This window comes from Thamnophis elegans, chromosome 1, assembly GCF_009769535.1.
Source record: "Thamnophis elegans isolate rThaEle1 chromosome 1, rThaEle1.pri, whole genome shotgun sequence".
In the NCBI taxonomy this organism is placed as follows: Eukaryota; Metazoa; Chordata; class Lepidosauria; order Squamata; family Colubridae; genus Thamnophis; species Thamnophis elegans.
In genome coordinates this window covers 174,201,498-174,343,612 of record NC_045541.1, presented here as the reverse complement: position 1 = coordinate 174,343,612, position 142,115 = coordinate 174,201,498, and the positions used below count along the sequence as shown (strand labels likewise).

The window sequence follows — 142,115 nt, the reverse complement described above, 5'->3', positions numbered from 1 at the left end:
CCACATGACCACGGACACGTCTTCGGACAGCGCTGGCTCTTTGGCTTTGAAACGGAGATGAGCACCGCCCCCTACAGTCGGAAACGACTACACATATGTTTGAAGGGAACCTTTACATTTTACCTTTTATCAAATGATCCCAACACGGTCTTATTTTTTTCAGCTGTGCCAATGGTGGAGGTTACTATCATTACTCGTATTCCGTGGTGCGGGGCTGTGATCGGATCGTGCCCGTGGACATCTATGTGCCAGGTAAAAAAAAAAAAAAAGCCATCAAGGTGTCTCTTCCTAGCTCGTTCTTTCCCAAACTGCATCCCCAGAAGGGAAAGTCATTTGGGTCCGGATAAATAAATCCGGACCTCACTTCAGTACTGGGCAAGGAATTCTAGAAAAAAACATTGGAAGTGATAATATAGAGTACCTGACTCTTTTCAAGTTTGTTATAGATCAGTGTTTCTCAACCTTGGCAATTTGAAGATATCTGGACTTCAACTTCGACTCCAGTTTTGCTTGCTGGGGAATTCTGGGAGTTGAAGTCCAGATATCTTCAAATTGCCATGGTTGAGAAACATTGATAGAGGAAGCAAGTGAGTTTGCTGGCTAGGGAATTCTGGGAGTTGAAGTCCAGATATCTTCAAATTGACAAGGTTGAGAAACATTGATAGAGGAAGCAAGTGAGTTTGCTGACTGGGGAATTCTGGGAGTTGAAGTCCAGATATCTTCAAATTGCCATGGTTGAGAAACATTGATAGAGGAAGCAAGTGAGTTGCTGACTGGGGAATTCTGGGAGTTGAAGTCCAGATATCTTCAAATTGACAAGGTTGAGAAACATTGATAGAGGAAGCAAGTGAGTTTGCTGACTGGGGAATTCTGGGAGTTGAAGTCCAGATATCTTCAAATTGCCATGGTTGAGAAACATTGATAGAGGAAGCAAGTGAGTTGCTGACTGGGGAATTCTGGGAGTTGAAGTCCAGATATCTTCAAATTGACAAGGTTGAGAAACATTGATAGAGGAAGCAAGTGAGTTTGCTGACTGGGGAATTCTGGGAGTTGAAGTCCAGATATCTTCAAATTGCCATGGTTGAGAAACATTGATAGAGGAAGCAAGTGAGTTGCTGACTGGGGAATTCTGGGAGTTGAAGTCCAGATATCTTCAAATTGCCATGGTTGAGAAACATTGATAGAGGAAGCAAGTGAGTTTGCTGGCTGGGGAATTCTGGGAGTTGAAGTCCAGATATCTTCAAATTGCCATGGTTGAGAAACATTGATAGAGGAAGCAAGTGAGTTTGCTGGCTGGGGAATTCTGGGAGTTGAAGTCCAGATATCTTCAAATTGCCATGGTTGAGAAACATTGATAGAGGAAGCAAGTGAGTTGTCAGGAAGCTTTGTTACAACCAACATTTTTTTTAAAAAATGTAGACTGGTAGAGAAAGGTGGTCTTTACCCCCCCCCCCCCACTTTAACCTCCCCCACTAGGAGTTTAGAGAATGTTATCATTGCTCTTCTGTCCCATTTATGCTGCAAGATCCAGGTGACCAGTAGGTGGAAGCAAAGAGCTGGAATGGGCTAATATGCTGGGGTAGCAGAGGTTCCCAACCTCAGGTGGGCATGGCCAGCTCGACATCCGTTTTCGGCCACAATGGCCTCCTGCAGCCCTCTTGCCAGTGAAAACGGAGCTCGGCGGAGTCCCGAGGCACCACAGGCTGGTGCTGTTTTCAGGGCGGCCCTGCGGGCTTTCAGTTTTTACAATCCTGGTCCAGAGGTGGTATTCAGTCGGTTCTCTCCGGTTTAAGTGAACCGGTAGTGGCGGCTGCAGGAGGCGCCACCCACCCACCCAGATATAATGCGTGAGCACTGCACATGCACAGAAGGCGGTGCGCATGCGTAGACATTTACGGACCGGTAGGGAAAGTTTCTGACTCCCACCGCTGCCCTGGTCTATACAGTTTCCAACCTTGGAGACTTTTCTACGTCTCTTGAGTAATTTAGGATGGCGACCTGGATAAAGGGAGATCCCCTTGCTGTGGCCTGGGAATTTTAAGATCTTCCCTCCACCTTTCTGAGATCAATGTTTTGCCTCTTGCAGGCTGCCCTCCTACTGCTGAGGCCCTCCTGTACGGGATCCTGCAGCTCCAGAGGAAGATTAAACGAGCGAAAGCTATCCAGATCTGGTATCGGAAATAACGGGCTTGTTTGCAAGCTGCCATGTTGAAAATGGCCGCCCTAACTGTAGCTGTAGCGCACACGTTAAAACTGCTGTGTATAATAAACTCTTGTCAATAAACTTATAATTATTGTATCTGGAGAAACGAGTTTTGGCACTTTTGAGTGCCGTCTGCAAGGAATATCCATCCTTCCATTCCCCAACATCCAGTCAGAGCTGAAGAAGCTTCTTGGATGAGAAGCAAAATGTCTTAAAAGAAAAAAAAACAAAATCCAGTTGGCTTCTGAAAAAAACACCTTTGAGTCTCTGGCAGAGTGTTTGCTATTAAGCATCAACACCCCAATCAACATCTAAAAAGCCACACACGACACCGTAAAAATACCACACACAAAACTGCCCAAAGCATACTCTCCGCTAGAGAGCATGGGCTCCAGTACGAGTCTAAAAGCTCGGAAGGCAAAATCTCAGGTCCCGGAGACCAACCCAGACTGGATGCTGGAAATCAACGATTGCTTATCATCAGAGGTGGCATTCAGCCGGGTCGGACTGGTTCATCCGAACTTGTAGTGAAAGTCGCAGGTGGGCCTGCCCACCCACCCTGACTCCATGCTGCCCTATTCAGGCGTGTTTTCAAGCCGCGTGCAAGCCACGCACGCAATCAAAGTGCATGTGCAGAAGGCCAAATGTATGGATGGACGGGGCGCAGATGAGTGAAGCAAGTGAGCTGCTCACATTTGCAAACTGACAGGGGAAGTGAACACCAACCCTGCCTGCTATTATCCACATGTCTTGCCGAGGTGGCGCATTGGGTAGAGTGCAGTACTGCAGGCCACTTCAGCTGACTGCTATCAGCAGTTCAGCAGTTCAAATCTCACCGGCTCAGGGTTGACTCAGCCTTCGGTCCTTCCGAGGTGGGTAAAATGAGGACCCAGATTGTGGGGGCGATATGCTGACTCTGTAAACCGCTTAGAGAGGGCTGAAAGCCCTATGAAGCGGTATAGAAGTCTAACTGCTATTGCTATTATTACCAGCCAGTTTCCATCCTATTAAGAATCACAAGGACTAAAATCTGATTTTTAAGGAAAGGTTTGTTTCTATGACAGACATGCAGATGATTAGGCTCAACCCATCTCATCTCTAGATGAACCACATGTGGAAGCCCAGATGTTCAGGCGTTGATGGCAAACCTATTTGGAGGGGACACAGCCAAGAGAGAAAGACACACAGTTTTAGAAACGCTGCTTAAAATAAATTCTTAGCAAGGGAAAATTCGTTATCAAAAGCGGCTCTTCCCCACGTTGTTTTTCACCTCTCCCGTCTGCCACCAGAGAGCAACAATTTCATGTGACTGCTGGTGGCTCTTGCCAACACTCCGAACCCTTTTTGTGATCCCGAGAGATCTTCCGCCCTGGGAGATCTATTTGTGGATGACAGGCACGATCATCTTGGGGAAGGCGTAGTATCTGCAGTCAGCTGGAGGAGCCAGATCCATAACTCTGGTGTGGATGTTCTTGGTCTCAAAGCCGGACTCCACCAAAGGGGTAATTTGTGTTTCCTAAGGAAAAGTATGAAAAGGGAGATTTACCCTGCGTTCACACAACACGTTAAGCCACAGTTTAAATAAACTCTCACTGGCTGAATCCACAGGGAGGGCAGGGATGGGCTTCAAAAATTTTAGCAAGGGATTCTCTGCCCGGTTGCTGGGTGAGCTTGGCCATGGTGGGTGCGGCCTAGTCAGCCACACGCAGCACGGTGCGTGGAGGGAGTTGCTGCCCTCCCTGGGTTCCGGAGGCTTCCCTTGAGTCTCCAGGAGGGCGAAAACTGCCTCCCCAAGTGGAAACAGGCCTGTTTCTGGCCTTCTCAAACTTCTTCTAGGCCCGTTTTTTGCCCTGAGCCTCCACACGTGCCCTGCATTTACCTGCATCCAAAACGGGCCACATGGGGACTCCTACGAGGGGATGGGAGGGGTGGGCGGGGCCAGCCAGGAGTGGGATTTGGGGGTTCTCTGAACTGCACAGATTCTTAGCTAGAGGTTATCCCGAACCCCTGCGAACCCCCAGCAGCCCACCCCCGAGGGAGGGTCTACTTCTTACAATACAATACAATACAATACAATACAATACAATACAATACAATACAATACAATACAATACAATACAATACAATACAATACAATACAATACAATACAATAGGAGAGTTGGGAGGGACCTTGGAGGTCTTCTAGTCCAACACCCTGCCTAGGCAGGAAACCCTATACTGTTTCAGACAAATGGCTATCCAACATCTTCTTAAAGACTTCCAGTGTTGAGGCATTCACAACTTCTGGAGGCAAGTTGTTCCACTGATTAATTGTTCTCACTGTCAGGAAATTTCTCCTCAGTTCTAAGTTGCTTTTCTCCTTGATTAGTTTCCACCCATTGCTTCTTGTTCTGCCCTCAGGTGCTTTGGAGAATAGTTTGACTCCCGCTTCTTTGTGGCAACCCCTGAGATATTGGAAGGCTGCTATCATGTCTCCCCTAGTCCTTCTTTTCATTAAACTAGACGTACCCAGTTCCTGCAACCGTTCTTCATATGTTTTAGCCTCCAGTCCCTCATCATCTTTGTTGCTCTTCTCCGCACTCTTTCTAGAGTCTCCACATCTTTTCTACATCTTTTCTTCTTAAGCCAGTAGCATTTTCACAGATGCAATCCAAAAGAGAAGGGAGAGGGGCCTGTGAGGACTGTGTCAACCCTGAAGCTGACCTGACTGAGGCCATTTTGAGGCTTCAGTGTTGCCACATTGGAGCTGACGGATAGGAAGGGGGGAATAGAGATAGCTGGGGTTTGTAGCCAAAACAAAATACTTTCTCCTGGGAACCAAGGACCAGGTAACCTGGGGACACCTGGATTGGACCATGTGACTATTTGCGGGGGGGGGAGGAGGAAAACTTTTATTTTTAATTAGCTGAAAACCGCGGGAACATTCAGAGTCGGTTTTCACATAATGGTGTGCCATTACGATATGTCCAATAAAACTAACCACTGAGCCGAGGTGGCACAGTGGTTAAAGTGCAGTACTGCAGGCTACTTCAGCTGACTGCTAGCTGCAGCTCAGCAGATCGAATCCCGCCAGGCTCAAGGTTGACTCAGCCTCCCACCCTTCCGAGGTGGGTAAAATGAGGAGCCAGATTGTTGGGGGACAAGAGGCTGGCTCTGTAAACCGCTTAGAGGGGGCTGTAAAGCACAGTGAAGCGGTATATGTCTAAGGGCTTTTGCTCTTGCTATTCTTTGAGGAATTCACTCGTGGCACGACAAAACCGCGGTCCACTAAAGCGCTCCCGATTAAAGCGCGTACCTGATGTCATCAGCAGTGCAACAAATACGACCGCGGAGAAAAAAGGGCGCTTTAAAAAGCGCTTTTAAAGCAAGCCGATTCACATAAAGGTAAGGCTTAGGGTTAGGGTTAGGGTTAGGGTTACGTTAAGCGTTAGGGTTAAGTTAAGGGTTAGCGTTAGGTTTAGCGTTAGGTTAAGGGTTAGGTTTAGGGTTAGGTTTAGGGTTAGCTTAAGGGTTAGGCTTAGGTTTAGGGTTAGGTTTGGGGGGGTTAGGTTTAGATTTACGCGTTAATTTTAAGTTTACCGCTCACAGCATGCTGTTTTCGTCGCACTGTGATGACATCACGTACGCGCTTTCGTCGAGCGCGCTTTAGTCTACCGCGGTTTTGTGGTGGAACCGAATTCACCTGCCTCGGAGTTCTGTTTGCTATGGGTCTATTGCTTGGAAGTTCCTGTCTTGGGAAGGATTTCTGTCAATAGGTAGGAACAGCAAAGAAGCTGCTTAGAAGAACCTCAATCTGTCTTTCTTGGTTTGGGGAGGCTGACCCTGCAGATAGTGGACAGGACTTCTCATGTTTCTCCTTCAAGCAAACCACCACACATTCAGCAGGCTTTCTTGCAAGCCACACAGCAACACAGAGCTAATTGTGTGTTGTGGGGGTGAAGGTGCTGGGCTCGGGGTGGGTTCTCCACCCAGTGAAGTCTCCTCCACCGCAGCCGTTCCCTTTCAGCTCTCACCTGGAACATCTTTTCGAGGTCCGAATACTTGCTCTTCATCAGGTCCCCCCAGGAAGTCAAGTTGCAATAGGTAAAGACCCCGCCTGGCTTCAGGAGGCGATGGGCATGAGCCTACAGGGAGAAAAGGAGGAGGGGTGTTTGGGAGGGGCAACGTTAGGCGCAAAGAACCAGGAACACGCATTAAGCGCCAGTTGATGTTATGACTCCTTCCTATACACAAGAATCGGGCCAACTGACGGTCAGCGCTAAATTGGCGCTAGATAAGAATTCAACAGAATTCAGGAGAGGTTTTATTTAGAGAGTTTGTGGGAATGGATTGACTCCAGGCTGATTCCTCTCTTGACTTTGCCTTCTGCTTGTTGTGATGACTCGGTGCGAAGCGCAGACATAACATAAGCAGCTGGCTGTTCAAACCGCCCCTTTATTGCTCCAAATTTCCCCAAGTTCCCGGCTCCCAAGTTTCTGGCAATTTTTTTGTGTGCCAAACCGGCAGTAATGCCGGTAGCAACCCATCCCTGCCTCCCCGGCCCCCAGGAGTACTCTGCAGGCCTCCAAAACCTTCTGCATGCTCTGTTTTTTGTGAAAAACGGGGCATGCAGAGGGTGTGGGATGCCTGCAGAATGCTCCTGGCAGCTTGGGAGGGCAAAAACACCCACGTTTTTGTGAAAACGGGCCCATTTTCACTTGGTTTTGCCCTCCCCAGCCCCCAGGAGCACACTGCAGGCCTTCCAAACCCTCTGTACGTCCACTTTTGTGAAAAACAGGATGTGCGGTGCAGGGTTTTGGGAGACCAAAAATGCTGTATTCAGTGTATGAAACACACCCAGATTTTCACCCTCTTTTATTTTTTTTGGGGGGGGAGATGCACCTTATACTCCACAAAATACGGTATTTGAGTTTCCTCTTCAGGATCTGGCCTTCTAAAGAGCAGTCAGGGTTGATCTCCTCTAGGACTGACCGGCTGGATCGCCTTGCAGTCCAAGGGACTCGCAGGAGTCTTCTCCAGCACCAGAGTTCAAAGGCCTCCATTCTTTGGCGCTCAGCCTTTCTTATGGTCCAACTTTCATCACAGTTATGGCCAGCATTTTGGCTCCCGCCATGTGGACTCCCTCGGCCACATCTGGATAACAGTATGAAAGGGAAGTTGGCATCTGGGTGCACCCAGGGGGCAGAAATCAGAGAGTCGATATGGGAGGGAAGTGAACTTATCTTCGATCAACGGCAAACTGAGTGCTGTGAATGAGGAGAAGGAGGCTGAAAAAATTTGCTATCGTGACCAGCAGCTTCACCAAGCAGGAGGGGTCTCCTACAGAGCTGTTGCACTACAGTGCCAATGAACCTTTGCCATTAGCCAGGCTAACTGGGATTTGTGGGATGATGGCAAGGTGCTAAGCATCTTGCCTCTCAATTCGGTGGTCCTACCCAGCCTTCCTAAACCTTTTGAAAAAAACCTTGAAATGATTTTCAAATTTCAAAGAACCCCCAAATAAAACACACAAGACCCAGAAAAATGTCCCCATGTTAGATAGAATAGAATAGTAGCGTTTGAAGGGACCTTGGAGGTCTTCTAGTCCAACCCCTTGCCTAGGCAGGAAACCCTCCACCATTTCAGACAAATGGCTATCCAACATCTTCTTAAAGACTTCCAGTGTTGGGGCATTCACAACTTCTGGAGGCAAGTTGTTCCACTGATTAATTGTACTAACTGTCAGGAAATTTCTCCTCCGTTCTAAATTGCTTCTCTCCTTGTTTAGTTTCCACCCATTGCTTCTTGTCCTGCCCTCAGGTGCCTTTGAGAATAGTTTGACTCCCTCTTCTTTGTGGCAACCCCTGAGGTATTGGAAGACTCCTATCATGTCTCCCCTAGTCCTTCTTTTCATTAAACTAGACATTCCCAGTTCCTGCAACAGTTCTTCATGTTTTAGCCTCCAGACCCCTAATCATCTTTGTTGCTCTTCTCTGCACTCTTTCCAGAGTCTCCACATTTTTTCTACATTGTGGTGACCAAAACTGAATGCCGTATTCCAAGTGTGGCCTTACTAAGGCATTATAAAGTGGTATTAACACTTCACGTGATCTTGATTCTCGTGGCATGACAAAACCGCGGTCCACTAAAGCGCGCCTGATTAAAGCACGTACCTGATGTCATCAGCAGCACGACAAATACGACCGTGGAGAAAAAAGGGCGCTTTAAAAAGCGCTTTTAAAGCAAGCCAATTCACATAAAGGTAAGGGTTAGGTTTAGGTTTAGGTTTAGGGTTAGGGTTAGGGTTAGGGTTAGGTTAAGGGTTAGGGTTAGGTTTAGGGTTACATTAAGCGTTAGGGTTACGTTAAGGGTTAGCGTTAGGTTTAGCGTTAGGTTAAGGGTTAGGGTTAGGGTTAGGTTTAGGGTTAGGTTAAGGGTTAGGTTTAGGGTTAGGTTTGGGGGGGTTAGGGTAAGGTTTTCGCGTTAATTTTAACTTGACCGCTCACAGCATGATGTTTTCGTCGCGCTGTGATGACGTCAGGTACACGCTTTCGTCAAGCGCGCTTTAGTCTACCGCGGTTTTGTGGTGGAACCTTTGATTCTATCCCTCTGTTTATGCAGCCTAGAACTGTGTTGGCTTTTTTGGCACACTTCTAACCTACACCCATCCATGTTTTACAACCACAACAAAGCTAAGTAAATAGGCCCACTGCTGCCCACAGCTGTGTCACAAACTCTGAAAATCAATTTTATTTTTATTTTTTTTCAGTCACAATCTCTCGCAAACCCGCAGAGAAAGGCTGTTTTAGCTCCTCTCTTGGCCCCAAAAGAGACCCACATATTCCTTGTCTTCCTTAAAGCAGAAGGAGGGACACTCCAGTTAGCCTCTGCAAACAAGAGCCGGAAAGGAAGCAAGGACGCCCTCCAGACAGGCCGAGTGATAAGACTGTAGCTGGCTGTACTCAACTGGTTAGGCGCATCACATTCCTCCCTGGGACAAAGTACAGGCTACGTCTTCCAGGGGGAAGCAAACAGGTGTTGTGGCCCGCCAGTGGAACTGGCAGCAGATTCGGACAGTGAGGAGGTTGGGGAGGAACCTGGGCCAGTCCTGGAGTCTGGGGAAGGCTCTAATGAGGGCTCTGCATTGGAAGCAGAGAGGGGGCCAGAGCAGAGGTGGGTTTCTACCAGTTCACACCAGTTTGGGGTAATTTGGCCTAAGTCACAGAACCGGCAGCGACCCAGGCTGGCCACGCCCCCAAACCAGTTCCCTGCCTCCGCTGCCATTGCCGGCATGTTTTTTATTAGTTTTGCATGGTCTTCGTGCATGAGCAGTTTACAATGAATTGCGCACGCACGCACAGTGAAGCACACGCAAAGCGAATCAGTACCAACGCTGGTAGAAACCCACCCCTGGGCCAGAGTTGTCTGACAGTTATCAGCTGCCTTTGGAGTTGGAGATCAGTGGGGCAGAAGAACAGGTGGAGCCTGTTCCCAGTGTGCGCATGCACAGAACGGCCAGAGGAAGGGAACAGCTAAGGAACAAGGGTCGATTTGGGAGTAAAGCCAGAGGTGGATGGTGAATGGCCCCTCCCATAAGGAATAAAGAGGAGCGAAAGGGGAGGGGAGTTTGCAGGAGACAATAAGTTCAATTCATTCGGGTGAAGATCTGTTCCTGACTTCTTGCCAAGTATTGCCTGCTACAGAGTGGCGTTTGGAAGATATCGGCCTGGCAGCTCTCCAAGCCTGATAAAGGTCTGCAGTTATGAAATCTCATGAAAGGCTGTTGGCTGGGACTTTGCTGGAGAGGAATTCCCTTTAACCTAAATAAAAGGGGTTTTATCGGGATGAGGAGTCGGCTTCGTGCTTTTGGGAAGCCTAGGTCAAAACAACAGGTTTGACCATTTGCTCCTTGGTACACAGTCACTATTGTAAATCTGAAAGGGGCCTGTTGCTATCTCCTTTTCTGGGAAAGGAGGGGGAAACCTCCAAACTGAAAAACAGATAAAAACTCGTTCAAGGTGAGCTCACCTTTGGGTCTTTGGTGCTCTCTAAGCTTGGCAGTTTCCTTGCAAATGTTTCAGAGTTGGCATTCAGCAGGATCTGACCAGTTCTGGAGAACCGGTAGCAGAAATTTTGAGTAGTTTGGAGAACCAGCAAATGCCACCTCTGACTGGCCTTGTCCCCATCTAATCTCTGCCTCCCGAGTCCCAGCTGATCGGGAGGAAACGGGGATTTTACAGTATCCTTCCCCTGCCATGCCCACAGAACCGTTAGTAATATTTTTTGAATCCCACCCCTGAAATGTTTCCTTACTGAGCTGAGTATCCTGGAAAAATAACACTGCTTAATAGAGTGTGTCCACTCTAAAAGGAGCAAATTTTCTAAATTCCTCTTTTTCTACCTTTCATGGAGCTTTCAGTAGCCTTAAAGTAGCTTTTCCCAGCCACAGATCACCCCCAGGTATGTTGCAACTACAATCCCCAGAATTCTCAGCCAGAGGAAGAGGGGTCATACTTTCAATGATGCCCGTCTTACCTTGATGAAGTCAAACTGATGGGTGTGCCAGGTGTCTTCTGACAAGGGGTACGTGTCGTAGAGAATCCCTGCATGTGAGAAGCAGATTTTTGGATCTCAAGAAAGAAATGCATTACGGCTATAATAATCATTTTTCGCTGTCCGGGAATGGGTGCTCCTTAAATGAACTTCTGGAGGTTTTCCTTCAACCCATGAGCCCCAATCACAGTGGCCAACAATCAGGACACTTTCTTGTCTTCAGTCCAGTTTGGTTGTCAAATGTGCTGTCATGGATTGATTGATTGATTGATTGATTGATTGATTTACTAGGTCAAGTGCTCAAAAGCACTTGTAATCCAGGGGTGGCTGACTATGGCAACTTTATGACCTGGTGGTTGGTTCAGGAATTCTGAAGTTGAAGTCCACAAGTCATAACATTGCCATAGTCGCCCAGCCTGCCATAACCCCAGGGGATTCTGGGAGTTAAAGCAGTGGTGAAATCATCTGAATTCCGCTACCGGTTCGGTGAGACTGCTACCGAGCGTGCGCTTTGCGCGCATGCACACCTGAGGCCTAGCTGCGCAGCGTTAATAAAGGAACATTTTCAAGCCTTTCCGGATCTGCAAAGATAAGTAGAACAGCGGGGTGGGGTGGGGGAGGGAAATCCACTATGCAACTCTGTTTAGATTAGCTGGAAAGCAGGAAATCCGCCGATTCTATTTAATATACATCGTGCATCACAGCTGTTCATTGCCCAGCTGAATTTTTTACTACCGGTTCAGGCGAACCGGTCCAAACCAATAGCATTTCACCCCTGAGTTGAAGTCCACAGGTTTTAAAGTTGGCATAGTTTCCACCACTTGCCAAAGCCCCTGGGGATTCTGGGAGTTAAAATCCACAGATTGTAAAGCTGCCATAGTCTCTCATGCCTGCCGTAACCCCAGGGGATGCTGGGAGTCGAAGTCCACAGGCCATAAAATTGCCACATTTGCCCACCCCTGCTGTAACCCCAGGGGATTCTGGGAGTTGAAGTCCACAGGATGTAAAGTTGCCACATTTGCCCACCCCTGCTGTAACCCCAGGGGATTCTGGGAGTTGAAGTCCACAGGCCATAAAATTGCCACATTTGCCCACCCCTGCTGTAACCCCAGGGGATTCTGGGAGTTGAAGTCCACAGGCTGTAAAATTGCCACATTTGCCCATCCCTGCTCTAACCCCAGGGGATTCTGGGAGTTGAAGTCCACAGGCTGTAAAATTGCCACATTTGCCCACCCCTTCTGTAACCCCAGAGAATGCTGGGAGTTGAAGTCCACAGGTTGCAAAGTTGCTAAAGATGGGGGAAACAATCACTCAGACAAATGGAAGCAACCCTGTTTCTTACCGTTAAAATATTCATCCGGCAAGGTTGGCGCGACGTCTTCCCACAGCCCTTTCAAGGGGACAACCTGGGGTGAGGGGGAGGAAATGGAGTGCAATCAGTGAAGAGGTAAGCCGTAATGCCGGAAAAACATGCTCATATTGCAGGACAAAAATGTCTTCGTAAAAAGGGGAAAAAAAATGTTTGCAATGCAAGTAAACAAGGAAAACGAGCCCTTTCAGGCCATGGCCCTCAGCAATCAAAGCCTCAGATCTGGGCCCTCCCTGGCAGAAACACAACTCCTTCCAAAGACAGACAAAATCTGTCTTAAAAGATGGGGAGGAGATTCCCCTCGTTTGCCCCATTTTGTGGCAGGGCTGGAAGTCTGTTAGCCCTGTGAGGTAGTCCAGAGAAGAAGCACCACCAGGAGTTCTAACTCTATCCTTATCGAAAGGTTGGGTTGAAAGAATTTGGCAAGTCTGAAAGTATTTTTATTTATTAGATTTTTATCCTGTCTATTACTTTCTAAGCAACTTGAGGCAGCGGAAAACATACCTTCCTCCTCCTATTTTCCTCACAACAACAACCCTGTGAGGTGGTTGAGGTGGGGGAGAGAGAGAGATTGGTCAGAAGTCACTCAACTGTCTTTCGCGCCTAAGGCGGGACTGGAACTCACAGTCTCCTGGTGATTGGCCCAAAGACACCAGAAGGTTTTCACGCCTAAGGCGGGACTGAAACTCACAGTCTCCTGGTGATTGGCCCAAAGTCATCAGATGGCTTTCACACCTAAGGCGGGACTGGAACTCACAGTCTCCTGGTGATTGGCCCAAAGACAGCAGAAGGTTTTCACGCCTAAGGCGGGACTGAAACTCACAATCTCCTGGTGATTGGCCCAAAGACACCAGAAGGTTTTCACGCCTAAGGCGGGACTGGAACTCACAGTCTCCTGGTGATTGGCCCAAAGACACCAGAAGGTTTTCACGCCTAAGGCACAGGGCTGGGTTTCAACCGGATCGCACCGGTCCCTGCGATCCGGTTGGTCGCCGAACCCGGAAGTAAGTAACTTCCGGGAACGCGAAGCCCCCCCCCCCGCGCCCCCCCGCGCCCGCGCGCGCCCGCGCGCGCCCGCACACCCGCGCCCGCTCCTTACCCGGTTTTTTCGAATTTCGCGCTTTCCACGCATGCGCAGAACGCCTGCGCGATCCTCCAGGAGCAGCTGGAGCATCGCGCAGACGCTAGTACGCATGCGCGCGTGCATGCGCGAGGACGGCGCGTGCGTGCGCGAGGACACCGCGTGCGTGCGCGAGGACGCCGCGTGCGTGCGTGAGGACGCCGCCAGCCTCGTTCCAACCGATCCGGTTGGAACGGGGCGAGAAACCCACCCCTGCTAAGGCGGGACTGGAACTCACAGTCTCCTGGTGATTGGCCCAAAGACACCAGATGGCTTTCACGCCTAGGGCGGGACTGAAACTCACAGTCTCCTGGTGATTGGCCCAAAGACACCAGAAGGTTTTCATGCCTAAGGTGGGACTAAAATTCACAGTCTCCTGGTGATTGGCACAAAGTCATCAGATGGCTTTCACGCCTAAGGCGGGACTGAAACTCATCATCTCCTGGTTTCTAGGCTGACACCTTAACCACTACACCAAACCAACTTCTCCCCTCCTGTTCTTTTACTGTCTGGAAAACTAAGGGGGAATCCCTTCTGAATGGCTTCCCATGCTCTCCCTAGTTCCTGTTTTTTACCTCCTTATCAAGTCTGCTACACTCCCTCCTGTCTCCCAGGGACATTCTCACCTGCCATTATCCTCTCCCTCTAATCAGAGTTGCCCAGTTTAGAGCCACCTTATGGACTCGGTTACATCACTTCCCTTCCCCATTCACGGCTCCCCTTTCCTATCATGCCTTGTGATGGGACCCTAAAAACGATCTGCATGATATCGTCTCCGTGAATTGTATAATGACATCAGGGGTGAAATGCTACCGGTTCTGACCGGTTTGCTAGAACCGGTAGCAAAAAAATGCTAAGGTTCGCCCGAACCAGTAGTAAAAAAAAAAACTTTAAAAAGGGTTCCAACGATCGCGCGGATCAGCTGTGAGCCGCGTGATCGTCGGGACTCTCTTTGTTTCACTTTTTAAAGCATTTTTACTACCTATTCGCTGGAACTGGTAGTAAAAAGAAAACTTTAAAAAATGAAAAAAAAAATTCCAACCATCACACGGATTAGCTGTGAGCCGCGCCATCGTCGACCCTCTTTATTTAACTTTTTAAAGCATTTTTTTACTACCTATTCATCCGATCCGGCAGGGAAAAAATGCTTTAAAGAGTGGGAAAAAAGTTGACCCTGCCCACCAGGTCATATGACCCCCACCGTCACCAAGCCACGCCCACAGAATCGGTGCCAAAAAAAATAAATAGATTTCACCACTGGATGACATCATATGCAGGCGTGATGTGTGGTTGCTCTCCTGCCAGGCATTCCTTGTGCCCTCTTTCACCAAGCCCCCTTTGCCCCAACCGAGGTGGCGCAGTGGTTAAATGCAGCACTGCAGGCTACTTCAGCTGACTGCAGTTCTGCAGTTCGGCTGTTCAAATCTCACCGGCTCAGGGTTGACTCAGCCTTCCATCCTTCCGAGGTGGGTAAAATGAGGACCCGGATTGTTGTTGGGGGCAATATGCTGACTCTCTAAACCGCTTAGAGAGGGCTGAAAGCCCTATGAAGCGGTATATAAGTCTAACTGCTATTGCTAACCTTGTGAGGCTGTGTTTTCGCCCACTCCTGCAGCTTCTGGAAGACTCCTTCGTTGCACTCGATGATCCAGTGCTCCTGGATGTCAGACTCTTCGATTTTGCTGGCAGCAATGGCCATGCCAAAGCCAACTTCCAGCACCCGGCCTCCTGAAAGGAAGATTTGATTGATTGATTGATTGATCGACTGATTGATTGATTGAATTTATATGCTGCCCCTCTTGCTCGATCTGGTTAGCTAAGTTGCTGTGAGAGCCACCGAAATGATCTTGGAGAACACTATGCCTCAGAAGATTACAAAGATTAAAGATTAAAAAGACGATTTCTCTCAGGAAATGAAGAAAAGGTTAGCAAGAAACTCAAGATGGCCCCGCCTTGATTCTCTTTGGCACAAAAGGAAGAAAACAGGAAAATTCAGTCCGTTTCAGAATTTGATTACGAGAGGCTCTGTCCATAAAGTAAAAATTTTGTCTTTCTTGAGGAATTTGTTTCTTATCCTAAAAACAAAAGCCTTAAGTATATCAGATCAGGTTAATTCCTAAAGTAGAAGCAGAGATCTGAATCCTAGACTGGCAGAAAGAGAAGGAAGTGACAAATGATTTATCTCTTATGCCCAGAAAAACATACATTATTGCTTTCTGCAGTATAAACACCTATTCTGGGACAGGGGCTGAACCATTTTCTGCATTACTCCATTACAGGTAGTCCTTGTTCTTACGACCACAATTTAGAGCCCAAAAGTTATGTCGCTAAGCGGGACATTTGTTAAGTGGGTTTTGCTCCATTTTACGACCTTTCTCGTCACAGTCGTTAAGTGACGCACAGTGGTGAGTTGTTAGGTGGGTTGTGGGTTTGTTAAGTGTATCTGGTTTCCCCACTGGTTTTGATTTCATTCATTCTTTCATTCATTTATTAAATTTATAGGCCGCCCAATCCCGGGGGACTCCGGGCGGCTTACAACGAAAGAAGAAAAAAAGAAAAGCAAAATAAATAAAGAAATAATTAAAATTCACAACACACATACGCTCTAATCGGGGCTGGACCTTAACACTAAGGTCAACAGCCCCAGGCCTGCCGGAACAGCCAGGTTTTAACGGCTTTCCTGAAGGCCATGAGAGTGGGTAAGGTCCGGACCTCTGGGGGTAGCTGATTCCACAGGGTCGGAGAAGCCACAGAGAAGGCTCTCCTCCGGGGGCCCGCCAGCCGACACTGTCCAGCTGATGGTATCCGAAGGAGGCCCACCCTGTGGGATCTTATCGGCCGTAGGGAGGTGTATGGCAGTAGGCGGTCTCGCAGATAGGCTGGTTCTAAGCCATGTAGGGCTTTAAAGGTGATAATCAACAGAATGTCGCAAAAGGGGGAATAAGTATCAGTATAAGTGTAATCTTTATTGCCATTGTACTTAAATACAACGAAATTGGTTTTAACTTCACTGGTGCAAAATTATAACAGAAACAAAAAAGGAAAGAAAAAGAAGAAAAATTATCGTGTGCATGGAGTGATTGTGGTTGTATTTAAAAGTCTCACAGCCCCAGGATAGAAACTATCTTTAAACATGTTTGTTCGGCTGGCTCTACTTCGATGTCTTCTGCCCGATGGTCAAAGTGCAAAGAGACACTGACCAGGGTGTGAATCATCTCTGAGTATTTTCCTTGCTCTGCTAAAGCAGCGAGACCTGGCGATGTCACCCAGTGGTGTCAGAGGGCAGCCAATGGTTTCTCGTGCTGAATTGATCCCTCTCTGTACGGCCTTCCTCTCCGCAGCTGTTAAACCAGCCTACCATTCTGTAATGCAGTATGTGAGGACATTTTCTATGGTGGACCGATAGAAAGAGGTCATCAGCCGTTGTTCTACGGCTGATTTCTTTCGCAGGGCTCTTGAGGAAATGAAGTCTCTGTTGGGCCTTGCCAATCACCAGCGATAAGTGATCCCGGGAGACTGCAGGCGTCGTAAGTGTGAGTCAGTTCCCAAGCGACTCAACTTGGATCGTGACTTGACCATGCTGCGACCGTCGTAAGTGTGAAGAATGGTCACCAGTCGCTCTTTTTTCCCCCCCAGTGATGTTGCCACTTTGAAGAGTCAGTAAATGAACCGTTGCAAGTTGAGGGCTGTCTGTACTTCAAACACACACACACACCACACACACTTTTCTGGAATCCCTGTGGAACTGTCTCCTTCTCAGGCTTCTGTGCTTGGCCCAAGTCGCTATTTTGCAGACAGCTGTTGCCCTGCAAATGCTGGCTGGGGAATTCTGGGAGTTGAAGTCTGGACATCTTCAAGTTGCCAAGGTTGAGAAACACTGGTCTAACAGGTTCTCCACTCTCCTCCCCCCCCCCCCCCATAACCAACCCCCCCCCCAACTCACCCCTCCCTCCTCAATGGATGCTCACACCCATCAGAGTCACATTCCTGGTTGTTCCTCTTGACTGCACCGCAGAGGAGATAAGAATAGCTCTGTGGTGGATGAAAGGTCCCTTTGGAATGGCTGGGGGTGGGGTGGGGGGGTTGGGCGTTCCAGGGGTCTCGCCCTTTGCTGACAGCTGCAGGCTGAGGCCCAAGATAAGGGCTGCTCCCTTGAGCAGTGGCAAAGGTCTCTTCCAACCTCCAGGGCAACAGCTGTCTGCAAAATAGCGACTTGGGCCAAGCACAGAAGCCTGAGAAGGAGACGGTTCCACAGGGATTCCAGAAAAGTGTGTGTGTGGTGTGTGTGTGTGTGTGTGTGTGTGTGGTGTGTGTGTTTGAAGTACAGACAGCCCTCAACTTGCAACGGTTCATTTACTGACTCTTCAAAGTGGCAACATCACTGGGGGGAAAAAAAGAGCGACTGGTGACCATTCTTCACACTTACGACGGTCGCAGCATCCCCCATGGTCAAGTCACGATCCAAGTTGAGTCGCTTGGGAAATGACTCAAGTGTATGGTCTTTGTAGTGTCCTGGGGTCATGTGATCACCTTCTGTGACTTCCTGGCACCTATTCTCCAAAGCACCTGAGGGCAGGGCAAGAAGCAATGGACAGAGACTAATCAAGGAGAGAAGCAACTTAGAACTAAGGAGGAATTTCCTGACAGTGAGGACAATTAACCAGTGGAACAGAAGTTGCCTCCAGAAGTTGTGAATGCTGCAACACTGGAAGTCTTTAAGAAGATGTTGGACAGACATTTGTCTGAAAGGGTATAAGGCCATGATGACGAGTCTCTGGCAAATGTGGCACTGGTGGCACACGGAGGCCTCTCTGCTGGCACATGAGCCATCACCCCATCCCAGCTCCACCGCACATGTGTGCATGCCTCCCGCCGGCCAGCTGATTATCGGCTCTCTGCCACACGTGGGAGACGCACATGCATGTGCAGGGTTGCACATGCATGCACAGGGGATGGGGATTGTGCACACATGTGCAGGGCATTGTGTGCGCATGTGTGGAGGGCTGGGGGGGAGCACACACCTCATTTTTGGTCCCAGGAGGCTTCAGGGAGGCCTGCTAGGCCCAAAACGGGGTGCAGGGTGGGGAATGCCGCATGCACGGGGAGCATGGGACTCATGCGCACATGCGCAGTAGGGCAGTGCATGCGGGGGTGTTGTGCACACATTGCATTGTGGGTGTGGGCACACGCACTGTCTCCGCGCACGGACACTCTTGGCACATGAGGACAAAAAGGCTCGCCCCTCACTGGCGTAAGGTTTCCTGCCTGAGCAGGGGGTTGGACTAGAAGACCTCTAAGGTCCCTCCTAATCAATCCGGGGAAGCCAGATCCATTTAAAAAGTATCCTGCTAATTTAACAACTGCAGCGATTCACTTAACAACGGCGGTGAGAAAGGCCACCAAACGGGGCCAAACCTCACTTTGCCAAAGTTTCGCTTAGCAAGGGAAATTTCGGTCTCGGTTTTGGTCGTAAGTCGAGGCCTACCTGCATGGAGGCTGCAGAACACGTCCCGGGGGGGTTGACCTTACCCTGTGAAGCAGCCACGCTGGCCAAGGCATGCATGTAGGGGGTTTCCCAACGCTCCATCACCGGCTTCCCCATGATTTCCAAGTGAGTGTCTTCTGGATTGTAGCCCGCAGCGGCTTCCTTCCAAGAAGGCTTACAATTCTCCCCTTCCAGAAAGAGGGGACAAGCCATGTCGGAAGGTCTAAGAGGCTCCTGGAAGGGCAGGGAGAGGCTGACTGAGCTCCAGGAACCTGGAACGGGAGTCGCTGGGCTCCTGCTTAGCTTGAAATAGTCGAGGGGGTGGAGCAAAGGGGGAATGCTGAGTGAGCAAAGAGGAGTTAAGGGAAGGAGAGGGAAGTTTGCAATTCCCATTTCGGAGCAGGGTAGGAGAAGGGGACATCTCCTGGAGAAAGTGAACAATTGCAGATAGTCAGGCTTAAATGCCAACAAAAGTGTGTATAGTTAAGGCTCTGGTTTTCCCAGTTGCAGTGGATGGCTGTGAAGGTTGGACCATAAGGAAGGCTGAGCGCCAAAGAATGGAGGCATTTGAACTCTGGTGCTTGAGAAGACTCCTGCACTGAGTCCCTTGGACTGCAAGGCCATCCAACTGGTCAGTCCTAGAGGAGATCAACCCTGACTGCTCTTTGGAAGGTGAGATCCTGAAGAGGAAACTCAAATGCTTTGGCCACCTGATGAGAAGGAAGGACTCCCTGGAGAAGAGCCTCATGCTGGGAAAGATGGAGGGCAAAAGAAGAAGAAGGGGATGACAGAGAATGAGATGGTTGGATGGAGTCACTGAAGCAGTCGGCATGAGCTTGAATGGACTCCAGAGGATGGGAGAGGACAGGAAGGCCTGGAGGAACGTTGTCCATGGGGTCGCGATGGGTCGGACACAACTTTGCAATGGAGGAGGAGGAGGAGGAGGAGGAGGAGGAGGAGGGGAAGAGGAAGAGGAAGAGGAAGAGGAAGAGGAAGAAGAAGAAGAAGAAGAAGAAGAAGAAGAAGAAGAAGAAGAAGAAGAAGAAGAAGAAGAAGAAGAAGAACAACAACAACAACAACAACAACAACTACAACTACAACTACAACTACAACTACAACTACAACTACAGGTTAAAATGGCTCTTGCTATTGAATGGGATAATGCAGAAGAACAGAATATCAGAGTAGGAAGAGACCTTGGAGGTCTTTTAGTCCAAGCAGGGGACCCTATATACCATTTCAGACAAATGAAATTGGCTGCCAAAAAAAGCCAATGCAGTCCTAGGCTGCATTAACAAAAGGACAGAATCAAGATCATGTGTTGATACAACCACTTTGTAATGCCTTGGTAAGGCCACACTTGGACTACTGAATCCAGCTTTGGTCTCCACAATGCAAAAAAAGATGTGGAGACTCTAGAAAGAGTGCAGAGAAGAGCAACAAAGATGATTAGGGGCCTGGAGGCTAAAACATATGAAGAACGGTTGCAGGAACTGGGTATGCCTACTTGAATGAAAAGAAGGACTAAGGGAGACATGATAGCAGTGTTCCAATATCTCAGGGGTTGCCACAAAGAAGAGGGAGTCAAACTATTCTCCAAAGGACCTGAGGGCAGAACAAGAAGCAATGGATGGAAACTAATCAAGGAGAGAAGCAACCTAGAACTAAGGAGAAATTTCCTGATAGTTAGAACAGTTAATCAGTGGAACAGACGTTGTGAATTCTCCAACACTGGACGTTTTTAAGAACAGGTTGGGCAACCATTTGTCTGAAGTGGTGTAGGGTTTCCTGCCCGAGCAGGGGGCTGGACTAGAAGACCTCCAAGGTTCCTTCCAACTTTATTATTCTCTCTCTGTGTGTTTTTTTAAGCCTCCAGTGATGGAGCACCCACAATCTCTGAAGGCAAGCTGTTCCACTGATTAATTGTTCTAACTGTCAGGAAATTTTTCCTTAGTTCTAGGTTGCTCCTCTCCAGTGGTGAAATTCAAGTTTTTTTACTACTGGTTCTGTGGGCGTGGCTTGGTGGGTGTGATGTGGTTTTGTGGGTGTGGTGTGGCTTGGTGGGCGTGGCTTGGTGGCCATGACAGGGGAAGGTTACTGCAAAATCCCCATTCCCTCCCCACTCTGGGGCCAGCCAGAGGTGGCATTTGCCGGTTCTCCGAACTACTCAAAATTCCCACTCCCGGTTCTCCAGAACCTGTCAGAACCTGCTGAATTTCACCCCTGCTTCTCTCCTTGCTTAGTTTCCATCCATCGCTTCTTGTCCAGAACATTTGGGAAAAAGCTGAAGCCACTAAGGTTGGACTATTTTTTTTAATAATGGGGATTTAAAAATGGGGATGGAGAACAGGGGAAAGTCATCGAATCCTTTGTGCTGCTAATAACTTTTTTAAAGCTTTAACTTTTCAAGTCCAACCAAACCAGTTGGATGAATTTGAGCCAGTCTCTCTCTCTCTCAGCCGGGATTTCCAAGTTCGCCGAACTGGGCAGATCCTTAGCTAGAGGATCGCCCGAACCCGTGCAAACCCACATCAGCAACCACCTCCCTGAACTGCAGTGATTTGCTTAATGACAGTGGCAAGAAAGGTCATAATAGGGGGCAAAACTCACTTAGCAACTGTCTTGCTTAACAACAGAGATTCCGGGGCTCAGTTATGGTCAGAAGTTAAGGACCATCTGTAGGAGGAGGAAAGAGGTATGTTCACCACTCTAAGTTACTTATAGCAATAGCAGTTAGACTTATATACCGCTTCATAGGGCTTTCAGCCCTCTCTAAGTGGTTTACAGAGTCAGCATATTGCTCCACAGTCTGGGTCCTCATTTCACCCACCTCGGAAGGATGGAAGGCTGAGTCAACCTTGAGCTGGTGAGATTAGAACCGCCGAACTGCAGATAACAGTCAGCTGAAGTGGCCTGCAGTACTGCACCCTAACCACTGCGCCTCTTCTTATTTTTACTTATATAGTAATGTTGTTAAAGGCACCAGGTTAGAAACTGGGAGACCATGAATTCTAGTTCGGTCTTAAGCAGGAATACAGCTGGGGCTTTGGGGGGCCATTTCCTTTCGCTCAGCTGTGGGAAGAAGGAGACAGTGGCAAACCATTTCCGGAAAAGAAAAGAAAAAACGTTGGCAAGAAAATTGCAAGGATTTGTCCAGGCAGTTGCCAGGTGTAAAGATTGACTTGAAAGCAGGTAGATACAAGCCATAAAAAACAACTCAGCATGGTGGTTAAGGCTCTGGATTAGACACAGGGAAACTCCTTGTCCTGCCTTAGGCATGAAAGCCGGCTGGGTGACTTTGGGCCAGTCCCTTTCTCTCAGCCCCAGAAAGAAGAAGATGAGAAGGAAAAACCACTTTTGGAAATCCTGACAAGATTTTACCAGAAACCTATATAGTAAAGAAAATATATATTTGATTATTCATGTAATAAGAGAAGCCAGGATTGTCTTTGCATAACACTGGAAAATAGAAGAAATTCCTACGGATGAGAATGTGATCAGGAAAATATTAAGAATGTGCAGAAATGAATAGGTTAACACTTGCAATGAAAGAGAAGGAGCAAACGAATATTATAGTATACAGCAGTGATGACTTTTCCTCGTGTGCCGAACGTTCGTGTGTGCGTGAGACCGCGTGTGTGTGTGTGTCCACACCCAAAATGCCATGCGTGCATGATACTCCCGCATGCACTGCCCTCCTACACATGCACGCATGCCCCCTGCGTTCCCCCCATGCATGCACATTTTTGGCCTAGCAGTCCTCCCTGAAGCCTCTTGGGACCAAAAATGGGGTGCATGCTCCCCCCACCCCTGTGCATGCACACACAATGCCCCGCACATGCGCGCACAACCCCCGCCTCCTGTGCATGCATGTGCGACCCCCCCATGCATGCACACGCATCTCCCACATGCGTGCAAGAGAGCCAATAATCAGCTGGCTGACGGGAGGCACGTACGCACGCACAGTGGAGCTTGCCTGGGGTGACGGCTTGTGTGTCAGCAGAGGGCTCCGCGTGCCACCTGTGCCATAGGTTCACCATCGGTTCACTATCACAGGTATATGGGAACTATTCTACCGATGGTTAGAGAGCAAATATGAAAGTTAGAAATGAAAGATTAGTGAAATACAGAAAATGTATTAATACCAAGTGAAGATGAAATAATAAGAAAGATGCTGAAATGGACAAACTAACTAAAGAAATCCAGGGAAAAGAAGAAACAGAATATTACCAGATATGGAATAAATGGTATTGGTGGATGGAGGAAAGAAACAAGAATCAATGAAAGAAGCCAATAAAACCCAAAGATAGTAGTTAAGGAGAATTAATATATCTTATCCGTTATCAGCGAAGCCAGGGTGAAAGGTATCTATTGGATTTTTACAATCTAATTGTAAATTAGATAAGAGACTGTGGCCTAATGGCTAAGATGTCTGCCTAGTATGTAATATAGCCCAGGTTCAAATCCCAGTAAGGGTATGGCTAGCTGATGAGAGCTAAATAGCTTGAAATAGATCTATACTAGTCTCCCTTTATTTATTTATCAGCACAAATACAACAAAATGTAACAAAAAGGCAACAGTAAAAATATTGGGTTTCTGCCTGGATGGTCTCTTGTGACGAGCCGAAGGACAGAGAATGGAAGTAGTGATCTTCCTCCCATATTTGGACATACCGGGGGTTGTAAAAATCTAATAGATACCTTTCACCCTGGCTTGGCTGATAACGGATAAGAGCCTGTGGCCTAATGGCTAAGATGTCTGCCTAGTATGTAATATAGCCCAGGTTCAAATCCCAGTAAGGATATGGCTAGCTGATGAGAGCTAAATAGCTTGAAATAGATCTATACTAGTCTCCCTTTATTTATTTATCAGCACAAATACAACAATACACATACACACACACACACACACACAAACACACACACACACACAGAGTATATATACATATACATATATTTGTTTTCGTAGATTTTCACGGTTACAGATATGCGGGTTTTAGTGTATTTGGGTCTTTTCCCGTGTGAGATTGAGAGTATCTTGTGCCTGTGCGAGCAAAGCGTGATCGGAGTTGCTGTCCCTCTGATCATGCTTTGCTTGCACAGGCATGAGACCGAAGACACCAGCCTGAAGGTGACGAGTGGGATCTCGTTGAAACATCGCCAAGATACTCTCAATCTCACATGGGAAAAGACCCAAATACACCAAAACCTGCATGCATGCATGCATACATACATACATGCACTCAAGAGAGTTTAAATGTACTAGAGGTAATCACCCAATATAACAGATAGATGAGTAAAATAAGAGGGTTAAAAATGGTGAAATGCAAATGAAATATACTAGAAGGGGAAATAACATAAGGAGAATTGTATCGATTGGCAATTGTTATTAGAAAGAACAGGAAGTTCCTGTCCGTACTGTATTATGTAAATGTAGTGTATGTCTTGTGTTTTGTGTGTGTGTGTGTATTTTGTATGTTTGTAAATAAATGAACATATATGTTAAAAAATGTATTAATAGAATTAAATAATTTAAGAAGAGGATTGTTATAGTGTCAGATATGTTGTGTATATCAGCATTAAGTCACGAGCAGATAAATAATGATGGTTGTAAATTTTAATTGTTATTGCACAAGATATTTGTACCCAGAGGACACACTGTTTAATGGAAGATGGATTGTTTTTATTAAAAAAAAATTTTAAAAAGGAAATCCTGCCAAGAAACCTGCAAGCACTCAAGCAGGTGCTTTAGGAGTCAATAATGATTCAAAAGGACTAAAAAATAAAATAGAAAATAAAAGCAACAACAGCAGAAGGTCTCTGGAGGTGAGGATGCTCCTTTGGTGGAGATATTTAAAGCAGAGCTGGATACCCAGCAATTGGGGGGAATTACAGAAGTGGATTTCCTGCAGTGGCAAGTTGGAAGGTGGACTAGATTAATTTCTATGGAGATTCTTAGCCATCCAGATCATGGTTGTCCCAAAGGTGCTTTTTCAAGAGCCAACTGGACTTTCTTTGTTGACTGGATGGTGGGGAATGAAAGGATTTATGCTCCTTGCAGACAGCAAGTTGAAGAGCCACCTATGTCACAATTGAACAGCCCTTCCTCAACAGAGGGGGAGAGATAAGACATCATCTATCTCCAGTATCCTTTCAACAGTTCCAATTTGTACCACTCAGGTGACCCTGAGGACACAGATAAACCTCCAGGTCGCCTCAACAACTCTCTAAAAAGAATGCAAATGACCAGCTGTCTGCAAGGAGTATAAATCCTTCCATTCCCCACTATCCAGTCAGATCTGAAGAAGCTTCTTGGATGAGAAGCGAAACGTCTTTAAACCGTCTTTGAAAAAAAAACAGAAAGTTCAGTTGCCTCGTAAAGAAGCACCTTTTAGACTAGATTAATATTTTTTTCAAACTTGGCAACTTTCAGATGTGTGAACTTCAACTCCCAGAGTTCTTTACCAGCATGCTGGAGAACGCACATCTTAAAAGTTGCCAAATTCAAAAAACACTTGGACTAGATGATCTCCAAGGTCGCTTCAAGGTTCCTTTATAGTATACCAAATCTGACTAATCTCAGCCTTGCCCAGGATGTCTGGCAGAAACTTTTGAGGTTTTAATTTGGATTCTTGAGATGATAAGAGCTGAGGCACAAACATTTTTTTGTGGTGAGATCAATGGTGGGATTCAGCCAGTTCGCACCACTTTGGGAGAACCGGTTGTCAACTTTCTGAGCAATTTGGTTAACTGGCTGTTGGAAAAAAATCATTAGGGCAGAGAAGCGGTTGTTAAATTATTTGAATCCCTGGATGTTCTTTCATTCACCTATACAGAGTCCTCGACTTATAACTATTCATTTATTGTATTGTATTGTATTTGGTTTATTTGTATGCCGCCCTTCTCCAGGAGGGACTCAGGGCGGCGAACAACTCAGGGGGGAAAGGGAATATAAACAACAGTACACATAATTAAAATACACAAAAATCACACAGCCATACCAGTCGAGAGGGGAGGGGAACTCATCAACCCCAGGCCTGCCGGCACAGCCAGGTTTTGACAGCTTTCCGGAAGGCCTGGAGAGAGGTGAGGTCCGGATCTCCGCGGGGAGTTCATTCCAAAGGGCCGGAGCTGCTACAGAGAAGGCCCTCCCCCGGGTAGTAGCCAGACGGGTAGTAGCCAGATACTATTTAGTGACCAAAGTTGCAATGGCACTGAAAAAAGAGACTCAAGACCATTTTTCACACCCTCACTGCAGCATCCCTATGGCCATACAATCAAAATTCAGGAGTTTGGCAACTGGCGTGAATTTATGATGGTTGCAGTGCCCGAGGGTCATGGGATCACTATTTGTAACCTTCCCAATTGGCTTCCTACAAGCAAAGTCAATGGGGGAAGCCAGATTTGCTTAATGACAGAATGATTCATTGAACAACTGCCATGATTCACTTAAACTGTGGCAAGAAAGGTTGTAAAATGGGATGGAACTCATTTAGCAACTGTCTGGAATGGAAATTTTGGACTTTACATTGAGGACTACCTGTAAATTAAATACCCTCTAAGTATGAGTATGGCCTTCAGGACATCACAGAAAACTTCCTTACGACATCTACGCTCTTGGTCTGTTTATTTACACAGATGGCATTCGAAACAAAACCCTTATTCTGATGAACTGAATCTTTGGCTTGGAAACCTGTTTTGAAGTCTATGGAAAGATGAATAAATTGTGTCTCTGTCTTTGCAAAATGAACAGCTCAGGCAGTTTAACTGCACAACCCCAAGGCTCATGGGGGTTGTGTGAATCCAGAAAACGGAGTCCAGTGAAACCATGTTGGTTAATCTTGCTTGTACGAAACTCCAGATGCTCACAGGCTCATCTCACACCAAACATATTAGCAGAATTTTGTTTTTCAATTTCAATTATTTGGAACAGCGTACAACTTGCAATGATACCTTTAACATCATCAAATAGCTCGCCTATCTCACATCCTTTTTTAAAAATATATTTTTATTGTTTACACATAAATATATTGAATACAGTGTAATTGTCCTGGCATTTCACTTGCCATGAAACAAAGCTAAAAAAACAAAATAACATATATATTATTTTAAACAAGTGCTAATGTTGTACAGTAATTTCTGACCATTATATTCTAGTGTATCAACTTATCTATCATTCTAATACATACATAATGTCTCTTTCCTTGCCAACCCAACCTGATTCTTTCACATTCTCACTTCTACCTCGTGTTTCTAACCATTGATAGAAACTATCCCATGTAACATAGTATTCTGTATTTCCTTTATCTTTTATTTTTAGCGTTAAGTCTGTCCATTTCCGTGCAGGCTAGTATCTTCTTTATCATCTCCTCTTCTAAAAGGGTGTTTTTGGTCTTCCACTGCTGCACATACTCAATTCTTGCTGCGGTCAAGATATATTGTCCCTTTATCATAAAACCATCTGACATAATAGCTGGTAAAAATAATTCTGGCTTAAACTCTGTATGTTGTCTTGTCATTTTTTCCCAACCACATATGCATTGGTATGCAATATTAGCAGAATTTAATTTCATTCCTCTCTAGACGAACCTCTTGAGGGGGGGACTACAGGTCCCATCCTCCACACTACCTGGAAGCCACCACCAGGTTAAGACTATTGTAAAAGATTAGCACACTAGTTTGAAAACTGTTCTTATGTTAATAGCGGTAGAATGAAAATATTTTATTGTTGTTTTCGTAACTTTAGGGTTGTATTGTGTTTTTTTAAAAAAAATCATATCGATGGGTTTCACAGCTAGGGCAGCGTACGAATCATCCATAATACTTTTTTCTCTAATAAACCAAATCATTTCTTCGCACACAGAGACGCAGAATCGAACCCACAATTTCTTTCTTCAACGGACTACATTTCCCAAACGGCTAAAGACAAACTTCCGGAACCGAACACGCTCAAGCGATCCACTTCCTTTAAAACACACACAAACAACCACCACCCCAATCCAAGAAAGAACAGTACAGTAACTACATCCCCCATCATACCCTTTGTTTTCTAAAACGGAAGTCGAACCGCGGGCACCACTCTACCCGCTCCTAACAAAGCGAATACCCCCCCCCAGACGGTCCTGTGCATGGGCTTCCCTCCTTTTCCCCGCCTCCTCCTATCCTCCCGCCCACCTTCCACTACCGGAAACCCCGTTAGCAGCCAATGATATTCTTGGCGGCTGTTGGGAGGGGAGGGAGCGGGGGGGGGGCGGGGAGAAGAGAGAGAAAGAGAGTCTCGCGACTCTACCGCGCAGGCGTATAACCCGGCTTCTTCTTGCAGCGGCGGTTGGTGGCGGCAGGAGACTTTGGAAAGGAGATTGGGCGGGGGAGGGGGAGGGGGAGAGGGAAGGTAAGGCGGCGCGTGCTTGCTTGCTTGCGCAGGCGCGCGACGGCGGCGGCGGCTCGCTGGCTGACTGTCGCCGGGCCTCTCTAGTGTGAGGTAAAGCTGAAGAAGGCGGCAGCGAGGACAACGGCGGCGGCGGCGCCTGGGATCTCTTGAGGGCGCCTGTGGGCAGGCGGTGAACTTCCCCAAGGGGAAGAAGCGGCGTTAGGAGCCGCCACCCCGTCTCGTCGCGGCGCCGCCGGAGAAAGAGAAAGAAGAAGAAGAGCAGCAGCGGCGGAGGGGCAGCTGACCGGGCCTACCCCCTTCCCCCTCCCCAGGCCATTTAGCCCCCGTCGCCGCCATGAATAGCGTCGGGGGCGCCGACGAGATCGGGTGAGGCCCTGAAGGCGAACGAGATGTGGGGAGGGGGCACGTGAGGGGAAAACGGCAGGGTCACGTGGGCAGCGAAGGTTTCCCCCCCCCCGGTCTCACGTGGAGACCCTCACCCCAAAGAGAGTCACCGTCGAGAGGGCGAGGGGTGGGGAGAAAGACCCCCTTTCAGGGCATGGAGCATCCGGGGTGGGTAGGAGGAAGGCCCCTTGCTCTGTGCCTTGACTGAGTCGAAGAAAAGCCGGGAAAGCGGAGGGTCGCCAAGACCGATCTCCCCCCGCAAGCGCCCCTTTATTCCATCTGGCCAGAGGTGGCCCCGATGGCCGCCCTGCTCTCGGGTTCAAAGCGCCTCCGCACCGCCGAGCCAGGTGGAATCGGCGAAAGGCCTTGCCTGGGAATCGTTGGAGGCCTCCCTTATTGGTTTCGGGGAGCCGGGGATATAAAACACCTACATCTCTTCAGAGAGAGTTGGGATGGATCGCCAAGTGCTCTTTTTTTCTCTCTCCCCCGGTTAACCCTGACCTCTTCGGCCTCTTCTCTGTGTACCAGGGGGAACAGCGTGCTGTGGAGGGAAAAGGAAGTTGAGAAAGCGATGGCTGTATTTTTTTTTAAAAGTCCTCTTTTTACAGGTAGTCCTCGACTTACGACCGCGATTGAGCGCGCGCTCCCCCCCCCGTTTTATCTGGCTAAGGGGAACAATTGTTAAGCGAATTTTGCCCCATTTTACAACCTTTCTTGTCACCGTGGTGAAGTTAGTCACACAGTTGTTAAGTGAATCTGGCTTCCCCCATTGACTTTGCTTGTAAGGAGATTGCAAAGGGGGGTCAACATGACCCCCCCCCCCGCACTGCAAATGTCGTACATACGAGTCAGTTGTCAAACCTTTTAATTTTGTTCACATGACCATGTGGATACTGCAATGGTTGTAAGTGTGGGGAAAAAGGCGTAAGTCGCCTTTTTAGTGCGGTGATAACTTTGGTCACTAAATGAACTGTTGCAAATTAAGGACTATGTAGTTTCCTTTCTGATAATCGGGGCCCAAAGGGCTTGAAAGCAAAGATGGAAGGGTTGTGGGGAGAGCTGGCATGTAAGGATCTGCTTCTTTCTTATATTTTTTCAAGATAAGCAGGCATGAAAAGGGAGGGTATAATAAAAATGCTCTGTGAAATTATGCATGCTGTATAAAGGGAGAGTGGGTAGAAATGATTTTCCCAAAGGTGCCTTTTCCAAAAGATAACTGGACTTTCTTGAAACTTCTAAGAAGGCCCAATTCCCTTTTGGAAAAAGACCTTTGGGACAGCCACGACCTGGTTGATTGAGAATCTCCATAGACGTTGATCTTGTTCATAATAGAGCTATTATTGTGTAAGATTTTTTTTTTTGAGGGAGGGTGTTGGAGATTCAGGACATTTAAAAGGAAGTGTGTGGGATTCATGAAAGATTAAGACAATTATATATTGGGGATGGCTATACAACAAAGCAATTAGTGATAGTGAGATAAAACTGGCAATATGAGGAAGCTGCATAGGGTGTTTGGCAGCAAGAATAGTGGGGGTGTTTGTTTCCTAAGATCGCGAAGCAACATCCTGGACTAAATGTGGCAGATTTTGAAGAACAGAGCTGTTTTTGAGGGAATTCACTATCTTCAGGGCAGAAACACTTAATACTGGGTTATTGAAAGAAATAATGGAGCTGATGGTTGCGTTTTAGTTCAAGTCCTTATTAGTTGGGAAGAGTTTTGTGGTACTACAGAAATACTTTTTTTCCACATTTGGTGTGAAGAGACAAAGGAGGCCAAAGGAACTGTGGTATCAGGCTCCTTCAGTTGTGCGGTGACATGAGATCATATACTTTGACTTGTTTGAGCCTGATTCTAGGGTCCATCTCTTCTGCCACATATTTGAGAAGTTAAATTAAACCATCCAGGTTTGTATATGTTTATGTCTTTGTGTAGTATTGAAAGGTTGTTTGAAACATTTTTCAGTGCTCTGCATCTTCTGCTATGTAATCAAAATATAGACTAATTACCTGTTTAGTTATGTAGTCTATCTGTGACCATGTACATAATGGAGTTTTCTGTTACAAATGTTGAAACCCAGTCTGCTTCTGGGTACTGGGTTTCTAAGTTGGCAACTCAGTGTTAAGACTAGAAAGGTCCCAAGGTCATAAGGTGATGCCTTACAGGGGAGAATCTGCAATTGTTCTTTTGTCTTTCTTGCATTCTATAGAAATGCAGAATTCATCTAATTCTCTGGTTTCTTTGCATTTTTAAGGGAGATATTGGGCAAATTAGCAATGACTTTCACCTCTTTTTTTAACATAATAATTCTTCATTCTATAATTCATTAATATTACGACATTTGCTGCTGTTACAATATTAGGCATCCTGTTGTTGATGGAGAATCACTACCTGTATAGAACAGAACATTGGTGAGTCAGTACTTCTAATGAAGTCTAAGTGCATTCCTCTTGATTTCCAAAAACATGAATGGCTTTGGAAATCTGTATAAGAAGTTTGGAAATTAATATAAAGTTTTTCTTTTGGCGGCTCTTTTGATTTTTCTACCAGCCCTTCTGGGCGCCCATATTTTTTGTTCTTGGACAGATATCCACACAATAGTTTCTACCCTGAGAATGTCTGCATTTGCAAAAGGTGAGGAGCTATGAATTCTGTTTCATAAAATCTTTCAACGGATTTTATATTTTTATTTTATAATCCCAGTATAGTTCATCAGTTGTATCATTTTGTATGTTTTCCTTAATCACCCTTTTCCAAATATTGTGCAGGATGTCTGTAGTGTAGGAAGAGAGCTAGAGGAACACTTTAAATTGTCACTCATTCTTTCTGCTGATATTACAATATATTAAGTATATATAACTCAGAATTGGAACCTTGATATACTGTACTAACATGAAAATTGTTTAAGCTGAAGATTTGCCATGGCTTAATCATAACAGCTATATTATCAAAATATATTTAATTTTGAGCATTCAAACTATATTGTATCAAACTAAATAAGCACTAACAAATTAAGCCACATTATATCCCAGGGCAGGAAATATGGATGCTGCAAGTAGTTACCAGGCTTTGTACTTTGAATCATATACTGCTTTTTTTAAAGAAAGGATACTCCTTTATAGACTATAGAACTCCTTTATAAGAGAGCATATTCAAAATACTTCAAAGCAGGCACAATTCCCCCCACTTACCACAATTGCTTTGGAAAGCTGCTTTCTGCTGCTTTCATATGGTTGTGTGCATGCATAGTCACTTTGCTTTGTATGTTAAGAATGTGAAGGAAAGTAGTTGCAAACAAAGATGACAGAAAACAGCTTCCAGAGCAAACACCCAAGCTTGGAACTAGAACTGGCCCAGTGTTGAGAAAAGGTGCTTTGGCAGTGGTCACATATGATCTAAAGCTCCTTTATTAAATCAAACAGTCAAAACCCATTTTTCCCTTGTAGCTTAGCTTTTGGCTCTTAATTGATGAGACCAAGTGACATTTCTCATTTTGACATTTACTGTTTGCCTCTCTTAAGTGCTTAGATTTACATTTTAAAGTTCAAGTTCATTGATACAGATATATTCCTTTTGCAAAATAGTTTTGCCTTTCCATTTTAAAAATTGAACTTCAAATTATAAGAATAACTAGTGTTTTTGAAAGTGTCTCATTTGAAGTGTATTTAAATTTTGTATATAGGAGAAAGGAGATTATAGGGGGTTGACCTAGATTTATCAATTGTTTATTATTCAAAGGAAAAGTTGGGTTTTATAAAAAGGCTATAATGTCCCAAACCAGTGGTTTTGGACAGCTTTGCTGGGTTTACTATATTGTCCAAGCCCAAAATGAATTTTTGATTTGGCCTTAGTGTTTGGTGAATCTAGGAATTGCAATTTGTAAATAAACTCAGTAATAGTGATAACCATGGCTTAAAGTAATCAATGACCCAAGTCAATGTATGTATGTTCAAGTAATAACCCAGAGAGCTCCCTACAAGGAGGTGGATCTACTCTAGATTTCCCAATAACATCTCAGATATATATTTTTTTAGCCATATAGGACATGCTAAATCATGATGTCAATATAATACTTCACAATCTCAGACTTAAAAGTACAAGACTCTCATTTCAGTTCAAGGAGCTAAATTTGCAGATGTCTTTTAAGATATTTTATACATTATGATAAATATACACATGCTTTAAAATAGTATTTCTAGCAACCATTCTATCAATTGTGACATCATTCTGAATGTTAAATAAGATTTTTAAATGCCTAGTTTGGGATTGTGATATCAATAGTATTAGAGTGAGCATATTTTAAGGTTTGAGTATATTTGCGCAATCATTTTATATGAGCTGGTGGTTTTTTATTACAGTAATAAAATAGCATATAAATTTAATAAATACCATTATTTTGTTACATGTTTATCTTAGTATGTAGTATTTATTGTACATTTCTAAGTATATAAAACACAAGTATACAACATCTTAAACATAATGCATTATATAATAATAGTAACAATAATATAATGTAATCCAATCTATACTCTGCCTCGCTATGTGACCAACCATAATAATAATAAAAGAAATACTTTTAAAAAGTGTTTAGATAAAGAAATCATGATTAAAGTTTAACAGTAGATGGTTACTGTTGAAGGTGTTGCGCCTGATGCTGGAAAGATTTGAGGTGTGTGTGCTCAGCACAGGTGGGGAGCACACATGGGCCAAGGGCGTCTGGGAGCAGCTGCAGCCCATGCATCACAGGTGAGTTGATTACCTGTTCAAGCAGCAGGTAGAGGTGTGTGTGTGTGGAAGGGAGGCAGCCAATCTGGATGTGCTGCGTGAGGCCATGGGACAGCCAAGAAACAGTGGGCCAGAGAGACCAGCTGGCTATGGGAAGCTCATCTTCGTGGCTCTTGGCTTGCCTGCAGCAGTGCAGCACATAGAGATCGCTTGCCTTCTGCCCCGTGCCTATGCCTCCGTCTGCTGCTTGGACAGGTAATCAACTCAACTTTGCACAGCCCCCAGAGTGGGGATCAGTGGCTGCAGCTGCTGCCGGATACCATCAGTTCCCTCGTGCCTGCTGCCTCTTGTGCATGTGCTGATGGCCCCCCCCCCCCAAAAGCCCTAATGCTTATTTTGGAGCCCCCAAAATATAAGACTGGGTCTTATTTTTAGAGAAACACAGGTAGTGTCAGTTTCTTGAAGCAGGCATCAAGGGAAATCTAGACATAGTTTTTTTTAAAAATATATATTTTTATCTCATCATAAATGGCCTTGTTCAAGCCCTCCATAATTGGGTATTAAACTTTGTAAATTTCTATGTATTAGGATCTTGCTATTATGATCTTTATTGGTCAGTTCTTCAGCAGGGAAATCAAATAACTATATACCATGTTCCCCTGAAAATAAGACACGGTCTTATTTTCTTTTACCCCCTGAAATAAGCGCTTAGCCTTATTTTTGGGGTGGTCTTATTATTTTTGAGATGCAGGAAGTGGTGAGCGTGGTCACCTCATGGCTGCTGATGTCTTGCAATATTTTCTGGGAGGGCTTATTTTCAGGGGAGGGCTTATTTGAGCGCATGCACACAAAAGCCCGATTGGGCTTATTATCCGGGGAGGTCTTATTTTCAGGGAAACAGGGTAACATCTTTTGCACTGATACCTAACTGCAGTTGATTACCAGTGTCAACTACAGGTTGCCTGGCTTCTGCAATGTTGTTAGCTATAAACTAACAAGAAGCATGAGCAAATTGAGGACACGAATCAGCAATATTTTGATGGCATCGTAGATGTTATAATTCCTCCAGAACTCCTTTAAGCTCATCACATGTTGGGTAGCCTTGACTGCTTGTGAGAAGGTTTGCCATAAATAGTAGCCTGACTCCCTACACCATTGGTTGGAGTAGCAGTGTGGTGTTGGAAGATAAAAATAACCATCTTTACATCGGGGTGAAAGTGCCTGGATGTCCATCACCAATGCTTTGTCAAGCACAAGGAGAATCTTAAAAGGAATTTGCTGGGCCAAGCAATAGCATTCAACAAATGGTTCAAGAACCATTCTTGAAAAATGGCAGTTATAACCCAGGCCTTTGCATTTGATTTCCAAATAATAATAAAATATGCTTTAATTATATGGTAAAGTGCTCTTGGATTTAGGCAGTCATATACAAGCAAAGGCTTGAACTTGAAATTCCTTGATGCGTCACCCCAAGCATTAACAGTAGTCTATCCTTCGATGCCATACACCCTGGTTCACTTTTTTCCTCCTTTACAATGAGGTCCTTTTAGGAGTCCCATCCCCGCCCCCCCCCAAAAAAAGCTACTCTTGTCTACCTTAAATATTTGGTTTTGTAAAAAGCTTCCCTCCTCAATAATAGTCTTAAACCTATTAGGAAAATCACATGCAGTGATTAACATCAGCACTTGCTGTTTCCCCTTGCACTTTAATGTTATATAAATTTGCCCTCATTTTGAAATGATTGAACCATCTCCCAAAATAGTCTTCATCAAAGATCACCTTTATTTGCTGCCCCTGCAACTTTTAAGTTATTGTAAGGCTTAAAGCCTTTTCTTGCAGCAAAGTAAGGCTAATAGGTATTTGATGCTGTTTTTGATTCTCTAGCCACATTATCAATAACCTTTCCATTTCAGTGATTAAACCACTGCATTACTTAGTAATTGTAGCTTTCACCAGGGCTGTACATGCTCCATTGTTCTTTATCTGTTAAAATTGTTCTGCTTATTGACTGGCTGTAGCCTAATGCTTTTTGAACATTTGATGGCGTTTCACCTTTTTGGGGATGCTTCATTACTTTCATTTTATTTTCAAAGGTGATAATTTTCTTTCCTTTGATGCATCACCAGCATTTGCATTGCAGTTTTGCTTTGGAGGCCTGGTCAATAGAGAAAAAACTGGAACATGATGTGACTCAAAATGGCAGGCAACGTTCTTTTATCACGATGCCATGGATGTTTTTTTTAAAAGAAAATTATATGGTCACTCTGACAGTTCAAAGCTTATCTCTATGAGTTTGACTTTTCTTCAAACCAAAATTTAATCATTACTTTTTTCTGGTTTGAGTTTCAACTTGTTTGGCAGCTATTTCTGGCTATAATCTAGCTGCCATTATCAAATTGGAATTACAGACCCACGAAGGAAGGAAGAAAAAGAAAGAGGATCAAATATAGAGATCTATTTGAATACAGATAGTCCTCGATTTACAATCATTTGTTTAATGACCAAAGTTATGACAGCACTGAAAAAAGTAGTTTATGGCCATCACAACATCTCTGCCATCACATCAATAATTGGATGCTTGGAATGGACATTTTTTTCCCAAGGTTTCGGTGTGCCGGAAACAAATGGATAGCCATTTATGATCTTCATAGGGAGTCCTGTTAGGCAAAGTTAATGGGGAAAGCTGGATTCACTTAATGATTGCAGTGAAAAAGATCATAAAAACCAAGCACAACTCACAACAACCATATCGTTTAACAATCAATGTTTGGGTCCCAGTTGTGGTTGCCAATCAAGGATTATCTGTAATTTCAAAAGAATTAACATGACTATTTTAAACAAGACTGAAGGCCTATTCAACTAAAATTCAGTCATGTGTTCAATCACTGGAATTCAGTTCTCATGATTCATCTCATAGTCTTGAATTTCTCACATTAATGTGAAGTGTCTATCCCACTTCATCTCTCACTGTCCTGAAGGTAGCGAAATGTTCCGGCTAGTTACCTATAATCCAACTCAAAATGGTGGAAGTTCTCCTCCTTCAAGTCAGCAAGAGTTCTTAAGAGTACTCTGCCCTTTCTGCCCTGAAAAGCCTTTATTTAAAGCAATTATTTAAAGCAATTTAAATTCATTTAACGTGAATCCTTTGCACAAGAAGCAGAAAATATAAAAAAATCAGATGATCATACAGATAGGTTACTTTAGAAATTATAGACTAGGATTGTAAAATTTGTTTCAGATGAAAAATATAGAGGAAACCAACTTCCAGCAAGGGAAACTCAATTCAGGAGAACCCACTAGAACTCAGTTCACATGGAATAATTCATCTCTCACTGTCCTGAAGGTAGCGAAATGTTCCGGCTAGTTACCTATAATCCAACTCAAAATGGTGGAAGTTCTCCTCCTTCAAGTCAGCAAATGCTGAAACTGCAATGTTTTCAATGCATGGTTCAATGAACCATTGAAACAGTATATTGAAACACTCATGAAAGCATTGCATGTCGTCAGTGGTTTGCTGGCTCAAGGAGGACACATCTGACATTTTGAGTCAGATCAAGTTGCTGGTCAGCTGCCCTCCATTTTAAGTACAGTGATCTATAATGGGCAACTTGTTTGAAACTATGTTAAGTCAGTTGTCAGTTGTAATCAATGGACTACCTGTATTTTTAAATTATTTATTCAAACATATTGAAGTTTAGTGATACTGTTACAGAGTTTGTAATTGATCACTTCTGCTTGGCTTCCTTTTGTGGTTTGTTTGGTAGGTTTAAGCTAGTTTTGCTAAAAGAAAATATTACTTAAAACAAATATACCCAAAATACTATCAACATCAAAACCTTATTACAGCTATAAGGCTACCAGTCAGATACAGATTAAAAACTTCGGGTTTTTTAGTACAAATAAATGAGCAAGAACTATAAATATACATTGGGCAGCCATTGTCAGAGGGATCTATAATATCCTAAAAATCTTGTTTGTTTAGGGGCTGAGGTGGCGCAGTGGTTAAATGCAGCACTGCAGGCTACTTCAGCTGACTGCAGTTCTGCAGTTTGGCTGTTCAAATCTCACCGGCTCAGGGTTGACTCAGCCTTCCATCCTTCCGAGGTGGGTAAAATGAGGACCCGATTGTTGTTGGGGGCAATATGCTGACTCTGTAAACCGCTTAGAGAGGGCTGAAAGCCCTATGAAGCGGTATATAAGTCTAACTGCTATTGCTATTGTTTGTTTTTGGCAGAATACACAGTCAGCATGTCGGTTATTAAATGGAACACCTTGGCACATATAATAAGCAAAGTGATCCCCCCCCTCCCAAAAAAAAAAGTTCAGGAAAATTCAGCATTCCGGCCTCTATAATGTCTTGATATAATTATCAAGTCAATTGCGTCGTTTGATTACTTTAGAATTTATTTCTTCGCCCATCCAGATTTTTATTTTTTACATACTTTCTTCAGGCTCTGTAGCATTGGTTAATCTACATTTACTCAGTATACCAGAATTCATCCATCACAAAGTCAAATATCAAAACTCTCTTAGCTTGTGGTAATCTATTGAGCCATGTATAAATAGCAGCACTGTGTTTATATACAGCTGCTCTGCTTGACCTCAGAAAACCTTGCCTTTTTTGTTTGAATATTTATCAAGGTGTCCATAAATAATTTCAAGTAGAGCTGGGAGACTGCAATGGCCACTGAGAAAGGAAAAATCTGCATTACCCCTGCTATTTCATATTTCAGAAATGGTTGCACTTAAGCAGTCAAATACACAATAGTTAGTGCACCAGTGTGAATGTGTGACATTTCAGTACATCAACGTCATTGATTTTCTGCGGCTTTTAGTCCAAGATAATATAAAATTCAGTTTCTAGTAAATATGCAAGGTGGCTTAAGACTGCATACTATACTCCTGGTTCGGCTTTGCAGCGATATTTTTGAGTTTTAGAAAATGTGCATTTCCTTTCTGTAATCAAGGGTGGTTTTTTTAGTCTCTTTAAAGCACGGAGAATAAGTTATCAAAATAAAAGTAAAACCAATAGAAAAGATGCTTGTGGAAATCAGGAAACAATTCAGTTCCAGTTTTAGAATTATTTTCACTTTGTGATTTCCACTCTCATCAGTTAGTTTGCCATTTGGATAACCTTGTGCAGTTTATAATCTCATAGCTCAATTTTATATAAAATGGAAACATTTAATTTCTGTCATTCTTGTCAGCAAGGATTAGTAGGTAACTCCTAAGCTTAGCCAATATGTCCAGAAATGTGGGAAGCTGTAATCTAATAGTAGCAATCGTATAAGCATACTGCATCATACTGTATGTTCTGAACTTAGCCGTTCAAAATTAGTAAATAATTGTGACTCTTGTCCCTCAGTTTTTTTGCACAAATTGTTTTCCAAGTGGGTTTGCAGGATGGTCCAGTGATGATATTGTCACAGCGAATTGACCTCGAGACTGGGTTGAATCTGAAGCCATGCCTCTGGGCTCCTCTATTCTGATTCCAGATTCAATCCAGTCTGGCCAGCATAGAGACTTAAAAAAGATTGACTCCTGAAAGAAATCTCCATTACTGGACCCTCCTCAAACCAGCGCGGCTTCCTGCCTTCCAGGGAGCCTACCTCCTCCTCGTAAGTTCCCCGTTGGTGGCTGTGGTTTTCCAGCTGCCTGGGGCTTGATTTTTTTTGAGTTGGGAAGCTCCGGTGGCTGGGTTGCTGTCCCAGCGGCCATTTTAGCCGGTGACCATGTGGAGCCTGGAGGCTGCGTGATCGACACCAGAAGAGGCTAATGGGCTCTGGTTTCCAGCCCAACAGCCTCTAAAGCTGGAGAGAAGCACCAGCGAGCAGAGGGAGCGTGGAGAAGAGCTCAAAGCCCTCGGTGCCAGGGAAAGCCGTGGAAGTGGCTGGGAAGGTGCGCAGCGGCAGCACAACCCCTCCCTCTGGAAGCCATGGCAGCCTTCGAGGGCACAAACACTCAAGGGCTGCAAATTCAGGGAACAAGAGCGTCTCATATTCACAATGGACACCAGCCTGTTCGGTTGGGGGGGGGGCAACCCTAGACTCCCAGCTGGCACAGGGCTGGTGGTCAAAGAAAGACCTTCAACACAACATAAATTGACTGGAGCTCCGGAAAGTCCACCTTGCCCTACGACGGTTTCAAATCTCAGTAGAAGGTCATCACGTCCTCGTCCTAACAGACAACGTTGCAGCAAAGGCGCACATCAATCGACAGGGAGGTACGCGATCCAGAGCATTGCACACCGAGGTGATGTTGCTGGAATACTGGGCAGAGAAACACCTGCGCTCCATCCGAGCGGATCACATCACCGGCGTCGACAACCATCAGATGGACTGGCTGAGCTGGGAGACTGTAGAAATGGAGAGTGGAGTCTGTCTAAGGAGCTCTTCCAAAGGATCTGCCAGAGGTTCGGGAGACTGGTGGTGGACCTGTTCGTTACTCCGTCCAATGCTCAGCTGCTGCGGTTCTTCTCTTGGTTCCCAACTCAGGGAACGGAGGGGGTCAACACCCTTCGCTCCAAGTGGCTGGTCGGACTGCTGTACACCTTCCCCCCCCCCCACCTCTCCTTCCCGGGGCCATCCAGAAGGTAGTCAGAGAACAGGCCGAAGTAATCCTAGTGGCCCTCTACTGGCCCAGGAGGGCCTGGTTTGCGGACCTGCTGAATCTATTGGCAGGGAGACTGTGGAGGATTCCCCGGGTGGGAGTTGAGATTACTACAGGGGAAGTTAGTCCATCCAGATCCACAGTGGTTCCAACTGGCCATGTGGAGATTGAGCGGGAGCACCTGAGAGGCGCCCTCCTGTCCCCAAAAGTGATCAGAACCATCAAGGTCTCCCACAGACAGTCAACCAACAGGATTTACAATTCCACCTGGGTGATGTTTGTCTCCTGGTGCCAGGCTGCCCACATGAACCCCTCCAGGGCCATGGTCCCTCAAGTCTTGGAATTTCTCCAGGAGGGTCTGGACAAGGGCTGTCCCTAGACACGGTTAGGAGACAGCTGGCTCTGGCCACAATGCTACCTGGGTAGGGGCCCACTCTGCTACCTCATTTGCCCTTAGTTAAGAGGTTCCTCAAGGGGGTGGCGCACCTTCGTCCACCACCAGTCCATAGGTTTCCTATGTGGCACCTTCCCACGGTGCTACGGGCCCTTATGGCCGGGCCTTTTGAACCGCTCCGGACGGTCAACCGGAAGCTACTCACTTGTAAGGTTGTGTTCCTGGTGGCTATCACCTCGGCTAGGCGAGTCTTGGAGCTGGGGGCTCTCTCCTCCAGGGAGGAGCTATGCACGTTTCACAATAACAGAGTAGTGCTACGCCTGGACCTGGCATTTCTGCCCAAGGGTAAACACGGTCTTTCACCGGGCCCAGGAGGTGGTTCTCCCGGACCTCTGCCCAGACCCGGCCAGGGAGAGTGAGCACAGTTGGCACCGCCTAGATGTAAGAAGGGCCTTACAGATCTACCTAAGGCGGACGGCGGAGTTCCGCAGGTCTGAGGCTTGTACCGTTCCAACCCTCGTCGCTAGGGAAGAAGGTTTCCCCATCCACCATTAGCTGGTGGATCCATCTGGCCATTGCCCTTGCCTACGAGGCGCAAACCTACCGGTTCCAACCGGCATCACGGTCCACTCCACTAGGAGCGCGGCCACCTCGGCAGCCTGGGCCTCTCAGGCTGCTATATAAGACATCTGCAGGGCAGCGACGTGGGCCTCCCCGTCACCCTTCATCCGGCATTGCAGGCTGGATGCCTTCGCATCTTCCGATGCAGTGTTCAGCCGTATGGTCCTGCAGCAGGTCCTGTCGGATCAGTGAGGTCCCACCCTATGGGACAGAACTTGGGTATGTCCCATCACTGGATCATCCTGCAAACCCACTCTGGAAAATGACAGTTGGTCTTATCTGAACTGTTATTTTAAGAGGTGTTTGCAGGATGGGCCAGTTCCCACCCTAAGTTAGATAGACAGTATTGGGGGTGGAAGTGTCTCCTTTGTGACTTGTTTTCAGGATCTCAGGAGCGCATACTGCATTGAAACTGGAGTCAGAAGAGAGGAGCCCAGAGCCGTGGCTTCAGATTCAACCCAGTCTCAAAGCCAATTGGCTGTGACAATACCATCACTGGCCCATCCTGCAAACACCTCTTAAAATAACAGTTCAGGTAAGACCAACTGTCGTTTTCTGTTTGGAGCTCTCTTTAATGGAGATTGTGCTCTCTTTAATGGAACATTAAGGTCTACCTGGAGTCATGTTTGTGATGATTTATGTGTCAGTTTTGTGCTTTGGGAATGATAATACTAATTTCCTTTTCTCTACTTTATTGATGGAAGATTGCATGTGATGAGAGATCCAAATCACTATAACTATTATTCATGTACTTGCACTGAAATCTGTGCTCTAAAATTTGAAAGCATACAGAAAAGGAAATAGCTTTTTTAAAAAATCACATTTCAGTTTTGCCCATGATAGAATCAGTTACTTTGGAAGCACTTAGAAATGGCTCTTAAGTTCATGATCTGTGTCATCAGATTTATTGCATTTCAGATGCTGAAAGGGAAACATTTTTGATTCATGCTTTTTTTTAGCAAGCCATCCAGATACTTTCTACCTTTATAAAGTATTTTTTTTCTTTTCAAGAGTATTATCTTGCAGTTCTTGGGTCTATCGTTATGGATAAGTAGTTTGTGTATTTATATCTCACTTTTATTTTGTATAACTCAAGGTGCCGTGAACAATGCTCCCATCGCTTATTTTCATTAGTTTTTGACAGTATCAACTGTAATGATGTGTTGCGCTGTTTTCTATCCTGATATCCGTGCTTTCATTAGTGTATCTGTCACTTTTATCACTTAATTCTAAATAGGTGTAAGATTCATTTTGCCCCAAGTCATAATGTCAATCGAACACAACCTTCTGGTACTTTTGTTTCAAATAGTTTTCATTCAACAGAGCACTATCTTAGTTAAAATTGATATATACCATAAAAGCTGTCCCCATGCCCTTTTTTTTCCTGGTGATATCCATTTGTGACAATGTTGTTCTTGCTCCTATTACTTCTGTTGTTATTTACGTTTGGGCCCTAGCTGTGTTATGCGACAGGCTGAGCTCCAATTCTTGCCCCAACTCCTGCCAACCTAGCACTTTGAAAGGACACAAATGTGAGTAGATAAATAGTACCTACCACTTTGATGGGAAGGTAACTGTGCTCTGTGATGTCATGCTGGCCACATGACCACAGAAATGTCTTCAGATAGCACTGGCTCAATGGCCTTGAAACAAGGATGAGCACCAATGACTGTATATAATTGGCTATGACTAGCAGAGTAAAATCTACAGGGACTCTTACTTTTTTTTTAATCTAGCTGCCTAATGGCAGCCATTGCCAGGATATGGCTTATTTATTCTATAGATCCAGTGCATCGGGATCAAGATGGATCGAGACAAAAGCATTAATAATTAGAATAGTTGGTTTTCTTTTGTCTTGGCGGCTTAAAAAAATAGAAAAGAAGTGCTTTTTTTGCACTGGGAGTTATCTTTTGTTAAACATTTTATTGGTGTTGGAAAATGGAAGTAGATTGTGGCCCTACCATGAATGACGTAAAGGTAAAGGTTCCCCTCGCACATATGTGCTAGTTCCCGGTGCGGTGCTCATCTCCGTTTCAAAGCTGAAGAACCAGCGCTGTCTGAAGACGCCTCTGTGGTCATGTGGCCGAAAGACTAAACGCCGAAGGCACATGGAACACTGTTACCTTCCCACCAAAAGTGGTTCTTATTTTTCTACTTGCATTTTTACATGTTTTCAAACTGCTAGGTTGGCAGAAGCTGGGACTAGTAATGGGAGCTCACTCTGTTATTTGGCATTAGGGATTCGAACAGCCAAATTGCTGACCTTTCTGATCGACAAGCTCAGCATCTTAGCCACTGAGCCACCACGTCCCTTAGGAATGACTTAGGCACTATTTAAAGCTGCAATATTATGACCTCATTACCACTGTTGTGTGGCACATATCAGAGTGAAGAGAGAGCAAGCATTGTTCATTAATACTTAACTTATGAATCCTTGAGAGATGGAACAGTACCTCTTGTACAAGTTTCCTAGATGCCCTCTTCCCAGTTTAATTTATAATTATACCAGTGATTATCAATATAAATAGAAGATTAAGCTCTTAGCCAGAACTGGACTTCTTTGCCCTTCTCTCAAAATACCTAGTACCAATAAAATATTCTTTTTTCTTAGTTGGGCAGCTTTATATTGCCCTATATGGCTTCCCATTTCATCTTGTGAATTAGTCAAATTTAGTTCTCTGTGACTATTGATACATTCATTTCCAACCACTACGTTACTGCTTGCCAAAGCTTTATAAATGTTTGCTTAACAACAGGGATAGCCTGTTGTGTGATCCTCAGACATATTTGGCTGAATCTCCAACATTAGTTATGCATTGCTTACTGAGAATTACTGCTGGGAATTGAATTTAACTGTTGGTTTATGACATGTTGCTCATTCCTGGTACAGGTAGTCCTTGACTTATGACCACAGTAAATCTGGTTTCTCCATTGACTTTGTCAGAATATTGCAAAAGGTGATCACATGGCCCTGGGACATTGCAACCGTCATAAATATGAGTCTTTACCAAGCAACTGAATTTTGATCACGTGACCATAGTGATGCTGCAGCGGTTGTAAGTGAAAAATAGACATAAATCTCTTTTTTCAGTGTAACTTTGAACGTTCAACTGTTATAAGTCAAGAACTACTGTATTAAAAATACAATTTTTAGATATTTTTACTATTTATTATATTTTAATGCTGCCTTTATTATTGTTACAAATAACTCAAGGTGGCAAACACATCCAACACACCTGCCTCCTTCTATTTTATCTATAACAAGTAGTGAGGTGAGGTAAACTAAGAGAAAGAGTAATTGGGCCAAGGTCACCCAGTTGGTTTTCATGACCTAGAATTCACAGCCTCCTGATTTCTAGGCCAATAGTTTAACCATTACACCAAACTGGATCTACAGTGTCTATCCTACCCTGTTTCCCTGAAAATAAGACCTCCCTGGATAATAAGCCCAATTGGGCTTTTGAGCACATGTGCTAAAATAAGCCCTCCCCCAAAAGTAAGCCCTCCCTGAAAATATTGCAGTACAGTAACAGCCATGAGATGACCACGCTTGCCACCTCCTACTCAAAAATAATAAGGCCAAGTGCTTATTTCGGGGATCAAAAGAAAACAAGACCCTGCCTTATTTTCGGGGAAACACGGTACTAAGACTCTTGTTGTCATGACCTTTTAACTGGGCAAAATGGTTAATCGTAGGGGAACAATTTTTGATCAACAAGGTACCTCAAATGGATTGGCTTCCAGAATGTAGCCCAATTCCACAGTTTCCGATGCTTCCTGACAGATTCCTACAAAGAAGCTCAATGGGGAAGCCAGTAAGTAGCAAGTCAGAAATCACTCCGGTTCCTACTGCTTTTTACCCATGCTTGGTCATTCCATTTTTCTGTTTAGGTTAAGGAAATATCTCTGAATCAATGAGCCAAAGTTGTCTGGTTTTATGCTAAAATTGATTCTGATTAATGGATACAATCAAACTAAGTAGTAGAGCACAAAGACCCAAGAGCAACAACAGAAAAACTGTCTAACTTGAAAATTACCAATTTCCTGGTTTCTGAACTTAATCTTAATATACTTTAACAAGCAAATAAATCCACAAATCCCATCAAGTGGGGGCTTGGCAACTAACCTGCCCCCAACCCCTGGGAGAATAGTCAAGGTATTGAGTTAAATTCGTTTTGAAAAATTTTCCCTGGAAAAGCTAACACACAATTAGGTATTCTAGTTCTTAAATTTCTTTTCAGAAGCTACAGAAGGACACTTGGCATCCCCACCTGTGGGGTTATGATATCATTGTGTGTAGGGATTCTCTTTTGGCTTAAGTTGTTGGCTTTGAGGTCTATTCTGAATTTATCTTGCCTTGCTTTAGTGCTCATGAGATTTATTTTGCCAGATTAGTGGGACTAGAATTGTCATTGTAGTATTTGAAAAGCATGAGGCTGTACTTGCTATGGTTTATACTTGCCACATTCAATTATATCTTTTTAACATCCTGAAGCTCTGTCAAATGAACACTTTGACTGTGAGATTCTTACTGCTGATTTTTCCCAAAGGTGCTTTTTAAAAAGGCAACTGTTTTTCCGTGAAAATGTTTCGCTTCTCATCCAAGAAGCTTCTTCAGTTCTGCCATGGAAAAGGCGTATTTCTTAGGTACCATAAGACGGCAACATCTTACAGAAAGCACTAGCAGCATACCTACCCTGTTTGGTCTGGTGGACTGACAAATATTCTTTGGGAGAGGCTACCTGCAAATAACTTGAACCTCTGTGCTATTTGGGGTTTAAAAATAATCAGCACCTTGAATTGCACCCAGAAACTGGGAGCCAGTGCAGTTTACCCAAAAGGTGTATGAACTGGGTAAACGTAGGGGCACCCATCCCTGCATGCCATTCTAACTTTAAGATGGTCTTCAAAGGTAGCCCTAAATAGATCATATTGCAGTCATCCTATTAGTAGTCTGCTGTGAATTCAACTTCTTGCTGAAACATTAGTAAAATCCTGGTTTTCTTTTCATTTGTATACTTGAAAAAGATTTAGAATGCCATTCATTGCAAAAGGATTTGACTCTCTCAGCATTCTCTGATTCCCTAAAATCTGTGAGGGGAGGAGGAAGATTTTCTGGGACAGATCTGGGGGAAGCTGCAAGATGAACTGAAAACTCACTGTTTGTTACACTTCAGTTCACTGTATACAAACCCACAGCTCTTGTATCTCAGGAAGCCCTGTTGGTTTTGAAACATGATAGTTATTCTTTAAATAAACTTTTTTTGGGGGGGGGGGGTGTTAAAAAGTTTGGAAGGTATTGGACACGTGGGTAGGGCAGGTAAAAAAGGATGCATTTGGAGTAAAAATCACATTATCAAAATCCTGTTCACCTTTTACCAGTTGATCCAGTCCCAAAACACTATTTCCTCTTTCTTTGAAGCTAAAACTAACGGGTATGTTACAAAAGGACATTTGATTGTGCTCCACCCTTCAGAATAGAGAAAGCAATCATAACACTATGATGACCTCACCCCCTCCCCTTTTGTAAAATTGTGTTGCTTAATTTAAATGGCAGTCCATAGATAAACTGATTTACTACTGTTTCGCAAAGAAAGTGAGGAACAACTTTTGTTTTCCTTCAGCATATTGTACTTGGAAAATAAATCCATAATGAATTTCCCTCCCAGCTGGAAAGCCCAGGGCAGTTTGGTGTCACTAGGCCTGTAGTTCGTTCTTTATAGGAATTTCCTACAAAGAGAAAGAAGTAGTCCCAACTCTATTAGATAATACAGTTAGCATTTGAGGCTGAATATAAATAACAATGACTTGCTTTATTAAAATAGAAATTCTGAAGAAAGTCAATAAAAGAATTGCACACATGTTTGTCAGTGTGGTGTAAGTAATGGCAATAGGCCGTATTTGAGTGGAGTAAAACTGCTCAGGACTTTAAAAAATTTTTTAAGGCTTTTTATCATTCCAATCACACCAGCAATCAGTCCTTGCTCTTAGTTGGCATGCATGCATGCACTACCACTATCTCTGCTAATTCTACAGATCTAAATATATGGCCCTTTTTATTTCTTTGCCCAACTCACAAAGGAATCATAATGAAGAGATGAAAACTATGTTGATTGCATGGTTTATGTATGCTCTTCCCAATAGTTATTTATCACAAGCTTATCTTTCCTCCAAGGAATATAGCGAATTGTTGTTTTTCCCTCCCTCACTCTTCTGTTATGTATACCAACAATCTTTTATCTTAGACCATAGGCTGAGTTGATATCCTAGAAACATCTCAACTTCATAGATGAATGTGGATTTGAACCTGATGTTCTCCAGGTCTGGCCTGATACATTTAATCTGTAACTATTTTGACTTCTCTGTATTGGGCCAATTTTTGTATATAAAAAGTCTTCAGTCTCACAAGTACCATCTGTAATGGAACAAATATCTAGCATTAATGGAGTGTGTTTTCTATTTGCTAAGAATTTCAGTCATAAGGGGTCAAATCCCAAACCAATGTTTGAAAAGGTATATTTTTAGCACAAGAACAGACAGTCTGCTATCACATTAAGATTTAAGGGCTGTGTATATTGGGCGGTTTTGCAGAATGGGTCCTGTTATGGTATATCACGAAGAATTATAATGTTTCCAGTTTTTGTGGAGAAGTGATGAATGAGATGTGGAAAAATAGACTATATTGGCATATTAATGACATCCAGCTCCAAAATACCCGATCACTGTTCCCAGTATCCATGTATTTTTCAGTAATACTGAAGGTAAAATAATGCCTTTTACTGTCTTGTATTGCAGCTGCTGATCCACATGGTATAGCATGGTCATTTCATACAGGCAGTCCTCGACTTACAATAGTTCATTTAGTGACCATTCAAAATTACAGTGGCACTGAAAAAAGTGACTTATAACCATTGCAGCATCCTCATAGTCACATGATCAAAATTCAGACACTTTGCAATTGATTCATATTATTACGCTTGCATTATCCCAGGGTCATGTGATCATCTTTTGCAACCTTTTAACAAGCAAAGTCAATGGGGAAGCCAGATTCTTTTAGCAATCGTTACTAACTTAACAAAGACAGTGATTCACTTAACAACTGTGGCAAGGAAAGTCATAAAATGGGACAAAACTCACTTAACAAATGTCTCAGCAACGGAAGTATTGGGATTAAATATGGTCATAGGTTGAGGACTACCTGTGCTACTTTCTGATACCATCACTGCAAGTAAGATCAGAAGAACTTTACTACATAAGAGTGCCTCTAATTTACATAAATACCAGAAGGAGCCCTGAGTGGCAATATCAAAGGTTGCAGAAAGATCAAATAGTTTCAAAAGAATTGCACTTCCTTAAGGGGACATCTGTTGTGACGATCAGGGCACTGTGAACCAGAGCCTAGACTGAAAAGTTCAGCATATCCAAGTACATCTGCAGCTGCATAGACAGCACTCTCTTAAAGACTTAGTTTAAGAGGCATTGTTAATAGAGGAACAGTTGGCCACATTCCCTGCAACTGGGGAAGCCGCCTTCAGGAGCAAAAAGAACATTGCCTTCTTTAAAATCAATGGTACCATTCCATCATGTACCCATGTATCTATTTTCTGGATTGACCCAGTCCTTCACTTTTGGCAAGTACAAATGAGCTCAGATGATGGGCCAGAGAACTACAAATGTCTTCCTTTGGATTTCTTGAACTGAAAGTGATCCCGCAGATTTAGACTAGAAGAACATTTTATTGGAAACTAAATAAAGAACTGAAGTCAGGTTAGCATGAAGATAAGTGATTTCATTCTCAAAATGCCTCACAAATCTGTAGTTCTAGCATTGAAATTTTTGGAGGAGATGACAGCAAGCTAGCCATCATCTCTTAAGAGTCCATCAAATCTTAGAATGGAAAGAATCTTGGAGATCTAGTATACTATTTTACAACGTTAGCAACTTTCAGTTGTATGGACTTCCAACTCCCAAAATTCTCAAGAAGGCTCATACTAACTGGAAATTCTGGGTACAGAAGGCCACACTTCAGGAAGTTGCCACAATTGAGAAACATTGATCTTCTCTGCCACAGATACTTGTGGTACTTGTACCATAGTACATTGGTTCTGTATACAGTGAGATGTGAATGGTCATATTCAAGACCGTGTGTATGTGTGTGTGTGTTGGCTTCTAGCCTGGCTTTCTATTCTAGTATAGGCCAACAGGCCAACAAGGATACTGACCCGATCCCTACTGTGGCTTTGGTAAAATCTTTCAGAATATTCAAGAAATCAATAGATTCTATAATTGTCTGGGATGGACCATCCTAATGTATTCCTTACTCTTTCAGGTGGACAATGAGGCTACAAAGCCACAAAGAAGCTGGCTTCTGCATTGTCCAAGTGGTTAACATGTTGTTCTTAGGCCAAAATTAGATCAAGAGCATGCAATTTCCTATACATTGACCTGATTGTGGCATTCATAGAAGCAATGGAATCTCCATTTGGCCTTATTTATGCACCCTTATGTACAGCTAGTCCTGGACTTATGGCCACAATTGAGCCCCACATTTCTGTTCTTAAGTGAGACATTTATTAAGTGAGTTTTGCCCCGTTTTACGACTTTTCTTGCCACAGCTGTTAAGTGAATCACTGCAATTGATAAGTTAGTATCTTGGTTGTTAAGCAAATCTGGCTTCCCCATTGACATAGTTTGTGAGAAGGTTCACAAAAAGTGATCACATGACCTCAGGACACTTAAATGCTTGTAAGTACAAATCAGTTGCCAAGCATCTGAATTTTGATCATGTGACCGTGGGGATGCTGTAAAGGTTGTAACTATAAAATATGGTCATAAGTAACTTCTTTCAATGCTGTTGTAACTTTGAACGGTCACTAATCGAACTGTTGTCGAGGGCTACCTGTAAATGTTGTAGTTCCCAAGAGCTACTGTACGGAATTTCTGAATCACACTGGAAGACCACAGCCAGTTTGGTCAGGAATGGTAATGGAGAAGGGTAGCACTAAATGTATATTACTGATCCCGATTAGACTCTTGGAAACATTTTCTAGTGAGGGGGGTAATATTTCTGCCCCTCTGTTCCCAAATTCAGTTGCTTGGGCCAGGACTGCATTTAGAAACCAAGTGCATAAAGCTGGGTCAAACCTCTAGGACTTAGCTTGCCCATCCGTGTGTAAGTAATATCCATGAGATTGATTTCTTGTACTATTACTGTGAATGAAGTGTCATAAATAAAGCTGCTCAGCAAAAAGCGATCAACGGAAAATGCCATTTGTGCAGATTAATAACTGGGATGCTGTTATCTCTCCTCCCCTCCCCCAAATATTACTGCTAGTTGCGGTTTCCGTGTTGAGAGAACACATAGCAACATTAATGGGCAAATACCGCATTTAGGAATCCAAGATATCCTTCAGAGGGAGTGGTAACTTTAAACTAAATTTGTCTACTATTTCTTCCTTTGTTTTCATAAGGTTACTGTATCAAAGCCATCATATTGTTGTTGTTTTGCTTAGGATGGTTTGTGGACCCAGCCATTACCGTATGCAAACTATAGTTTAGAGAAATATAATCTGTAATGTGTAGCAGTATTGCTTGTAAACAAACGACAAAAGAAGCAGAACTGCTTAGCTTCTCCTTTGGCTCAGTTTCCTTCGTGAAGTGGATAATTGATTGATACAAAGTGGAAGCAGTTTATATTAAAACCTCACTGGCAGATTCCTTCTTCCAAAGCTTCCTCGGTAAAAGCTTTATTTATATTTTAAATGGATACAGCCACACAGCTCACAGCTATTCTGAGCAATATACACATTAATATAGCAAAACCTGAAAGGTTAAACCAGGTTTTTTTACAGTAATACTGTACAGATACTACATTCATACAGGGAGTACATTCATACTACAAACATTAAAATGTAATTCAGATCAGGTGGACATAGATGTTAATCTAACCCAAAACCTGTGGGAAAAGTCAGGTGTTGACTCATTTGAAGAATAGCAGGATTGTGTTTTTTCAAATCCTCCCAGGGGGATACCATTCCAGAGGGCAGGTACCAAGCCAAGGTGGCGCAGTGGTTAAATGCAGCACTGCAGGCTACTGCTAGATCAGCAGGTCAGCGGTTCAAATCTCACCGGCTCAGGGTTGACTCAGCCTTCCATCCTTCCGAGGTGGGTAAAATGAGGACCCAGATTGTTGGGGGCAATATGCTGACTCTCTGTAAACCGCTTAGAGAGGCCTGAAAGGCCTATGAAGCGGTATATAAGTCTACTGCTATTGCTATTGCTATTGCTATGACAGAGAAGGCCATCTTCCTGGATCCCATCAGATGGTATTGCTAAATAGGTGGGATCTGTAATACACCCATTCTGTTGGATCTTATGAGATGGGCAGAGACAATAGGAGAAAGGTAGCCTCTCAGATAGCCAGTTCCTAGGCATGAAGAGTTTTGTATGAGATAGCTACCTAGAATCTGATAGCATAATTGCTAAGTGCGTTTTGCTCCATTTTACAACTTTTCTTGCCAAAGCTGTTAAGTGAATCACTGCATTTAGTAACATGGTTGTTAAATGAATCTGGATTCCCCATTGACTTTGTTGGTCAGAAGGTCGCAAAAGGAAATTGCCTGACCGCAGGACACAGCAATAGTCATAAGTATGAGCCAGTTGCCAAGCATCTGAAATTTTGATCACATGACCAAGGGGATGCCACAATGGACATAAGAGTGAAAAAGGGTCAAGTCCCTTTTTCAAAGACGTTATAACTTTGAATGGTCATTAAATGGAACGATTGTAAATTGAGAACTACCTTTAATAGTCAACCACAAACTTTATCTCCTGTCACTCTCCTAATCTGTCCAGATAGAAAATTATTACCTATCAAGGGTTTGTCCTTCTACTCCTAAGACAAAATAGTTGTCTTCAGATCTTTATCCCCACTGCTCAGAAATTCAGAGTTTAAGAAACCTATTGCCAATTCCGAAGCACAAAGGAAGGCTGCGTAACCCTGCTGACTTGCATAGAGGGAAGGTTTCAATTAAAAATGGCTTATTATGTATCAAAGCCAAATCTTCAGTTACATAAAGGAGTTTATTGGGAAAAGGCAAATGTAGGAAACACAAGGGAAGGCAACACCCAGCTTTCTAATTAAAATCGATACAGTCAGCCTAGCTAAATTAGTTTCTTAATGCCTCTTTAAACTCTTGGATTTCAGCATATTGTCAGAGGTCATTACAGAAAAAATGGTAGAGGGCTCCTGCTTGGATTTCATTTTTAATGGAGCTCTATCTTTTGGTGTGGAAAATAATTGAAAGACAATTTCATTTAGGGAGATAGATTGTCTCTTTGTCCATTCAAGAAAAAAAATTGTATCTCTGAAGTCCAAAGCCTTATCTGGCAAATTCTAAATTATGTAATGACTAAGCTCTCCTAACTTCCTTTTAGTTGAATTATAAAACGAGAGCCAGTTTGTTCTGGTGGTTGAGACATCATCAGTCTGGCAATGAGGACTCTGAGTTCTAGTCCCGCCTTAGGCATCAAAGCTACCTGGGTGACTTGGGGCCAGTCACTTTCTCTCAGCCCAGTTCACCTGACACAGTGGTGGTTGTGTGTGGAAAGTAGGAGGATGAAGAGAATATTAGATATGTTCACCACCTTGAGTTATTATATAAAAAATAATAAAGGGATTAAAATATTTATTAAAAAGGGTGCAGCCGTGTTTTCAGCAGTTGTGCCATTATATTAATGGGACTACATGGGAGAGGCTTTTTGGGGAAAACAAAAGCTGAGTTTTATTTATTCAGATATCTCCTTATGGGACCAAGACTTTAGGAAACCTTGTTACACCATACTTAAAACTAGGGATTTATTATAATGTTTCATCTAGCTGTTGTGAAAAAATTTGACAAAATATTTTATCACAATCAAATTAATAACAATAACATTTAGGTTTTTTTATTTACCACTATACAGTGCTTTACAACCCTCTGTAAGTGGTTTGCAGGGTCAGCCTCTTGCCCCCAACAATTTGGTTCCTCATTTTATCCATCTTGGAAGGCTGAATCAACTTTGAGCCTGGTGAGATTTACAAATTACAGGCAGCCAACAGTCAGCAGAAGTAGCCTGCAGTACTTTACTCTAACCACTGCGCCACCATGGCTCAATACACTAATACACTAACTAAATATCAATACTTGTCTATTAGGAGGTCCAGTGCTAAAACCATAGCCAGAGAGGAATGATTTATGGTTCCTTGTAAAATTAGAACGAAGTTCCAATGCTTTCGTTACAGGTAGTCCTTGATCTACAACTACAATTGAGCCAAAAATTTCTTTCGCTAGGTGAAACAGTTGTGAGGTTTCCTCCATTTTACAACCTTTCTTACCACAATTGTAATTGAATCACTGCAGTGAAGTTAGTAACAGGGTAATTAAGTGAATCTGGCTTCCCCATTGAATTTGCTTGTCAGAAAGTCATAAAGGGTGATCACCTGATCCCGTGAGACTACAACTGTCATAAAATACATGCCAGTTGCTAAGTGCCTGAATTTTGATCACATGGCCATGGGTATGGTGCAATGGGTGTACATGTAAGATAGTCATAAGTCACTGTTTTCAGTGCCATTGTAACTTTGAATGGTTGCTAAGTGAACTTTTGTAAGTCAAGGATTACCTGTAACAGTCATAAATTGCAAGAAAACAGGTGGAAAGATTTTTCTCTCTCCCAACATTGAATGTATTGAATGTATGGTTTGAAAGTGGAACCAACACCGAGGTTACTAAGAGTGGTGGTGAGCTTACTTTACAGGACATGTTGAAGCAGAGGCTAGAAACTAGCTGCCTGCCATTTCATAGCTTGGATTTCAGCAGTGAACAGGATTGGACTTGCTGTCCTTACCTTCCCATTGTAAATCCCAGAGGTGCTTTTTCAAAAGGCAACTGGACTTTCTTTGTTTTCCCCTGAAGATGTTTGCTTCTCATCCAAGAAGCTTCTTCAGTTCAGAACTGAAGAAGTTTCTTGGATGAGAAGCAAAACATTTTCAAGGAAAGCAAAGAAAGTTCAGTTGCCTTTTGAAAAAAGCACCTCCACGACAACCATGACTGGATGACTGAGAATCTCCACAAACATTCCCATTGTAAATGTTTTGTGAACTTGGTCAGTTGGGCCTATGTCTTCCTTTAGCAGCTTTAATCAGTTGCTATCAACAGCTTGTTTAGTGACGTTACAGTTGTACTGAAAAAAATGACTTATGACCATTCACACAACCGTTAACAGGATCCCCATGGTCATGTGCTCAAAATTCAGATGCTTGACAACTGACACATATTTATGACCGCTGCAGTGTCCCCATTGTTTACATCGCCTTTTGCAACTTTCTAACAAGCAAAGTCAGTGATTCACTTAACATCTGAGGCAAGAAAGGTCATAAAATGGGGCAAGACTGATTTAACAAATCTCTCGTTTAACAACAGAGATGTTGGGCTCAGTTGCGGTCGTAAGGTAAGTTGGGGACTACCCGTAAAAGTAATTTCTCTTTCCATAAAGAGGAGATACTACAAGAGAAGGAAGGGAACAGACAGCAGGGACAAGTAAGGGATCAGCAGGGGGGAATGGGGGTGTGAGGCAAAATTGTGGGCAGGTATGCTATGCTGGGATATCAGTGGTTGAGGGGAAGCAGAAGAGAGAAGACTCTGAGAAGATGGGGTGGGTAGACAAACTGTGGAGGCAGGATGAAAAGACAGTGTATCAGCTTTGCCATAATTAAACCTTAAAATCACTCTGGGGCCCCTCTAAATTTCTGTTTTCTGAACAACCAACATTATTTTGGTTTTTATTTCAACTTAGCCAGGGCTCATCTGAAATAGTTTGGCAGAACTTTCAGATTTGAAGCAAAATGTAATTTTCTTATTGAAGATGCTTTTCTTTACAGCATAGTAAATAAAATTGTGTATATTTATGAAAATGCTAGGAAGATGAAGAATGCCTTTCTAACAAGGTAGCAGAGAGGGAAATTGCATAGGAAGATAATTGGCCCCTATGGCATGTTGTTGATGTAGTGAATGGCTGGTGTTAATTGCCTGTAATTGTTCCATTGGTATAGCAACCATACCGAGTCACAGCTTTTGTGTTAACCATGATCATGTGTCAGCAGTGCTCACATTACACTGTTGTTTCACTGTGCAACTGAGGTTTTAATGCCGTAGAATATGTAAAGAACTGACTTTCACCATCTGGGGTTCTCCAGAACTACCGTTCACTTCATTCATCCCATGAGGATAGAAGAAATCACAAAAGTAACATGAAGAGAGAGCAGGAGGTTGAGGAGTTCAGAGGGAGTTTTTGAAAACATGCAAAAGAGGGTGTTCTGTCATTCAAGCCTTTAACTGGGATTTAGATATTGTTTTGTGCAAGTGCTTGAATGCTACAAAAATTATGCAATCCTCCTTCTGTATTTAAGAAATCCAAAGATAAACACGCAAGTAGTTTGCTGGTAAATGAGATGTTACTGGACAATTTTCTGGATATGGTTCACGTCCCAAAGCTCAGATGCTTTGAAAAACTTACAGGAAAACATTTAGTTCGCCAAAATGGTTTTCCAAAACATTCACTGACAGCATTAGTAAGAGATCAAACTTCAGCCCAGCTTAGAGTTTTTTGGTTGAAATGACAAATTGCTTGGGGGGGGGGGGATCTGCAAAATGGGAATAAAAATATCTAACTCAGAGTGAATTCTTTTTAGTGTCTGTTAACTCAAAATGCATTATTTCATGTATGCTATATTTTATCAATGAAGTCTTATGGCAGATGTCAGCTGAAGTACTTCCATGCATTTTTATTGGCTTATCTTATTTTTAAAAAATGCTTCATGTTATAAATAAAATTCATGACATAAATAAAACTGGAAAAGTCTCTTGCCAATGACTTCAGGATCTGTAAAGTATATACACTAATACTGCAGTTCTTTAATCATATAGTTGTAACTTTCAGAACAAGTGCCCAAATTCTACTGCCTTTTTTTCTTTGTTAACTTTTTTTTTTTTTAGAAATTTTGCTTGCTTGTTTGTTTGTAATTTAGAGGCTGCCTAACTCTAAATGGCCCTGGGTGATTTACACTTTAAAAGCAAGAACAATAAAAAAAATAGCAAAACTTATAAAGGTTGGGTGACTGCCTGGGTAAACACCCAGGTTTTCAAAGACGTTCGAAAATCATTAAGGTGAAAGCAGAATGAATCTCTGGGGAGAAATTATTCCAGAGGGCAAGCATCACAACAGAAAAGCCATTTAATCTAAGAGCAACAGTTACCATCCTGCTGATTGTTACAAACCACTCAGGCAGTCTTTTGGGATAATAAGTACTGAAAGTGCTTTGCTGTTGAGTATCGTTTATGCTTAGAATGGGAAATAATTAACTAACTTATTTTTTGAATTTCAGGAAACTATTTGTAGGAGGCCTAGATTGGAGCACCACACAAGGTAAATTGATCTGCTTCCTAGATTGGTCCTGAACATCTTAACTTGAAACTATCTCAAAATCATAGTTAAAAGTATGACTTTCTCCCAGTTGAAGACCGGACAGTACTTTACATGATCCCAAAAAGGACTTGTTTTTAACGTTTTGTGGTTTCTTTTTCAATGGCACAACCCATCCATTCATTAATGGTTCTGCATTATCTGTTCTCCTTTAAGGTACAGAAAGAAGTGATAGGTAGGCTGGTCTTCCCAGGGCTCAAACAGAAACCTTCAGAAATCTCCCTTGACCTTTAAAATCCTGCTTGTGTGTCCATTGACCATCATCATTATCATATCCCCCCTTCAGTTGACCTTGTTAGTTTGTTCTGAACAGAGCTCCACTGCCTCTCTAGCCCCGAGTGGTTGGAAACCCATTGCAAGGTAATACTATTTTATACATTGCTCTCCTTGTCCCAAAGAAGGGACTTATAACTGTGGTTGACTCAAGTCATTGTGGACTCATTGCAGTGTGTCAAAACACCATACTCTGAATGATGTTTGACAGGCAGGTTGACTTTTGCAAAGGAATCTTTAGCTTGCAAAATGGGGAGCAGGAGGAGAAAAAGTCGAATATTTAGTCCAACATTGGGATTACAAAAGGAGTACTGGAGGGCCACATGATGTATTTTGCATCCCCAGAAGTATGTCTTCACCTGAGAATATCCTCCCGTAAAATTGCAAACTACCTTTATCCCCGGGGTGCATTTATTTCCATATTGGCCCATATTCTATTTTTGACAGACTTAATCTCAACAAAGTATGTTTTTCCTTTAACAGAAACTCTCCGTAGCTATTTTTCCCAGTATGGGGAAGTTGTCGACTGTGTAATAATGAAAGATAAGACTACAAATCAGTCAAGAGGATTTGGATTTGTCAAGTTCAAAGATCCCAACTGTGTGGGAACTGTCCTGGCCAGCAGACCCCATACGTTAGATGGCCGAAATGTAAGTTATTCCACTTGGGTGCAGGAATACAACTGCGTGTCCAATTGACTGTTAAAATGAATATGATTAAATGTTGCCTTTCAAGTGCTAATGTCTTTGCTGAATCCTGGCTGTACTGGAGACTAGGACCTATTAGATCTCAACTTTATTTTACATGCTGCCCCTATTATTTGAATACAATCTACTCCAGGACCTGGGGTTGGGACATTAGATGGAAAGGTTTTTGTTGATAGTTTTATTTGATTTCTCTCTTTGGTGACCACTATAAGTTTTTATTCTTTGCTAACATTTTTTTATTGTCTTAATGTGCTATTGATGCCCAGAGTTGCTTTCACCAGTTGGGCAGTCATATAAATCGATTTAATAAATGTATATAAGAAATCACTTCTTCATTACTACAATTATTGTCCCCCCTCCCCCCTATTTTGGGAACTACTGCAACATTCTAAATTCCTGGGTTAGCCATCAAAGTAAATACGATGGTAGAGTTTAGATCCACCAATGTTACTAAACCTCAACAATGATTGTGTACTACATTGTCATATACCATTTAAGGCCAAATAGCGTCTAAAAAGAGAAACATTTTCTTGTTGGTTTATAATTTCATCTCTTACTTGGTCAGTTCCAGCTTTTCCTACTTTCCTCTGGCATGTGACCTTTCCAACATTATTTTTAATAAAGCCTTCCTTTAATTCAGAGTTCTTTTTTGTTTCACATTTCTCTAGTTTTCTCTAGGAGAATAATATAACTTTGCTGAGTTGCACATGCCTCTCCCACTGTTGACCATGTGTGTTCCATTATGTCATCATACGAGCGTCTTAATATGTAATTTGATTCCACCAACTTGAAAGTGAGGTGGCAGGAATTAATAAGCTATCTTATTTTCTCAAATGCTGGTACCAGTAAGCCCTCTTCACTTTTGCCCTCATCTGACAGATTGATCCCAAACCCTGTACCCCTCGAGGAATGCAGCCTGAGAGAACACGACCAAAGGAAGGATGGGTAAGGAAAGTGTCTTCACGTTGCTCCATATTCTTCCTCTCCATTGAAATGTGGTTTTGTCTCCCGAGACCAAGAGGCTTTGTTGTAAGCAGGCTATCAAATGCAGAAGTGCCAACTAAAAATAAATGGAGTTTTCAAGAGTTAAACCTAGCTGATGAGATGTCACATTTTGCTGAAAAGTAACTCATAGGGCTCCCAGCAGATTCTATCAAATGAGATTTGGAATTTCAACTCCAATTGGTGTGATGCATGTTCTCATTCTCCTGGCGAGGTTTAATATCAGGTAGGCCTGAAATCTCCCATTCAGATATTATTCTAAACTGTTTCTCAAAACAAAAGTAGAAAACTCATAGAAAAATACAGTTGGATCAGCAGTTACTATTGGTTACAACTGGTTGATTCCAGTAAAAATTAATGAATATTACAAACCAGGAAAGGCATTGACCAAAAAAAAAATCTTGAATAAAATTTTCTTCCTGCCTGCTGCTTTTAGATAAGATAACCTATTGGGTTTCCCTTTGACCCACCAATCCATTATAGAATGTGCCACTGGATACTAGTTTGCAAAAATTTGTTTTGTAAAGTCAGTGATAACCTCAGAGGCTCTATAGGAGAATTTACTTTTCAGTTAGGTTGGGTCCATATCGTGAAGAGTTGTGAAGGCAGAGAGGGTAACTCAGTTAAGTAAGGCAGGTTAAGTGAACCATAGGTGTTTATCTAAGTGTTCTCCAACTTGAATCTTTTTTATTTATTTATTTAATTTATTTGCCACCCATCTCAATGTTCAAAGCGATTCTAAATCATACTTCTTGCCTCCCTTAATGCTCCTTCGTTCTCCTTCAAATCATTGGTTTCATTTTTTTCTTTTTCCCCAGTTGGGTTGCCATTGTTTTTACAGCACTGAAGTCCTATGAATCCCTGCTTTGCCCTTTCTTTTCCTCAGCCCTTTCCTAGTCTTTTCCATGACTGCTTTCTTATGCATAAGCTATTACAGTTGAGTTCTTTCCTTCCCTGTCTTTTTTTGTTTTATGTGTTACGTGTGGTTAATTTCAGTTCAAATGCCTTGAGGGTAAGCAAGGTAACACGTTACACATTTATTTATTTATTTATTTATTCAATCAATCAATCAATCAATCAATCAATCAATCAATCAGTTGCTTTATTTTAAACGTTTTACAGCCATCAACTCCACCAGCATGAGATGAAATATTCTTGCCAACATCCACATGTCAGGAAATAAATAACTTTTTTAAAATAGAGAAATCCTTGTTTCAGTACAACTCTCCTTTTTCTGTTGGTAGAAAGGATCCAGGAGTGATAGCAAGTCCCATAAAATTTTTGTTGGTGGGATCCCTCACAACTGTGGAGAAACGGAGCTCAGGGAATACTTCAAGAAGTTCGGAGTGGTGAGTTATTGTGATGGAATACATTATTTCATGAAGGAGTGTTGTCCTTCACCTTCTAACTCTTTAAAATATTACTTTTTTCATTTGGTGGGATAAATAAGTTAAACAATTTTGTGGCTGGTTGATGTTCATTTAAAAAAAAAGATATTTCTTACGTTTACAAGAGCCCTTCATTCTAACTTATTCTGTTTGAGAGTTTCTGAGCTTGTCCTTTTAAACTCTTCTAGCATTTTTATTAACTGGACACCATGTAATTTGGCAATAGAATTTTGCAACATTAGAAAGCTTTGTTACATGTTTACTTTCATATGATTTCAATAGTGGTTTTGCTGTGGTAATAATATTTTGTTGAGGGGAGAGTTAATAGATAAGCAGTATCTTAAGTAACAACCTCAAGCCTTTAGTAAGGACTCGGCAACTTTCTGCTTATATAACAATAACATTGATAAAAATTGATAAAATTTGCAATTGTTGCCTTGGATCATTTGCAGTTCCATTTGGGGTTTTTTTGTTTGTTTTATTTTGATTGGATTCTTACATTTTAGCCAAGTTTGGCTCCTAATGCTCTGTTGTTTAAGAGTAACGGGTGTTTTAATGTCAGCATATTTCAAAGATAGAAATTGGGAAATTTATACAGGTGAAACTCGAAAAATTAGAATATCGTGCAAAAGTTCATTTATTTCAGTAATGCAACTTAAAAGGTGAAATTAATATATGAGATAAGACTCATTACGTGCAAAGCAAGATAGTTCAAGCCGTGATTTAGAATAATTGTGATGATTATGGTGTACAGCTCATGAAAACCCCAAATCCACAATCTCAGAAAATTAGAATATTACATGCAATCAATAAAACAAGGATTGTACATAGAACAATATCGGACCTCTGAAAAGTATAAGCATGCATATGTACTCAGTACTTGGATTGGGCCCCTTTTGCAGCAATTACTGCCTCAATGTGGCGTGGCATGGAAGCTATCAGCCTGTGGCATTGCTGAGGTATTATGGAAGACCAGGATGCTTCAATAGTGGCCTTCAGCTCTTCTGCATTGTTCGGTCACAATTATGACAAATTACGGCTTGAACTATCTTGCTTTGCATGTAATGAGTCTTATCTCATATATTAGTTTCACCTTTTAAGTTTCATTACTGAAATAAATGAACTTTTGCACGATATTCTAATTTTTTGAGTTTCACCTGTAATAGGAATATAAGGAGATGTAGCTTATTGTATTGTATTATAATACGCTAGCCTATTTGTGGTCCTGGGTGTTAATACTCAGGGTTTCTGGCCTTTTTGCATAAGCAGGACACACTAACAAAATATCAACTCTGCCTCCCACCCCAAACAACTTTTTCATTGCCTCTTTGGCAAGATTGTTCAGTTTTCATTAAATATTCATACACCTTGCATTGGGTTATATTACTTTCCTCCTCTGCTCACCCCTATCCTTTAGTTTTCTTTCTTTCTCCTCTTCCCAAAATAGGTAAGTAAAAGTACTTCATTATATAGACAAATGTACTTTATTGTTTTATTTGTAAGATTTTTGTGTGTTATACAGCAGACTTTCCTAGTCTAAATACCTTTAAATATTATGGAGCATAGTTCCCGTAATCCCTCACAATTGGCAACAACATTTGGGAATGGTGTGTGGGATACAGTCCAAAACTCTGAAGGAAACCAGGTTTTATATGTCAATATAAAATAGTATGGGAGGAGTCACAATCTATAAATACTGTCTTACTTCTCTGCTCCTGTCCCCCTGTGCTAATCTAGTATTTATACTGAATTATACCTATTAGCTTTCATTATAGGATTCTATTAAATCAACAAAGCCTATAAAACAATTGTGACACATAAAGATAAAAAGAGTATATACGCTGTAAAATTTTCTATCGTTTGACTTTTTATCAAAAAGCTTCACTTAATGAGAGGTCTGGTTTGCACACTACACCACTGTCAGCCATTAGATGGTTTATTTTGCTTAACATGTCTGAACCATGATAATCACATCCTATTCATGACATCATGTTAAACTGTAGTTTAAACATGGATTATTCCACAATGTGAAGCTACTATTAGAGCATGGCAACAATAAAGTCCAGAATAGAAAGTACTCCAGCATTTTAGAAAATTATGATTGACAGAGAAAAATGTTTGATGAAACTAGGTCTATCACTGCATTTTCTATTTCCTTAAAAAAAAAATACTTTTATTTTTGTTATTTGAGGTGATAAAATCTCCACCCTCTCCCGAAAAGCAAGTGCAACATATAAGTATCTTTAGGAAGGTGAATAGTGACACTTTACAAAAACATTAAAGCTTCCCCTCTTTTGGGGTTACATATGCAGTTTAAATTGCAGAACTATTACTGGTACATTTTTAAAAGGGCAGTGTGAAAGAAATTAGTAGTGTAGGCAGTGGTGGTATTCACTTACTTTCCCTACCAGTTCGCAAATGTGAGCACCCACGTCCACTCATGCGCTCAGCCTTCCGTGCATGCGCTTTGGCTAAAAAATGGGATGCCATAGAACCTGGGTGGGTGGGCGGGCATACCAGAAGTTTCCACTACCGGTTCGGGTGAACCAGTCCGAACCAGCCGAATACCACCTCTGAGTGTAGGTTTTTGGATAACTTTCTTGAAAATAAATAGTGAGCCAGCGCATATGGAAGAGGATTAGTGTAATATAATGGGTAATGACAGCTGCCACATGTAGCTGTATCTTTAAAATAGTTTATATGGCAAAAGGACAATTTACATCTTGTCAGCCTGGAACTCTACTTATTATATTTGTAGTAATCTTAACTACTTTTAAGAAGGGGGTTAAGCTTATGAACGCATTTTAGAGAACCCTGGCAAATATTACTTGAGTTAGCTTGCTAAGCTTTATGTGACACATCTCTTTCAACAGTTTGCAAAATAAAACAGCCAGTTTAGCAAAAGTGCTTTTTCAAAAGGCAACTGGATTTTCTTTGTTTTCCTTGAAGACATTTCATTTCTCATCCAAGAAGCTTCTTCAGTTCTAACTAAAGTCAGAACTGTCAGAACTGAAAAAGGCTTCTTGAATGAGAAATAAAATGTCTTCGATGAAAAATGAAGAAAATGCAGTTGCCTTTTGAAAAAGCACCTTTGGGACAACCATGGCCTGGATGACTGAGAATCTCCATAGACAAACAGCCAATTTATTATAGTGGTTAGGATGCTGAGCTTGGAGAGACCTAGATTCAAGTATGCACTTGATTGTGGAACTTCTTGAATAACTTCAGTCCATTCATAATTTTTTTCTTTTCTGCCTAACCCACTTCACACAAAGTACAGTAATTGGTACTAGATGTAAAATTAGGGTAGACCTGAGGTAAATTGTCTTGAACTCACAGAAAAGGCAAGGTACAAGTAAAGGGAATACAAGTTAATTGACTATTTTGCCCAGCTGAATCAGAAACTTGACTTTCCTTTTGGAAGAGGACAGTTGTCAAGGCATAATTGGGTAGGCCCCCAAAGGGAATTAATTCACAATAGAAGGATTTCCATTTGGTAATTTGAACCAAGGCAACTAAACAGTCTTCAGATTAACACTAAAACCTCACCCTGCCTATTCCTTTTCATTCTGTAATTGTCCTTCGGGTCTAAAAGGACTCCCCAAGGAGAAATTTGCAGCTTTTAGGACAAACGTTCCTTAAAAGCCCTTGAATGATCAATATGTTCCCTTCCTTCCAATGATCTTTTGCACTGCTGTTCTTCCGGCCGCATAGATTCAGCCTCCCCTCGTGAAAAGTAGCTTCTTGGTGCTCAACAAAAGAGCCTCTATATGTGAGAGGGCCCCTTGGTGTGGCAGATACTGGTTGAGATGCCGTGAAGAGTTGGTTGACTTCTTTTATCTTAGATTGATATGGTGGTTTTTTGTTTTTTTTTTTACTGAAGCTCTTTGTTTTCTTTCTACCGTGTTTCCCCGAAAAAAAGACAGGGTCTTGTTTTCTTTCGACCCCCCAAATAAGCACTTGGCCTTATTTTCAGGGAGGTCTTATTATTTTTGAGCGTGGACACCTCATGGCTGCTGCTGTGTTGCAATATTTGGGGAGGGGGGAGGCTTATTTTAGTGCATGCGCTCAAACGCCCGATTGGGCTTATTATCCGGGGAAGTCTTATTTTCAGGGAAACAGGTTAAATAGGGGGTGTGTGTGGAATTTCTATCTCCTGTTTACAGATGAAGCCTAACTCTTTTCTGATTTTAATGAATCACATCTAAACTCAAGTATAAAGTTGGGACTGAGCGATGGCTCTTCTGCATATTGTTCAGTTTCTTTTTATAGGGTGTGAAAGAAAGAAAGGGCTGCTTGGGAAATGGGGTTGAAAGGTGAGGGAAGCCTGCTGTCTCGAGGTAGAAGAAAGTCTAATTGGGAGCTTTGTATTTTTTCCTGCTCTCCATCACACTGTAGCAGTCTCTAAATTGCCTCTTGAATACATAAGCAAATCAAAGGTGAGTAAAGATAGTTACTGCACGACAGCTACTTAGGCTAACAGGCTCTGTCACCTTAGGGAGTTGAATTACCTGTTTAAAATAATTACAAAGACATATTGTAAAGTATCCTGTACTCAGTGTCCCTTGTTTTTTGGTCTGGTTAAGGCATCAGTCCTCATTCCCCAGAGCTACCTGCTTTTCTTCCTTTTTTAATAAGATGTTTTTCTGCTGCTTCAGCACAATTAACCACGGCCACATCTGTTGAATGCTTTCAAAGGGCTCAGAGTAGTAGATTATGTACCGGATTCTCAAGAGGGACCTTGCCTTATCCTGTTGGTATTTAAATGACTGATTATTCATAATTATTCAGTACCAGTAATAATAGTAATGACGGCATAGTCCCACTGTTAAAGTGAGAAGATTCAAATACAAGGGGAATGGCCACAGTCTGTAAGACGTACAAGATGTTTGTTTCCTATTGGGAAGAAATTATGATGTCAGCTCCAGTTCCCGTATACTATGTTAGGAGGCAACAATGGGAAGACTGGATTTTGCCAAAGTCTCCTTAATATACCCACAATACATGCCTGCTACCGTGTTTCCTCAAAAATAAGACAGGGTCTTATTTTCTTTTGATCCTTGAAATAAGTGCTCAGCCTTATTTTAGGGGCGGTCTTATTATTTTTGAGGTGCAGGAGGTGGCGAGCGTGGTCACCTCATGGCTGTTGCTGTGTTGCAATATTTTCGGGGAGGGCTTATTTTAGCGCACGCACTCAAAAGCCCGATTGGCCTTATTATCCGGGGAGGGCTTATTTTCGGGAAAACAGGGTATGTATTTGTGACTTTGATTGATATTGGCAGGAGGTCCTCTGAAGCCAAGGTTCTTTTCTTACACTTGGTAAGGGACAACCAAAGTAGCCGGGCTGGGCAATCTGCAGGAACCATTATTGCATTTTGTTAATACATAAGGAAGCAAGCCATGAAATGTTCTTCCCTATCAAAGCCCCATTTGAAGAAATGAGCCTGATTTCTGGACGCTTATCCATAGTTAGCCACATTAGCAAAAGTTCATGATAAGAAGATGATATTTGTAGCTTAGGGTTGAACTGTGGAGTTCTTGGTGACCTCAGAGCTTGGTTATTTTCCTGCAGACATTTCATGACCAAACTAGGTGACGTGATCAGTGCTGGCGCAGTGCAGTGCTGCACTGATGATGTCACCTAGTTTGGTCATGAAACATCTGCAAGGAAACAAAACTAGGAGAGCAGCAAGGATCCCACAGGAACAGTTCAATTATATTTTTATATTTCATCTCATCCTGCTGATAAAGTTGATAAAATCAGGTTCACCTTATGTTTCGTCCGATAAAACCATTAGTAAACTTTCCTTTTTAATCCTTTTTTCAGGTTACCGAAGTGGTAATGATCTATGATGCAGAGAAACAGCGACCCCGAGGTAAAGAAGAATCTAGTTAACCTTTGAAATTTCTTTATCCTCTTCCTATGTCAGATGGCAAACTTACACAACATCCACATATATATGTATGGACACGTGTGCTCATATATGTATATATGTCTTTTGTAAGCTGCCTCAGGAATTTATTTCTCTGAGCAGACTTTCACGGAGGCTTTTCATGCTATTTCATCTAGTGTTATTGTTTTAAAAGTCAGATACTACCTTGCCATGTTGTTCACTTACACCGCTCTGAAAAGGTGCTTCCCTTAACAAAGCCATGGCACCTGTATTGATCTGCTCCTTTCAAATAACTCACAGCCATGAGAAGGGAGTAACTGGACACCTTTGATCCCCCCCCCCCACCTTTAAATGTTGGCACCATTAAGAACCAAGGGCCTATTTTTGGTTTTAGGATAGGAATCCTTGTGAGGTGCCAGACAGGAACAGATGTTAATGCTTGCTACATTTCTCACATTTTCTTTCTTTTAAGTGGCTACAGCTGAAATTTGGAGCCAAAAGCCATTTGTTGCTTGAAACATTCTGTGGATGGGTGTTAAATGTGGCACTTTTAATTTAATTTTGCGATTCCATTTGTATGTTGGAGAAAGCAACTCCCTTAGTTTGGCAGACCTGAGCCACTTACATAATTCGTTTTTTGGTCTCAGCAGAAAGAGGCCATTGTGTTCTCCAGCTGTTCATTGCACCCATCACTTTTCAGTATTTTTTTTTAGAAGCAATACTTTTAAAACATCATCAGTGTGAGTTGCATTTCAACCACACGATAGCATGTGAAACATGCTGGAAAACAGTTTGCCATCTGGACTTTCCACTTCTCCTTCTTGTTTCTATTATTTAAAGAAATATATATAGATATATATATATATACAAATTCTTCACTTCATATTTATTAAGCTGTTAAGTATTAGATTTATCTTTAATTTAGACACATCTTTAGTGACATATATAAGTGTTTCATAGTAAAAGTACAGTAAACATTAAGTTCTTTCTTTCCCTCTCTTTTTCTCTCTCTCTCTGTAAACTGATTTGTGATTAATATCTCTTTAGATTTCTTCTCTCTAGGTGATAGATTATCACAGAGGTACAGGCCATTTCCACAAACGGAGGAGGGACCGGGCTTTGTCTTTAATGGAGTGTAAATAAAGTTTTTACTATGTGGTGTGGGAGGAGCTACGAGGGGCAGTTGCTCTAATTTGTTTTGCGACAGCTTTGCACTATTTCAACAGAAAAATTCACTGACACAGCAAAGAGCAGCATCTTTATGTTCCTATCTCTGTGTGTTCTTGTATGCTTAAGCTAGTAAAAAGAAATCAACTATAATAATTCTGCCTACCTGGTCCACCATTTTGTTTTCTCATTGCAACCCCCCCTTCCCACCCCCCACCCCCAGGAGTCTTGGAAGCAAGGTACATGAGCAAAGGATCTTGTTATATTTTGCATCAGTTCACCCCATATTCACAGTAAACAAAATGCAAACCTAAGACATTTGTGATGGATGGCCCTGAAACTCTTTGACTTGCCTGCATACTATCACAAAAACACATTTAACTCACCTATAAAGTCCTTTATAAAACACTTGCTGTCTAATCTTCAGCTCTTTCCCTTTTCTGACCTGCAAGCCTATGCTGTCAAATGTGCTCTCCACCTCCGAAAGAGCTGTGGGGGAAATTGGTCCTCCTGACTTCAGCTCTCCCTGTGGGCGCCATATTGTAACCAGGGGTGCCTCTTGAGGATTGCCAAAGGGCCTCTAAAATGCTGCCTTAGCTCACTGTGTTCAATGCTCAGCTAGTTCTTCAATGTTCATCTACAATTCAGTAATTGAACCTTACGTTCCAGGCGCAATCAATCTCCTGTACTCACTATTCCCATTAGGGTCTTATGCCTCTTCCCCTTTGAATAAGTTTGATCAGCAAAACCAGACAGCAGGCCAGTAAAAACCAATATATTTGGTACTATGATAACCTGCAAAGGCTGCCTATAAGATTGCTAGGACAACTTCCTCCCAAGTAAAACTCTTAGGCCTGCTTTTTAAAAATCCTATGTTTTTTGTATTTTTTTTCAACAGTTGTCTGAATCTTACACGTCCTCTTGCTTTTAATTAGGCTTTGTTTATAGGTAAATCAGCGAGTGGTTTCAAATCTGAGCTGTAATGCTTAAACACAATTCCACCCCCACCTCCCCAAGACTAATAACTTTCCCAATTGTGTTGCACTAAGTCTGGTTGCAAGACCGGTTGGCAAACAGCTAAGTTCCTTGAAACAACAAAGTCATCTTGAAATAAGAATGGCTCGCTAGGCTTGGAATACAATAGTGTCACCCCTCATAAATCATCTTTATGAACCTGACAATCATGTCTTTAAATGAGATTTTGTTTACAAAGTCTGAATAATTAAGCTGAAAAAATAGCCAGGTTAATTGTGTCGTTAGGGAGAACATAGATAATTTGCCCAGCAAACTTAAGATTTATTTAAATCTGTGTGAGAATTGCATATAGTTAAAAAAAAATTAATTATGCCTATGCACAACTGCCAACCAAGCTAAAGAGCCTAATCTCCTTTGAATTATACCAACTTGGAGCTGGTGTTACAGGCCTGTAGCTTGCAGAATTTCAGTCTCTTTTTAATCTCTACTTTCCCAGAGGAATGTGTGACTTGGTTCTTGGTATTTAAAGAGCATGCATCCATTGACTTGGACCTTTTATCTCCATCTCATCGCAGCGGTTGAGGAATCAGATGGACTTCCCTTGCCTCAAATGGTTATCATTGGACAGTTGATAGTTGGATCTAGTTGAAAAGAAGAGCCAGAGAAGGTACCATTGAGGTGATAGGCAACCTGGTGCCTTCTAGGTAGAATTCCCCTATGCCGTTACCAAGATGGCAAGTTGTGGTCAAATGTTTAGGTTTTTACCAATCAATTACCACGGCACTTGCCTATTTGGGCTTTACAACAATTTGAAGGATACTATAAGCCTTTTGGGCTCTCGTTTTGGGAAGAAATTGTTTTGAAGATATGAGAAAAAATGCCTTTGTTCTTTTTTCTTTCCCCCTAGACTTTTTGTTATGAAGAAACAACAAAAAGCTGTAAGAAAGAAATTAAGGCATCTATGTTCTCTGTCCTTTTTAAACCCATTTTGCTTTTGGTCTGAGTCCAACTCTACCTCTCTTAATTTATTTAAATCTTCTTAATCAGGTTCAAAATCTTATCATCTCTTACAAGAGTTTTTCAGATTATTTCATCAATATTCTTTCCAAGTTTCTAAAGATATTTTCAAGGGGCACTTCTCTCCTGGCCTTGCTCTGAATATGAAGAACAGTGCAGTGCACCATTTGTTCATCCAGCTTCTATTTACTCTTTGGTTCTCGAGATCCCCCCCCACCTTCGCATCACAAACTTGTGTATGATGACATCTCTGCCCAACGCACCCAAGTACTCTCGCTACTTTGGCCATCCCATAAACACACATTAGTCATCAAGTCTGGCTCCAATTCTCCAGGTGTTGCTGTGTCTTCTCTTCTAACGCTGCAGTCCTGGTTTCTCTTCATTTGGTTCCAAGGCCTTTTTCTTTTCTCCCAACCACAAGCAAGGAAAAAACACGCTATTCTATATTTTCCTCTTAAAATCAATATTCAAAATTTTATATTGTGTTATCATTGGAAGGCAGACAAGCCCCCTTTTGCAGGTTCTTTTTTTAAATATCTCCCAGACTCATATTTTGGCTTTTAAAAAGGTTCCTTGTACTTTAAAGGCTCGCAAGTCACTGGTTCAACTCCCGTTTGGTCATTATGCAAAAACCTGCCTGCAGGAGATGCTTTCAAAATTGCCTCCTCCGCCTCCTCAACTCCCATTTATTTCTTAATTTGTTTCTTGCTCTTGTTGCTGACAGCAGAATTTTGACCTGCTGCAACCGATCTTGGCCTGTATCTTTGTGTCTTTATTAAGTATAAATCTCTACAATAAGGCTCTACGAGTTTACCCAACTACGTTGGATAAGCTTAGAGAGGCACTAACTGTTACAGAGACTGTATCTGTTTTTCTGTTGAACGCTTTAGAGCAATAAATGGCTGCTGTCAGCACTAGCTGCAAAGCAAAATGAAACCAAGGGGGAAATCTCGGGTTTCGGGGAGGAGGGAGGGAACCAATAAACAACCTGCCCCCAAATGTTTTGTCCACTACCAATTCTCTCTTTGTCACTTTGTGCTATTGCTCAGTTGCTTTTCTAAATTTGCCAAATGGCATTTAAACATACAAATTTACCAATATCATGTAATGGAGGTTATGAATTGACTTGGCCATGATAACTTGATGCAGATGTTCTGCACAGAACTGAAGTCAGATATTTTTTTTTTGCAGTATTTGTTAGCAGGGCAAAAAAAGGTGTATCTATAGGCACTGAGCCATGTTTTCTCCATCAATTAATTTTGCATGGAGTGCTGAGCGAACCATTTTATCCCCCTGATCCAAGATGGTCCAGTAATTGCAAACTCCACCTGAAGCCCTTGTTTGAACCCTTGGTCCGCCCCTAATACTGTTCATCATCCTGTTTTGTGTCACAACACCCTGCTACCTTGATTCACTCTTCGTCGTTGGCTAGGTTTTGGATTTATTACTTTCGAGGACGAACAATCAGTGGACCAGGCTGTCAACATGCATTTTCACGACATCATGGGCAAAAAAGTGTGTAGTTGTAGTTTTATTTTACCTTAAGACAAAGCTGAGTCTTGAGGCAACTAGCAATTTGGCTGGCGAGTAGAAACTGGGTTGTAGAGTAGAGGGTTTTTTTAAAAAAAAAATAAGAATTTGAGTGGGTAAGATCACATTCAGAAACACATTTTATAATTTAGTTAATTTTGGATTTTTTTAAAAAATGTGTGCTACAACTACCTATAGATTCCTTTGGAATGTTTTGTTTTGAGAAGAATCATGGCAGACCAACTTCCATAAAAGTTACTATTTGAGTTCAGATATCACAAACTTAGTCTGATAAACCAAGGTTTATGAGTCAGAAAAAGAAACATTCTATCTGCTCACTCATTTCTCTCTTGCACTTTCGCAAGAGACTTTCAGGGTTGATAAAACCACATTGTACCAAGATGTGTGTGAGAGAGAAGCCAAATAAGCAGCAGAATGGCTTATTGGATTCAAATTACCTCATTTGATCTGACCCAGCTTGCTCATCGTACCAGGCAATGCCAATCAAGGAAAATATTTGTAGCTCAGGGTTGAAATAAGTGGTCTTTGGTACTCTCTGACCTTGGTTGTTTTCTTTCAGACATTTCATTACCCAGCTAGGTAACGTCATCAGTGCTAGTGACTAGCACTAATGATGTTACCTGGTTTGAGCAATGAAATGCCTACAAGAAAATAACCAAGATCAGAGAGTACTAAGGACTCCCTCATACCATGCAATGCTTGGAAGTAGATATTCTTCATTCGCAAGTACAGAATAGGAAATACTGAAAAACAGACATGATTTGTCTGTTTGAAGTATGGAAACACTTCAAATAAATTGACATGGAGAAAAGCTAGGTCTCTGAAAACTTTTGACTTTAATAATTAAGACCACTTTATTGAGTTACAGAATGCACTAGTTTTGGATATGGGGAAGATCATTGCATTTGCTTGTCTAAATTCTAAGTTGTGCCGTCATTACTGTTCACACGTGTTTTGTACCTTGAAAGGACAGAATATAAAAAGGGAATGGAAGTTAACCTTTATTTTCCATTTGAAACGGCAGTGAAATCTCTATGTTGCCAAAGGCTCAGCTTCCCATTACTATTCCTTCAGATGTGTGTTCTTTGTTTCACCTTTTGGGGATTTGGGGGTGGGGGGCAGGAAGGAAGGGAACTAAAAGTAAGCAACCAATTGACAGAGCATCCTGAAGGAATGGTTGAAATTTTAAAAAAAATGGGTCACTTACTGTGAGACTTTGAAATGAATCCACATATTCTTTTAATAGTACTTTTTAACCACAATACAGTTAAGTGACCTTTTGATTGTTGTTATCTTCATACTGTGTTGTCAGCACTTCTAAAGAGGTTTTTCGGGTGAAAAGGTTTCTGCCTTCTTACTCTGATTTAAGAAACTCACCTTTGAGCATGGCTTCGCTTTAGGAACCAAGCCAGAGGAAGAGTAACTAAGAACTACAAAGTGCAGCTTTGACCTTTGTAGGAAAAGTCTGCTGAAAAGGGAACATCGAAGGCTCTTATACGAAACGTAATTTATAAGCTGCTCAGAGTCTCCAGAAACGAAGCAGCAGTGTATAGAATGTAGTGAAAAATATAGGGGAGTCTTGCCACTTTGCTGGGTTGTGTAGCCAAAACAGCAAAGCCTTCAACTGGAATAATTTTTCTAAAAAAAATTTGCTTATTGAAAAACAGGGTATCCTATCCTCTTGATGAATTCTGGTTTATATTTTACAACGGTTCGATGATGGTTTTTCCCCCCCCCAAGTTTAAATTATTTCTGGTCAAAACCCGTTAAATTTTCCTGGACCCTGGAAGTGTACTCTAGGATATCCTTACTAATGCATGAACAATTGATGTCATTTAAACAATTAGTTTATTCCTAAGCAACAACTGGAACTACTACATCTTTGGTTTGGTGCTAATTAAACCCAGGAGCTGCTAACACTGGTCCAGTGAAGCCAGGAGAGCAACTCTTCCAAGTGTCAGAACAGCTCAGGCAAACCTCCAGGGACTCCTGGACCAGTTTCAAAAGTAGCATCCCTCACGGTCTCTCCTGAAGAAACATCGTCACAAACTGGAGACAAAAATCTCAAGTGGACCAGACTTAAAAGCACAGGGACAGACGGATAAGAATGCACGCTAAACGAGAACGAAACAAAAGTTCAGATGCCAAGGTTTTTGTTGGCTAGTGAAATGCAAATTGCTGACATCTTGAGAAATCCCACCCTATTTTTCTTCAGTCTTGAAACATTATTATTGGGAAAACTGCAGGAGTTCAAGTGTCCTAAAATCTTACTGGGAAAAATTTTAAAATAATAACCCATCTGCAAGTAGTCCTCAGCTTGCGATCATAATTGAGCCCCAAATTTCTGTTGCTAAGCGAGACCATAAATTTTGTCCCATTTTACAGTCTTGTTTGCCCTAGTAGTTAAGTGAATCAATGTAACTGCTAAATTAGTAATAACGAGTGTTCCACGTGAATCTGGCTTCCCCACTGACTTTGCTTGTTAGAAGATCACAAATGTTGATCACATGACCCCCAGGATGCTGATACCATCTTAAATATGAGTTAGTTGCCAAGCATCCAAATTTTGATCATAGACCACTGGGATGCTGCAACGGTTGTAAATGTGAAAAACTGTCAAAAGTCACCTTTTTACAGTGCCGTTGTAATTTTGAACAGTCACTAATGGGACTGTTGTAAGTTGAATACTTCCTGTGCTCTCTGTGATCTGAAAACTCATTGTGAAAGCCAACATCCTGCTCCACCCTCTTATATAGATGGTAACCAAATTGGGGTTTTAGAATATTAAACCTTGGGAAGATTCCAGGACATTTGAAGGCAGAAATTGATTTGTTCAGCATAGAAGTGCAGCCTAGAATACCAGATGTGGTTTTATTTTAATTCTGCCATTCACATGCCAGGTTAACTCACAGGAGGAGGTGAAGGATTCTTGATTGTCTCCCACAATAAGGCCCACTTAGTTTTAAGGAAGGTCTTGTGCCCATTTAACTAAACTCTGAAAGTAAAAATGCTTGAAATGTAGCTAGAGAGAACCTGGACTCTCAAGTTCACTCAGTGATGCAGAGCTGAACAACCCACCACCACTCCATTCAATCTTGCAGTTAGCTTTGCTGAGTGTATTTGGATTAACCCCAGACAATTTTTAGAGCGTTTGCATTCAGCAAGGAGGTAATCTTATTTTACATAGGCCAGGCCCATTTTTAAAGCCCCACCGTACAGCGGTGCCCTTCCTTTTTGGTCTTTCCTTCTTTGCAAAGAATGTTTTTCCATGACTGAACACAGTATGAAGGTTTTGCTTCTTATTGACTCAACTGTCCATTTTTTATTACCTGCATGTTTGTTTACTTTTTTTGTTAGATGTAATGTAAGGTTCTCTTATCACATCCATTCCTTCTGACATTGTTTGAGTTAATTGAGGTTCTTTAAGCGTTAGCCTGGGGAAGGTAAGTCTCTATCTTCCATTAGACTTTTAAATAATAATTTTAAAAAATCTTTAAGATAAAAAGGATTTGAAACGAACAGACAATATGAATACAACGTGTGTTTCTCAGGTATGAACAAAAATGAAGAGCAATTTAATTGCGATAGATCTTAGCTATCAATTAATAACTTCTTTTTTCAACATTGTCCAGAACAATCCCTCCCCAAGGACCGGCTAAAGCCTTAGTACCTCCTCCATAATGTTCTCTTCACCCTTGTTTATAGCAACCATTTTGGCCTATCTTGGTATCAAGATTTACATGCGGAGAGTGAAAACCCACTGAGGAGATGGTACTGCTGCTTTAAAATGAGGAAGAAAGTAACAAAACAGAAGAGAAATCACGAATAGGCATATTTTATCCTAGCACCGTATGAAGTTAAGACTTCCAAGATGGTTTACTCTGTTATCCATTGTACCTGAGAAACATTGATTAAATTAGCAGCCTTAAAATATAAGCTTGCAATACTTTTAAGTACTTAGCAATAAGTCGTAACATGCTAAGATAAAGTTTTTAAGTGTAAAGATAAGGGTGTGTGTGATGGGTAAAGGGGGGCAAGCTGTCTTCCTGCCTCCTAGGCTGAACGTTTGTCCTCTTTGTTTAGGTGGAGGTGAAGCGAGCCGAACCTCGGGATAGCAAGAGTCAGACTCCAGGGCCAACAGGCACCAGCCAATGGGGAAGCCGGATCATGCCAAGTGCTGCCAATGGCTGGGCAGGACAGCCCCCACCTACCTGGCAACAAGGATACGGACCTCAAGGTACCAGTTTTTCATTCAGGTTTTGACATCCTGGATGATTTTAGTCTGCCTTGACACAGGCTCTCATTTGTGGCTTCACTCAAATCAGGATCAAGCCTGCATAAAAGTCAGGCTCAGGCCTGAATTAAAAAAAAAACTTAGGTTCCTGTCAGATGCAGGATTATGTGGTCTCTTGTACCACCTGATTATGCTATAATGTGAAACTTCTGTGATCTCGATGGGCATACAAATTCCTTATCTATTGAGTCCTTGATTTACAACCAGTCACTTATCAACCACTTGAATTTACAGCAGACCTGAAAAAGCAGACTTACAACCTGGATCTGAAGTTCTGACAGTTTGGCCCCGTCCAGAGTCACATGACTGAACCACATCAGACACCCAACCACACAGCCATATTTACAGTTTGCAGCAACCTAAAGTCACATTTGTGACTTTAGGTTTTGCTGAAAACCAGTTTGCTTAATGACCATTGCATAAAATGTTATACAATTGGATTGGCCATGTAACAGACCCGCTTAATGACCAACACAACATTGAACTGTAGTGAGCAGGCTCCCATGTCGAGAACTACCAGTATTGGAAACCTTCTGCAGCTGGTGTGAGACAATAACAAGCTCTGCCTTCTCATTTGTTCCAAGGAAATTCGCTCTTGCTTTCTGAAAATGGACATAAGCTCTATAAAAAAGAGTCTCTCCTTGAATTTTGTAACAAGGAAGACTAAATCCCATTTTTATCCAAATCCAGTTTCATTACTCCATTGTGGGTTTATTAGTTTTGGGCATCTCCATTAAGGCTACATCTTGAATTCTCTGTAACATTTTCCCTATTTGATATCCAAACATCTTCAAAGTAATTGCGTGTAATATTAGTAACTTTCTCAATAGATAACGTTAAACTTTGCAGAATGATAAATGCATACACTGACAATGAATTGATGAAACAGTTGTGGTAACTTGTTTTTGTTTTGTGTGTGTGTGCGTGTTGTGTGTGTCTTTTCCTACTTCATCTCTTTCATCTGCCTTAGGTATGTGGGTACCAGCTGGACAAGCACTTGGTAAGTATGTTCTGAGAATTCTAAAAATGTGCATATTCAGTATTGAAATTGTAATTATGCAGGTTCAGATTTTTAGCAAAATCTTACTCTCTGCACATTTTTTGCCTTTGTTCTCCAAAGATCTTTTTGCATCTGTTGTTTTGAAGCATTCGGGCCCTTTGAACAAAGAATTCATAGGTTTCTTGAGATGGGAGACAATAATTGGACCTTAGAATTTCCCATAGATAATCAAAACTTGTGTGTGAGCGTGTATGTATGTGTGTACATTTAATCATTTGTCAGATAACTGGGAAGATCTGGAGGAGACCGGGAATCATCCTTTTCCTAGTGGCCTAGTCCTTTTTCTTCCCACATGGTGTGTTTGTGCACAAAAAGGCCGTTCTTCTAATACCAAAACCAAAGGTAGAGTTTAGTACGGTCATGTGAAAAATAGCTTAAACCCAATGACATCACAGTAGCCCTGCATAGAAGTTGTTCCCTGTATGGAGAAAGAAACAGGACAATAGATACTAATCTTACCCCAGTTTCCTTATGCACAGGGTTTGTGCATTTATATATTTTGTACTTAGAAATAAAATCTCCAGTTACAGATTCTCCATGTGTAGGCTGTAATTCATCTCCACATAATTAGATTACTGGAATGCGCTCTACATGGGGCTACCTTTGAAAATGACCTGGAAACTGCAATTGGTACAAAATTCAATGGCCAGGATACTAGCAGGTGCGAGTCCCTACTCTAATAGAATTCCTCTGCTCCAGTTGCTCCCTTGGTTACCATTACATTTCTGATACAAAGTGCTGCATGGCTACAAGGCCCTGCATGGCGTGGCTGCGAGATACCTGCCGGATGAAGTGGAATCTGCCCTCGCCCAGGTGTGCATGTGGGATGGGAAGGCTTAGGGCTCCCTCCCTGCATCAAATCAGGGGGATCTAATACCGAGACTATATTGATACTCCTTCTCTGTAGCAACCCCCAAGCTTTCGATCAGGCTGCTTCTGAAGCTACACCTTGCACCCTTCCTGTAGCTATTTCACAAGGCATCAATACCACGACAGCCAGTTTGTTCTAATGGTTAAGGCACCAGACTAGAAATCAAGAGACTGTGAGTTCTAGTCCTATTTTAGGCATGAAAAGTTGGCTGGGTGACTTTGGGCCAATCACCAGGAGATTGTGAGTTCCAGTCCTGTTTTAGGCATGAAAGCTAGCTGGGTGACTTTGGGCCAATCATTCAGCCCAATTTACCTCACAGGGTAGTGGTTGTGGGCAAAATAGGAGGAGGAAGGTATATTTGCCACCTTGAGGTATTTATAAAAATAATAAAGGCAAGATAAATAAATATTGCTTAATGGGCCATTTGGTGTATGATTTTTCTTGACACATTATGGATGGGCTGCTCTATTACTGTTACTTACGTTTATTGCTGATCTTAGGCTTAACTGATTTCTGTATTTTTAATATTAATGTAACAGACCAGTTCATATGAGTTTGATGGTATATAAGTGGGATAAAATAATTAAGAATTGAATAATAATTAAGAATCACTTTTGTCCTGGCAAGCCCTGCTACCAACCAAAAGTTAGATTTGACTTGCTATTTTCAAAGCAAATAGAATTGCATCTATGGAACTTTTTAAAAATGGCATCATTGTACTTTATCTAAGGTTGCTTAAAAAAAAATTTTTTTTAAAGGAGTGTGACAGACCATTTGGTGGTATGGCAATGGAATGTTCCAGAAGTCACTGGAACAATCTTTTACCACACTACAGATTTTTGCCTAATGTTGGGGCATCAGTTGCGCTATCCTCAAACATATACAATGAAATATATGAGTCACAGAGTGACCTATGGTCTGTTTTCAAAGAGCTGAAGTGCATGTAATCAGAGCTTAATCAACTGTAATTAAAGCTAGAGAAGAGAACTAGGGACATTGTGAAATATTTTGTAAGAACGGCTGCTGCCCATTGAACTCCTGAGCACCAAAAAGCCAGAAGAGATTTCTCCCCACAATAGATCATTCTGTCTTCTTCAGTATTGAAAAACACCAAAAATTTGAGTGTCTGGTTTCTTCAGTTTGAATACAAGAAATGGAAGTTGGAGAGAGACCCTTTTAAATACTAAAATGTACTAGATACAAGTGCTGTAGAACCAATTCCTAAAAAGAGGAAGAAATATTCACACAGAAGGTAGTTATTCACACCAGAGAATGATTTCAATTGGATTCCGTCCACAGTCTCAATAGCTTGAATGCCTAATTCCACACAATTCCTCTTGATTTTAGCGTCCCCAAGTTTTGGAGAAATATGATGCCTAGTGCAATAGATTGGGAATACCCTTTTTCTTGGGGTTGGCTCATCTGTTAAGTACCTTTGATTTTCTCAACACACTTCTTACTGGCTCCAGGTGGGTATGGTCCCCCTCCACCAGGTAGAGGAGCGCCACCTCCACCGCCGCCTTTTACCTCGTACATTGTTTCGACACCTCCAGGAGGATTCCCACCCCCGCAGGGTTTCGCACAGGGATATGGCACGCCTCCACCCTTCAGTAAGTATTCCTTCAAGTTCTAATTGTGTGTAACATTTTTAATCCCAGCTTTTATGAAATAGCTCATGGCACATATCTGGCCACACCCCCACCTATGAGGTTGGATAGGTTGAGAGCATGCTATTAAAACCAAGGTTGAACATGAGCCTAAGGTTTCATGTTTTGGGATTGCGCTGGTGTCCACTCGCTGCAAATTCTTACTGAACATTATTTTCCTAGCTTTATTCCTTGATTTTAATTTGATGACGGTGTTGTAGCCTAGAGGTGTAGTTGTTATCTCATAATCAGGAGGCTGTGAGGTCAATCCTAGGCAGCGGCAATCCTAGGCAGCGGCATTTCTCTCTAGGTGCAAAAAGAAAATATTTTTTGTGAACACCATACAGGCGTCAGGAAGGGCACCTGACCAGTAAATGCTCAGCTCCATTCAGTCACCCTGACGCAAAGGATTACAGAGTTGTTAAAAGCAGGGAGGGGGAGGAGAATTCTTGATTTTAATTTGAGGAGGTGTCTTTGAAAAATCCTTGCCAGGTGGCATTTCCCTTTGTTTCCCTAGCCTTGGTTCAAGGTAGTAAAATAGCAATAGCACTTAAACTTATATACTATTTCATAGTGCTTTACAGCCCACTCTAAGCAGTTTTACAGAGTCAGCATATTGCCCCATACCAGGGGTGAGTAACCTGCGGCTCTGGAGTCGTATGTGGCTCTTTCATCCCTCTGCTGTGGCACCCTGTCACTGGTTGGCTCCACAATTGATAAGGCTTTCAGTTAGGACAGGTAGAGGAAAAAGATTGCTATGCTAGGAGGAGACACTATGGTGGGGGAACTGGACTTCCGTTCAGCTCCAGAATTAAACGGGGGGCTTCCGGTTAGGACCTTTGTAGCTCTTTTGAGTGTTTAAGGTTGCCGACTCCTGCTCCATTCAATCTGGGTCCTCATTTTACCAACCTCGGAAGGATGGAAGGCTGAGTCAACCTTGAGCCTGATGAGATTGAATTGTCAAATTACAGGCAGCCAGCAGTCAGCAGAAGTAGCCTGCAGTACTGCATTCTAACCACTGTGCCACCATGGCTGGGGGATGTGAATTGTACTGTAAAAACTTACCTGGTTTCTGTTCTTCCCTTTAGGCTTTGGGTATGGTGCCCCACCTCCTCCACCTGACCAGTTTGCTCCTCCTGGTGTTCCTCCACCACCTGCCACCCCTGGGGCAACACCACTCGCTTTCCCTCCACCTCCACCACCATCTCAGCCAACTCAGGACATGAACAAGCCTCCAGCTGCCCAACCGGATTTCCCCTATAGCCAGTTTGGTAAGTGACAGTTCCAAGAGCTGTGGCCCTTGCTCCGGGCCCCAGCTTTTCCCTGCTGCTTGTCTTTCTTTCTGCTACCTTTCATTTTGTTTGTAATAATATTGTTGGGAAATAGAATTAGGGGGCTGTATGTGAATAATGTTGACAAAGGATCTCCCTATACCCTTTGTCACTGTGGTATCAATTTCACATTTTTAAAAGTTTACCAGCTTACAAACTTAGGATCATCATTTGTCAAGGTAACTGATCCCTGGGATCCAGACAGGATACTCATGTCCTGTGAATATGTGGCCCATTCATGGGAAGGGACTAGTAGAGTGCAGTCATCTGCCATTTAAAGTTGCAGCTATCGTTGCTGCCTTGAGGAATAATGGTTTGGCATGGCGGTGGCAGAAAGGCAGAGTTGAAAGGGATGTCAGAAATTGTGTAGGGTCTGCTTGGGCAAGAGGTTGGACTAGATGACCTACAAGGTCCCTTCCAACTCTGTTAATCTGTATAATATATGATCTTGGAGGTCTTCTAGTCCAACCCACTGCCTAGGAGCACTGGCTGTAGTTTTGAATCTAGGTCAGTGAATTTATCACAAGTAAAAGTTCCATATTTCTTGAACTAAAGGGTACTTAAAAATCATCTGAAAAAAATTGATTTGGAAAAGTAAGTTGTACAATGCATAAGTGTATATTTCTTTATGGAAATGTTAGTTGCAAACAATTGTATGTACATGAATACACAATCCTTTCAGGAAGATACTTGCAAGTTTCAAACTCAAAACTGGATGAAGTTACAGATGTTACATTTTGAACTAAATAGCACAGTTTCACCACTGTTTGGAGTTATTCTTATTTAGTAACCTTTAGTACTGCTTTTTAGTTAATAACTAATTCTAACAAGTCCTAATATTTTAGCAGATATTCCATAAAGATTCTTCCCTTGCCTTCTGAAATCCAGGCTGACTTTCTTCTGGGATTGCAGGGATTCCATCTACTTATGAAAAAAAAAAATTCTCCTCCCATCTAGCAGAAATTATTTTATAATAAAGGCTAAGGCTATGTTAAAAGCAAGTTACATATAGTCCTCGGTTTTCAACAGCATTTGGGACCAGAATTTCTGTCGCTAAGCAATGCAGTCATCAAAAGCAATCACTCAGCAACAGCAATCCCTGCAGTCCCGGTTGCCATCATTAAGTGAATCCCACATTTGTTAGGTGGGGCAACTTCCTGATGGTTCCTCTCAACCAAGTCCATGGGAGGAGCCAGCAGGAATTGGCAAGTCCCAGGTGGCTTGCAAGCAGGCTGGTAGGCAGGTAAGTAGATGCTGCTGAGTTGAGAAGAGTGTTGGGGATTGCATAAAGGAAGGGCAGTGAGGGTGGACAGGGATGTGAGATACGGTGAGGGTGCATGGAAGTGGGAAAGAGGTGGAGCAAAGCTTGGGGAGCAGAATGGGACAACTCGCCTCGGCCAACTTACCATGGCCAACTCACCACGTGACAACTCAAAGGACAACTTAATCATTCAATTTAATTATTTTAATTTTTCTCATTCACGTTTCATTTTGTGTCTCCTTTTGCATCCTTTAATGATTCCATTCTATCATTTATTGATATTAGTGTAACTCTTGCCCCATGGTGAATTTTCAGAGGCAAGTTGTTCCGTGATGAGTTGTCTGTGGTGAGTTGTCCTAGACCTCTCTGGGAGGATGTTCAGGTACCAGTTGCAAATGCAGTACCATAAGTACCAGGCACAAACGCAGAAGACTGAGGAAGGGTGGATGTGTGGGGAAGACTTACCCCATCTGGCCGGGGGAAGGGTGTTTCCCAATAGTGACATTACAACTGATCATAAATGTAAGCTGGTTACCAGGTGCCTAGATCATAACCATGTTAGTGCAGCAGTGCTTCGATGACTGAAATGCGGAGGTCTAGTCATAAGAGTCATTCCTTCAGCGCCGTTGTAATTTCAAACAGTCGCTGAACAAATAGTTGTAATTCGAGGACTATCTGTAAAGCTTTTATTTGCTGGATGTGAAATACTCATCACTGAATCTTCATAGATCAGCTAGTTACAATTGAACTAATCCAGCCCTGAATGCAATTCCCTCTCCCACCCCTATAGTCTTACACATGCATATCCTCCAGAGTTCATTTTCTTGATGATCCACAATTTTTCTTTCTTTGCCTTGATGACACAATTGACAGACATGCTGTTCCCCATTTTTAGGTTTCTGGGGGAAATCAAGAAAACTTCTGCCGTGATTGTGACTCTTCTTTTTTTCTCCCCCCAAGCTTTCTTCTCGAATATTATGTTCCATATTCCTCAATATGGCATTTCTAATATTAGGACTCTTAAAATCTCCCTTAACTTTAGTGTAACATAGAAAATCATGTCATCCAAACCTCTGATCATGCTTTTCTGATTCTAAAATTCTTTTATTTCTCAGCAAAACCCATTCTTTCACCCAAACTAAGTTGCAGGCTGCGAAATATAATTTCGAATCTGGCAATCCCTGTCTTCCTTGTTCCTTTGCATCCTGAAGTATTTCATATTTAACCCATTTCTTTCCTCTTGCCATATACAAACTTAGAAATATCTTTCTGCCTTTGTTTAAATGGAACCTCAGATGTCAGAATAAACATTGTTTGAAACAAAAAAAAAAAATCATCCTTAGCAAAATATTCATTCCAATGACAGTTGTGATTTCTTCCACCTTAACATGTCCTTCTTAATTTTTATTCCATGTCATAACATAATTCTGATATAACATGCAATTCATATTAGTCATTGTGATAGCCAGTTTTTCAATTTTTTTCTCCATCTTAAAACCATTTCCCCATCAATTCCATTTGCTTTTGGATGTTTATATTCTTTGTTAATATCTCCATCTTCTAATTTTAAAGACATCTATTTAAGTTAAGAGTGGTACTTGCGCTATTTAAAGAGATTTTTCCTTTTATCAAATGGCTTAGAAATCTTTTGACTTTTGAGCAGAGGGAGGCAAAGAATGAATGAATAGAATGAAAAAAGAAAAGATGAGTGAAACTGTCTTCCATCTCCCATCAGGAAACCATCTTCATTTGAGCATTGCCTAGAAGTGCCTTATTGAAATTGTCTGCACATAATGGATGGCACATGTGGAATTCATGTTTTGACATCTTTTTTATGTCAGACAGATGAAAGCAGTACAAATGTACACTATTTAAATATCCTACTGGGCAGATTCTTATATTAAGGCAATTATCAAGTGTTTTTCAGTTATATCAGGGGTCCCTAACCCTTAGTCTGTGGACCTGTATCAGTCCGCAGGTTGTTGGGGACTGGTCTGTACAAGTGGCAGGCAAGCGCACAAAGCTTTGTTCGTGCATGCGCAGGATCTAGGTTGCACGTGTGGGGGGAAAAACCCAGCACCAGCGATCTGTGAAGCCAGGAAGGTTGGGCACCACTGAGTTACACTCAAGGAATATTGTTGAAGGGCAGATGGCCTTTTGCCAGAGCTAACTGAATCGTTATGATAAGCACACTTAATATCTTATGCTATGTTGCACAATCCTTAGGTCATCCTTGCCAGAATTAAATTTAAGAGGACAGAATTTAAAAAGTCAGACCAAGAGAACAGATAGATATTTGTCATATTCTAACAAGCTCATATTCACACACACACACACACACACACACACACACCTTTTATAATTACGTGGAATATGAATATTTTCTTAATATTTCGACATCAGTTTTGCATAAAGTCTATCATCTGATTAAATCACTAATTTTTCACAAGAGAAGAACCTGAGAAAATGAAGGACAGGGAGAAATACAGAGAGATTATGAAATTTGTTATATTCTTTAATATAACTTGGTATACCTCCTCTAACAAAAAAATTATAGATCTCAGTATAGCAAAATATTCTGTGAAATATATGTATCCAGAACTTGATCCCTACCGAACTTAACAGCTCAACAAAAATTATGCATTTAAGACTAAATAAGATCTTTTTTTCATGTATATGTCTACACAAATACTTAAGCAATATAACCAAAGGATGGGGTTTTCCCCCCTGTTTTGCATGTTACCATTTCAAAATACATAGCTGTTTCTAAGGTACTTGCAGTAGTGGGGTCTATAGTTATGGCTTAAAAAAAAAAGACTCTGGCACTAGTCCAGACTCTTCAGCATCAATCTCAAATGCAAAAGTGATCCTAAGTTTGCAATATGGGTAAGTCGTCCTTGCCGCCTTTCCAAGAGAATTGTAGCTTTTGTGCAGGGCTCTCTTGGGGGTTTAGTCACCCTGGTTTCCATTTTTTACCAGGGCTGGGTACCTATTCTCAAGAACCTTCAGGCTTCGGGCCAATACTTTGTTTTCACACTTATGGTCAGGCTGAGAAGTGAATTACCGTAGGTAGGTGGAGCCTATTTACACCAAATCCTCTTACTTGTAATCTCTTGTGGGGGGGAAGGGAGGTGGGGGGAGGCAAGTAATCTTTTTTTTTCATTGCAGGGGTGTAATCTCTTTCAATGTATGGAGAGGGTAAGGCATTCTTTCCACTGAATTTTTTTTTCAAGGAGTCATTCATCTCACCCAAGCTTGTTTTGCTACCATATGCAAATAATTTGCTGAATTACTACTTATTTAATACCCAAAAATCTGCTGTGTTTCACACAAATACTGTTGTGCACATCTGCTCCCTGGGGTTTAGGTGTGGTAACCTTCTGTTCTTGTTATGTACATTTCTGAAAATGGGCTAAAAAGGGTTTTCTCTTGGGGGGGGTAGGTGAAATATCAAGGTTTGTGGGTAGAAGAGAACACCTCAATTTTAGAAAAATGTATTGATGATAATGAGTTGGATTCCAAATTTACAAATTTGAGTGTGTTTTGTGTGGAAGGAGATTCGCTCTTCCCACACTTAACTTGGTTGCCAGGGGAAAAAAGGTTATTTAAAATAATTATTTTGCTTTTATATGACCTGTGGTAATCTCACCTTCACTTTGGGGCACAGTACAGATTTTTTTTTTTTTTTAGAATAAATGCAATAAGTCCAATTTAATGTGCAAGGGAATTAAATGAATGAAATGCCTCAGTGAAGAAGCTGCATGTGACGTGGAGTTATGGGTCCCAACAAATTAGGTTTGGGGGGGAGGGTCTTTTAGTACGTAATTTGCAAAGTTGATTGAGCCAAAAACATGCTGAAGATACTAAAAAAAATAGCAGAAGAGGAAGAACTAATACACAGGTAGTGTTCGACTTACAGTTCACTTAGTTACCGTTGGAAATTACAACGGCACTGAAAAACGTGACAATTTATGACAATTTTTCACACTTACGATTGTTGCAGTGTCTCCATGGTCACACAATTTGCATTTGGATGCTTGACAAGTGACTCACATTTTTGACAGTTGCAATGTCCTGGGGTCATGGGATCCCCTTTTGCGATCTTCTGACAAGCAAAGTCAGTGGGGAAGCCAGATTCACTTTAACAACTGTGTGTACTAATTTTAACAACTGTGGCAAGAAAAGTAAAATTCATTTAACAAATGTCTCACAACACAGGGTTTGGGCTCCATTGTGGTCGTAAGTCAAGGACTACCTGTAATTATCAGAAGTTGTGTTTCAAAAGCCTAAGGAGGTGTTTAAAACATTCTGACAAATTAAAACTTTTAATTTAAACTGGGTTTAAAATAAGTTTAAAAGGTTAAGCTTGAATCTTTTCTTAACCCCTTGAAATTTCAGTAACACAAGTTTCACATTACAGAGCCAGTTTGGTGCAGGGATCAGGTTAGAAATCAAGAGACCATGAGTTCTAAATCCTACCTTAGGCACAGCGACAGCTGGGTGACCTTGGTTGATCCTCTCTCTCAGCCTTGGGGGTGGGGAGCAAGGAAAAAAAACACCTTGCCCCCAAAACTTCAGGGATTTGTTTAGGCAGTCACCAGGAATCAAAAACTAACTTAAAGACACCCTCCCAAGGGGGCGGGGGGGAGTCTCAGGTTAACTATTGGAACGAAATTCTAGATACCTTTTTCCATTGACAATCATACACAGAAAAATGAGATTTTTCTACAAACTGACACATCTTCGATCTTAAATTAAATATCAGGGATGGTTCAGTCTATTAGTTTATCATTAGTGAATTGCCAATTGCCCTAAAGAAGAGGGTGGATTTTAGATCCTCTTCTTTCTCTCCCCCCCCCCCCTTCCTTCCCAGTTTTAATTCTTGGTACCTTTGGTTAAACAGGTCTCTCCCTCCTGGGAACCAGGCTGATTGAAAACTTTGCAGGCTGCAGTCTTAGCGTTTCTGAAGGGAACTGCTTGGCCAAGTTTGAAGAAGATCATACAAGTAGTCCTCGACTTACGGCTGGTTGCTTAGCCATCATTGGAAGTTACAATAACCTCCCTGGGGGTACTCACAACCCAGTTATGACAACTGGGGTGTGACAGTCACATGACCTTGTGTCAGGCACTTGTCAACCGGCCTGCATTTATGGCCATTTGCTGCATCCCGTGGCCACATTACTTGTTTTACAGTGCTTTTTGCAAGAAAGACATTTACTGGTTTTGAGCAAATCCTGGCCCATAGCAAACCATCTGTTTACTTCTTAACAACCGCAACCACTGTTAAAAAAAAAGTCGCACAATCAAATCAGTCACCTGGGTGATCCAGTTTATGACTGTCACGACATATGGTTGTGATTAGCCGGCTGCATTATGGTTGTAAGTCAAGGACTACACGTAATGTGTGACAGCAGAAGTGAACCACATATAAATTTCAGTTAATGAAAACCCCCAATTATTTGAATGAGGGAGAGAGAAATCTAAGATTATTTTTTTTTCATTTTGTTAAAATGATGCAAAAGGATAGCACTAGTGCAGCACTTCTGAACACATTCGGATACAGTCAGGTGAAAGTTTTTGAGAGCTATTTGGTAGGTTCGAATGCTGATTGCATTAAAAGAAGGAACACTGCAAATACAGAACTACACGAGACTCTCTTGGCTCCTGCAGCCTATTATTTGTACCTCTTTGATGATCAAAGAGGATTTGATACAGTTTAGAGGAGGAGCTGCAGTGACGCTTTTGTTTATTTCAAAATACCTGCCTCCTCTTCCATGCCTCCTTTCTCTGATTTTTTCTTAATCAAGAAGGCAAATGACAGATTTCAAGTTCCAAGGAGTCCTCTTCAGGAAGGAATATTTGAAAGAAAGCAAAAAAGCAAAATCTGAATATATTATTATTTCAGTTGGCTCAGTTGTGCAAGTTTGCACATAAACAGTCTGGGTGCTGTAGCATTAGAAAGGTAAACTTGTACAAAAAACACAAACAAGGAAATTGAGGTTCCTACTTATGGGAGGTTCCTATCTATAGATTAGAGTACAAGGGAAGGCACTGAAAAAGAAATCTGTGCAATTGACAATCTGTGCAGTCTGAGCAATTGTGAAAGCAAGATGCTCATAGTTGGATTGGAGCATGTTAGTATTCATACTCACACCCAGAAGGTCCTAGGATTAGCCCCTGGCACCTCCTGTTGAGCAGCATCAGAAAGGAAACAAGGGGGGAAACACTCCTGAAATTCCAAAGCCTGAATCCCAGTGCCAGTAAGAACAGAGTGGAGGGAGCTGGATGGCCCGCAGTTCAGATTTGATGTAATGCAGTTCCCTATATTGGAATTCTCAGCTTTCCTTGCTCCTCAATTTCTTCTCTTTTATGATTTTTTTTTAAGTTAGGTGGGATTTTCAAGACCTGCTTACAGTAAAGAAACAAGCAGCCCAATTCCTAAATCTGCAGATTAAGAACAGTTTTGTTGAGAAGTTTATTTGCAAATTCCAACATCTTGGGTGATTTGCTGTTTTGGTTCCCCTTAACAAATTACCTTGCAATAAGATTAGGCAGATGCCTAGACGTGACCAAGAAGTAACTTGGCTGTGGAAAGCATAAAATTGGTGGGGAAGTGTTCCTTTTTCCATCCCATTTTCTCTACTCTTCAATACTAAAGTACTGGCCTATTCATAGACCCAGAACTGCAAAGTACTATTAACTAATCAACCAATGGTATTTATCAGGAAGAGTATACCCATCTCATCATACCCATTGGATTGGCCCTAACCCTGCCAACTTTATAGACAGCCTTGAAAACGCACACTTGTTCCTGGGTGTACAGGAGTGGAAGGGTTGGGGGTTGTGAATTAATCTTTTTGAATAGATTAGTGTCTTACTTTGGTGATCATTAAATATATGCTGGGCTTTTTAAAATGTCTTATGTATATTATATGTGGTTAGTCACCCAGAATCTCTACAATGAGATGAGTGGCCATATGAATTGTATACAGGTAATCCTCGGCTTACAACCATTCATTTATTGACTGTTTGACGTTTGCAACAGCACTGACAATAGTGATGGATGACCATTTTTCACACTTAACGACCATTGCAGTATCCCCTCTGTCACATGATCAAAGTTCGGACCTTTGGCAACCAGCTGATATTTGTGACAGTTGCCGTGTCCTGGGGTGGTGTGATCACTTTTTGCGATTTTTCTGACAAGCCAAGTCAACGGGGAAGCCAGATTCATTTAACAACCATGTTACTAACTTAATGGCTGCAATGTTTCACTTAACAGTTGTGGCAAGAAAGGCTGTAAAATGGGGCAAAACTCACTTAACCGTCTCACTTAGCATCAGAAATTTTGGGTTCAGTAAGTCGAGGACTACCCGTAAATAACACTGGAGAAGAGTGTTCTGCGATACCAGCACCACCCAAACCTGCTAGTATGACTGCTAGTTAAGAGTCGATGGGAACCACAGGTAGTCCTTGACTTACAACAATTCACGTAGTGACCCTTCAAAGTTACGGCGCTGAAAAAAATCAGAGTCAAAGAAGCTTCTCGGATGAGAAGCGAAAAGTCTTCAAAGAAAACCCAAAAAGTCCAGTTGCCTCTTGAAAAAGCACCCTTTGGGACAACCAGGACCTGGATGACTGAGAATCTCCACAGACATTTGGCACTGAAAAAAGTGACTCATGACCATTTTTCAGTCTTATGATTGTTGCAGCATTCCCATGTGATTTACATTTGGATGCTTGATAGCTATCTCACACTTACGACGGTTGCAGTGTCCCTGGGTTTTGCAACCTTCTGACAAGCTAAGTCAGTGGGGAAACCCAATTCCCTTAACAGCTTGGTTACTAATTTAACAACCGCAATGATTCACTTAACAAATTTTCTCACTCGGCAGCATAAATTTTGGCCTCAGTTCTGGTCGTAAGCTAAGGACTACCTGTATAATCTGGAGATCTCCCCGGTGTTTCCTTCCTTTGGCCTAGAGTTTTATTATTCTGGTTTCTCTGGAGTTCAATTGCTGACTGTTGATAGGATTCCATCTCTTGACTTTTCATCAACCCTCTCCTTTTATTTTCTCCCTTCCTTCCAGGATATGGACAAGACTTGAGTGGCTTTGGACAAGGCTTTGCCGACCCCAGCCAACAGCCCCCCTCCTATGGAGGCCCTTCAGTACCACCCTCAAGTGGGCCGCCCGCAGGGGGCAGTGGTTTTGGCCGTGGACAGAACCATAACGTTCAAGGTTTTCACCCCTACCGACGCTAGTGTGCCCACCTAGAAATCAGGGAGTTCTGTCCAGAGCAGGATATCTGGTATCAGCTGAAACCCAGGAAGCCCAGACTTATGAACTTGTGACAATCACCTACTTTACCAGAGGGGGAGGGGGGGGGACCACAAATGTAACATCTTTTGGAGGGGTGTTGGGGGAGGAAGAGGAGGCAGCTTTTGAAAGCAAAGTTGTCAGTGGTGTTTGGACTGCATTTTTTTTTAAAACAAAAATCTTTTCTTTAACCCATCAGCACAAAATAAAGAGTGTCACTGGTTCAAACTACAGGGTTTTAAAAATGTCTTCAGCTTTAATTAAAAAAAAATTCAGGTTTCTTTATTTTTGTTGAAAATTTATTTTTTTTCCTGAGCCTTTGTTTTAACCATATATTGTAAACTTTTATGTTCAAAGAAGAAGAAAAATATATACATTTGCAGATTGTGAGATTTTTAAGAGAAATTTTCTACTATGTATGCAGGCTTATTTTTTAATTTAAAAGAAAAAAAACAGGGTTTCCATTAGCACTGCTTAGAGGGTCAAGTTTTGAACCTCCTTTTATTAATATGTGGTTGGTCCAGAAAATGGGAGTTATTAAAAAAAAGAAAAGAAAAATGGGAAGTGGAAATAGGAAAGGAATTTTAAGTATGTCCGTTTGTCATTTTGTTATTGGTTTTGGATCTGATTAAAAAAATCTAGGAACAGAGTGTTTGAAAGGGGTCACCGTATTCACTTCTTGAAGCACAGCATTTCAATTGAGGCTTCATGTTCTTTAAAAAAAATTCTTTGGGGATATGAATTTCTTTAAGGGGGTTAATGGAAGCCTTGCGAAGATGTAGATTTCCCTCAGGCAAAAAAAAATAAAATGGGGGTGCATTTTGCACTAACCAGCGATTACCCCTGGTTTGAATAAAGAAAAGTACATTTGGATTAGAAATGCAAACTTGTCTCCAATTTTTTCTTTTTTTACAAAAAAAATAATGCTTGAATTTCTCGTAGGACCTTCTAAGTTGCAAGTTACTTTTGGGGATTGTATTGGTGGTCAAGAGCCGTTTCCATATTTCTCACTTCTGCCACTGGATAGGTTTGTGCTGTACGATTCGTTGAAGCTATTTCCCTGAAATGATTCTTGCTCAGTGCTGCACACAATGAACAAAACACAACTAGAGGGACTTGGTATCAAAAAAGAAGGCTATTTCGAATATCTCAAATGTCCTTCAAGCTTGAGGCCATGTGGCAACTGGCAACTTTTAAATCCGCCGATTCTTAACTTTTTCAAAATACAGCCACTTCTGCCATAAGTGTGAAATGGCCCCCATGACTTACTTCATCTTGTTTCTGATAAAACACTTAAGAAAGTGCTTGGATTCCCCCTTTCATGCAGTCCTAGCATGTCAATAACCAGGACATAATTGGCTTGTGCTGCGTGTTAAAATGATTTGCTGTAAAGGAGAACATTCCTAATTGATCAATAGGATCTGCAGGTAGATGCACTCGTGTCTTACCTTTGCAAACTTAACGGGTTATTTATTATTTGTATATTGTCCAATTCCAAGAACTTCCAGAAAGTTTACAATGTCAAAATATCAATTACTCCAAAAGGACAAAGCCCCCAACCTTATCTAGTGTCCCTAGTCCGAAGTAATTGTTATTACAGATTTAAAAACCTGTGAAACAGCCTTATCTTAACCGTCTACTAACCACTAGGAAGGAGAGCATCATCTGAACCTCAGCTATTCCAAAAGGATGGGAGGATGATAGAAAATCTTACCTCTTGCCCCCAGGGAGTCAAGCTATAAAGACCTCCCTAATGTTAAAAACCACATTGAATTGTATTACTAAAACCTATTGGCAGTCAATGCAGTCCTCACACAATTGTTAGTTTTTTACCCTCAGAAAGTGAACAGCTGCCTTTTTCTCGGTTTTTAGTTTCGAAATAGTAGCTCTACCCTAGAAGAGTGCACTGAAAGTGTGCGTTAATTTTGCCCAGGTGTCCCATTCCAGGAAGAGCTCCCCCTGCCCACCTACCAATACCTGGGAAAGTAGAACTTCCAAGTTATAACAAACAGGTAGTCCTCAACTTAAAACAATTCGTTGTGTGACTATTCAGAGTTACAATGGTACTGAAAAAAGTGGTTTACAGCCATTTTCACACAATCATTACAGCATCCCCATGGTCACGTGATCAAAATTCAGATGGTTAGCAACTGGCATGTATTTATGATGGTTGCAGTGTCCCAGGGTCGTGTGATCCCCTTTTGCAACCTGACAAGCAGACAATGGGAAGTCAGATTCACTTTACAACTGTGGCAAGAAAAGGTAAAATTGTGCAAAACTCACAACTGTCCTGCCTTGGCAACTGAAATTTTGGATTCAATGATGGTCATAAGTTGAGGACTACCTGTATTCCTCCAGGGAGAGTGCCACCCCATTCAGAGCCACAACCGGAACTGAGAGAATGAATTCAGCTGCTTCTTCCCAATCAAGTGCATTGATATAGATCTTCCATTGCATCTGTACCTCAACATAGGATGGATATATATGAATGCCAGCAATGCACCAAGACCACATCCTAAATCAACAGTCACATTGGCTTTATGCTGATGCTGGAATACTAGGGAGAAGAAGTTATGCAGTACTCTGGAAAGAAGCAACTATGGTTGATTTTTCCACTTCCACCCATCAAAAGGAACTTCGGTTTCAGTGAAACTACTATAGCACACAGTCTCTATTCTGAACCTTCAAAAACCACATCATGAATGGAATTAAATGCTAAAGAGCCCCAAAGTCATAGTTCTCGGGCTCTTCTGTACTTCCAAAATGGACCCTATTGTGAGATGTTGGTGGGTCATCATTTCAAATAGAATTCTTTATTGGCCAAGAGTGATTGGACACACAAGGAATTTATCTTTGGTGCATATACTCTCAGTGTACATAAAAAGACAAGATACATTCATCAAGATCCTTAGGTAAATTTGAATGTCCCGCATCAGCTCGAAGTCAACAGAATGATGTTCCTTCTGATTCTTTTCCAAAAGAGAGCGGGCAGTTAGGTTTCTGGGACATAATTTGAAGCAATCGAGGTGGAGAAATCTTGATTCTTGCTCCCCTTACACTCTTATTGCCATGGTATAGGTTCAGTCATGAGCTGTCCATATTTGGTGAAGCTCCTTTCTAATGTCTTTCAGCTAGTTCTCCATCAATTGCTGCATTTCCTCGAGCTCCTTGGTAAACCAAGAATTGGTGAAGAGATAAGTTACTAATAAAGGAGAATATTTGTAGCTCGGGACTGACATGAGGAGTCCTTGGTGTTCTCTGAGCTTGGTTGGTTTCCTGCAGAAGTTTCATTACCCAAACTAGGTAGCATCATCAGTGCTAAGTCTACTATAACCCCTCAGAGAAGTCACTGATGGACAATCTTGTCAAGAGCTTTGGTTGCCTTTCTTCCAGAGTCCGACCAGATACTTGGGCAGGATTGTCTACTAGGTTGCTGAGAAAATCCCAAAAGTGCCCACTGAAATCCAGATGGATATACCTCTGACAAACCATTTTCCCATGGCCACACCCTGTGGAGATCAACCACAGCCCAAGCTTTAGGTGGACTAGAAAGCGATCTAAGTGTGGCAATGGGTGAACTACAGTGGCGTCCTTCATCAAATCAAATACCACCCACTCAGATTAAAAGTGGCTTTTGTTCTACTCATCTAGTTGCTGCCACTTAAGCAACTGGACATCCTGCTGAATTGTAAACAGATGTTTCTTTTTCATACCAAAGGTCTGGCTAATCCCAGATCCTACAGGACTTCAAACAGATTGGACAACCATTTAACCGGGATGATACAAGGTCTCCTGCCTTAAACGGGGTGGGGGGGGTGGGGGGGGCTGGACTAGGAGACCTCGGAGGTCCCTTCCAACCTTGTTATTCTATGTTCATTCTATATTTGTGTCTTACACAAGAAAACAAGAAGAAACCTGATTAGTTCCAACCGTCTTATTATCTGCCTAAAAACCGTTTTCTAGCTCTGAATCTGGAGGTACCATCAACATTTTGCTAGATTGCTATGATCTTGTCCAATCAAACCTGTGAGAAAATACAGGTCTGTATTTTTCTGCCCTTTTAAAAAAAACAACTCCTTGTTCATGGCATATAGATGCAGAGATCAGTTTCTTGGGGAATGAAATGCCCCTGGGGATTATTGCAAATGATACAGGGCAAAGTTATTTTCAGCTGATCCCAGTCGGGAAGCAACAGGTGTCTAGTTAAGAATTCCTTAATTCTCAAGGATCTGTTGTGATAATTTATGAACCAAGGGCATAAGAAGTGCATCAAGGAAGCTATTGAAAATAAGTAGGTCTATGATTAGTTATCATATGCTGCCTGTATAGGGGAAATATCAGGAGACTGCCATACCCCACTATGCTTTAAGCTTGTTATCAGCCATATACATCCAGTATGTAATCCGCACTATAAAAGACTTGGAAAAAAAGCTGCGTAACTGGGCCAGTCATTCCCCAACTCACCTCACAGATTTGTTACATAATAGTACATAATATGTATTAATACATAATACGTATTAAAAATGAGATCATACATTAGTTTTTAAACCCATACTTTTGAAATGGGCAGAGAGAGAATAATGTGTACCAACCAATGATGCAATTTAAACTAGTGTTCTCCACATGCGAGCCGGGGAATTCTGGGAGTTGAAATCTACACATCGTTAAAAGTTGCCAAGTTTGAGAAAATACCATGCTAAAAGTCTTCCTATAAACTCCAACCTATGAACCTTTGCCAAGGCTTTGAATTCTGGCTATTTTCCCAGGGATTTGGGTCCCAGGGAAGATGAATTCATTATAATAGGTGGTTGCCTCTTTTAATAAAGCATAGAACTCTCTATATATATACACATACACACACACACACACAGACACGTGTGTGTGTGTGTGTGTGTGTGTTTGTGTGTGTGAGCATAACTCGAACGCCTCGAGCAATTTCAACCAAACTTGGTACACAGATGACTTAGTCTCTGAAAACAAATATTGTGGGAATAAGACAGGCATAAAACCCCTTGAGGTGTTTGCTCTATTAAGATACAGCTTGTGCCATAAAATGGCTTCTACTGTACAGTGCAGTAGAGTTGCCATGGTGACGGCTTCACGGTACTCCACAAGGGGGCTCCCTCTGGTTAAGGGGGAAAGTCCTTTTGGTCCAGACGTTTTCTCCCTATAAATACCCGGGCAACGCTGGGTTATCGGCTAGCTAGTATATAAATAAATTTGCCCCCCTTGCATGAATGCAAAAACCCTAGTTGGTTTCTATCATCGGGGGCTCAAAAAGACCACAGCTGAATCCAACTTCCAAATTGTTTTTTTTTAATCCCGGTAGTAGCGTTTTAAAAACCTCATTCCAACACATTTTATAAAACCGTCCTAAACCTTTTCTCTAATAAGCATTCCGGTGTCTTAAATTATACAAATGGTGAATAAAAAAACATTCCATTCGCCATGCTTTATTTTCCATTAAGACGATATTGTCTTATGGAGGAATCGAAGTGGTTAAAAAAACAAAAAGAACACATAGTAACTCTACCTAAACTTCTTTTCCGAAGTTCCGCATGCGCATCACGACCTTTCCCAACTGTGGGCGGAAGAGATTGCTTCAAAGCTGGGAGAGAGAGAGAGAGAGAGAGAGAGAGAGAGAGACTCGAGAACGTCGTCATTCTCGTGCGACCGGAACTGGTGGCTCTCGCGATATCAAGAGCTGGGTCGCGCGAGAATTCGGCCTTTTCTCGAAGAAGACTGCGGCTAAGATGGTGCGTATTATTTGGTGAGGGTTCTGCTCGGTCTTTGAAATCTGCATCCATCCGACGGGAAAGAGAGGAAGGGCGGCCTTTGGGTCGCTTTAGTCGTGGAAAAAGGGATGGGAGAAGAGGATGAGAAGGGTCTGGACGGGAAGGAGGAGAAAATGGAAGAGAGATTAGCCAAAACCGGAGGAATGGCTGGCGAGCATTATGTGTGGGCCCAGAATTAGCATATCCTGCCATAACGACCCTTTGGGAGAAGGGCTGTCATAAAAGCCCCAGAGCAGCATATCTGGAGAGATCCGGAAAAGGCTGGGGAAAAAAGGCCAGTGCCTCTGAGCATGATCAGTTTCGCAAAGCCAGAAAAAGAAGGTTGCAATGAAGGAATGAATAAATTGCTCACAATGCACGTGGTTTGAATTGGATTGCTTGAGCCTTTTAATAGCATTTTAGTACTTGAATTCGCATCTTGCTGGCGGCCCGTAGAGACGTTGGCTGGTAGAGTGGGGTGGCAGTTATAGCAAGGGGGTTTCCTGCCTGGCCTTCTGAATTTCTTCCCTTTTGGTTATCCATCCCACGTTGGGGCCCTCTGCGTATTCCCCTGCATTATGTGGATTTCCTTCCCGATTGGAAATAATGAATTTCGAAACGCGCAAGCAATTGTGGAAAGGGGAGATAAGGAGGAAGAAATTGCATTCGTGGTTTTTTTGGGGTGGGTGGGAAAAGTGGGGGGGGGAGTGTAGCCAGAATGTGGCTCCATTGGAGTGATGGGAGAGCCTGTCCCGCATGATTTGGTGAGCTGAAAGATAATGGTTAGCAATGTCATTTCAGACAAATAGTTGTCCAGTCTCTTCTTAAAAACCTCCAATGTTGTAGCCTCCCAGAAGTTGTGGGTGCTGGAACACTGGAAGTTTTTAAAGAAGAGATTGGACAGCCGTTTGCCTGTAATGGTGTAGGGTTCCCTGCCTAAACAAAGGGGTAGACTTGAAGACCTCCAAGGTCCCTTCCAACTCTCATTAGTCTATCTCTTCATGGCTCAAGATCTCCATGCCTGTAGGATGATCTCATCCCAATTTGCACATGTGTGGGAGCACACACATAACGTGGGGGGGGGGGCATTTCATGCTCTCTCTCAAGGACAACCAACTTCTGGAACCTTCTTAATTGCACCTTCTACATCCCCTGCAGAATACCAGAATTGGAAGGGACCTTGGAGGTCTTCTAGTCCAATGGTCACCAACCAGTGATCCGCGGATCACTGGTGGTCTGTGAGAAAAATTTGGTGGTCCACAGAAAAATTACGTATTTGCATTTTTTATATTGGACTAAATACTATTTATCTTTTTTTAAAAAAAAAATATTAGTGGTCCACAGGATTTAAAATTATGAATTTTGTGTTCCCTAAGGTCTGAAAGGTTGGGAACCCCTTCTGTAGTCCAACCCCCTGCTCAGGCAGGAAATCCTATACCATTTCAGACAAATGGCTGTCCATTCCCTTCTTAAAAATCTAAGAGTGATGGAGCAGCTATAGCTTCTATTTAATCACCTTCCATTGATTAATTGTTCTCACTGACAGGAAATTTCTTCTTAGTTGTAGGTTAGATCTCTCTTGGATAATCTTCCACCCATTACTTATTGTCCTGCCCTCAAGTGCTTTGAAACCTCTCTTCTCTATGACAGCCCTTCAAATATTGAAAGACTATTATCATGTCACCCCTAGTCCTTCCCTTCATTAGACTAAACATACCCAGTTCCTGCAACTGTTCATCGTACATTTTAGCCTCCAGACCCCAGCCATTTTATTGTTGTTCTTTGCACTCTTTCTAGTATATTACAATGTTCTTTATTTCTGAAAGTATTCTTTATTTGTGAAATTGTATGCTGTTTTAACTCTAGAGTGGCTTACAAACTACATTAAATAGTTTGCTCCTAGATATCAGGATGGCCTTCCCTGCCTGGCTTGTAGGAAGTCTGTTAAAAGAACTCTTCCTTCAGCCCCCAGAGGCCACAATGTTGTTATGACTGCTCCCTCTGCTGAGGAATAGTATTTTAATTTTGGATCCACTTAGTGTAGGTATCTTTGTCTCTCCCCTTTCCCCCCTTTCTGGTTTATTCTGTATTATTTATGCGGCATTGTTTTTTTTTAAAAAATCTGAATTTACAATATAAGAAGTATGTGCCATTGAGATCTTTTCAGCTTTGATTGGAGATATTAATAAGCTGTAACTAAATAAGATAATCCTTGTTAGGCATGAATGGTTTGAAAAAAAGTCTTCTTTTTATGTTTTGTGATGTTACAGCCTGCAGTCATAACAATAAAACTTAACTGAATTAAAATTGAATGTGAAAAGTACATGATGGCTTTGCCATTGCTAATCTGAGCACAGGATTTGGGGCCAGGCATAATAACAAGAAAATAATCTGGAAGTTGATTATATGGATAGGCAAGAAAGTGGGTCTTTATTGAGGAATAGCAGAGGATGACAGAGGTGAGGAATATAGAGTTATCAATACAGTTAAGAACCAGAACTTAAGTTCCAGCTAAGGTAATGTTCCGTTTCTCCTTTGTCCCTCAGCCAACCCGTCATTCTGTCCATTTCTGCACATTCATAGATCTTTTTAATTACAGTTAAGAACCAGAACTTGCGTTGCTAAGCAATAGACATCAAGTCAGTTATGCCTGATTTTTTATTGCCATAGTTTAGTAGATCATGGAAGTCTATAAACAAATCCAGATTCCCCATTGTTTTTTGTTTGTTGAAAGCCCCCTGGGAACTGGATGATCATGTTAACATAGAACACTGCAATCATTATAAATATATGCTGGTTGCTAAGTGTCCACATTTTGTTCATGTGACCAGAGATGCTATGGCAGTTGAATGTGGGAGGACCAGTCATAAATAACATTTTTAAGCACTGTCATAACAAATAGTTAAACAAATGTAAATCAGCTATCTGTAGAAATTGGTAGTGGGGTGTGTAGCTCACAGTATAAGAGAATAACAGTTGGAAGGGACTTTGATGCTCTTCTAGTCAACCTTATACCATTTCAGACACAAAGGTTGTCCAATCTCTTCTTTAAACCCTCCAGTGATGGAGCATTCATAACTTCTACAAGCAAGTCATTCCACTGATTAATTGTTCTCTCTGTCAGGAAATTTCTCCTTAGTTCTAGGTTGATTCCCTCCTGGATTAGTTTCCACCCATTGCTTTTTGTTCTACCCTCAGGGACTTTGGAGAATATCACACACACACACACACACACTTCTTTGTGGCAGCCCCTGAGATACTGGAACACTGCAATTATATCACCCCATGTCCTTATTTTCACTAGATTAGATATACCCAGTTCCTGCTTTAGCCTCCAGTCCCACACAGTGTGATTAGCCATAATTTCTTACTTTGAATAAATTTCTGGCTTGAATAAATTGCACTTGACTGAATTTATTAAATCATAAGGCATCTTTGACCAGATACATAATAGGTTGGTGTTAAAAACAAAGGAGTGAATAGAGGTCCAGTTTACCTTACTGCTTCTCCGTATCTCAGGATGCAATTATGTGTGTTTCTCTTTCTGCAACAGGCGGAAGTGGAACAGAAGAAGAAGCGAACCTTCAGGAAATTCACCTACCGAGGTGTTGACCTGGACCAGCTCCTCGACATGTCTTAGTAAGATCTCTCTTCTCTCATTTAATCGCCTCTGCTCCTTTACTTCAGATTTGGCGGCCAGCATAATGAAGAAGATTTGGTCTGAACCTGTTTAGCGAGGAGCTTGGGACTTTAAAAGATAGACCTGTTCCAGAAGTAGAATTCTGAAGCACAATCTGGATAAAAAAGCATTTCTTGACAATCTTGAATTGAGTGTTGATTGGAGTGGCTTGGTTGGAGAGAATGATGATCATTGCATTATTGATGGTGTTATTATTTTAAGTCTCATGGATAATTTGGGAGGAGTTCTACTTTTCTTGTAAGAGTTGGAGGTGTTGACAGTGATCCAGTCAGGCACAATGTCAAGGTCCCAAGTAATAGATCCATAGCAAGCAAAACTTTAAGGCAGGTGGATTCCTCAAAGGATAGCTTTATTGGAAATAACATATTGGCACACATCTGGTGAAAACCGACTCGGGGGGGGGGGGGGTTCCCATGGTTTTCACCTAATTAAAAATAAAAGTTTTTTCACTTTCCCTAAACAGTCACATGGCCGAATCACAGCTCCATCTGGTTGCCTGGTGACATCACCCCTCCTTCCTCTGACCAGGTGTGAAAATGTCCTTGATTCCCAAGAGAAAGTATTTTGTTTTGGCTACAGAGTCCCAGCTATCTCAATTCCCCCCTCCCTATCCCTCAGCTCCAGTGTGGCAAAACTGAAGCTCCAAGATGGCTTTGGTCAGGTCAGCTTCAACGTTGACCCATAAAGGATCAGGACCATACGTTAAGTTGCCATGTGAAAGATTTATTGCTCAAGCCAGAATCTGGTCGGCTAAAGTTCAAATGTGAATTGGCATAAGATAAGAGTTAAGGGAATTCAAGTCGGTCACTGGACTTAGATTTCTGTTCTGACCCAGGCTTCCTTAGAAAACAAGAAGCAAAAGCTTTACATGACTTTCATTCACAGTCAGCAAAGCTTAGCAAACAGTCTTTCAGATGAATGTTTATCCACAGCCACCTTATCTCATTTGGAGCACTGCTAGATAACTAGTTTCCAAACGCAGGTCAAGGCAAACTTGGCACAGAGTCTCTTAAAGTCACAAACAGAACTTCCAATTCTTGAATTGATCAAATGAACACATTGTTTCCTGCAAAAGCCCCACTTCCCCTTCTTTCCTCTTTTGTTTCCATGGGAGGGGCCAATCACCTCCAAGGTGTGGCTTTACCCCCTAGGTCGACCGTGCTTTCTTAGTTGTTCTTGTCTTCTGGCAGCTCTGCACATGCGCACACTGGGAACAGGCTCCAGCTGTTCCTCTGCCTCACTGCTGTCTAGCTCCCTCTCTGCCTCCGATGCGGACCCTTCATCTGAGTTTTCCTCAGCCCCCAGGACTGGCCCTTGTTCCTCCCCAATCTCCTCACTGTCCGACTCTGCTGCCAGCTCCGCTGGCTGCTGGCGGGTCACAACAAGATTGCTTGTGGCAATGTAAGGGACTGATGACATATTTCACTTCATCCCCAGCTGTGCCTGCTCTACTCCTACAGATCCATCTCCCCCTTCTACGATTTGGCTCTCATTCCAAGATCCACCCAATTTCCAATTGGAAATGATTTTTCGCTACCTCGCAGGGTTCCTTGAACTTAATTCATGTTGGATGGCAGGCATCACTTTTGACCTGACAGGGTCTCTCTCTTCCTCCTTTCCAGTGAGCAGCTGATGCAGTTGTATAGCGCCCGCCAGCGCCGGAGGCTGAATCGTGGCCTCCGCCGTAAACAGCACTCGCTGCTCAAACGTCTCCGCAAGGCCAAGAAGGACGCGCCTCCCATGGAAAAGCCAGAAGTGGTGAAGACCCACTTGCGCGACATGATCATCCTTCCGGAGATGGTGGGCAGCATGGTGGGCGTGTACAATGGAAAGACCTTCAACCAAGTGGAGATAAAGGTGAGGGAATTGGGCTGGGAGTGGAGGAAGAGATTCATTTTAGACCTCCACAAATGAGCCATGTTTCTGCAGGCAAGACAAACTGTTGATAAAAGGGTGCAATTCCTTTACCCCTGTTGGAAGCGGAACATCAGTTGTTGCTGGGATTCAACTGCGGGTATCCAACCTGGCAACTTTTAAGTCTGGCTGGCTGGGGAATTCTGGGAATGGAAGTCCACAGGTCTTAAAAATTGCCAGAATTGTACACACCAATTTAGACCTTGAAACTTTATATGAGCAATGAAAGGGAGAAGCTCCGTTGAAACAAAATTCTGTTTGAAATGATCTGGCAGCTGCACCAAATCCTGGAAAGACAGAATGCCTGATTTCATCAATATATTTTATTCAGCATAGGTTGCTTCAGTCAGCTGACTGTCTTAACAATCCCACCATCTATAAACAAGAACAACAAGTTGATCAGCAAGATTTAGCAAGTTTGCTGTCATTATTACAAGTTTTGAAATGTGTCCACTGGACCATAACAGCAAATTCAGAGTTTGTTCTATTTGAATGACTTAATTCCCCTCCAAATCCATCCCGTGTTGCGAAATCCCTTTAAACAATAAATCTTGTGGACTGTTGTGAGGGAGTTTCTCTCTTTACATACAGGTAGTCCTCAGCTTACTGCCACAATTGAACTCAAAATTTCTGTTGCTAAGCGAGACAGTTGTTAAGTCCGTTGAGCCCCATTTTAACAACCTTTCTGGCCACAGTTAAGTGAATGACTGCACTTGTTTTTAACCCTTGTTGTGAATCTGGCTTCCCCATTGAGTTTGCTTCTCAGAAGGTCGCAAAAAGAGATCACATGACCCCGGGGACATTGCAGCCATCATACATATATGCCAGTTGCCAAGCATCTAAATTTTGATCATGTGACCATGGGAATGCTGCAATGATCATATGTCACTTTTTTCAATACTGTTGTAATTGATTGATTGATTGATTGATTGATTACATTTATATGCCACCCTTTTCCCCGAAGGGGACTCAGGGCGGCTCACAATTCAATCAGGGAAGGAGGTACAGACGGGGATAAAAAAGACGAGACATAACAATACAAAATTTAAAAACACACAACAACCATACCATTCGAGAAGGGGGGCAAAAACTCTTTAGCCCCAGGCCTGTCGGAACAGCCAGGTTTTAAGGGCTTTGCGGAAGGCCTGGAGGGTGGTAAGGGTTCGAATCTCCACGGGGAGTTCGTTCCAGAGGGTCGGAGCAGCCACAGAGAAGGCTCTCCTCCGGGTGGTCGCCAGTCGGCATGTTGAACAGTCACTAAAAGAATGATTGTAAGTTGAGGGTTACCTGTACTTTAACTTTGAAGCTAATGAGTTTTTTGAATTAACAGAAAATGACATTTCTTTTGTATGAGTAATACCTATTTGCTGCTTAATTTATAAATTATAAATTGATGCATAGTCAAGGCTATGGTTTTCCCAGTTACAATGTATGGCTGTGAAAGTTGGATCGTAAGAAACGCTGAGTGCCAAAGAATTGAGGCCTTTGAACTCTGGTGCTGGAGAAGACTCCTGTGAGTCCCTTGGACTGCAAGGCCATCCAACCACTCAGTCTTAGAGGAGATCAACCCTGACTGCTCTTTAGAAGGCCAGATCCTGAAGAGGAAACTCAAATACTTTGGCCACCTAATGAGAAGGAAGGACTCTCTGGAGAAGAGCCTCATGCTGGGAACGATGGAGGGTAAAAGAAGAAAGATAGAGGACAGAATGAGGTAGCTGGATGGAATCATTTAGGCGTGAGCTTAAATGGACTCCAGAGGATGGTAGAGGACAGGAAGGCCTGGAGGAATGTTGTCTATGGGGTAACAATGAGTCAGGGACTACTTCACAACTAACAATAATAACAATTTATAAAACCACTTTGTTAGGTAAGCTCCCCGTTGGGAGAGTGAGTACGTTCAGCGAAGCATTGTGAGAGTTGTGTTGGAGAACACACAAACCAGCATAGACACTGCAGTTTAAGTAGGCTTTTACTTTCGTGGAAATAGAGGTATCAGAGTCCATCAACCAGTCCAAGTCATACACGGATAAGACAGTCAGTCATCAGCGTCTTTCAGTTAAGGGATAATCCAAATAACATAGTCCACAGTATCATATAATCAGCGTGGTACTCAAAGTTTGCCAGCAGTTGCAAAACTTACAATAGCTCACGGCACTTTCTCACAGCCAGCTTCCAAAACACTCGGATCAGATCAGATCAACCCAGCATCTAACAGAGGGCTGACAGTCATTCTGGCTCCCTCTTATGACCAATTGAGGAAAAACGCAACCAATCACATTTTACAGTATGATTTAAAGAAACAGGTACAGCATTGTTACATGATTTATATATTGCCAACCCAACAGTTAGATTATATTCCTAACATTCTCCCCTTTGGATAGGACAATATATAAATTTTACAATCCTAATCCGTATTCCTCGCAACAACGTTCATGCTTTATATTACCTTGGGCTTTGGTAAAGTGATCTGTGATGTTATCTTCAGTCATACAATACTCTAGTGAAACTAATTTACTATTCACACCTTGCCCTACATTCAGATATCTTATATCAGTGTGTTTTGACCTAGTTTTTTACAGCAAAATTGGATGCCATCTGAATTACTGCTTGATTGTCTTCGTAAACTACAATAGGCCCTCGTATGTCAATCCCCATATCCAGTAGAAGCTGTTTATAATAAACTACATCTGTACATAATAATGACAGACATGAGAACTCAGCCTCCATAGTCAGACTTAAATATTTTTGTCTAATAGACCGCCATCTTAATTAATGCCTTTCCCAGGAATATAACAAACCCTGATGTTGATTTCTGTGTAGACACATCTGTAGCAAAACTTGCATCAGCATATGCAGTCAAGCTCAGATCATCTCTAGGTTCTAAATACAATGCATAATGCATCGTTTGCTTAAGATATCTTAATATCCTCTTAGCAGCTTGCCAGTGCCTTTCAGTAGGTTCAGCATTAAACCTGGCTAATTGATTTACACTATATGCTTTGTCGGGCCTTGACCAATTATTCAGATATGATAAATTACCAATCAATGATTGATAAATACCTTTATCAAACACAGGGCTTTTTACATCATCATGGCTTAATTCCTGACCCATTGAAGTTTTAGCTGGTTTACCCAGTTCTAAAGGTTCTGAGTAGCTGGTTAATCTTTTCGGTTTGTGAGATTTTGTATCCTCCCCTAGTTTTAACTATTTGTAAACCAAGATATTGCCTAATCTCACCGAGATGTTTTATACTGAACTTTGTCCTTAACAGTGTTATAATCCTTATAGCTTCTTGCTCAGTTTCAGTTATTAATGTTATGTCATCAGTGAACAATAGCAGCAATGAAATCACACCATCACTTTCTTTCTTAAACAAACATGGATCAGCCATGCCAGCTTTAAAACCCATCTTGGTTAACTATACATTGATTCCATTCATATCCTGATTGCTTCAAGCCATACAGACTCTTTTAACCTCCAGCAATCAGTTTTACTATCAGTTTTAAATCCTGCAGGCTTCTGTAAATATATAGTATGTTGCAACGGTGCATGAAGATATGCTGTCTCTACATCTAAATGATTAACTATATATTCATTCTTAGCTGCCCACACTAATGCTGCATGTAACGTCGTAGCCTTTAAACTAGGCGCAAAGACCTCATCATAATCATTTGCTGACTGAGCAAACCCTTATGCAACTTACCTGGCTTTATGAGTTACAGTCCCATCTACACTATTTTTAAGTTTAAAAATCCATTTACATCCAATGGCATGTTTACCTGGTTTACGTTTTCATACACCTCTAACCCTTGCAATGATTTTAATTCCTTTTCCATTGCATCTTTCCAAGCTTTCTGTTCCTCAGTTGGATATATTATTAATTCTTGGTAATAACAGGAACCTTATTTGCCTGACATGCTATAGACGCCTGATACTTGTCAGGTGGTCTAATTACACGAGTTGAACGTCTAGGTATTTCAGGACTCACCAGTGGACTCTCCTATATAACCTGCTCTTGTTCTTCTGGTTCATCATGTACTTCTACCTTAATTTCTTTCATTACTGGTTTTCCTATCTCATCATTAGGGACTACTTGGGTGTCGATAATTACTTCATCAGTTGGTTCTAATTTATTCCACCCCACGTGTTCTATAAACTTAGCACTAGCGCTACAGTGAACCTTAGTTGTTCCTTTCTCCCAAAATCTAAATGATCTAAGGTTAGCCTCATATCCTACAAAAAATAACTGTCGAGCTCTATGTTGCCCTTTCAATCTCACTTGTGATGGTATATGCACCCATGCTGGGGCTCCGAATGTATGTAGGTAACTCAGATCTGGTTTTCTGCCATGCCACCTAGTGAATGGCAATTCACCGGTTGTTGTATTCACCACATTACTTAAAACATGGTTACTTACACATCCTAGCTTTACCCCACAGTGTTTCCGGCAAACCTGAATCAGCTATCATAGTTCGAGCCATGGCCTGTAATGTTTGCCCCCTTCATTCTACAAATGAGTTACGTTGTGGCCTATAAGGAGCAAAACTTATAATAGCTCACGGCACTTTCTCACATCCAGTTTCCAAAAACACTCAGATCAGATCAGCCCAGCATCTAACAGAGAGCTAACAGTCATTCTGGCTCCCTCTTATGGCCGATTGAGGGAAACAGCAACCAATCACATTTTACAGTATGATTTAAAGAAACAGGTATAGCATTGTTACATGATTTATATATTGCCAACCCAACTGTTAGAATTATATTCCTAACACACTTTTCTCCTACTTTCTTCCTGAAAGACTCACCTTTACATTTATTTTTTTATTATTATTATTATTTCTCTTTCAGCCTGAAATGATTGGCCACTATTTGGGAGAATTTTCCATCACATACAAGCCGGTGAAACATGGTCGACCTGGAATCGGGGCCACCCACTCCTCTCGGTTCATTCCTCTGAAATAAGGAGAGTTTTGGGGAAGGGTATTTTTATGTGTAAATAAAAACATTTCCCAAACAGCTGGCTGGTCTCATCTTTGACTAGGAAGGGCCCCGATTCACTTCAGTCCTGCTTTTGAGTTTGCAGGATTATCAATTCTTGTAGCAGTTAAGAGGAGTAGAACAATAATATAACATGAATTTTTTTTCTCCATTAGGGGCAGAAGGAATATAGTCAAATACAACTTGAATTTTCCTTCTACAAGCAGGAGGCTGCCTACTTGTCTACTTGTTAGCAGCTGCTTGGATTACTGACTTGTGGCAAAGGGGCTTGCATAGCCCAATGAAGCGATGAGTATGCCATGCACCCAAGATGGACAGGTCATAGCAGAGGATTCTGACAAAATGTGATTGATTGATTGATTGATTGATTACATTTGTATGCCGCCCTTTTCCCCGAAGGGGACTCAGGGCAGCTCACAATTCAATCAGGGAAGGGGGTACAGACAAGGGAATAAAAAAGACAAGATGTAACAATACAAAATTTAAAAACACACAACAACCATACCATTCGAGAAGGGGGGCAAAAACTCTTTAGCCCCAGGCCTGTCGGAACAGCCAGGTTTTAAGGGCTTTGTGGAAGGCCTGGAGGGTGGTGAGGGTTCGAATCTCCATGGGGAGCTCGTTCCAGAGGGTTGGAGCAGCCACAGAGAAGGCTCTCCGGGTAGTCACCAGTCGGCATTGGCCGGCGGATGGAATTCGGAGGAGGCCTAATCTGTGGGATCTGATCGGTCTATTGGAGGTAATTGGCAGCAGGCGGTCTCTCAAGTACCCAGGTCCAATACCATGAAGGGCTTTATAAGTGACGACTAGCGCCTTGAAGCATATCCGAAGACCGATAGGCAGCCAGTGCAGCTCGCGGAGGATAGGTGTTACGTGGGTGAACCGAGGTGCACCCATGATCGCTCGCGCGGCTGCATTCTGGACAAGCTGAAGTCTCCGAATGCTCTTCAAGGGCTGCCCCATGTAGAGCACGTTGCAGTAGTGATCCACTGGAGAGAAGGAAACGGCAACCCACTCCAGTATCTTTGCCATGAAAACCCCATGGACAGCATTGCCCGCGGTGTTGCGTTGGGTGGGACACGACTTTGCAACTAGCAACAAGCAGCTTCATAAGAAGGAGGGCTCTGTAGAGATTCTCACTCATCCAGGTCATGGTTGTCCCAAAGGTGCTTTTTCAGGAGGAAACTGGACTTTCTTGGATTTCTTATTTTTTAAGGACCGTCTTTAAAGGCCAAAAAAAAAAAAAGGAATTCAAGTTGCCTGGCCATACTTAACATTTGGGCTTGTGGGCTTCTGCTAGCAAAGCTCAGGCCTATCAAAAGCCCTTGACTTATGACCGAGGGAGCCTGGCATTTCCGTCATAAGTCGTGAACTTTGTCTGGGAATGATCGAAAATTGGTGGTGCATTTACACTTAGGAGCAATCTAAACAACTGGCAAGATGGACATTGCCTCAGTCCTGCGAAACAAATGGGGAAGGTGTTTTGCCCCCCAAAGTGTAGGGAAGGTGGCACAACTTGTGTGCTGCCAATACAGAGGAAGAGAAGGGGAGAGTCTCTGATCCCCAACCAATTGTAGGGTGGCACCTCTGCCAGGTGTGGTGTAAAGACTGGCTTTCCTGTAAGCTAAAGTCTTTCCTGAAAATACTTGGATGCAAATAGAGTCATGGGGAAGACACCCCACAGGGCTGCCTCCTGGACCCACTCCTCTGCCTCTGATTGGGAATTGTCTGCAGATTAAGGCGTTCGAAACCTTGTCGTCCCTCCTCAAGGTAAGTCCCCCTGTCTTGCCCAGGGGAAGCCCCCCGAGACGTTATCCCCAGGTCCACTCCCATCTGGCCCACGTCTCCTTGGGTCTCCTCAGCCAGTGCCCGGGGTCTTCTCCACAATCCCAAACGTTCCCAGCTGTCTTTCCAGCACCACCTTCCTGTAGCTTCCATGAATCTTCTTCCGAGATCCAATCTGGATTGGTCTTTCTTTTCTTCTTTGGCTTCCATTTAGGCACTCACACCTACGTGAAGACTGGGAAAGGAGTTTCCCCCTTGGCCATCGTATCTCAAATTTGGCGGAATCGCCTTTTTTTAAAAAAAAGTTATTGTGGCTTCCGGGGAGTGGCCTGTCGCCGTCGGCAGCTTAACAGAGCTGTCCCCAGAATTCAGGTTCGTTATCTACTTAATATCAACAAGATAACTCTTTTTTCAGACAAGAAAAAAGTAGTGAGGAATCTCAGCTGGTAAGAATCTTCTTTGAAGTTCACAGTTTGTTTTTTTGTGAGCTGTGGACGGAGGGGGAGGATCAACCCATAGCTGAGTCATTCAACTCCGACCTGAACTTCGCAGCTGTTATTCACAGCACTAGACAGAACCCCTCCCCCTCAGGACAATCTTTAGAAAAGAGACTATTAAAAATCAATACGAGCAAAGACCAAACTTGTGAACTTTGAAAACCTTTCTCTATCTGAAATACCAGCTTCAATGTTATAAAAGCCTCTTTTGTTTAATTGTCTTCAAAATGGCGTTTACAGCTTCTGCATTTGTTATCTCCGGCTTCCTGCTACAGAATTAAAGAAACAATCTCTTATAATTTAATTAGAGCTACTCCCTTAAAGCTTTCAAGACTCTTTGTTGTTGAAACAGGGACATTCCAAACATTCCAAACGGACTTTCTCTTTTGAAATCCTCCGTAAAACCCCTTGAAAAAAAAAAAAAAAAAAAAGAAGGGAAAAAAGGGGGGGGGAGGAATTTCTTTTTCTCCACATAGCACAGTGGATTAGTAATTTAGAATAAATAATTAAAACTAAAACATAATGGCATCTAAATCAACCTCTGTCAAATTACCTCCGAAAACGTCTCCCATACCTGGTACAAAGCTGCAGCCCCCACCATCTATGCCCCCTAGTGGAGATGTACTAACAAAAGAATTTTTTCTGGAAATGTTCAAAGAATCCAGAGAACAGAACTTAGAAATGTTTAAAGAATTCAGAGAACAGAATCTAGAAATGCTCAAAGAATTTAAAGATGAAATAAGGAATGAGATGGAAGTTCTATATGACAAATTCGATACCAGGGTCACTAAAACGAATGATAATATGATGGGAATTGTAAATGTGATAACAGAATATATTTCTGGAATGGAAGATAATTTAGAAACTCTCAATGAAGCTAAAACTAACCTGATATCCAAAACTGAAGTGGTGGAACAAAAAATTGACAATGCTGAAAAACAAATTATTATGATACAGTATAAGCAGATGGAGCTTGCATTAAGAGTGAGGGGGCTGCGTGAAGAAAAGCAGGAGAACTTAAAGCAAATGTTTTCTGAAGCTTTTGACCGTCTGGTGGGAAAACCGGGATCCAATTTTGATTGGCAGATTGACAGGATTTTTCGTGTTAACTCATGGGCGGCAAAACAAAGGCAACTTCCCCGAGACGTAGTAATATACTTTGTTACAAGAGAATCTAGAAATATGATACTACAAGAGTCTTACAATACTAAGCTTCAAATTGGTGGACAGGACATGATTGTTTTGAAAGAAATACCACCTCAGATGCTAAGAGCCAGAAGAGATTATGCTTTTCTGGTGGAAGAGCTCAGAAAGCGTCAGATACAGTACAGATGGGATGCCCCATTCGGAATTATAGTTACAATGGACAAACAAAGATATCGTCTCAGCTCTGTATGGAAAGCTCGTGATTTCTATCATAAGATTCTGAAGATGGGATACCCTGAACCTTCGGGATATGGTGAAAAACCACGAGACGAACAAGATAAACAGCAAACCACACAACCATCAGATAAAATGTATCATCTCCCTCTTCCGGAAGGGCAAGGAGTCAAGGAAAAAAGATCCAACCGTAAGACCACCAGACAAACGGATAAACAAGCTACTATGCAACAATCTCAACAATCATTGGCCACTGATCAAGGAGCTACTGCAACAAGCTCAGAAGCTGTGGGAGGAGCTAAACCAAAGGTGAGACAGGCCTTGCGGGAGGCTCTAAAAAAGCTTCAGGCAACCAAAAATGACAACTAAGATTTTGACATGGAATGTTAACGGACTGAACTCTCCACAGAAAAGAAAGAAAATATTTCATTATCTCAAACAGTTTAAGAATGACATAATTTGCTTGCAAGAAACTCATATCAAATCAACCGATCAAAAATATTTGTTTAACCCCAAACTGGGCCAACATTTTGCGACCTCAGCCATGGAAAAGAAAAATGGCATAGTAGTATATTTAAGAAAAGATATTAAAGCTGAGCTAATTGAAGCAGATTCCTTTGGAAGATATATTGCATTAGATTTAATCTTAGAAGGGAAAAAGACGTTACTTTTGGGAATTTATGCTCCTAACCAACAACAAGATGGATTTTATAGAAATCTCCACGCTAAATTAGTACAGTGGGACTTTGAGTCTTGTATATTATTGGGTGACTGGAATGGCGTGATCGACACCAAAAGAGATAAGAAGACAGCTCGCCCGAATACCAAATTTCGAGCTAAGTTACCCAAAGCCTTTTTTGACATGCTAGACGACTTTGAATTGCGAGACGCTTGGCGCGAGAGGCATGCAGAAGAACATGACTTTACCTTTTTTTCCAATAGACATCAATCTCTTTCAAGGATTGATTTTATACTAATTACAAATGATTTACTTTGTAGGGTGAAGAAGACAAAGATTATGGCGAGAGTTCTTTCAGACCATAATCCAGTCTGGATGGAATTGGGAAGGGTAGCCCAGCCAAGAAGGTCCTGGAGGTTGAATGAAAACTTATTTAGATATGAAAAGTATGTTAATGATTGTAAAAAATTGCTATCGGAATATTTTGTTCTCAATATGAACAAGGGTACATCTCTGGAATATGTATGGGATGCAAGCAAAGCGTATATGAGAGGAGTATTAATGAATATAAACAAAATACATAGACACAAACAAGGGCAAAAACGAAAAGAATTGGAAGAGGAAATTAAAGGGAAAGAGTCAGAGTTAACATTGAATCCAGGAGATACAAAGATTAGGGAAACAATTGCTATATTAAAATCTCAGTTTGATATGCTGATCTCTGACCAGGTAGCTACTAGTTTATTATATGCTAAACATAATACTTTCTGCAATGCAAATAAACCCGGTAGGTGGTTGGCTTATCAGATTAGAAAAAAAAGGAAAGCTCGAAATGTATCCAAATTGTGTTACAGAGGGAGGGAAGTGTTTCAACAGGAAGAGATTCAAAAGGTATTTCGGGAATTTTTTACAGAGTTGTATAAAGGGGATAAAATTAAGGACGGAGATATAGACAAATTCCTAGATAAAGAGAAAATCCCCCTAGTTAGAGAAGAACATAGGCATAAGCTGAATCAACCTATAACCTCTGGGGAAATTTTGCAGGCAATTAAACAATTAAAGTTAGGGAAAGCACCAGGCACAGATGGTTTAACAGCTGTTTATTATAAAAATCTACAGTTAGAAATGGTAGAACCCCTCAGAGAATTATTCAATAAAATTCAATCGGGAGGGAAAGTGCCTCCTTCGTGGAAGACTGCGTTCATATCGTTGATACCCAAAGAAGATCAAGACCTTACCCAACCAAAAAATTACAGACCTATTTCATTACTCAATGTAGATTATAAAATTTTTACTAAAATATTAGCAAATAGGCTAATGGGGGTAATTCAGCAATTGATACATACCGATCAAACTGGTTTTATACAGGGCAGACAGATGAAGGACAACGTTAGATTAATTATCAACGCTTTAGAATACCTGGGAAAGAACAATCAAATCCCGGCCGCATTCATATTTTTGGATGCGGAGAAAGCCTTTGATCGAGTTAATTGGCAATTCCTGCTGAAGACATTGCAAAAAATGCAGATAGGAGATGGCTTTTTACGGTCAATTGGTGCAATGTATCAGCAGCAAGCAGCCCAGATCATTGTCAATGGAAATCTGACAGACTCCTTTCAAATTGAAAAAGGTACAAGACAGGGCTGTCCTCTGTCCCCATTATTGTTTATTATAACTTTGGAAATATTGTTGAATAAGATACGGGGCCTGGGCGGTCTAAAAGGGATTAAAATTAGACAGCAAGAATATAGAGTCCGTGCATTTGCGGATGATCTGGTTATAATATTGGAACAACCGCAGGAAACTAGTAGGGTATTACTGAATACGATCAATCAATATGGTCAAGTCTCAGGATTTAAAATAAATCTAGGAAAAACCAAAATAATAGCTATAAATATGACTACCAAACAGAAGGAAGAACTGGGGGCGATGCTAAGATGTGAGGTAGTTAAAAAAGTTAAATATCTTGGAGTTAATATTTTAATCTCAAATGGGAAATTATACAAGTATAATTATGAATCACTTTGGCATAGTACACAGTTGGAGTTGAAAAGGTGGGAAAAACTGCATTTGTCCTTGCTGGGTAGAATAGCGGCAGTAAAAATGAACATTTTACCAAAATTTTTATTTCTTTTTCAAATGTTACCAGTACTTAAAAGAGATGCGAATCTTTTAGAATGGCAGAAGGGTATCAATAAATTTGTGTGGGCAGGAAAGAAGCCGAGGGTAAAGATGAAAATAATGCAAGATGCACGTGAAAGAGGAGGATTGAAATTACCTAACTTAAAACTATACTATGATGCAGTGGCATTATCTGCAATTAGTGATTGGATTCATCTAACTAATGACAGAATTTTGAATATCGAGGGATATGACTTGTTATATGGTTGGCATGCTTACCTGTTATTTAACAAAAAAACGGATAAGAAATTTAAAAATTACATCTTAAGAAATGCTTTATTGCGGGTTTGGAAAAAATATCAACATAAACTAAATGATAAAGTGCCCATGTGGGCAATTCCTAGACATGCAATTGAAAATATGAATGTAGAACAAAAACACGATAGAACCACCTATAGACAACTTCTTATCTCAGAAAGAGGGGTGATGGAACTAAAATCTTTAGAGGTACTTAAAGAAGAGAAGGTAGTTCAAACGTGGTTTCAGTATGGTCAACTACAGGCTAGGTGGAAAACAGATCAAAAAATTGGCTTTGTAAAAGTTGAGGATAATTTGTTTAAACAAATAAGAGATCAAAGCTCAATGCATATAAAGAGGATATATAATGTATTAGTACAGATGGATTCTGAAATGGAACTGATTAAGGATTGTATGATAAAATGGGCTCAGAATATCGAGGAACCAATAATGCTTGAAACATGGGAAAGAATCTGGGTAAGAAATGTGAAATTTACACAAGCACAAAACTTGAGAGAAAATTTTTATAAGATGTTTTATAGATGGCACCTAGATCCTAAAAAGCTTGCCTCTATGTATCCAAATGTTCAATCTAAATGTTGGAGATGTGGTTCTTGTGATGCTACATATTTTCATATATGGTGGACATGTCGTAATGTTAAGGCATTCTGGATAAAAATATGGTGGATCCTGCAAAACATCTTTAAAAGAAGGATAAAATTTACCCCCCAGTTGTTTTTACTGGGTATATGTATTGATTTTACAGTAGCAGAGACTAATTTGATTCTGTATTTAATAACGGCAGCAAGACTCTTGGTGGCGCAGTATTGGAAGAAGAAAGATTTACCTACAATTCAAGAATGGACTTTGAAAGTTACGAACTTAGCCGAAATGGCCAAAATCTCAGCATATCTCAAAGAACATTCAAACGAGAGATATAAACGAGACTGGAAAAAGTGGATTGATTACATAAAAAGTAAATATGGGACTAAGAAACTCCAGATAGCTTATGCTTAGTATCAGTAATAATTTAAATTGTTTAAAATTTGGGTAACAGTAAGAAGCTGAGTTCAATGTAGAGATATTTTAGACTGTGATTGTTCAAAAATTATACCACGTATGGTCTTTGGGAAGTCGGGGGGAGGGAAGGGAGGTGGGGATTTAGGGGGAGGGGGGAGGGGGGAAATACAATATGTGTTAAATTCCATGATTGTATTTGTATACTGTGGCTTTTCAATGTTAGTGCGAAAATAGAACAAACCGAATATACTGGAAGGTAATAGATACCGAAGGAAAGAGTCGAGTGAAAGAAGAAGGAGGGTGGAGAGGGTGAGAGAGAGGAGGAGGAGAAGGGAGGGAGGGAATGGAGAGGGAGTGATAGGGTTAAGGTTAGAAAGAAGGGGAGGGGAAGTAGGCGTAGAGGGGTGTGTGAGAAGGAAGAATGAAAGTTGGAGGGGGTTGAAAGAGGGTGTATGGCAGGCTAAGGTGGTATACTGGGTTTGTATTGTAGAGGGCATTTTCTATATAAGTGAGGGCCGTGTTTATTATTCAATGTTATATGCCCTGATTAAGCACAGTGAATATGTGATTGTATAGAATGAAAACATAATAAAATATATATTTAAAAAAAAATTATTGTATTTTATAAAAATGTCAAATTAATGAGTGAGCAGTGTGGCACCTGGATGTCAGGTGGGTTGCAAATCCTGGTTCTACCGATTCACACGCGCATGCACAGAAGTGTCCGGGCAGGTGGGTGGAGCCTCCCACACCACCACTACTGGTTTGGCCAAACTGGGAGCAGCCCACCTCTGCTGGGCACCATATATTCCAGTACAAACAAAACTAATTAAATTAAACATTATTATACATTCAGTCAATTTATGAAATTCCCATAACAATACACATCTGTATTTGCTTACAGTCTATCGTCATTCAAGTATTCCACTTGAAGGTGGCACAACTTGTGTGCTGCCAATACAGAGGAAGAGAAAGGGAGAGTCTCTGATCCCCAGCCAATTGTGGGGTGGCACCTCTGCCAGTTGTGGTGTAAAGACTGGCTTTCCTGTAAGCTAAAGTCTTTCCTGAAAATAGAGCAAATAGAGTCATGGGGAAGACACCCCACAGAGCATTTCCTACCTCCGTCTTCTGCCAAGCCTGGTCTTGTCCAGATGCCCTCCAGTGGGGGAGTGCTGTCTCCCCACCGATTTCTTCCCTGGGGGTCAGCCCTTTCCCATGCCAAACTTGGTGGATTGCAACCTGCCAAGCCCAGAGCATTCTGTGGGGACCAGTCCTCTGGAGGGCCCTGGTTGGAGGTGGTCTCCTCAGTGAAAATCCCCAACAGCAGCTGAGCCCAAATGCCAGTCCGGAGAGCAGGAGCCCAGACCCATCTGGTCCTAAAGGGGAGCCTCTGGGTTCCTGAGCCTGAAAACAGCAACCCCTCCCTGCACCTGTGCCAGCTAACTCCGGCCAGATGCAGATTTCCCCGCCAAGCTTGGCACAATCGTTCTCTTAAACTTGAGTTGCCCAACGTCATGTTTTAAGATTATTATTGTTATTATTATTTATTTGTCTTGTATGCCGCCCACTCCCGGAGGACTCCAGGCGGCTCACAAAAGACAAGGGAAAGGGGGAAACTAGACAAAGACAACATATTAAAAACAAAACCAACATTCACAATTTCTGTGGAGGTAGATGCTTCTCAGCTCCCCCCAGCCTGCTGGAACAGCCAGGACTTGGTGGCTTTGCGGAAGGCCGGGAGGGTAGTAAGGATCCGGATCTCAACAGGGAGCTCGTTCCAGAGGGCCGGAGCTGCAACAGAGAAGGCTCTCCCCCGGGGAGTCGCCAGCCGACATTGGCTGGCAGATGGAATCCGGAGGAGATCCATGAAGTGGATTGATGTTTTAAATCAATCCACTTCATCCCCAGCAGATCTTGCCCTGCCTGAAGGAACTGCCTGGTCCCCATCCCCAGGCCTACCATTGCCTCCCTCTCTGGGTCCCTGGGCCTGAGAGGCAGAGGGAGACCCCCAATGCCAGCACCGTCCCTGGGCAGCAATGCAGCCTTTCCCCTGGGCACCATGGGAAAAACAAAGAGAAGCAAAGAGATGAATCATGGCGTAAGCACTTTGCAGAGAAAATACTGATGAACTCTAGGGCATACGTTACATAAAAAAACCCACCCTTTCTTTCTTGGTTTGGCACCAGCATCCGGGATTAAGTATTTCATACATTTATTTACCTGGTGCACTTACATAACCCAGAAGTGGTGCCAAACCCAGCCCCAGATAAATGCCCACAACCCCACTGAGCCTGGGCAGAGGCTGACACCATGGAGCTGACAAGCACAGTCTCCCTCTTCTTGGTCGCCTACCTCTCCTGCCTCGCCCTGCTCTTCCTCTGGAGGAAGTCCTCTGCCAGGGGCCGACTGCCTCCGGGACCCACTCCTCTGCCCCTGATTGGGAATTTCCTGCAGATTAAGGCATCCGAAACCTTGCCGTCCCTCCTCAAGGTAAGTCCCCCACTCTTGCCCAGGGAAAGCCCCCAGAGACGTTCTCCCCAGGTCCACTCGCATCTGGCCCAGGTCTCCTTCTTGGGTCTCCTCAGCCAGCACCCGGGGTCTTCCTTCTCCACGATCCCAAACGCTCCCAGCTGTCTCTTTCCAGCACCATCTTCCTGTAGCTTCCATGAATCTTCTTCCGAGATCCAATCTGGATTGGTCTTTCTTTTCTTCTTTGGCTTCCATTTAGGCACTCACACCTACGTGAAGACTGGGAAAGGAGTTTCCCCCTTGGCCATCGTATCTCAAATTTGGCGGAATTGCCTTTTTTAAAAATATGTTATTTTATTGTATTTTATAAAAATGTCAAATTAATGCGTGAGCAGTGTGGCAGCTGGATGTCAGGTGGGTTGCAAATCCTGGTTCTACCGATTCACACGCGCATGCACAGAAGTGTCCGGGCAGGTGGGTGGAGCCTCCCGCACCACCACCGTCAGGCCTGGGGATAAGGACCATTGCCCCGCCCGAATGTTGTATGCATGTTGTGTATTATTTTATTATGTGTTGTTGTTTTAGTATTGTATTGTTTTGTATTCCCCTCTCCCTGGTTTCTGTGAGCCGCCCTGAGTCCCCTCAGGGAAAAGGGCGGCCTACAAATAAAATCAATTCAATTCAATTCAATTCAATTCACTACTGGTTTGGCCAAATTGGGAGCAGCCCACCTCTGCTGGGCACCATATATTCCAGTACAAACAAAACTAATTAAATTAAACATTATTATACATCCAGTCAATTTATGAAATTCCCATAACAATACACATCTGTATTTGCTTACAGTCTATCGTTATTCAAGTATTCCACCTATTTCTCATGACGACTTTCATTTTATCAAAAAGAAATGTTGATATTCCCTTTATTTACTCTAGCTTTAAATCATATCACCCTCTATTAGAAATCTTTTTCTTCCTTTCCTGTCTAACTTCTAATTGTGTCACCTGCCTACAAAGAGAGAGAAGGGGGGGGGGAGAGAAAAGAGGACTGGAGAGGGAGATATAGGAGAAGACAGTTCAAATCAAGAATCAAAAAGCGGAATCATCCATCCATGGGTGGACTGACCGGTTGGATAGCCTTGCAGTCCAAGGGACTCGCGGGAGTCTTCTCCAGCACCAGAGTTCAAAGTCCTCTATTCTTTGGAGAGCTTTTAATCATATCACTCTCTATTAGAAATCTTTTTATTTCTTTCCTCTCTAAGTTCTAATTGTGTCACCTGCCGAGAGAGAGAGAGAGAGAGAGAGAGAGAGAGGGAGGGAGGGAGGGAGGGAGAGAGAGAGAGAGAGAGAGAGAGAGAGAGAGAGAGAGAAGAGGAATGGAGAGGGAGATATAGGAGAAGACAGTTCAAATCAAGAATCAAAAAGAGGAATCATCCATCCATAATCTCTTGCCTGCTTCATACTTTAGTTCCTATGCTTTATATCAATGTTTCTCAACCTTGGTGACTTTAATCCTGTGGACTTCAACTCCCAGAATCTGGGAATTGAAGTCCACAGGACTTAACGTCGCCACGGTTGAGAAACACTGCTTTAAATGAAGAGGGGTAGAAGGAAAAACAAAACAAGAAGAAAGAAAGAAAAAAGAATCATTTACCCATCGTCCCTTGCCCGCTTCGATACTTCACTTGCTATGCTTTTTTTTTTTTTACTTCTCTCCCCCATCCCTCTCTTAAGTCTCCATCTATGTCTATTCCTTGGATGTCCCATCTAAGCATTGGCGGAATTGCCTTCTGATCAAGCCGATTGAGTGTTTTCGCCGGGAACCACACAAACCAAGATTAGAGAACACTTTTCTAGGCTAAAGCCGTTCTCAAGAAGTCTGATGGGGCTGGGGAAAGGGTTTGCTTTCCTTGGGGAACGTTGTCAAGACTATTCGGCTGGCAGAGGGAAGCCTGTCCAGCAGCCCCCCAAAACATGGCACACAAGGTTGTTTTGGGGAGCAATAGCAGTAGACTTATATACCGCTTCATAGCAGTAGACTTATATACCGCTTCATAGGGCTTTCAGCCCTCTCTAAGCGGTTTACAGAGAGTCAGCATATTGCCCCCAACAATCTGGGTCCTCATTTTACCCACCTCGGAAGGATGGAAGGCTGAGTCAACCCTGAGCCGGTGAGATTTGAACCGCTGACCTGCTGATCTAGCAGTAGCCTGCAGTGCTGCATTTAACCACTGCGCCACCTTGGCTCTTCTATAAGCAATTCTATAACCTGAGTAGCCACCTCCACTATCACCCATTTTTAATTAGTCTTGTTGTTAGTTGCGAAGCCGTGTCCGACCCATTGCGACCCTAAGGACAACGTTCCTCCAGGCCTTCCTGTCTTCTACCATCCTCTGGAGTCCATTTAAGCTCATGCCTGCTGCTTCGGTGACTCCATCCAGCCACCTCCTTCTCTGTCGTCCCCTTCTTCTTCTTTTGCCCTCCATCTTTCCCAGCATGAGGCTCTTCTCCTTCCTTCTCATCAGGTGGCCAAAGTACTTGAGTTTCCTCTTCAGGATTTAGGACCTTCTAAAGAGCAGTCAGGGTTGATCTCCTCTAGGACTGACGGGTTGGATCGCTTTGCAGTCCAAGGGACTCAGGGAATCTTCTCCAGCACCAGAGTTCAAAGGCCTCCATTCTTTCGAGAGGCTCCAAAGGGGCTCAGCCTTTTTTAATTAGTCTAGTGCCTGGAATATTAATGATGAAGCATCAGGAAATGCAAATATCTCCTTTCCTAAACTACGCACCTGAAGGATACAAATGCTGCCACCATTGTCAAAAGATCCCCTAGAGCCCATTTCTAGAATTTTGGAAGCTTTGTTTCCAATACTTTGGAAGTGTGTTTCTGTGTGTGTGTGTGTGTGTGTCTTTCCCCTGCTTTGGGGCGACTTCGGGGCATTGTGCAATTTTTCTTTGGACTAGTCACTAAGGTATACACAGTGTGTTATACAACATGATAAATAAAGAAATGTTTATTCAATAAATGACCAATATTTATGTTCCTGTTCCAAGAACTGGACTCCAAAGTTCTGTGTAAATCACCTCTGAGCTGAATGACTCTCGGGTCAGTCCAGGACAAAAGTGAAGTGCCCCCTCATTGTTGCCCTTCAAACAGCAGTGGAGGCCGGTTTTCACAGCAGAGGACCTCTGGTTATGTTCCAAGGATTACTAGTAATCCAGTGACAGAGGCCCTGTCGGATTTTTCCATGACAGCTCCTTTTATAGTCGGCTATCAGGCAGCCAGCCAATCAGAAGCCAGCTTAGTTCACCAAGCGATGCCCACAAGCCACCCCCACAGAACCAGTAGTAAAAAATTTTGAAGGGAGAGAAAGAGAAGGAGAGAGGGTAGGAAGGGGACCAGGAAGAGTAGGAGTAGGAGAAAGGGAAGGGAAGAAGGAAGGGGAAGGAGAGGAGGAAGGAAGAGAGAGAAAGAAAAGGAGAGAGGGTAGGAAGGGGATGAGGAAGAGTAGGAGTAGGAGAAAGGTAAGGGAAGAAGGAAGGGGAAGGAGGGGAGGATGGAAGGGAGAGAAAGAAAAGGAGAGAGGGTAGGAAGGGGACGAGGAAGAGTAGGAGTAGGAGAAAGGGAAGGGAAGAAGGAAGGAGAAGGAGGGGAGGATGGAAGGGAGAGAAAGAAAAGGAGAGAGGGTAGGAATGGGACCAGGAAGAGTAGGAGTAGGAGAAAGGGAAGGGAAGAAGGAAGGAGAAGGAGAGGAGGATGGAAGGGAGAGAAAGAAAAGGAGAGAGGGTAGGAAGGGGACGAGGAAGAGTAGGAGTAGGAGAAAGGGAAGGGAAGAAGGAAGGAGAAGGAGAGGAGGATGGAAGGGAGAGAAAGAAAAGGAGAGAGGGTAGGAAGGGGACGAGGAAGAGTAGGAGTAGGAGAAAGGGAAGGGAAGAAGGAAGGAAGGAGAAGGAGAGGGGGATGGAAGGGAGAGAAAGAAAAGGAGAGAGGGTAGGAAGGGGACGAGGAAGAGTAGGAGTAGGAGAAAGGGAAGGGAAGAAGGAAGGAGAAGGAGAGGAGGATGGAAAGGAGAGAAAGAAAAGGAGAGAGGGTAGGAAGGGGACGAGGAAGAGTAGGAGTAGGAGAAAGGGAAGGGAAGAAGGAAGGGGAAGGAGAGGAGGAAGGAAGAGAGAGAAAGAAAAGGAGAGAGGGTAGGAAGGGGATGAGGAAGAGTAGGAGTAGGAGAAAGGTAAGGGAAGAAGGAAGGGGAAGGAGGGGAGGATGGAAGGGAGAGAAAGAAAAGGAGAGAAGGTAGGAAGGGGACGAGGAAGAGTAGGAGTAGGAGAAAGGGAAGGGAAGAAGGAAGGGGAAGGAGAGGGGGATGGAAGGGAGAGAAAGAAAAGGAGAGAGGGTAGGAAGGGGATGAGGAAGAGTAGGAGTAGGAGAAAGGGAAGGGAAAAAGGAAGGGGAAGGAGAGGAGGAAGGAAGAGAGAGAAAGAAAAGGAGAGAGGGTAGGAAGGGGACCAGGAAGAGTAGGAGTAGGAGAAAGGGAAGGGAAGAAGGAAGGAGAAGGAGGGGAGGATGGAAGGGAGAGAAAGAAAAGGAGAGAGGGTAGGAAGGGGACGAGGAAGAGTAGGAGTAGGAGAAAGGGAAGGGAAGAAGGAAGGAGAAGGAGAGGAGGATGGAAGGGAGAGAAAGAAAAGGAGAGAGGGTAGGAAGGGGACGAGGAAGAGTAGGAGTAGGAGAAAGGGAAGGGAAGAAGGAAGGGGAAGGAGAGGAGGAAGGAAGAGAGAGAAAGAAAAGGAGAGAGGGTAGGAAGGGGACCAGGAAGAGTAGGAGTAGGAGAAAGGGAAGGGAAGAAGGAAGGCGAAGGAGGGGAGGATGGAAGGGAGAGAAAGAAAAGGAGAGAGGGTAGGAAGGGGACCAGGAAGAGTAGGAGTAGGAGAAAGGGAAGGGAAGAAGGAAGGAGAAGGAGAGGAGGATGGAAGGGAGAGAAAGAAAGGAGAGAGGGTAGGAAGGGGACGAGGAAGAGTAGGAGTAGGAGAAAGGGAAGGGAAGAAGGAAGGGGAAGGAGAGGAGGAAGGAAGAGAGAGAAAGAAAAGGAGAGAGGGTAGGAAGGGGATGAGGAAGAGTAGGAGTAGGAGAAAGGGAAGGGAAGAAGGAAGGGGAAGGAGGGGAGGATGGAAGGGAGAGAAAGAAAAGGAGAGAGGGTAGGAAGGGGACGAGGAAGAGTAGGAGTAGGAGAAAGGGAAGGGAAGAAGGAAGGAGAAGGAGGGGAGGATGGAAGGGAGAGAAAGAAAAGGAGAGAGGGTAGGAAGGGGACCGAGGAAGAGTAGGAGTAGGAGAAAGGGAAGGGAAGAAGGAAGGAGAAGGAGAGGAGGATGGAAGGGAGAGAAAGAAAAGGAGAGAGGGTAGGAAGGGGACGAGGAAGAGTAGGAGTAGGAGAAAGGGAAGGGAAGAAGGAAGGAGAAGGAGAGGAGGATGGAAGGGAGAGAAAGAAAAGGAGAGAGGGTAGGAAGGGGACGAGGAAGAGTAGGAGTAGGAGAAAGGGAAGGGAAGAAGGAAGGAGAAGGAGAGGGGGATGGAAGGGAGAGAAAGAAAAGGAGAGAGGGTAGGAAGGGGACGAGGAAGAGTAGGAGTAGGAGAAAGGGAAGGGAAGAAGGAAGGAGAAGGAGAGGAGGATGGAAGGGAGAGAAAGAAAAGGAGAGAGGGTAGGAAGGGGACGAGGAAGAGTAGGAGTAGGAGAAAGGGAAGGGAAGAAGGAAGGAGAAGGAGAGGAGGATGGAAGGGAGAGAAAGAAAAGGAGAGAGGGTAGGAAGGGGACGAGGAAGAGTAGGAGTAGGAGAAAGGGAAGGGAAGAAGGAAGGAGAAGGAGAGGAGGATGGAAGGGAGAGAAAGAAAAGGAGAGAGGGTAGGAAGGGGACGAGGAAGAGTAGGAGTAGGAGAAAGGGAAGGGAAGAAGGAAGGAGAAGGAGAGGAGGATGGAAGGGAGAGAAAGAAAAGGAGAGAGGGTAGGAAGGGGACGAGGAAGAGTAGGAGTAGGAGAAAGGGAAGGGAAGAAGGAAGGAGAAGGAGAGGAGGATGGAAGGGAGAGAAAGAAAAGGAGAGAGGGTAGGAAGGGGACGAGGAAGAGTAGGAGTAGGAGAAAGGGAAGGGAAGAAGGAAGGAGAAGGAGAGGAGGATGGAAAGGAGAGAAAGAAAAGGAGAGAGGGTAGGAAGGGGACGAGGAAGAGTAGGAGTAGGAGAAAGGGAAGGGAAGAAGGAGGGAGAAGGAGAGGAGGATGGAAGGGAGAGAAAGAAAAGGAGAGAGGGTAGGAAGGGGACGAGGAAGAGTAGGAGTAGGAGAAAGGGAAGGGAAGAAGGAAGGGGAAGGAGGGGAGGATGGAAGGGAGAGAAAGAAAAGGAGAGAGGGTAGGAAGGGGACGAGGAAGAGTAGGAGTAGGAGAAAGGGAGGGGAAGAAGGAAGGAGAAGGAGGGGAGGATGGAAGGGAGAGAAAGAAAAGGAGAGAGGGTAGGAAGGGGACGAGGAAGAGTAGGAGTAGGAGAAAGGGAAGGGAAGAAGGAAGGAGAAGGAGAGGAGGATGGAAGGGAGAGAAAGAAAAGGAGAGAGGGTAGGAAGGGGACGAGGAAGAGTAGGAGTAGGAGAAAGGGAAGGGAAGAAGGAAGGAGAAGGAGAGGAGGATGGAAGGGAGAGAAAGAAAAGGAGAGAGGGTAGGAAGGGGACGAGGAAGAGTAGGAGTAGGAGAAAGGGAAGGGAAGAAGGAAGGAGAAGGAGAGGGGGATGGAAGGGAGAGAAAGAAAAGGAGAGAGGGTAGGAAGGGGACGAGGAAGAGTAGGAGTAGGAGAAAGGGAAGGGAAGAAGGAAGGAGAAGGAGAGGAGGATGGAAAGGAGAGAAAGAAAAGGAGAGAGGGTAGGAAGGGGACGAGGAAGAGTAGGAGTAGGAGAAAGGGAAGGGAAGAAGGAGGAGAAGGAGAGGAGGATGGAAGGGAGAGAAAGAAAAGGAGAGAGGGTAGGAAGGGGACGAGGAAGAGTAGGAGTAGGAGAAAGGGAAGGGAAGAAGGAAGGAGAAGGAGGGGAGGATGGAAGGGAGAGAAAGAAAAGGAGAGAGGGTAGGAAGGGGACGAGGAAGAGTAGGAGTAGGAGAAAGGGAAGGGAAGAAGGAAGGAGAAGGAGAGGAGGATGGAAGGGAGAGAAAGAAAAGGAGAGAGGGTAGGAAGGGGACAAGGAAGAGTAGGAGTAGGAGAAAGGGAAGGGAAGAAGGAAGGAGAAGGAGAGGAGGATGGAAGGGAGAGAAAGAAAAGGAGAGAGGGTAGGAAGGGGACGAGGAAGAGTAGGAGTAGGAGAAAGGGAAGGGAAGAAGGAAGGAGAAGGAGAGGGGGATGGAAGGGAGAGAAAGAAAAGGAGAGAGGGTAGGAAGGGGACGAGGAAGAGTAGGAGTAGGAGAAAGGGAAGGGAAGAAGGAAGGAGAAGGAGAGGAGGATGGAAAGGAGAGAAAGAAAGGAGAGAGGGTAGGAAGGGGACGAGGAAGAGTAGGAGTAGGAGAAAGGGAAGGGAAGAAGGAAGGAGAAGGAGAGGAGGATGGAAGGGAGAGAAAGAAAAGGAGAGAGGGTAGGAAGGGGACGAGGAAGAGTAGGAGTAGGAGAAAGGGAAGGGAAGAAGGAAGGAGAAGGAGAGGAGGATGGAAGGGAGAGAAAGAAAAGGAGAGAGGGTAGGAAGGGGACGAGGAAGAGTAGGAGTAGGAGAAAGGGAAGGGAAGAAGGAAGGAGAAGGAGAGGGGGATGGAAGGGAGAGAAAGAAAAGGAGAGAGGGTAGGAAGGGGACGAGGAAGAGTAGGAGTAGGAGAAAGGGAAGGGAAGAAGGAAGGAGAAGGAGAGGAGGATGGAAAGGAGAGAAAGAAAAGGAGAGAGGGTAGGAAGGGGACGAGGAAGAGTAGGAGTAGGAGAAAGGGAAGGGAAGAAGGAGGGAGAAGGAGAGGAGGATGGAAGGGAGAGAAAGAAAAGGAGAGAGGGTAGGAAGGGGACGAGGAAGAGTAGGAGTAGGAGAAAGGGAAGGGAAGAAGGAAGGAGAAGGAGGGAGGATGGAAGGGAGAGAAAGAAAAGGAGAGAGGGTAGGAAGGGGACGAGGAAGAGTAGGAGTAGGAGAAAGGGAAGGGAAGAAGGAAGGAGAAGGAGAGGAGGATGGAAAGGAGAGAAAGAAAAGGAGAGAGGGTAGGAAGGGGACGAGGAAGAGTAGGAGTAGGAGAAAGGGAAGGGAAGAAGGAGGGAGAAGGAGAGGAGGATGGAAGGGAGAGAAAGAAAAGGAGAGAGGGTAGGAAGGGGACGAGGAAGAGTAGGAGTAGGAGAAAGGGAAGGGAAGAAGGAAGGAGAAGGAGAGGAGGATGGAAGGGAGAGAAAGAAAAGGAGAGAGGGTAGGAAGGGGACCAGGAAGAGTAGGAGTAGGAGAAAGGGAAGGGAAGAAGGAAGGAGAAGGAGGGGAGGATGGAAGGGAGAGAAAGAAAAGGAGAGAGGGTAGGAAGGGGACCAGGAAGAGTAGGAGTAGGAGAAAGGGAAGGGAAGAAGGAAGGAGAAGGAGAGGAGGATGGAAGGGAGAGAAAGAAAAGGAGAGAGGGTAGGAAGGGGACGAGGAAGAGTAGGAGTAGGAGAAAGGGAAGGGAAGAAGGAAGGGGAAGGAGAGGAGGAAGGAAGAGAGAGAAAGAAAAGGAGAGAGGGTAGGAAGGGGATGAGGAAGAGTAGGAGTAGGAGAAAGGTAAGGGAAGAAGGAAGGGGAGGAGGGGAGGATGGAAGGGAGAGAAAGAAAAGGAGAGAGGGTAGGAAGGGGACGAGGAAGAGTAGGAGTAGGAGAAAGGGAAGGGAAGAAGGAAGGAGAAGGAGGGGAGGATGGAAGGGAGAGAAAGAAAAGGAGAGAGGGTAGGAAGGGGACGAGGAAGAGTAGGAAGTAGGAGAAAGGGAAGGGAAGAAGGAAGGAGAAGGAGAGGAGGATGGAAGGGAGAGAAAGAAAAGGAGAGAGGGTAGGAAGGGGACGAGGAAGAGTAGGAGTAGGAGAAAGGGAAGGGAAGAAGGAAGGAGAAGGAGAGGAGGATGGAAGGGAGAGAAAGAAAAGGAGAGAGGGTAGGAAGGGGACGAGGAAGAGTAGGAGTAGGAGAAAGGGAAGGGAAGAAGGAAGGAGAAGGAGAGGGGGATGGAAGGGAGAGAAAGAAAAGGAGAGAGGGTAGGAAGGGGACGAGGAAGAGTAGGAGTAGGAGAAAGGGAAGGGAAGAAGGAAGGAGAAGGAGAGGAGGATGGAAGGAGAGAAAGAAAAGGAGAGAGGGTAGGAAGGGGACGAGGAAGAGTAGGAGTAGGAGAAAGGGAAGGGAAGAAGGAGGGAGAAGGAGAGGAGGATGGAAGGGAGAGAAAGAAAAGGAGAGAGGGTAGGAAGGGGACGAGGAAGAGTAGGAGTAGGAGAAAGGGAAGGGAAGAAGGAAGGAGAAGGAGAGGAGGATGGAAGGGAGAGAAAGAAAAGGAGAGAGGGTAGGAAGGGGACGAGGAAGAGTAGGAGTAGGAGAAAGGGAAGGGAAGAAGGAAGGAGAAGGAGAGGAGGATGGAAAGGAGAGAAAGAAAAGGAGAGAGGGTAGGAAGGGGACGAGGAAGAGTAGGAGTAGGAGAAAGGGAAGGGAAGAAGGAAGGAGAAGGAGAGGAGGATGGAAGGGAGAGAAAGAAAAGGAGAGAGGGTAGGAAGGGGACGAGGAAGAGTAGGAGTAGGAGAAAGGGAAGGGAAGGAGGAAGGAGAAGGAGAGGAGGATGGAAGGGAGAGAAAGAAAAGGAGAGAGGGTAGGAAGGGGACGAGGAAGAGTAGGAGTAGGAGAAAGGGAAGGGAAGAAGGAAGGAGAAGGAGAGGAGGATGGAAGGGAGAGAAAGAAAAGGAGAGAGGGTAGGAAGGGGACGAGGAAGAGTAGGAGTAGGAGAAAGGGAAGGGAAGAAGGAAGGAGAAGGAGAGGAGGATGGAAGGGAGAGAAAGAAAAGGAGAGAGGGTAGGAAGGGGACGAGGAAGAGTAGGAGTAGGAGAAAGGGAAGGGAAGAAGGAAGGAGAAGGAGAGGAGGATGGAAGGGAGAGAAAGAAAAGGAGAGAGGGTAGGAAGGGGACGAGGAAGAGTAGGAGTAGGAGAAAGGGAAGGGAAGAAGGAAGGAGAAGGAGAGGAGGATGGAAGGGAGAGAAAGAAAAGGAGAGAGGGTAGGAAGGGGACGAGGAAGAGTAGGAGTAGGAGAAAGGGAAGGGAAGAAGGAAGGAGAAGGAGAGGGGGATGGAAGGGAGAGAAAGAAAAGGAGAGAGGGTAGGAAGGGGACGAGGAAGAGTAGGAGTAGGAGAAAGGGAAGGGAAGAAGGAAGGAGAAGGAGAGGAGGATGGAAAGGAGAGAAGAAAAGGAGAGAGGGTAGGAAGGGGACGAGGAAGAGTAGGAGTAGGAGAAAGGGAAGGGAAGAAGGAAGGAGAAGGAGAGGAGGATGGAAGGGAGAGAAAGAAAAGGAGAGAGGGTAGGAAGGGGACGAGGAAGAGTAGGAGTAGGAGAAAGGGAAGGGAAGAAGGAAGGAGAAGGAGAGGAGGATGGAAGGGAGAGAAAGAAAAGGAGAGAGGGTAGGAAGGGGACGAGGAAGAGTAGGAGTAGGAGAAAGGGAAGGGAAGAAGGAAGGAGAAGGAGAGGGGGATGGAAGGGAGAGAAAGAAAAGGAGAGAGGGTAGGAAGGGGACGAGGAAGAGTAGGAGTAGGAGAAAGGGAAGGGAAGAAGGAAGGAGAAGGAGAGGAGGATGGAAAGGAGAGAAAGAAAAGGAGAGAGGGTAGGAAGGGGACGAGGAAGAGTAGGAGTAGGAGAAAGGGAAGGGAAGAAGGAGGGAGAAGGAGAGGAGGATGGAAGGGAGAGAAAGAAAAGGAGAGAGGGTAGGAAGGGGACGAGGAAGAGTAGGAGTAGGAGAAAGGGAAGGGAAGAAGGAAGGAGAAGGAGAGGAGGATGGAAGGGAGAGAAAGAAAAGGAGAGAGGGTAGGAAGGGGACGAGGAAGAGTAGGAGTAGGAGAAAGGGAAGGGAGGAAGGAAGGAGAAGGAGAGGAGGATGGAAGGGAGAGAAAGAAAAGGAGAGAGGGTAGGAAGGGGACGAGGAAGAGTAGGAGTAGGAGAAAGGGAAGGGAAGAAGGAAGGAGAAGGAGAGGAGGATGGAAGGGAGAGAAAGAAAAGGAGAGAGGGTAGGAAGGGGACGAGGAAGAGTAGGAGTAGGAGAAAGGGAAGGGAAGAAGGAAGGAGAAGGAGAGGAGGTTGGAAGTGAGAGAATGAGAAGGAGAGAGTAGGAAGGGGATGAGGAAGAGTGGAAGTAGGAGAGGTAAGGGAAGAAGGAAGGGGAAGGAGAGGAGGATGGGAGGGAGAGAAAGAGAAGGAAAGAGGGTAGGAAGGGGATGAGGAAGAGTAGGAGTAGGTAAGGGAAGAAGGAAGGGGAAGGAGAGGAGGATGGAAGGAAGTAGAGAAGGGAGGGAGGGAGAAAGAAAAGAAAGGGAAAATAAGATGGTGTCACAACAAGGGACGGTAAATAAAGCAACCCAAACTGTATATTATAACCTATTAAATGTATAAGAATGACAAATGTAAAGAAAAATAACAATTATGTGAATGTATACTTAGAATGGTATATAAGAGAATTAAAAATTAAAAAAAATGAAAAACAAAATCAGAAGCCAGCTGTAGTTCCCGCCAAAGGAACGGACCAGCCAGGGAACTTAGAACGTAACAATTCCAACCCTTCCAGGTTTCCGCACGGGGAGCCTGAGAGGGTCGGCCTCTGGCAAGGGCGCCTCTGAGTCTCCTCACAAAGGCACAAAGGGGCCGCCTTCTCCTTCGTCTGGCCTGCAGCCCTGGGAACCCACTCAGTTCTCTAGCCGTGTTCATCCTCAGGCTGACCTGGTTTGGCTTTTCGTGGTTACACCCATTGGTGAATTTGAGATGGGGAGGCTCCAGGAATCAAGACAATCAGTCGATCCGCCAAAGCTGGGTGATGCAGCTCCCTACTGAGGCAGGTTGGTGATCCATCTGGGGAAAGAGGAACCCTGCAGGGCGGGGCAGATGAAAGAAGCACCTCGTAGCCCAGTGGTGGGATTCAAAAAGTTTTACTACCGGTTCTGTGGGCATGGCTTGGTGGGCGTGGCTTAGTGGGCATGGCTTGGTGGGTGTGGCTTGGTTGGTGTGGATTGGTGGGCATGGCAGCGGGAGGATACTGCAAAATCCCCGTTTCCTTCTGCTCAGCTGAGACTCGGGAAGCAGAGAGAATAGATGGGGGCGGGGCCAATTATTATTATTTTGCCAATTTTTTATTTATTTTTTATTCTCTTATATACCATTGTAAGTATACATTCACATGATTGTTATTCTTCTTTACATTTGTCTTTCTTATCCATTTATTATTTCATTTAATAGGTTATAATATACAGTTCGGGTTGCTTTATTTACCATTCCTTCCTCCTGTTGTAACACCCCCTTGTTTTCCCTTTCTTTTCTCCCTCCCTCCCTTCTCTACTTTCTTTCTTCCTCCTCTCCTTCCCCTTCCTTCTTCCCTTACCCCTACTCCTATTCTTCTTCTTCCCCTTCCCACCCTTTCCCCTTCTCTTTGTCTCCCTTCAAATGTTTTTACTACCGGTTCTGTGGGCGTGGCTTGTTGGGTGTGGTGTGGCTTGGTGGGCATGACAAGGGAAGGGTACTGTAAAATCCCCATTTCCTCCCAATCAGCTGGGATTCAGGAGGCAGAGAATAGATGGGGGCGAGGCCAGCCAGAGGTAGTATTTACTGGTTCTCCAAAATACTCAAAATTTCCGCTACCGGTTCTCCAGAACTGGTCAGAACCTGCTGAATCCCACCTCTGCTGTGGCCCATTTTCTCTCTGGGAAGGATTTCAGCCATGGCTGCTTCCCTCCCCTCAGAGAAGGTGTACATGGCCACCCATCTTCACCTGAAGTAAAACCATGCACGGGGCCATCTAACTCTGGAGAGTGGGATCGGAGTGTAGGTTGTCCTTGACTTACACACTTTGTTAGTGACCATTCAAAATTACAACAGTACTAGAAAATGTGACTTACGACTGTTTTTCACAGTTACGATCTTTGCATCATCCCCATGATCACGTGATCAAAATTCAGACTGTCGGCAGCAGTCTCGTATTTTGGATGGTTGCAATGTCTCTGGGTCCCGTGGTCCAGGGGTGAAATCCAGCAGGTTCTGACAGGTTCCGGAGAACCGGTAGCGGAAATTTTGAGTAGTTCGGAGAACTGGCAAATACCACCTCTGACTGGCCCCAGAGTGGGGTGGGAATGGGAATTTTGCAGTATCCTTCCCCTGCCACGCCCACCAAGCCATGCTCACCAAGCCACACCACACCCACTAAGCCACGCCCACAGAACCAGTAGTAAAAAAAATGAATTTCACCGCTGCTGTGATCCTCTTTTGTGATCTGACAAGCAAAGTCAGTGGGGAAGCCAGATTCACTTAAGAACCGGGTTACTAACAATTGCAGTGATTTACTTAACAACGGTGGCAAGAAAAATCGTAAAAGAGGCCAAAACTCACTTAACAAATGTCTCATTTAACAACAAATAAATGTTGGACTCAATTGTGGTTGCAAGTCGAGGACTGCCTCCTTGGTGGGTTCTGGATCCCGTCGCAACAGGTATGCTGCGACGGGGCCAGCCGTTCACCTCAGGTACATACGCTGCGCACGCATGCTCACCCACTGCCCTGCGACGCTCCACCTGCTCGGCGGAGGTCACGCAGGGGCCGTACAGTGCGCTTGCATGCGCAAATGGCCCGGTTGGCTTAAATACAGGTAAGGAACACAGGCGAGCAGGTGGGCCCAACAAAACACCGTTCTGGTATGGTGGCTACTGCTCCCAGCAGCTACCGGTACCCACCATTGGACTGCCTGTATTTCCATCTCTCCTTTTGGTCCCTGTGCAGCTGAGGGAAAAATACGGCCCCGTCTTCACGATCTACTTTGGAAACCGACCGATTGTGGTCTTGTGTGGCTACGAAGCAGTGAAGGAGGCCCTGATTGACAAGGCGGAAGAATTCTCCGGGAGGAAAACCATGCCTACTGTGCAGAGGTTCTTCCAGGATTATGGTGAGGGCCCCAGACTTGTGGGGCAAGAGCAGATTTTGCAGTATCATTCCCCTGGAGTGGGGAGGGAATGGGGATTTTGCAGTATCCTTCCCCTGGAGTGGGGAGGGAATGGGGATTTTGCAGTATCCTTCCCCTGTAGTGGGGAGGGAATGGGGATTTTGCAGTATCCTTCCCCTGGAGTGGGGAGGGAATGGGGATTTTGCAGTATCATTCCCCTGGAGTGGGGAGGGAATGGGGATTTTGCAGTATCCTTCCCCTGGAGTGGGGAGGGAATGGGGATTGTGCTGTATCCTTCCCCTGTAGTGGGGAGGGAATGGGGATTTTGCAGTATCCTTCCCCTGGAGTGGGGAGGGAATGCGGATTTTGCAGTATCCTTCCCCTGTAGTGGGGAGGGAATGGGGATTTTGCAGTATCCTTCCCCTGGAGTGGGGAGGGAATGGGGATTTTGCAGTATCCTTCCCCTGGAGTGGGGAGGGAATGCGGATTTTGCAGTATCCTTTCCCTGGAGTGGGGAGGGAATGCAGATTTTGCAGTATCCTTCATTTGTCACGCCCACCAAGTCAAGCCACGCCCACCAAGCCACGCCCACAGAACCGGTAGTAAAAAAAATTTGAATCCCACCACTGGTTCCCAGGGGTTGTCTTTTCCGAGGGGGATCGCTGGAAGCAGCTGCGCCGTTTCTCCCTGACCATCCTGAGGAATTTTGGAATGGGGAAGAAATCCATCGAGGAGCGGATTCAAGAGGAGGCCCAGGTCCTGCTGGAGGAATTTCAGAAGACCCAAGGTGAGGCTGGGGAGGGGGAGGGTGGTAGGGGACAGTTTGAAAGGTCTATGGACCGACCAACTGAGTTTCCAACCCAGTGGTGGGATTCAAATAATTTACCAACCAGTTCTCTGCCCTAATGACCAGCTGGGCAGGCGGGGCTTGGTGGTCATGTGATCATGTGGGCGTGGCCAAGTCAATGTCACTCAGGTCGATGGGCACTTCGCCTTAGTTGTTACAATGTCATAAGGGTTAACCAGAGAGGCAGTTTCTGTAAGCAGGACAATAAAGATTAGGCTAGAAACAACACCGGAATGTTTCCTTCCTGCCTTCCTTACAGGATTAGCCCTGTAAAGTGGGAAAAACCAAAATGAGATTTCCTCCAACAACCGGTTCTCCGAACTGCTTAGAAAGTTACCAACTGGTTCTCCCGACTAGGTGCGAACTGGCTGAATCCCACCACTGGTCCAACCCCATTATAGCAACATTGAGGTCAGATGTCCAGAACATAAACGTAGAATCACAGGGCCTGAGGGGACCTGAGAGGCAGGGAGACCTTGAGCAGGGGCTCGGACTAGAAGGCTTCTGGCCCAGGAGATGCTTGGGCTGAAAAAGAGCATCACGGAATATGGTTTCTTTCTTTGTTGACGTAAAGAGGCATCTGTTCTGACCGAGGCTTCCCAAGAGCATGAAGCCAACTCCTTGTCACGACAAAAAACCCTTTTATTAATTGACTGTGAATTCTGCTCATTCACATCCAGCAAAGTCTTTCAAGGGAGGATTTACAGTCACAGACCTTATCTGTTTTGCAGGATATCTGCAAAACTTGGCAAGGAGTCTTGGAGAGTCACGAACCAATTAAGCGAACTAATTGTCTCCTGCAAACTCCACTCCCCTTTCGCTCCTCTTTCATTCCCTCTGGGAGGGGCCATTCATCATCCAGCCATGGCCTTACTGCCAAGTCAACCCCTGTTCTTGAGCTGTTCCCTTCGTCTGGCAACTCTGCGCATGCGCACACTGGGAACAGGCTCCAGCTGTTTGTCCACCTCACTGATGCCTGATTCTGAAGGCAGCTGATAACTGGCATATGGCCCTGGCCCCCTCTCTGCCTCCAACACAGAGCCCTCATCAGAGCCTTCCCCAGACTCCAGGACTGGCCCAGGTTCCTCCCCAACCTCCTCATTGTCTGCATCTGCTGCCAATTCCAGTGGCTACTGGTGGGCCACAGCAGCATCAGGCATCCCTTCCTCTCCAAATAATTACGTACAAGGGAAGAAAGGACCCACCTTACATCCCTCCCAAAATTGTTTATCTCTTTGGCCTAAGCGGTTCCTACAACACGTTGACCCTCGTTCCTTCCTTCCTTCCTTCCTTCCTTCCTTCCTTCCTTCCTTTCTTTCTTTCTTTCTTTCTCCCTCTGGATCAGGGAAGCCCTTCAGCCCCGTCTTCTTGCTCAGCTGTTGCGTGTCCAACGTCATCTGTTCGATCGTCTTCGGCAATCGCTTCGATTACAAAGACAAGGAATTTCTGGCTCTCATGAAGATGATGAACGACTCCTTTCGGCAGATAAGCGACAGCTGGTCTCAGGTAGCTACACCACAGCTCCTCCTCGCCTCCCTCCAGCCAAATGGCAGAATCCGAGACTGCTCCTCCCTCAGACAAGCTGGCACTATCTGAAGATGCTAGGCAGCTGCTGTGTTTTGGGAGGATTAGAACTCGGGTCCAAGATACACGGGGCAGCCGGGAGGGAGAAAAGGGCCCTTGAAAGAAAAAAATCTGCAAGATTATTTAAGTTCCCCTCATATCAGCTTTATCCTGCAAATGCATCTGCTGATTTATTCTTTTTTCCCCCTACGTTTTTTATTTTTTTACAAACATACTGTATCAGTGTGTGAATAGTGTGGTACGAGTGTATCATACACTTCATACCCCTCAAAAAATAGCACTACTCATATTTGTTTCATTTAAACGAACATATGATACTAGTAATAATACACACCTTTATATTGAATTATAATCTTTCATTGTTTAGCTATTCAATATTTCAAAATGTTATTTTTATACCAATCACCCTCTCTTAGTTAACATACCTTTTGATAAGATTTGTTACATTTAACAAACTTACATATGACGGGTGATGGATGATGGATATAAAAATAACATATCAAAATATTGAATAATTGAAAAATGAAGGATTATAAATTGAATAAGCAAATAATGAAAGATCTGAATTTAAATATATGTTTGTTAAATGTAATAAATACAATGGATACGGGACTTTCAGCTACCGGTTCTCCAGAACCTGTCAGAACCTGCTGGATTTCACCCCTGATCAGTGGTGGGTTTCAAAAATTGTTCGAACCTACTCTGTGGGTGTGGCCTCCTTTGTGGGAGTGGCTTGCCACCCATGTGACCGGATGGGAGTGGCTTGCCACCCATGTGACCGGATATGAAGATGCCGACGACACTTGCCAGAACCACCTTAAATTACCTCACACACAGCACTGGCATGCATAAGAATATGATGTAAACTTGTTTTTTAAAAGGCATCTTTGGTTTGCGTTAAAACAACTTCAACACATGGAATGTTCTGATTGCACCACAAACGCAGTAGTCATCCTTACCTTTCACAGAGGCACTGAGTTTTATAAATAGGAGCAATGATAGTGTAGAATAATCATATCGAAGGACCAGTGGTGGGTTTCAAAAATTTTTGGAACCTCTTCTGTAGATGTGGCCTGCTTTCCGGGTCCACTGGTGGAACCTCTTCTAACCGGTTCGGTAGATTTGACGAACTGGTTCTACCGAATAGGTGCGAACTGGTAGGAACCCACCTCTGACCCTGATCCACCGTCTGGAATGGGCCCTTTTCTGACATATCCTTTTCCTCTCGTTTCCTGCAGTTCTACGATATGTACGCCAACATCCTGAAATACTTCCCAGGGCCCCACACCAAGATCTACGACATCCTGGAAGACATGAGGCTCTTCATTGCCAGGAGGGTGAAGAAGAACAAGGAGACCCTGGACCCCAACTTTCCCCGGGATTTCATCGACAGTTTTCTCATCCAGATGGAGAAGGTAGGAGGCAGAGAGGGAACCAAGGATGATTTTCCCAGCTACAAGGCTGTGGGTGGGCACAGGGGGCTTTGCCACAGGGCAAATGATGCCCCGGGGGTAGGAGCACGCTGTCCCTTCCTGTTCTGAACCCCCTTCTCCGTCCAGGAACGAACGCCGAAACCAACGTAAATAAGAAGGTTTCTTTTAATCAGTCCAGACTCTCGTTGGCTGCAAGCCACATAAACAAAGAGATAAGCACTCCGGCAGCAAGTCCTACAAAACCTGGGAGCAATGCAAACAAACTCTGGCAGCAATCCAGCCTGCCAAGTTTGTTTCTTGTTAGTCCTTAACTTGAACGTTGACTTCTGCAGAAGGGCGTGGCACAAGCAGTCTCTTTTATAATCAGGAGAGGATCTTAATGAGCATCAGCTGAGCGTAATCACATCTTGTAATTATGCCGTTGTTCTTGATGCCGAGTAGCCCTTCGACAGCTTGCATCCCGGAACAACTTACAGGTGTTTTCTGGATCACTCACTCTTGTCTCCTCCCCACTGATCCAAGACTCAGACGCCACCTGGTGGCCAACCAGTCTCTCCTCACCCTGCTCGGAGTCGGAACCCTGTCCAGGGTCCTCCACCTCCTCTAGGGCCGACTCATAAGACCCCTCACTGTCAGAGTCTGGCGGCAGCTCCAACAGCTCCTGCCGGGTCACAATACTTCCTAAGCAAAGGACAGGGAGGCTGGGAGATTTGAGCTTCTCAGACAGATCCCGTAAAAAGAATTTCCAATCCAGCCAAAGGGAAAGCGAGGGGACACATATGGTGTCCAGAAGCCCACCAGGCCCACCAGGCCACGGTCTCTGCAGATGCACCAGGGTCCAAGCCACTTTTCCTCCCTTTTTCCAAGAGTAACCTCGGGATGTCCAGTGTTCCAACCGAGGCTTTCCGAGAGCATGAAGCAAACTCCTTGTACCTTGTTTCCATGAAAATAAGACACCCTCCGATACAAAACCCCTTTTATTAATTGCTTGTGAATTCTGCTCATTCACATCCAGCAAAGTCTTTCAAGGGAGGATTTACAGTCACAGACCTTATCTGGCTTGGAGAGCTGACAGGCCAATAGCTGCAGAACTTGGCAAGGAGTCTCGGAGAGTCACGAACCAATTAAGCCAACTAATTGTCTCCTGCAAACTCCACTCCCCTTTCACTCCTCTTTTATTTCCTCTGGGAGGGGCCATTCACCCTCTACCTGTGGCCTTACCCCCAAGTTGACCCTTGTTCCTTAGCTGTTCTCTTCGTCTGGCATCTCTGAGCATGCGCACACTGGGAACAGGCTCCTGCTGTTCTTCTGCCTCACTGATGTCTGACTCTGAAGACAGATGATAACTGGCATATGGCCCTGGCCTCCTCTCTTCCTCCAACACAGAGCCCTCGTCAGAGCCTTCCCCAGACTCCAGGACTGGCCCATGTGCCTCCCCAACCTCCTCATTGTCTGAATCTGCTGCCAGCTCCACTGGCCACTAGCCACAACCCCCAGCCTTTGCGGCTCCTTTCCTGCAGAGGGTAGAGATGGGTATGGAGGCAGGTGAAGCAGGAAAGAAGCAGTGGAGACAGCCTGTCCTCTGGGAATCCTTTGGCCAGTCCAACCACTCGCTAGGACCAAGGGACCATTTCTGTTTTGGGGAAACCAGCACTTAGTCCGCCTCCAATCAGAGCTTGTCTCACCTGGTATGCACCCCGCAATCCAGCTGGAAAGCCTCCTTTCAGCCCCCACCTCCAGAACTTCTCACATGCTTGGGTTCCACTTGGGTTCAGGAGAAGGACAACCCGGACAGTGAATTCAACCAGAAGAACCTGGAGTTGACCACCTTGAACCTGTTTTTTGCTGGGACGGAGACCGTCAGCTCCACCCTGCGATACGGATTTCTGTTGCTGATGAAGTACCCTGAAGTGCAAGGTATTTGGGGGGGTGATTCAGCCCCACTGCAGCACATGTCTCTAGGCCATGAAACATCCCTCCCCGCCCCCAAGTGCCACCGGGATTGATAGGCCAGTGAAAAGTTGCTGTGAGATGCACAATGGCCTGGATTCAGCCTGAGAGGAGGTCAGACCAGAAGCCTCCCCTGCCATGGGGTGAAGGGGGGGATGCCAGCCCCACAGCCCTTGAGAACAGCCTCCTCAACAGGTGGAGACCCCTCTTGTCCAGTTCTTTGGTCCCCCAGCTGCTGATCCAGGCACGTTAGAGAGAGTGCAGTTGAAGCCACTAAGTTAAGGCCACTTTTTGCCAGCAAAGATGCAGGAAGAAATCGACCACGTGATTGGCCAGAACCGGATACCCAACATTGAGGATCGGAGCCAGATGCCTTACGTGGATGCAGTGATCCACGAGGTGCAACGGTTCAGCGACCTCATCCCCATGAATGTGCCCCACTCGGTCACCCGCGACACGGAATTCAGAGGCTACCTCATTCCGAAGGTCAGAGCCTTGGGGAAAGGGAGACTGGCCAAAGGGGCATGGGGCTGGCATGTTGCCACCCTGGGTGCTGGCTGGGATGCCCAGCAGGATCGGGGCAGAGAGATCAAGGGGCCGTGGAGGGCTGGCCAGGAGGCAGGAGCCCTGGCTGGAGAGTGCTAATGGCCCAGAGGCAGTACCCCAGAGATGGTATTCAGCAGGTTCTGGGTAGCGGAAATTTTGAGTAGTTTGGAGAAACGATAAATACCTCCTCTGGCTGGCCTCGCCCCCATCAATTCTCTGCCTCCCGAGTCCCAGCTAATCGGGAGGGAATAGGGATTTTGCAATATCCTTCCCCTGGAGTGGGGAGGGAATGGGGATTTTACAGTATCCTTCCCCTGGAGTGGGGAGGGAATGGGGATTTTACAGTATCCTTCCCCTGGAGTGGGGAGGGAATGGGGATTTGGCAGTATCCTTCCCCTGGAGTGGGGAGGGAATGGGGATTTTACATTATCCTTCCCCTGGAGTGGGGATTTTACAGTATCCTTTCCCTGGAGTGGGGAGGGAATGGGGATTTTGCAGCATCCTTCCCCTGGAGTGGGGAGGGAATGGGGATTTTACATTATCCTTCCCCTGGAGTGGGGATTTTACAGTATCCTTCCCCTGGAGTGGGGAGGGAATGGGGATTTTACAGCATCCTTCGCCTGGAGTGGGGAGGGAATGGAGATTTTGCAGTATCCTTCCCCTGGAGTGGAGAGGGAATGGGGATTTTACAGTATCCTTCCCCTGGAGTGGGGAGGGAATGGGGATTTTGCAGTATCCTTCCCCTGGAGTGGGGAGGGAATGGGGATTTTACAGCATCCTTCCCCTGGAGTGGGGAGGGAATGGAGATTTTGCAGTATCCTTCTCCTGGAGTGGGGAGGGAATGGGGATTTTGCAGTATCCTTCCCCTGGAGTGGGGAGGGAATGGGGATTTTACAGCATCCTTCGCCTGGAGTGGGGAGGGAATGGAGATTTTGCAGTATCCTTCCCCTGGAGTGGAGAGGGAATGGGGATTTTACAGTATCCTTCCCCTGGAGTGGGGAGGGAATGGAGATTTTGCAGTATCCTTCCCCTGGAGTGGGGAGGGAATGGGGATTTTGCAGTATCCTTCCCCTGGAGTGGAGAGGGAATGGGGATTTTACAGTATCCTTCCCCTGGAGTGGGGAGGGAATGGGGATTTTGCAGTATCCTTCCCCTGGAGTGGGGAGGGAATGGAGATTTTGCAGTATCCTTCCCCTGGAGTGGAGAGGGAATGCGGATTTTACAGTATCCTTCCCCTGGAGTGGGGAGGGAATGGGGATTTTGCAGTATCCTTCCCCTGGAGTGGAGAGGGAATGCGGATTTTACAGTATCCTTCCCCTGGAGTGGGGAGGGAATGGAGATTTTGCAGTATCCTTCCCCTGGAGTGGAGAGGGAATGCGGATTTTACAGTATCCTTCCCCTGGAGTGGGGAGGGAATGGGGATTTTGCAGTATCCTTCCCCTGGAGTGGAGAGGGAATGCGGATTTTACAGTATCCTTCCCCTGGAGTGGGGAGGGAATGGAGATTTTGCAGTATCCTTCCCCTGGAGTGGAGAGGGAATGGGGATTTTACAGTATCCTTCCCCTGGAGTGGGGAGGGAATGGAGATTTTGCAGTATCCTTCCCCTGGAGTGGGGAGGGAATGGGGATTTTGCAGTATCCTTCCCCTGGAGTGGGGAGGGAATGGAGATTTTGCAGTATCCTTCCCCTGGAGTGGAGAGGGAATGGGGATTTTACAGTATCCTTCCCCTGGAGTGGGGAGGGAATGGCGATTTTACAGCATCCTTCCCCTGGAGTGGGGAGGGAATGGGGATTTTACAGCATCCTTCCCCTGGAGTGGGGAGGGAATGGCGATTTTACAGTATCCTTCCCCTGGAGTGGGGAGGGAATGGAGATTTTACAGCATCCTTCCCCTGGAGTGGAGAGGGAATGGGGATTTTACAGTATCCTTCCCCTGGAGTGGGGAGGGAATGGAGATTTTGCAGTATCCTTCCCCTGGAGTGGAGAGGGAATGCGGATTTTACAGTATCCTTCCCCTGGAGTGGGGAGGGAATGGGGATTTTGCAGTATCCTTCCCCTGGAGTGGAGAGGGAATGCGGATTTTACAGTATCCTTCCCCTGGAGTGGGGAGGGAATGGAGATTTTGCAGTATCCTTCCCCTGGAGTGGAGAGGGAATGCGGATTTTACAGTATCCTTCCCCTGGAGTGGGGAGGGAATGGGGATTTTGCAGTATCCTTCCCCTGGAGTGGAGAGGGAATGCGGATTTTACAGTATCCTTCCCCTGGAGTGGGGAGGGAATGGAGATTTTGCAGTATCCTTCCCCTGGAGTGGAGAGGGAATGGGGATTTTACAGTATCCTTCCCCTGGAGTGGGGAGGGAATGGAGATTTTGCAGTATCCTTCCCCTGGAGTGGGGAGGGAATGGGGATTTTGCAGTATCCTTCCCCTGGAGTGGGGAGGGAATGGAGATTTTGCAGTATCCTTCCCCTGGAGTGGAGAGGGAATGGGGATTTTACAGTATCCTTCCCCTGGAGTGGGGAGGGAATGGCGATTTTACAGCATCCTTCCCCTGGAGTGGGGAGGGAATGGGGATTTTACAGCATCCTTCCCCTGGAGTGGGGAGGGAATGGCGATTTTACAGTATCCTTCCCCTGGAGTGGGGAGGGAATGGAGATTTTACAGCATCCTTCCCCTGGAGTGGAGAGGGAATGGGGATTTTACAGTATCCTTCCCCTGGAGTGGGGAGGGAATGGCGATTTTACAGCATCCTTCCCCTGGAGTGGAGAGGGAATGGGGATTTTACAGTATCCTTCCCCTGGAGTGGGGAGGGAATGGGGATTTTACAGTATCCTTCCCCTGGAGTGGGGAGGGAATGGAGATTTTACAGCATCCTTCCCCTGGAGTGGAGAGGGAATGGGGATTTTACAGTATCCTTCCCCTGGAGTGGGGAGGGACGGGAGATTTTCTAGAATCTTTCCACTGCCACGCCCACCAAGACACGCCAACAGAACTGGTAGTAAAATATTTTGAATCCCACCACTGCAGTACCCCCTCTATGCCCACCCAGCCGGCCAGGTGCAATGGGGGTAGGGTGTCGAAAGGATTGGCAGGACAGAAGGGTAGAAAAACCCAGGTAATCAGCAACTGTTCAAACCAGGACTCCCTGCTCCATCACTGCATACAAGGAGATTGTCTCTTGGCCGCCTTCCCCAGATCGCTCGGGCATCTTGTGCCCCCTGGCCGAATGAACCGCTGCCCCTTCTCTTCCTCAGGGCACAGAAATCTATCCCCTGCTCACCACTGTCTTGCACGATGGCACCAAGTTTAAAAGCCCCGAAGGGTTCCACCCGGAGAACTTCCTGGATGAGAAGGGGCGGCTGAAAAGGAACGACGCCTTCTTCCCCTTCTCCGCAGGTACAGCCACACCGAGCCCCTCTTTTCCCCACAACACACACCCTCCCGGGACAGGCATCTAGGCTGCCCTTCTCATTTTTCCTTTTACAGCTTGCTTTTCCGGTTTCCATGCCAAGCTGGCATTAGGAGCTGCCTCGGCATTTCTTGCACAAGCTGGATGCCCCTTTGCCCCCACTGGCAACTCAGGAGCCCAGATTAATTGTCCTCCAGGCTTAAAGTTGCAAAGCTGACTGGGAATTCTGGGCGTTGAAGTCCTCCAGGCTTAAAGTTGCCAAGGTTGGAGACCCCTGCTCTAAACTGCTTCTCCCGGCCTCTCCTCACAGGGAAGCGCATCTGCCTGGGGGAAGCCCTGGCCCGGATGGAGCTCTTCCTCTTCTTCACCACCATCCTGCAGCGGTTCCAGCTGAAGCCCGTGGTGGAACCCAAGGACATCAACCTGACACCCCAGGAGTTTGGCTTTGCCACCATCCCGCCTCTGTACGAGCTCTCGGTTGTCCCCCGCTAAGCGGGTGGGCAAGTGCGCTCTCCTCTGGGCTCCTGTGCTTTTGCACCAGCTGGACCTTCGGGGGGGGGATGTACGGGGCCAGGATCTCTGAGGGGTTGGGAAAATATTCTTCTTCCAGGTGTTTGCCTTGAAAATATAAAGCTTTGCGGGGATGCAGGTGACCTGAACTTGTGTCTGTGTTTGTGTGTGTGTGAGGGCTTCTTTCCTGGTTGTTATTGTGCCCTAGCACAATCACTGGGGTAAATCTAGGTGGCCTACATGGTAGTGCTTCAAGAGAGCAAAGCAAAAGATGTAAGAGAGAGTGAAAGCCAGAGAAATGGTCATCTGCTCAGCATGTTACCATAAAAAGCCACGAAATCCCCTCGGCCCCCAGCTTGTCCCAGACCAGATGGCCCTGAATGTAGAGGTGGTATTCAGCAGATTCTGACCAGTTCTGGAGAACCGGTAATGAAAATTTTGAGTCATTCGGAGAACCGGTAAATAATACCTCTGGCTGGCCCCGCCCGCATCTATTCTCTGCCTCCTGAATCCCAGCTGATTGGGAGGAAATAGGGATTTTGCAGTATCCTTCCTCTGCCAAGCCCAACAAGCCACGCCCACAGAACCTGTAGTAAAAAAATTTGAATCCCACCACTGATAGCAATAAAAAGTATTGGAGCAGGCAAGAGACGATGGATGGATGGATGGATGGATGGATGATTTCTCTCTTTTTTGTTGTTTTGATTTGCTTCTCCTTTTCTCTCTCTCTCTTTGCTTATCACTTTTTTTTTAGGTAGGTGACATGATTAGACGTTAGATAGGAAAGAAAGGGAAAGTATGTTAATAAAGGGTGACATATACCATCTCTGAATGGCCCCACCCCATATATTCTCTGCCTCCTGAGTCCCAGCTGATCGGGAGGAAATGGGGATTTTGCAGTAACGTTACCCCACCACGCCCACCAAGCCACACCCACAGAACCAGTAGTAAAAAAATTCGAATCCCCACCACTGCCCGAATGTGACATTCAGCGTGTCTATTTACAGGTGGCATGGATGCCCCCTCTTTGTGGGCTCCCTCTCGCTCAGGCCGTGAGTTTTGTGGGGTGCGGGAAGGGCTGGACGAAAGACCAGGGATCTTTCGCCCCTGTTTCTTGGGCCAGTAGAACAACTGGCCTGCATTGCCCCCGCCTTACAGGGTTGGAGAAGAATGGCTACCAAGCAGCACTGGTGTGCATTGAATCTGCTATTTGAGCCAGACTCCTTGGGCTAACTCCAGAACAGGCGCCAGTGCCAGCTGAGCTGGAGCAACTCTCTGAGCAGAACCAGTGGATCCAGGTGGACTGGCCAAGATCTGGAACATCTGCTGATGGGTTGCAGCCCAGAGTCAGCCGAAGGGAAAGCAGCTCACCCAGAAATGAGGGAACCCCCAAAGCAACAACACCTTTGCCAACCCACAGCTCCCAGGCTGCCTTCACACCAGGCGCATAATTTAGTTACAGAGTCGTCCCCACTGCATTCAACCATCAACTCACCTCCATTCACTCGGTTAGTTTAAAAAAAAAACAATCAAAAGATAAATCTTAAAAGCCTCCCTTCCCCCCCCCCCCGTGATGTTTTGTGGATTGGGAAAGAATTTGGAACACAAATTATAAACTAACACGATCAACAGGACTTAAAGAAAATATATACAAAATGTTTTATCGTTGGCATTTATCACGAACAAGATTGGCTAAAATGTACCCAAACATGAAGCCGACCTGCTGGAAGTGTAAAAAAGTACAAGGGACTTATTATCACATATGGTGGACCTGCCCGGAAAGGCAAAAATATTGGACAAAAATTTGGAAATGGGTGCAAGAAATTACAGGAGAACAGATAAAATACAAACCTGAAATCTTTCTACTGGGAATAATCAAAGGGAAATATACAAAGAAAATTAAGTACGTATTAACACATCTGCTAACTACAGCTAGAATAGCATTTGCCCAATGCTGGAAACAAAATAATACTCCCTCAGACGAATTAGTAATAAAAAAAACTTT

The 142,115-nt window shown here is 43.7% G+C and overlaps 5 protein-coding genes across 7 annotated transcripts in view; 4 read left to right on the top strand and 1 right to left on the bottom strand.

Moving 5' to 3' along the window:
• NDUFS7 (NADH:ubiquinone oxidoreductase core subunit S7) overlaps positions 1 to 2,305 on the top strand; it is a 14,048-nt gene extending 11,743 nt beyond the window's left edge. Inside the window, exons 7-8 of the mRNA XM_032220170.1 lie at positions 164 to 252; positions 2,087 to 2,305. Coding sequence (XP_032076061.1) covers positions 164 to 252; positions 2,087 to 2,184 — 187 coding nt within the window. The 3' untranslated portion in view covers positions 2,185 to 2,305. The remainder of the gene's footprint in view (positions 1 to 163; positions 253 to 2,086) is intronic.
• A 929-nt stretch (positions 2,306 to 3,234) lies between these two features.
• On the bottom strand, positions 3,235 to 19,043 carry GAMT (guanidinoacetate N-methyltransferase). The gene is made up of 6 exons (XM_032220056.1): positions 18,755 to 19,043; positions 14,808 to 14,953; positions 12,079 to 12,142; positions 10,719 to 10,786; positions 6,218 to 6,328; positions 3,235 to 3,719 (listed from the first exon to the last, which is right to left on the bottom strand). Exons 1-6 carry the CDS (start codon positions 18,921 to 18,923, stop codon positions 3,582 to 3,584), a joined length of 696 nt encoding a protein of 231 aa, XP_032075947.1. The 5' UTR covers positions 18,924 to 19,043; the 3' UTR covers positions 3,235 to 3,581.
• An 8,993-nt stretch (positions 19,044 to 28,036) lies between these two features.
• DAZAP1 (DAZ associated protein 1) lies at positions 28,037 to 89,913 on the top strand. 3 transcript variants are annotated; one of them, XM_032219852.1, is made up of 13 exons: positions 28,037 to 28,467; positions 56,257 to 56,297; positions 57,111 to 57,277; positions 58,214 to 58,279; positions 59,581 to 59,685; positions 65,552 to 65,600; positions 70,210 to 70,292; positions 74,412 to 74,565; positions 75,593 to 75,622; positions 78,023 to 78,163; positions 79,288 to 79,470; positions 83,771 to 83,860; positions 88,882 to 88,970. In XM_032219852.1, exons 1-12 carry the CDS (start codon positions 28,436 to 28,438, stop codon positions 83,848 to 83,850), a joined length of 1,131 nt encoding a protein of 376 aa, XP_032075743.1. In that variant the 5' UTR covers positions 28,037 to 28,435; the 3' UTR covers positions 83,851 to 83,860; positions 88,882 to 88,970. The 3 variants fall into 3 exon arrangements, with proteins under 3 accessions (XP_032075743.1, XP_032075665.1, XP_032075824.1); XM_032219774.1 differs by lacking the exon at positions 83,771 to 83,860 and having other exon boundaries at positions 28,039 to 28,467; positions 88,882 to 89,913; XM_032219933.1 differs by lacking the exons at positions 28,037 to 28,467; positions 56,257 to 56,297; positions 57,111 to 57,277; ... (1 more) ...; positions 70,210 to 70,292; positions 83,771 to 83,860 and having other exon boundaries at positions 59,599 to 59,685; positions 88,882 to 89,913.
• A 4,754-nt stretch (positions 89,914 to 94,667) lies between these two features.
• RPS15 (ribosomal protein S15) lies at positions 94,668 to 105,515 on the top strand. The gene is made up of 4 exons (XM_032214388.1): positions 94,668 to 94,865; positions 98,437 to 98,522; positions 100,206 to 100,440; positions 105,347 to 105,515. The coding sequence occupies exons 1-4, from the start codon at positions 94,668 to 94,670 to the stop codon at positions 105,458 to 105,460; spliced, it is 633 nt and encodes a 210-aa protein (XP_032070279.1). The 3' UTR covers positions 105,461 to 105,515.
• A 10,038-nt stretch (positions 105,516 to 115,553) lies between these two features.
• LOC116510168 (cytochrome P450 2G1-like) lies at positions 115,554 to 140,259 on the top strand. The gene is made up of 9 exons (XM_032219662.1): positions 115,554 to 115,765; positions 129,676 to 129,838; positions 130,473 to 130,622; positions 132,028 to 132,188; positions 133,505 to 133,681; positions 135,475 to 135,616; positions 135,948 to 136,135; positions 139,446 to 139,587; positions 139,911 to 140,259. The coding sequence occupies exons 1-9, from the start codon at positions 115,586 to 115,588 to the stop codon at positions 140,090 to 140,092; spliced, it is 1,485 nt and encodes a 494-aa protein (XP_032075553.1). The 5' UTR covers positions 115,554 to 115,585; the 3' UTR covers positions 140,093 to 140,259.
• The last annotated feature ends 1,856 nt before the right edge of the window (positions 140,260 to 142,115 follow it).

What these genes read in the sequence shown, in the direction of transcription:
- RPS15 (XM_032214388.1), top strand. Translation starts at nt 94,668, where the DNA reads ATGCGCATCACGACCTTTCCCAACTGTGGGCGGAAGAGATTGCTTCAA. An exon ending in CAGCTCCTCGACATGTCTTA is followed by an intron (nt 98,523 to 100,205) that starts GTAAGATCTCTC and finishes CCTCCTTTCCAG; the next exon opens with TGAGCAGCTGATGCAGTTGT. An exon ending in TCAACCAAGTGGAGATAAAG is followed by an intron (nt 100,441 to 105,346) that starts GTGAGGGAATTG and finishes TTTCTCTTTCAG; the next exon opens with CCTGAAATGATTGGCCACTA.
- GAMT (XM_032220056.1), bottom strand. Translation starts at nt 18,923, where the DNA reads ATGGCTTGTCCCCTCTTTCTGGAAGGGGAGAATTGTAAGCCTTCTTGG. An exon ending in CAGCGTGGCTGCTTCACAGG is followed by an intron (nt 14,954 to 18,754) that starts GTAAGGTCAACC and finishes TCTTCCTTTCAG; the next exon opens with GAGGCCGGGTGCTGGAAGTT. An exon ending in ATCAGTTTGACTTCATCAAG is followed by an intron (nt 6,329 to 10,718) that starts GTAAGACGGGCA and finishes TTCTCCCTGTAG; the next exon opens with GCTCATGCCCATCGCCTCCT.
- LOC116510168 (XM_032219662.1), top strand. Translation starts at nt 115,586, where the DNA reads ATGGAGCTGACAAGCACAGTCTCCCTCTTCTTGGTCGCCTACCTCTCC. An exon ending in GGAATTTCAGAAGACCCAAG is followed by an intron (nt 130,623 to 132,027) that starts GTGAGGCTGGGG and finishes CCTCTGGATCAG; the next exon opens with GGAAGCCCTTCAGCCCCGTC. An exon ending in TAAGCGACAGCTGGTCTCAG is followed by an intron (nt 132,189 to 133,504) that starts GTAGCTACACCA and finishes CGTTTCCTGCAG; the next exon opens with TTCTACGATATGTACGCCAA.
- DAZAP1 (XM_032219774.1), top strand. Translation starts at nt 28,436, where the DNA reads ATGAATAGCGTCGGGGGCGCCGACGAGATCGG. An exon ending in ATACGTTAGATGGCCGAAAT is followed by an intron (nt 57,278 to 58,213) that starts GTAAGTTATTCC and finishes CTCATCTGACAG; the next exon opens with ATTGATCCCAAACCCTGTAC. An exon ending in ACTTCAAGAAGTTCGGAGTG is followed by an intron (nt 59,686 to 65,551) that starts GTGAGTTATTGT and finishes TCCTTTTTTCAG; the next exon opens with GTTACCGAAGTGGTAATGAT.